This window comes from Drosophila navojoa, chromosome X (genome assembly GCF_054131105.1).
Source record: "Drosophila navojoa isolate 15081-1374.11 chromosome X, UAZ_NAV_1.0, whole genome shotgun sequence".
Classification (NCBI taxonomy): Eukaryota; Metazoa; Arthropoda; class Insecta; order Diptera; family Drosophilidae; genus Drosophila; species Drosophila navojoa.
Genome location: NC_142895.1, coordinates 18170001 through 18278650, shown reverse-complemented (window position 1 = coordinate 18278650; position 108650 = coordinate 18170001). Strand labels below are relative to the sequence as shown.

The 108650-nt window shown below is 43.3% G+C and overlaps 20 protein-coding genes across 29 annotated transcripts; 11 read left to right on the top strand and 9 right to left on the bottom strand.

Annotated features, from left to right (window-relative positions):
- The first annotated feature begins 3057 nt into the window (after positions 1-3057).
- LOC108656120 (uncharacterized) lies at positions 3058-10235 on the top strand. The gene is made up of 3 exons (XM_018108063.3): positions 3058-3478; positions 7269-7702; positions 8333-10235. Exons 1-3 carry the CDS (start codon positions 3458-3460, stop codon positions 9723-9725), a joined length of 1848 nt encoding a protein of 615 aa, XP_017963552.1. The 5' UTR covers positions 3058-3457; the 3' UTR covers positions 9726-10235.
- Positions 10236-17341: 7106 nt separating this feature from the next.
- On the top strand, positions 17342-22676 carry LOC108655851 (uncharacterized). The gene is made up of 3 exons (XM_089264465.1): positions 17342-17484; positions 19812-20010; positions 20205-22676. The coding sequence occupies exons 1-3, from the start codon at positions 17380-17382 to the stop codon at positions 22424-22426; spliced, it is 2526 nt and encodes an 841-aa protein (XP_089120591.1). The 5' UTR covers positions 17342-17379; the 3' UTR covers positions 22427-22676.
- Positions 22677-23344: 668 nt separating this feature from the next.
- Positions 23345-24293, bottom strand: LOC108656152 (uncharacterized). The gene is made up of 2 exons (XM_018108109.3): positions 24097-24293; positions 23345-23928 (listed from the first exon to the last, which is right to left on the bottom strand). Exons 1-2 carry the CDS (start codon positions 24109-24111, stop codon positions 23533-23535), a joined length of 411 nt encoding a protein of 136 aa, XP_017963598.1. The 5' UTR covers positions 24112-24293; the 3' UTR covers positions 23345-23532.
- Positions 24294-26482: 2189 nt separating this feature from the next.
- Positions 26483-27658, top strand: png (pan gu). 2 transcript variants are annotated; one of them, XM_089263667.1, is made up of 2 exons: positions 26483-26732; positions 26821-27658. In XM_089263667.1, the coding sequence occupies exons 1-2, from the start codon at positions 26565-26567 to the stop codon at positions 27502-27504; spliced, it is 852 nt and encodes a 283-aa protein (XP_089119793.1). In that variant the 5' UTR covers positions 26483-26564; the 3' UTR covers positions 27505-27658. The 2 variants fall into 2 exon arrangements, with proteins under 2 accessions (XP_089119793.1, XP_017963584.1); XM_018108095.3 differs by having other exon boundaries at positions 26489-26732; positions 26803-27658.
- LOC108656118 (ESF1 homolog) lies at positions 27564-30072 on the bottom strand. Its single transcript, XM_018108061.2, has one exon. The coding sequence runs from the start codon at positions 29986-29988 to the stop codon at positions 27661-27663; it is 2328 nt and encodes a 775-aa protein (XP_017963550.1). The 5' UTR covers positions 29989-30072; the 3' UTR covers positions 27564-27660.
- A 283-nt stretch (positions 30073-30355) lies between these two features.
- LOC108656119 (solute carrier family 12 member 8) lies at positions 30356-33760 on the top strand. Its single transcript, XM_018108062.3, has 7 exons — positions 30356-31022; positions 31084-31631; positions 31696-31897; positions 31960-32194; positions 32293-32883; positions 32948-33126; positions 33186-33760. The coding sequence occupies exons 1-7, from the start codon at positions 30793-30795 to the stop codon at positions 33343-33345; spliced, it is 2145 nt and encodes a 714-aa protein (XP_017963551.1). The 5' UTR covers positions 30356-30792; the 3' UTR covers positions 33346-33760.
- An 873-nt stretch (positions 33761-34633) lies between these two features.
- On the top strand, positions 34634-39439 carry MTPAP (mitochondrial poly(A) polymerase). Its single transcript, XM_018108066.3, has 3 exons — positions 34634-34892; positions 34958-35831; positions 38251-39439. The coding sequence occupies exons 1-3, from the start codon at positions 34796-34798 to the stop codon at positions 39107-39109; spliced, it is 1830 nt and encodes a 609-aa protein (XP_017963555.1). The 5' UTR covers positions 34634-34795; the 3' UTR covers positions 39110-39439.
- Tsp2A (tetraspanin 2A) lies at positions 35918-37536 on the bottom strand. 2 transcript variants are annotated; one of them, XM_018108100.3, is made up of 2 exons: positions 37373-37536; positions 35918-36846 (listed from the first exon to the last, which is right to left on the bottom strand). In XM_018108100.3, exon 2 carries the CDS (start codon positions 36835-36837, stop codon positions 36103-36105), a length of 735 nt encoding a protein of 244 aa, XP_017963589.1. In that variant the 5' UTR covers positions 36838-36846; positions 37373-37536; the 3' UTR covers positions 35918-36102. The 2 variants fall into 2 exon arrangements, with proteins under 2 accessions (XP_017963589.1, XP_089119794.1); XM_089263668.1 differs by lacking the exon at positions 37373-37536 and adding an exon at positions 36919-37073.
- Positions 39440-39904: 465 nt separating the features above from the next.
- Positions 39905-43279, bottom strand: Naa30A (N(alpha)-acetyltransferase 30 A). Its single transcript, XM_018108086.3, has 5 exons — positions 43152-43279; positions 42545-42783; positions 41686-42455; positions 41375-41620; positions 39905-41312 (listed from the first exon to the last, which is right to left on the bottom strand). Exons 3-5 carry the CDS (start codon positions 42433-42435, stop codon positions 41148-41150), a joined length of 1161 nt encoding a protein of 386 aa, XP_017963575.1. The 5' UTR covers positions 42436-42455; positions 42545-42783; positions 43152-43279; the 3' UTR covers positions 39905-41147.
- Positions 43280-48899: 5620 nt separating this feature from the next.
- On the top strand, positions 48900-63240 carry LOC108656109 (uncharacterized). Of its 4 annotated transcripts, XM_089263750.1 has the most exons (4): positions 48909-49001; positions 49147-49283; positions 58634-58863; positions 59190-63240. In XM_089263750.1, the coding sequence occupies exons 3-4, from the start codon at positions 58643-58645 to the stop codon at positions 63148-63150; spliced, it is 4182 nt and encodes a 1393-aa protein (XP_089119876.1). In that variant the 5' UTR covers positions 48909-49001; positions 49147-49283; positions 58634-58642; the 3' UTR covers positions 63151-63240. The 4 variants fall into 4 exon arrangements, with proteins under 4 accessions (XP_089119875.1, XP_089119876.1, XP_089119878.1 ...); XM_089263749.1 differs by having other exon boundaries at positions 48900-49283; XM_089263752.1 differs by lacking the exons at positions 48909-49001; positions 49147-49283 and adding an exon at positions 51455-51604.
- A 3043-nt stretch (positions 63241-66283) lies between these two features.
- Positions 66284-73524, bottom strand: fs(1)N (female sterile (1) Nasrat). Its single transcript, XM_018108018.3, has 7 exons — positions 73224-73524; positions 71059-73167; positions 70871-71000; positions 70673-70803; positions 68855-70604; positions 68573-68790; positions 66284-68515 (listed from the first exon to the last, which is right to left on the bottom strand). Exons 1-7 carry the CDS (start codon positions 73383-73385, stop codon positions 66485-66487), a joined length of 6531 nt encoding a protein of 2176 aa, XP_017963507.1. The 5' UTR covers positions 73386-73524; the 3' UTR covers positions 66284-66484.
- A 1330-nt stretch (positions 73525-74854) lies between these two features.
- On the top strand, positions 74855-84001 carry Chsy (Chondroitin sulfate synthase). 5 transcript variants are annotated; one of them, XM_089263664.1, is made up of 6 exons: positions 74855-74993; positions 75654-76027; positions 78572-79397; positions 79466-79784; positions 81825-82238; positions 82317-84001. In XM_089263664.1, the coding sequence occupies exons 3-6, from the start codon at positions 78633-78635 to the stop codon at positions 83309-83311; spliced, it is 2493 nt and encodes an 830-aa protein (XP_089119790.1). In that variant the 5' UTR covers positions 74855-74993; positions 75654-76027; positions 78572-78632; the 3' UTR covers positions 83312-84001. The 5 variants fall into 5 exon arrangements, with proteins under 5 accessions (XP_089119790.1, XP_089119788.1, XP_017963548.1 ...); XM_089263662.1 differs by having other exon boundaries at positions 78569-79397; XM_018108059.3 differs by lacking the exon at positions 75654-76027.
- On the bottom strand, positions 79947-81609 carry Alp11 (Alkaline phosphatase 11). The gene is made up of 2 exons (XM_018108082.3): positions 80299-81609; positions 79947-80221 (listed from the first exon to the last, which is right to left on the bottom strand). The coding sequence occupies exons 1-2, from the start codon at positions 81530-81532 to the stop codon at positions 80037-80039; spliced, it is 1419 nt and encodes a 472-aa protein (XP_017963571.1). The 5' UTR covers positions 81533-81609; the 3' UTR covers positions 79947-80036.
- Positions 83923-85623, bottom strand: LOC108656132 (DALR anticodon-binding domain-containing protein 3). The gene is made up of 3 exons (XM_018108083.3): positions 84793-85623; positions 84400-84718; positions 83923-84324 (listed from the first exon to the last, which is right to left on the bottom strand). The coding sequence occupies exons 1-3, from the start codon at positions 85539-85541 to the stop codon at positions 84037-84039; spliced, it is 1356 nt and encodes a 451-aa protein (XP_017963572.2). The 5' UTR covers positions 85542-85623; the 3' UTR covers positions 83923-84036.
- Positions 85624-85936: 313 nt separating this feature from the next.
- LOC108656122 (uncharacterized) lies at positions 85937-88746 on the top strand. The gene has a single exon (XM_018108065.3). The coding sequence runs from the start codon at positions 86109-86111 to the stop codon at positions 87939-87941; it is 1833 nt and encodes a 610-aa protein (XP_017963554.1). The 5' UTR covers positions 85937-86108; the 3' UTR covers positions 87942-88746.
- Positions 88373-90300, bottom strand: LOC108656136 (dnaJ homolog subfamily C member 25 homolog). Its single transcript, XM_089263666.1, has one exon. It carries the CDS (start codon positions 89914-89916, stop codon positions 88891-88893), a length of 1026 nt encoding a protein of 341 aa, XP_089119792.1. The 5' UTR covers positions 89917-90300; the 3' UTR covers positions 88373-88890.
- Positions 90301-90555: 255 nt separating this feature from the next.
- Positions 90556-91743, top strand: cerv (cervantes). The gene is made up of 2 exons (XM_089263669.1): positions 90556-90737; positions 90802-91743. The coding sequence occupies exons 1-2, from the start codon at positions 90659-90661 to the stop codon at positions 91395-91397; spliced, it is 675 nt and encodes a 224-aa protein (XP_089119795.1). The 5' UTR covers positions 90556-90658; the 3' UTR covers positions 91398-91743.
- Positions 91744-92027: 284 nt separating this feature from the next.
- LOC108656149 (SREBP regulating gene protein) lies at positions 92028-93468 on the top strand. Its single transcript, XM_018108105.3, has 2 exons — positions 92028-92368; positions 92431-93468. Exons 1-2 carry the CDS (start codon positions 92267-92269, stop codon positions 92977-92979), a joined length of 651 nt encoding a protein of 216 aa, XP_017963594.1. The 5' UTR covers positions 92028-92266; the 3' UTR covers positions 92980-93468.
- A 634-nt stretch (positions 93469-94102) lies between these two features.
- On the bottom strand, positions 94103-95276 carry LOC108656137 (putative isoaspartyl peptidase/L-asparaginase CG7860). Its single transcript, XM_018108090.3, has one exon. It carries the CDS (start codon positions 95155-95157, stop codon positions 94168-94170), a length of 990 nt encoding a protein of 329 aa, XP_017963579.1. The 5' UTR covers positions 95158-95276; the 3' UTR covers positions 94103-94167.
- Positions 95277-97523: 2247 nt separating this feature from the next.
- Positions 97524-99081, top strand: LOC149090681 (uncharacterized). Its single transcript, XM_089264086.1, has one exon. The coding sequence runs from the start codon at positions 97626-97628 to the stop codon at positions 99009-99011; it is 1386 nt and encodes a 461-aa protein (XP_089120212.1). The 5' UTR covers positions 97524-97625; the 3' UTR covers positions 99012-99081.
- Positions 99082-108650: the final 9569 nt, after the last annotated feature.

Genomic DNA, 108650 nt, shown 5'->3' with positions numbered 1-108650 from the left:
TGTTGTCGCTCTACAATAAAAACTTATTTTTCTTTCCTCTTATTTATTATGTTATTTATATTATTTATTTGTATACCCCACTCCGGTGGGGTATATGCGCTGTGACATTGCAAGGGCGTGGTTGGTGCCAGAAAATATATACATATATATGAGCTGACTCAATCTAACCCGGTTCGACTGTGCCGTCGTCCATTGGACTATATAAGTCTGATACAAATAGAGATTAGGCTTACTATGATTTGAAGGTAGAAAACTCTTATCTATAGCTATTACAGTGAGTAAACATTAAAAGTATATAAACTGGCAAAAAAAAGTTGAAAGAAACGAATATTTATGTTACTCACTGTATGTGCCCTTAAGGATAGGGTAACTACTAGTCGCCATTGGCGATCGTCGAGTTCCCTTTGGCTGCTGACTAGCGTTTTAAGCTGCATGGACAAAGCCCACGTTAACCTTCTGCAAATGGGCGAGTAAGCTGCATTATCATTGCCGATTATTATGACATTTCGTATTATTACAAGGGAGCGACGACGACGACGACGACGACGAGCGCATCTCCGGCCAAGTGGTAAAAGCACAATAAATAATCGTGGTAATCATAATAATGATAAAAGTGACGCCTCGCTTCATCTGACCGACTGACTGATATCGCTGTGGGCCATGTGGGGTTTACTCGATGGCTATGTGGCAACAGGGTAGCCCACTTGCTAGCTGGCCAACATCTCAATTGCTGTTTATTTGCCTATCGGGGCGATCAGGGCAAACGCAAACTGAAACTAAAAAGCTCGAAAATAGTGAACAAATATATATATGTATATATAAGTGAAATAAAAATAAGCAGATACAACACCAAAATTCGGACAATGCAACCGATTGGCGATTGTTGATTGCGACGGGGCGCGTGATATTCGTATCTCTTTTTTTTTTAATTTTTTTGAGTTTTTCTCTTTCGTTTTACTCTTTTAAAATATTTTATTGCTATTATCGTTATCGCGTCGAGCTCTGTTGTTGCTCCTCTTTTGCCCCTTTGTTGTTTTTGTTGTTGTTTATGCTGCTGCTGATGTTGTTTTGGTCAAATTGGATTACAAAACTGACAAAAACAGTTGAATGTTTGCATTTAGCCGCCTTTGTTATGCCATTTCTTTTTTCACACACAAACCCGAGCCACCGGACCCAAATCCAAATGCAAATCTCGAATATCCCAAGCCCCAGCCACAGTCCAGCTCCAGATATCTTAATGCGCCAATTAAATTGCCACTTACTTGTGGAGCAGCCGAGCGAAGATCGCGGCTCGGATGTGCACGGCGCTGCCGCCGCAATTGTCTTTATGCAAATGACATTTCGATCGGCGCTTTTTTTTTTCATTTTATTTTATTTGTGGGGGGCTTTGTGACGAATTCCATCGCGCTGGGCTGCCTTTGTGCCAGGCATAGAGATCGTAATGGCCAAAAATAATAAGCGTCAAATGTATTCATATAAAATGAAAGGTATCCCAGATCGAGCATCGAGCATCGAGCATCGGGCATCAAGCGTTGCGCCACGTTTGTTTTTTATGACTTTGAACTTGAACTGGGCGAACAAATGTTTATCTTTCTAAAAAAGAAATTTCGTAAAATGAAAGGCAGGGAAATAATGGACAAGGTCACTCGGGCAATTCTAGTTATGGTTATTCGAATGATAGGAGATGTTTAGCAATGGCTCTTACAATGGACGCCCGAATGCATAATTACATTTTATTATATTCAAATTCTATGTTATCTGTGGAGTGAATTGGGAAATTATTTCAGTTAATAAATGGGGCAATTACTTAGTCTTATTTATGCCAATATTTAATTTGTTAAAAATAATAGCAGTCAATATTTTTTACGTGGCTTTAGCTGCGAATTCCAAAGTGTAATAATCTTTGCTGAGCTGATCTCTGTGGAGCGAAGCACTTTATCTATAACTTATATCTAATTGGTACATTTTTCTGGCAAATTCTTTCTACATTCCTTAACTCATTGCTCTTGCCATAGTCTAATATAGAGTGTTGGATCTCCTATAAAGCTTTGATGCTTGCTTCTGCATGGCGTATACGTAACTCTTTGTGATATTATTTTTAGTTATTTCTAATTATTTATTATTATTAGTAATTTTTTTATTTATTTGTTTTTTTTATGTATTTCATTTTTATTTTATTTATTTTAATTTTTTGCCAATTAAAATATATAAGGAAAAATAATATATATATATAGAGAGAAAAAATATATATATAAAATATATAATACAAAATATTATTTTTAAAATAAGTATCTACTTTTATATAGTTACATCTATCATATTTTATGAAAGTTAATTTAATTTAAATTAATATATAGTTTAAACTTTTACGCTAGTAAATTTAGATTATTATCAAGAAAAGCTTTAACTGTCTATTGCTATACATATATATAGGATATATAAAATCTGAAAAACAATTTATAGACCAAATTGAACACACAATAATCTAGAAAATATTCACTCCATTTCATATTTCTCGTCTCATCGATCAAAGACTATGTGTTCGTTCATTAACTTTACGCTGGTTGCATTGGCCGCCTTTGCTGCCATTAAGTTGAAGAAGTGGTATTTATATATGGCAGTATATATATCTTTGCAAATCATAGATATCAGTTGGCCGTTTTGTGGCTAAAAGAACTTGGCAAAAAACGAAAAAGAGAAAAAAACAGTGTAACGTAAAGCAAATATGTTAACATTGAAACGAATCTGAAAATTTGTGTATTATTGCATTTGCTTATTGTTGCAGCAGCAACCTACACCTTCATACACACACACATACACATACACACACACACACACACACATACACGTGCGGTGTCATTGCTAGTGAACTCGTAAGCTGCTCGTTCCGCACGTTCCCGCTGGCTGACTGACTGGCCAAGTGACTTGGACTTGCTGCAACGAAGACGCTGCTACTGCTGCTGCGACTGCTGCTGCTGCTGCTGCGGCGGCTGCTGCCGCTGCTGTGGCTGGGCATAAAAACCAAGCGCTTCGCCAGCGCCAGCCACAGTTAGTCGCGCGAGTTTTGAACGCCGCAACCAAAGTCGAGCGCTGGCACCCAACGATCAAGTTTCCCACAATTTTCCAGCACCTGGTTGCCTTTATATTTTTTTTCAGTTTTCTTGAAGAGTGTGATCTCGGTTTTTCTTCTTTTTTTTCTGTTTTGCTCGCACTTAGCCAGTGTAACTGTGCGCAAAAAGTAATTAAAACGAGAAACTAGTGAAGCAAATACCATCCATAAGAAACGAACTGATACACAGATACAGATAGAGATACAGATACAGATACACCTATACATCGGCAGCCACATCAACATTGGCATCAGCATCTGCTCGTGCCTAAAGTGTTTTGTGTGAAAAATTAATATTTAAATGTGCATTGTCTGAAGTCGAATACGAGCAAAACATCTTTGGAAACAATGAGATTAGCATTGATATTGGTACGTATTATACGAACAGGAAACACCAGCCCATCCACACTTACATAATGCGGAAGCATCAGAGCCCAGCCTAGGCCGGGCCACACCAGACCTGCCCATTGGCAAACCCTTACTAATTGGCGAGCAACCAAACTCAATATTTGGCTATGAAGCGTCAACAATTGTTGTTTGTTATTTGTTCAGTTTTCCTTAGAAGCGTGTGTGTGTGTGTGTGTGTGCGAAATTGCCGTTGTAGGCGTGTCTGACGCCCACCCGCAACACTTCCTGCCATTCCGGTGCTGTCATCCCGTTGGCTGCTCAATTCATTTGCATGCCAGCCACTGAGCCACTGAGCCGGCTTGGCCAGCTGCAAGATATATTTCACCGTTGTCTAACGAGGGGCGCTGCACATGCGGGGCAATGCCACGTAATGACTGCCATAGAAAGTGCTCACAGTGGGAGTTTACAGCTGAGTGTGTGTGTGTGTGGCCAGTTCATGGCACTCACATAGCTTAGCCGGTCTGTGGTGCCAGTTCACTGATCCTGGCACAGTCGCTACCCCACCCCAACAACAATTTGGCTGCTCAGGTTGTTTATGTTGCAAAAATACATGATTTGGCTCTTTCAGATAATCAAAGAGATTAGCAAAAGTTATAGCTAGTCGAACATACATATATATATATGTATCTATATTCAAATTACAATCAAGCAATATCGTATATGTGTGTCACTTATTTGCATTTTGTAATATAAAAATTAAAAATAATTAATTAAAATCAATTAAATTTTTTGTAACGCCGAAAACTCGGACAGCAAACATTTGCCACCATATTACATCATTTTCAAATTATTTTTCTATGACAGCTAGTCAGTTGATAAACAAAATAAATAATAATAATATATCATAGAGCTGCCAAAAAAGAAATATAAATATAAATTAATCTGCTGCATAGCTATATATGTCGACTTAGCTCTATTAATTTGATATGCCTCTACGCCTTAAGATGTCTCCACGCAGCATCATTTCCGCTGCAATAATACAACAACAGTAGATGATACAACAACAACAATTTACATTTACAACTCGTCAAATCAGCCAAATACAATCTCAATGCTTGGCTGACCTTTTAACCTCTTGAGCTGTGCACGCTGTCCGCCCTTGCCCTTGTCTTTAAAGCGTCAATATTTTGTTTCTCGAGTTCGGCTAAAACGCCTGCGGTTCTGGCCTCGCCAACAGCAACAACAACAGCAACAGCTTAGCCACATCTGCCACACGCCGTCACGCTCGAGCCATCAGCTAGTTCCAGCTGCAGTGCTCATATCTATGCGCTAATTGGCCCAAGTCGTTGGCTATCAACGTTTATTAGGCAGATCTGCCAACTGGACTGGATTGGATTGCCAAACTAACTTGGCCGCAAACTGTATTTACGCAAATGCGACAGCATTTTTTAAGTTTATCAGTATGTATGTGTGTCTGTGTGTGTGTGTGTGTGTGTGTGTGTGGCAGACAGAACTCGTTTTGTTGTTGCGATTACATAAAGTACTCTCATAGCTGGGGAAGAGGCTCGAGCTCAGGCTCAGGACTTGGCGTTGATGTTTGCTCTGGCAGCTGCCTGGCAATTTGCTTTATTGTTGTTTAATTTACATTTTATAGTTATGCTTTTGCTCATTTTCCTCTTTTTTTGTGTGTGTGTTTTATGCCTTTTGTTGCATCACTGAGCAGCAGCGGCTAACGGTTGAGGCAGCAACAAAACTGAGCTCAGCTAAAGCTAATTTGCACGCGTTGCGTAGCGCCAGCAGCAATAATTTCTTTTCGCTAGAGATGGACGTGTAACACTCACGACTCACGCCCGTTGCATGCCAAGAGGCATTTGAGTATGTGTGGCATTCCACACATACATATGTAGCCTGATGGAATTTCCCGTGCTACACAATGTTCTGCCTGAGCTGTTTGACACAAGCTCGTTGTCACATTCTGCAAAGTGAAAGGCAGCAACAACAACAACAACAACGGCAATAGCCGCATTAATTTAATTAAATTATTGCACAAACATTTGTGTTTTATTTATTTATTTTTTTTGTTGTAATTTTCTTGCCACCAAAAATAAATCAATGCTGGCCAGGCTGACTTGTGGCAAAGGGGGTAGGTGGAGCGGGCCAGCTGCGAGGGGTGTGGGGGGCAGTGTGTGGCTGCTGCTGGACGCATTATATAAAAGCGGGTAACAAACATAACAACAAAGATCACATAAATTCGCATGTTAGCGAAACTCGTCGACTTCCTCACCAGCGACCGCCCGCCTCCTCTAGCCATAAACGTGCCCCAGCCACAATGCCTAGCATTTGACAGAAATTATTTCTGCTATTTTTTTTTGTCTTCTTTTATTTTTTGTTGTTTTTCTTTTTTTTCGAGTATTTTTGTTGTGTAGCTGTTGTTGTTGTTGAGTCGCAGGTGCGCCCGTGCAGCAGGTGAACGAAAGTCAGCTAAACAGTCTTCCTGCTTAAATGCTTAAAGCAGCACCAACAACAACAACAACAACACTTGCACACACACACACACACACACGCAAACAATTACAAAATGAGCTAGAGTAAAATGTCGGCAAGGCACTGAGCGCTATTAAATTGTATATCTTGAGTCCGGGCGGCTTTCCGTTGGCACACTGTCCCAGTTTCGAATTTATCGTTGCTGTAATTGAGTGACAAAATGCAATTAAAAACTGTGAGTATTATGGCGCACGGCCAGTCAGGGGCCTAAGCACATGCAAAGTGTTGAAATGCTGCAACGAAATAGTTATTAAAGTTGCCGAGAATAAACAAAGCAGAGTTAAAGAGTCACGACACAGCCATGAAAACCGCTGGAAAAAGTTTGGCCAATAAACGAGTCAAGTCTGATGAATGTAAAGGTTAAGTTAAAGAAACGCATAGATAAATGCATATACATATGTATGTAGCGCACAAGCTTCTAGAAATTATCTATTACAAATTTCAATTTACATATAATACATAAATCTTATGATAAGAAGATATATATATATATATAGTTAATTCCCTTTCAATACATGTCAACTCACAAAAAGTTATTTATGATGTAAGCCAAAGAGCTTATATAATGCTGCATAACAAAAGACTAAGGACACGAACTTGACAAAAAAAAAATGCAGCAAGGCCTGAGGCAAAGCTTTTACAGCTGCCAATCGTTGAGCTCAACAACATTATATATTGCATACATATGCACACATACATACACAAACACACACACACATATACATATACAGCCAATGCTTGCAGCTTGTTTGCACATTCAAAACAAAAGACTTAGGACACGAACTTGGCAAAATGTTTTTCCTGCTGGCACTCTGGTTGCAGCCGGACTTCTTCATCGGGCACATTCACTTTATTGAATCGACAGCGACGAAATGTCAAATGTGAAATACGTGCGTCTGTGTATGTGTGTGTGTGAGCTGTAAAAGTGTTTTGTTGATTTTTATTACTGGTGCTCAAAGAGTCGCTTTGATTTTTTAATGATTTTAGCTGGTTGGGTTTTTGTATCGAGACCATTCGATAGCCGAGAGCACAAAAACAAAAGAGCTTTTGGCGCAATCGCAGCCACAACATTCGATTGTCTAGCTGGCGCCTCACCTTGAGCCCAAAGCGGAGACAAAGGTGGCGGCAAACAAAGGCAACAGCATCGCCGAGTCTCGGCACACTCTCCGGTTGTGGGGCTCACACAGCTCTTACAGCTCACACACTAGCCCCGAGGAAATGCATTGAATCTTTTAACAGTTTCGCATCCTTCCATGTGCCATTGCAGTGTACGCTATGCGCTGGCCTGTGCTTGGCCAGCGCCCTGGGCCAGCCAGAGACGCCGACGAAATCTTCAGCCAGCGGCTATCCGAAGAAGGTGACGACCCTGAAGAAGCGACCAACCAAGACGCCCGCCACCACCACGCTGACCTCCTCAGCCGCCCAGACGGGCAGCAGCGCAGCCACAACGAAGCCGAGCAAGCCACGCGTCAAGATCGCCAGCAAGACGACGGCCGCGACGAAGCCACCTTCGCTGACAGCCCGCTTTGGCAATTTGCCCGCTGACGATCTGGAGTTCATCAAGGAGCTGGACAAACAGTTCAAGCTGCACGGCAACAAGATCAAGATCAAAGTGGAGCGTGAGAATACGACCCGCAGCAGCAGCAGCAGCAGCAGCGGCGGCGGCAAGAACAGCAAGCGCACCATCGACGGCGAACTGGGGTCAGTGACTGCTCGAATCTAGCCACAGTTTTAGCTGGGGCTGTATGGAACCAGTTTGCCAGACTCTTATGTGCCACTGCTCCTTAAGTGCTGCATAGATGTAGTAAGACTAGGAAGAAATGTAGAGGCAGTTGAGCTAGGCTTGTAGAGCGAGGACTGAGTCTGAAACTCGACGGAAGACTTCATATTACAATCTCTCTTCAAGGTTTTCTTATATACTAAAATCATTTTGCACTCAGAGAGTGCGAGATATAAGGCAGAAAGTTATTAACTGGACTTTTGATATATTTTCATTGAAATTGAATTCATTGCAAAGTATTTAACTACATACATCATATTTTATAATCCAAAATGCATTCCAATTCCAACAATAACTCAATCATAGTCTAGGCTATTAATGATGGCCTTGTGGCGCTCATAACAATCTTCTATAAATAGCAAAGAATGGAATGCAAGTTGCAATTATTTGCAATTAAAGCCGCATTCCCACTTCCGCAATTGGCGCTTGCAGGTTCAGTGGCTAAAAGAGAACGTAAACGGGTATTCAAATCAGCTGCCAAGAACTTAAGTGGAACAGATCTGAATTGTTGTCTGATATACTAAAACTCTGTCAACTCTGTCTCTCCACAGCTATGGCTATGCGCATCAGGGATACGACTATACGCCGCCCAAGTTCATGTTTTATCCGTACTCGCAGCATGATATACCCGCAACGGAGTCGCCGGATATATACACGGGCTACTCGTCCGCGGAATACGAGCAGCCGGGCACGATTAAGGCCCAGCAGCAGCCCATCCAGCATCAGCAGGTGACCAGCGTGACCATTGAGCCCTCCTATTCCTACGAGCTGAAGCCGCAGACCAGCTACGAAACACGCCAGCCGAGCGCTGAGCAGCACGCGCATGCGGAGCAGCCGCAGATCGACTTGCCACAGCCGCACCAGGAGACCAGTGGGGCGGCCGGAGACTACCAGGAGCCCGTAATTGTGCTGCGCATACCCGGCCCGGCCAAATACGCGGCACATCTGCAGGCACTGCTGCAGCAATACCTGGAGATACGCGCTGCCCAGTATCTGCAGCTGCTGCAGGAGGCGGAGCAGCGCAAGCAGCATCAGGCCGAGGAGTTGGCGCCGCAGGCCTACGCCACGCCCGAGCAGCACGACCCGGCCCACTATCATCCGGACGTCAGCTACGCGCATCAGGTAGCCGCCACGCCCCCGCCCATACAGTACGCGCCCATTGACGATGTCTACCAGAGCTACAAGGGCCGCCACCAGCAGATGGCCCAGGCACCGCAGTACGAGCCGCCCGCCCCTGAGAGCTACTATGCGCCCAGCGCCTACCAGCAGCAGCAGCCGCAGTACTACTACGCCCAGCCGCAGCAGCAGACGCAGTACGAGAGCAGCTATCAGCCACAGCTCTATCTGATTGCCATGGCACCGCAGACGCAATACGCTGAGCCCTCGGAGCCAGCGCATCATCAGCAGCAGCAGCAGCAGCAACAACACCAGCAGCAGCAGCAGCAGCAGCAGCCCATATATGTGCCCGAGCAGGATCCACCAACGGCACCCGAAGCAGAGCCGACTGGCCACGATCACGAGCTGCCCATCACCGAGAACAACCCGCGCCCCACACACACCAAGGTCATCTTCAACTCGCAGGGCAGCGGAGCCGACTACTCCTCGAGCATGTATGCGCTGCCCTCCATTCGGCCATACCCAAAGGAGCAGCAGCAGCCGCAGCAGCAGGCGGAGAGTGGCCACACAGATGGGGCCACCACGGTCGCCGACTATCAGCCAGCCCATGAGGCCGGCGAGCCCGTGAGCATCACACAGCCTCCCTACAACTACCACGCTCACGGACTCAAGATGGCGCTCCAGCAGCGCCAGGGCAAGCGGGCAACCAAGCCGGAACACGCCCCCGACCGCCAGCTGCAGCAGATACGCGAGTATGTGCGCGAGAAGCTGGGCGCCGAGATGGGCTCAGCCGTGGAGTACAAGACGACGCAGCTGCTGGAGGGTTAACTCAGCTCAACTCGACTCGAGTCGACTCGGCTGCCGCTATTTGTTAATATTATTGTATAAAGAATTCATCGCTCTCGTATGTTTGTTGTTGTCGAAAGGAAACTATCATTAGTATTTATTTTACGTGCGTGGCCCCGGGCTGCCCAGCCAGCAAGCCCGCCGGGCAATCGGCTCAGCTCCAAAGGAGACGGCGAGTGGCAGCTCCTTGTCTGACCTTCATCGAATTCGAGTTCATCTTCTCTAACTGCACCTTCATGCTCATGCCACTTGTTTTATTATAGTAAACCCATTTCATTAATTGTTTTATTAGTATTGTTTTTTTTTTATTAAACTTTTTATTTAGTTTTCCCTTTGTGTATTGCTAACAACAACAAATCGTGTTAAATATGTGCAATAATTAGCTTGTAAAGATGAAATGTGCTTTTGAATTTATATATGTATATGTATTTGCACGAATAAAAATAATGTGAAACTAAGGAATGCGGATTTATTTTACTCTTTTTATTGTGAGTTGTAGAATACGCATAAGTGTTTATATTATATGTATATATGTGTGTGTATGGGTATATATGTATATGAATCACATATCCTGCTATCTTGCTATTTAATGCAATTTCATGCGTATACTTCTTCATATACCTTTATTAAGAGAGTAACAAAGATGCTTCCTATTAAATAAAATTTATAAAAAAAGGTATACCTTGAAGAAAGTTAAATTTAGATATACATATATGTATATAATTATATAAAAAATTTTAAATAAAAAATAAATAAAGAGTTTGGATCACGTCTCAAATTTACATAGATCAGTATAAGAGTAAAAAATGATCTAGTTTCGAAGATGAAAATTCAGGTTTTGTCTTCGGTTGGGCAAACAGAACCTTCAAGCATGGCTAAGGCAAGACTAACCCAATCTTCATCTCTTGCATAGGATTTATCGTATGAAATATGTTATAGACTGTGTCTATATGTATTGCATAGTTATTCTGATTCCAGGACCCAGGCAGGGCATTCGTCTCAGTGCAATATACCTCCGCATCTCAATACCAATGTAAGTGTCCAACTTGATGCATTGCATCTTGGTATACTACCATACATATATGAAGATCTCATAAATTTAATAGAGGATTCAACAGCGTAATCCCTAGTTCAGCGATTTCTACCTATATATTATAACAGGGGCGTGGCTAATGAAAACAAGATCTTCCTTAGTTCCGCACTCGCCTACCTTGCTCCACATCTACTTGCTCAACTAGATACTCATTCATACAGGGTATTCCGCAGTCTAGCTACACGCATGTTTTGCTTTGGCTTTTCGATATTACAGTGCCGCCTAAAAGCATGCCACACGATTGTCGATTGTCGCTCTGCATGTGGCAAGCTCGTGTGGCAAGTGCAACGCTGGCGCGTTTAGCACACATATTTAATGCGGAATATTCAGCGTTAAATTCAAGCGGATTATGCAATTTGCAACGAGCACCCGGAAGGCACGCATGAAACCAATAAAACTCAACACACAATAATATCAATTGAAAATTAATTCGGCATTCATTTTTTTTTTATCTGCATTTTACATAAATACAAATACGAAATACAAATTTCAGCAGCTTGCGGCCAGACACGCAAATCAGCTGCCGAAACCAACAGGAAATACAAAATACCAAAAAAAAAAAAACAAAAACAAAACCAAAAAAATGCAACGAAATTCAATTAGGCAAACGAATCAAAGTTTCGCATGCACTGCAAAAGGAGTTTTTTGAGTTTGCGCTTCGTTTCAAGTGTGACCGTTTGCTGAACTAAATTTTTAAGGTATGGAATGCTAGAAAAGCATTGATTGAATTCCTTTTGGCTTGATTGATATTGATGATGGTGATGATTATAATTGAATAATCATGACTGAGACTAAGTGAAGTGGGAGAGAATGAAAAATACTTGGTCCTCTTTCTATAGTATTCTACAGATATTGAGGATATAGACAATCCCTTCAGCCCTCTTCTTCTCTTATTGGTGGCAGCTATAGATGCAAGTTGTGTCGTCCATTGATGCCCACTCTCGTCATAGATGCCTACTCTCGATAGATGCCTACTCTTCAGAGTAAGATTGGCAAAATTATAGCCTAAAGATATTTTTTAATAAATTTCTATCATCCAGTACAGCCTTGTGCAACTTGGCTTTAGTCACTTGTCATCTAAGTCTACTTTCTTTCTTCTAATACTAATTTAGTTTAGCATTCGCTTGTTTTAAGTTTGATGACTATTATCATGTCTGTCTGTGCCAGTGTCGAAGTTTCTGCTACATAAGCGAAGTTTCTTTGCATTTGTTTCACTTTTTTCTGATTCTTTTGCACTATGATAGTTATATTATAGCTTTATTTTGTGAAGTTGGCACGAATTTGAGCATGTGTAAGTACATTTACAGCTTTGATTTGCTAAAAGTCTGCGCTAAAAGCAACAAAATTCGTCGGTGTTTTTTTTTCTATTTTTTGTATTTATTTTTTAATAAAAATACTTTATTAATGTTTCTACATTTTATATAAATATTTTCAAAGCTGACATAATTTTTTAAAAATATTTTTCTATACTTTTTAAAATATGCATTTTTAGTTTATTTAATTTTGTCTACATTACTCTAAACATATTTTCACAAATTTCTTAAATTTTTCAATATATTGTCAACATTTTTCCATGTTTTTAAAAATTAAGTTTATTTTTATATATCTGTGTAATTTTTGTTTAATGCTTTCTCATATATAAAATAAGCCAAACTAAAGTTGGTTTAAAAAAAAAACATGCTTCAGTCACACGAATATATATATAATATTCAAATATGTAGTATATATCAAAATGTACATATGTATATACAAAGCATATATCGACTTGTACCAATTTTTTGTTGTTTAAGCTGCCAAAATAGCATTTTAATCCGAAATGAATAATAATACAAATTCCACAACTAATCACAAATCTAAACTGAGACTTATTTTTCTTCACACATAATCCCTATCCATATTCCATGTAATTTTCAGCTTACTCCAAATATAGCCAAGTCTTGCTCTCATCTGGGTCCATTTTATAGAGCAATGGTATAACTATATTTAGTCTTCTTATAATTAGCTGAGCTCTGGTCAACTTTCACCCACTTCGATGGGTGGTTTCTGTGCATTGTTCAGCCTGTTGCCACATGGCTTAAATGAGTTTACGTAAAAGCCAAGTATGTAAGCAAACAATTAGCATAATCAGCTGCCGTAATGGACGGCAAATTGTACCAATTTTTTATAATTTTTGCTATGCAAATGCGGCAACGTCTGCGGCTGTAGCTGCGGCTGTGGCTGTGGCTGCATCCCGACTTTCCAGTCGACGAAACATTATTGAAGCAAAGCTACACACACTCGAAATGTGCAACATTTGCGGCAGGAGGCGACAGCAACTTCCGCGCACGCGAATTTCGTTGCACTTCCAGATGTCTATCGGGCAGATGCAACTGCAATTCCAATAGCCGTTCAATGCGTTGCAATGCAATGCAGACCAGCTGGCTGGCTGGCTGACTAGTCTCTTCGCATGCCAAGCACACGGTGCGACGGTGCGCCGGTGCGCCGGCTCGCTCATGAATGCAGTCGAAATTGAAAGTTTTGCTCCCCAAGTGGATCGATTGGTCATTGCCGTCACGTTGGCCTCGGGCAGATGGCCAAGATATTGCCCTGCCCAGCCCTGCCCAGCACTCTGGCAGACTGGCAGACTGGCAGACCAGCCAGGTGGGCGGGCGGTCAGGGCCTTGAAGTGAAATGCTGTCAATGCATCTCCCTTGACTTTGTATCATCATCATTAGCCTGAGCGATGAGCACTTCCTTCAGCTTGACGGCAGCACTACAGACCCCAAAAGAAATGTCGAATGCTGGAGACAATGATAGGCCTGCTAAAGCCCATAAACGGTATAATGATCTAAATGCTGCCATAACAATGGACCCATAAAACACTGCAACAACAACAACAAGAGCAGCAACAAGAGCAGCAGCAGCAGCAGCAACAATTCACTCACTCGCTCGTCAGCAGCAGCAGCAAATTAATAACCTAAGCGTCAGCCCGAAACACGTAACATTTTCCAACATTGTCCAAGCGTTGCAAGCGCCGCAGCTGCACAGTGGCACCAAAATGTGTAGCTGCTTGTCGAAATCTTGTTTGTATGGGCGGAAATTTAAAATAAATTTAAGTTCTCTTACCAACATTGAAAACTTGTTTGGATAGAAGAAATAATGCAAGTAAATTGATGTATTTGAATCAAAATATTAATTAACTGACTTAGAGTATTCGATATTAATCTTAATCTTACTCGTGTGTAAGACATATACAGTGCCTCACATTAATATTCGTTTTTTGTTTATAATAATTGTAGGCATAGATTCAAGGCATATATCAAAGTAATTCTACATAACTAACAAAAATTATATATACATATATCATTTGACTACCATTGAATAGATTAATGGCTATAACAATGGCCTTTCATTAAATATTTAACTTGGTATGATAATAAAAAATTTTATATATATTTATTAACATAGAAAAGCTTAAGCCAGCATGAACGCAAATTAGAAAGGCATTAAATTATAAATAAAATTAAGCAATGCGCTATCCTTAACTGTTTTACTTATAAGAGAATTTCTAAAAATTATAGTTAACGCTCCTCAATGTCTGTAAGTAAATGTCATACACTGAGAGCACTCAGAGAGCAATCAATTGTGTCCAATTGTCGAGTTTGATCGTGATTGCAGAAAACACTTCCATACTTTTTCGCTCTAAGGTTTCCCCGAAAAAGGCTTTACAAGTCTTTTGTGTGTACTGATACGATATGATATGAGAGGATTATGTTGCTCTTGTTATTTGAGTGAATCGATTGTGTGCAGGCATATGTTTGCATTGAGTTCATGGGCTACACATTTGCTTACCTTCTGTATGGGGACGACAATCGTGTCTCTCCGAACCGAGGCATCCAGCTCAGAGCGAAAACTGAACGAGAGCGAGAGCGAGTAAGAGTGAGAGCGAGTGGGTTTGATGCCTTGATCACCTAACGGTCAGCTACTACTGCATGCCAGCTATGCTAAAAACATAGCTAAGACCACTGTGCGCCGTCGCCATCAACATAGCTGCGCTGTCCGTTGCCTCTGTTGCTGCCACTGCTGCTGCTGCTGCTGCAGTTGTTGGCGCTGTGTAGCGGCTGCATCGCATTCACGTCTACTCGCATTGGCAAGGTTGTTGATCTTCACATGTGGCATGCCCAGTTGCCGTCCCGTTTTTAGTTTGCCGACATGCGAATATTGTTATTGTTTATTTTTATTTTCTTTCTTTTTTTCATTTTACTTTTTACTCAGCTGCATTGCCAGATTGCCGAGGCTGTTAAGTGTGGCAAACGCTTTTTGCCAGAATATCAAATATAAATCAAAGCCACAACTGTCGACTGGGCGACGGGCCACAATGAACAATGAACCCATTTCAGTCAAAAGCGAAATTAATTAGCCAGCATATTTATATTGAGCACTATCGAAATTGAAATCTAAAGCTCGAGTTTATATATAGAAATATATATATATATATACAAATATATACAGTTACTCCAGCGGCTGCTGTCCAAACAGTCTGATAAATATCCTCATAAATTTTGTGCAACTCTTTTCTCTCTGTTAATTACAATGCACTTAATCAGTGGCCATGAAGCAAATGAAACTGAAACCTTAAAGCGCACAGACCCAACAATACAATGAAAAGCCATGTTTTTCTTGCATTTTCATTTTCTTTTTCTATTGCCTCGTTGTGCTTGAGATGTGCCACGGCCAGCTGCTCCGAGCTGATTGCGCTTTTATCTGAGCAGTGCAATGCGGCTGAAAAGTGTTTAATGGCTAATAGCCTGGGCTCGTTACAAGATCTCTAGACAACATACATTTTTCGCATAGCTGTAGTAGCTGTGTAATGCACAAAAACAATAAACAGATCCTTAACTTATTACCAAAGACTTGAAGAGACGTACATACATACATATATGTATGTAAATAAGTGAGGGAATGTGTACAAAACATGACAATCATTTATTTATTTGAGATAAATCTGAAATCTTTGCAGAAGCATATAGTTTTGTACAAGAGTATAGTTCAATGTATACAAAATCTAGTAAAGATTACAATATTAACTATTTGCTTTATAGCTAAGACTTAGTGAAGGTGAACTCTAAGCGGTGACATTTCCAGAGACAACTATAAACTTATTTATTTAAATATATTAGCAAAGCAATTGAAACATAAATATTATTGAATTGTAATAATAAAGTTATATGATATTATTAAGACACCTTTTTCTCTGCATTGACCTTATACGTATTTAATTTGTACCAAAATCAAAGCCAAATATTAAAATGACATGGTAGATATTTAAAATATTATATCGTGTAATTTTTGAAAATAATTTTAAAGCAGCTCAATATAGGTAAATAGTAAAAAAAATAAATAAATGAAATAATAGGAAAATAAATGGTACATCATTAAAATATTATATTTAGTAACATTCTAAAAAAATAATGAAATAATAGGAAAATAAATGGTACATCATTAAAATATTATATTTAGTAACATTCTAAAATAATTTTTAATGCGATTATAGGTAAATAATAAAAAAATTAATAGGAAAATATAAAAAATAAATTGTAAAAAAATAAAATTAAATATTCATAATATTAAATATTAAAAAAAACTACAGCCCATAAATAGAAAAAAAATTAAATCTTGAGCACCTTGCCTTTTCAAGATTGAACAACATAAACACATATTATAAATATACAAAAAAAAAGCAGAGAAATAATAAATTGAAAAATATATTAAAAGACAGCCCATTTTAGATAAATGAGAAGTACCTGGCTATAATTTTAATATTTTGCTTTAAGTCGCCTGCCTTCTAAGCATATCAAGTACATGTAAGAGAGCACTTCCCATTGCCTATAATCAGACAGCAGCAATTCAAATCCGCGCTATGTAAAGTGCTTATCAGCTAACAAGTTAATAATAATTGACAGCTGAGTGTGTCAGTCAGCAGCTGCTGCAGCTCCTGGCTCCAGCTGACTTTCCTAACGGGCGTCACAACAATGACAGGCGCAATATATTTCATTGAACTGCATTTTCACTGTCGTTGCTCGTTATGTATGTGTGTGTGTGTGTTGTGTGTGTATATTTGTACAGCTTATGGCTTAATTGGCCAAAACGAAATCGAAACTGTTTGGCTGGAACCAGTTTGGCTTTTGACATTTGATTTGTGTGCGGCAGCTGCGCACGCGTCCCACTCGGCGTATGCGTTATGGTTAATTGTGATTGGCGCACATATCACGCATACGCAGTGCGTTAAGTAGCCGTTATAATTTGAATGTTGGAATCTGCCGATGGCGAAGCGAAGCCTTCGAAGCGAATGTCTCCAGCACCAGCACAACTGCCTCTCCCTCACACACACAGAGACACACACGCTCTCTCTCTCTCTCTCTCTCTTCACATAGTATATCTTTCTCTGTGCTTTCATTGGCGCACACATTCGCATAAATTTTCCGCTGTGCCGGTAAACGTCATTATAAAAGCCTCGGCACGCCAGTGCGGCGCAAACAATTCAAATCCAGTAACTGACGCGCAATGATGTTCGCTTTGGCAACGCGTTGTCGGTCCAGCAGGAGCCAGAGCCAGCGCCTGCACCTGCTCCAGCACCTAAGCCTCTGCCTGGCCGCGTTCATGCTGATTGTAAGTAGTGCGACAGCCAAGGATCTCCACACAGTTGTTGTTTTTTTTGAATGTGTTTTTGTGCCACAAGTTTCAAGTGATTTTTTGTTTTTGTTGATGAACAAGAGAATATGTGAAAATTATGATAACAAAAGGCAAACAGACAACAAGAAGCCTATGGAACTATGCATGCAAAGTTATAAAATCAAATTAATGTAAAATTCATGAAAACATGAAATAAATAATCAAACAAATTGCGGAAACTCTGGTAACTCGGACGACAAATCGAAGACTTAAATTAAACTGATGAAGTTAATCAAATAAACATTTACAGTTCGATATATGTTTATTTTTTTAATATAAAGCATGTATGGAAACAACCTAAAGGAGCATTTTCCCATAGATAAATATATTAAAAGCTAAAAAATATTAAAAATATTTGTATATCTATACCCTTAACCCACTGAAACTAGAAAATGTTGGGTCAATACCCAACCAATGTTTTGTTTATATACGAGCTCCATGTAGCATAAACTTTAGTTTAGCTAGAAAAACATTCGATTCAAATCAAAAAATTCTAGGTAGAAGCACTAAAACCAGAAAAAAACTCAAACTGTTTTTAGTCTACTCATTTTCATTTAAGTTAATACTTAATACCCAGTTGATGCAAAGAGTAGTAACAAGGACTCTGTATAAAATCAAAACAGAGATTAAATATGTTTAGCATTGAACAAGCCTAAGTTTCCTGTCTCTAACGCAATATTTGGTCAAAAAGATATAGTTGTATTCTTATATATATATATATATCTGTAAAATTTATATTATATTTATATATGTTAATGCCCTGAAGTCATATAAAAAAATGTATAAAGTCTGTTTTTAATATCATGCAGTATATAAAACTCATCATATTAATAATTAATTAACTATATTTCCTAAAAAAAACTATATTTCCAAAAAAAAAAAAGGATAATAATATATAAAAATTGTGAAATATTTTTCAGAGTGATTCGCAATGAAATCAAGAATCAAGAATTTTCGCTCCATCAAAACACAATCAATGAACAATTTGTATATTTTGTATCCTTATATTTTATATTATATTTATATTTTATATTTTATATTTTGTATTTTATATTTTATATTTTATATTTTATATTTTATATTTTATATTTTATATTTTATATTTTATATTTTATATTTTATATTTATATTTTATTTTATATTTTATATTTTATATTTTATATTTTATTTTATATTTTACTCTTTTATATTTTATATTTTATATTTTTATCTTTTATATTTTATATTTTATATTTTATATTTTATATTTTATATTTGATATTTGATATTTGATATTTGATATTTGATATTTGATATTTGATATTTTATATTTTATATTTTATATTTTATATTTTATGTTTTATATTTTTTACATCTATATAATCTCGATTTTAAAAATCAGGCACAATTCGTATTTAATTTGTATATGCTCGATGCTCGATATTTACTTATATACTTAATGAAAACTTAGGCTATTCTTCATCAAAAATATTTCATAATAAAAGTCAATATACAATGTACATTTTAAATATATAGTTTGCATCTAATCGCTAAACTTACAAAAAACCTTTCCCCAGTTCGAAATATGAATGCCTAATTTAATTAATCTTATATTGTATTTTACTGCCCCCCGTTTGGCACTGCGAACAACTAGTTTAATTATGAGTTAGACTGAGCTCACTAAATCGGGATTTAGCATTAAATACCCATGGGGAGACGACGGTAATAGCCGCCAGGCACTAAGCAGTCAGCAATTTGGAAAACAACCTCAATCACAACAAAATTGCGTGCCGAAAACATTTCATGTTGGGGCGTAGAAGAGCGCGAGCGCCAAACTGGCTGCTTGGGCCAATGAACTTGCAGCGGACACAGCTGAAGAGCGAGCGGAGGCGGTGAACAGCGGGCAGCGGCAGAGGCGCGGCAGCGTCATGATCCATTCCCAATGTGAAAAACGGCGAAAGCGAATTGGTTAACTTTAATTAGTTTAATTACAAATAATACATATACATCAAAATGAATATATGTACATGTATGTATGTTTATGTATTAGTGTGTGCGTCCAACTATCCATTAGCCAAAGCGAATAGCCAGCTGAATGTGCACTTTGCATTCATATGCCCGCCAATTGACGCTGAACGACATCAAACACCGAAACAATTACCATTTAATTGCGGCCGGACTCTTCCCCTCTCTCTCTCTCCCACTCTCTCCCTTTCTTTATCTTTGCTCTGCTCTGCTAACTGTCTCTCTCTCTCTCTCTCTCTCTCTCTCTCTCCCACTTGCAGTTGAGCGCATGTGAAGCGCAGTCGCAGCCTCGCATAAGCCGTCGACCCATAGCAAAGACAAATGTGGAGGAGTCCAGTGAGCGCAGCAGCGCCGTGCCCGATCAGCTGGCTCAGGCCGCAGCTCGTAACGATGGGCATGGACGCAACTACCCAAGGCGAGGAGCAGCAATGCACAGCAGGACCAAGGAATCAAACACAGGTGAATAAGCCTTCACAATCTAGTCTTAGCTATGGAACATCCACTTCTAGGATTTCCTATTCCTGCTACATGGGAAATCAATAAAACTTCGTCCATCATTGCGAATGCTCACTGTATCTTCAAAAAAAACTATACTGCTCCAATTGCTCATCTCTAATGCCTAACCTCTCCCTCTCTCTCTCTCTCTCTCTCAGACTACACCTATGGCCAACTCGAGCTGAATCTGATACGACCCGAGCATGAGACGTCGTCATTGGCGCCGCAGAGCAAGCTCAATGCTTACTACTCCAGCAGCGAGTCCGCCGTAGCTGCCGCTGCTGATGCGAGGCACGAGAAGACGGCCACGCTGGAGGACTCGGAGACGGCAGCCGAGTACGTGGCCAATGCCATGAAGAGGGCCTATGGCTCAAGGCTCAAGGAGCAGCAGACGCCCCAGCGCACTGCGGCCAATACACCACGTCCCTATATTCCCAGCTCCAGTTCAAGTTTCAGCTCTAGCTCCGACCAGCAGCAGCAACAGCAGCAGCAGCAGCAGCAACAGCAGCAACAGTTGCTACAGCAACAACATCAGCAGAATCAGGCCAAGGCTCAGGCACAAGCTCAAGCGCAGGCGGCGCTGCTGGAGGCACAAATGCAGGCAGAGCTGCAGGCGCAGCTTGTGCAGCAGCAGGCGCTGCTTCTAGCCGAACAGCAGCAACAACAGCAACAGCAACAACAACCGCAACAGCAGCAGCAGCAACAACAGCAGCTGCAGTCGCATCCACACTCTGTAGAGTCCACATCCAGTGAATCCTCTCCGGCCGCTCCAGCGCCCGTCTATGAGAAGGAGTCGGCGCCACGCAACTATGAGCTGTACGAGACAGGCAGCCAGGCCGCGCCCTCTGGCGGCGACATCGAGCGACTCTATCGCACAAAGTACTACAGCTATCCAGCACCGCAGCCGCAGCAGCCACAGCAGGTGTATCGCACGCTGGAGGACGAGGCGGAGGAGAAGGTGCGACTCTCGGCGTCCACTGAAATTCCCAAGGCTGAGATCATGAAGCAAATTGAAAAGTCTGTCATCAAGTACATGAAGGAGCTGGAGGCTGAGGGCAAGATCATAACCACACCACAGGAGCTGGCACCACCAGCCACAAAGACCTACTACAAGCTGCTGTCGCTGCCCAGCTTCAGTGGCTCCAGCGGCTCGGGCAGCTCAATTGCCAACGAGGAGAAGCGTTACAGCAGCAGCACCGTCCGTCCCAAGTACAGCAGCCCGCCCTCGACGAGCCAGGGTCGTCAGCCATCGCAGTCCATACAGCAGCAGCAGCAGCATGGTCAGTACCATGGCCAGCACCATCAGCTGGTCAAGCAAGGCTCACACGGACTGACCAAGGCGCAGCGCTACCAGTCCGAGACGGAGACGGCCTACCAGGCGCCAGAGATAGCCGCCGACTCGCTGGCTCCGAACGTGGAGTTTATCTACAAGATCAAGACGCGGGCGCCACTGCAGACGGCCACCGTGAAGACCGTATCGAAGCCCTATACCCTGCCGCTGAAGAGCAGCGCGGAGCACTTTGATCATGGTGCTGCGCTCAAGAACATCGAGGAGTTCGATCTGTCGCATGTGGTCACAACGCCAGAGCGTGAGCAGGAGGAGCAGCGGGTCACGAGCAAACCACAAAAGCTGTACTTCAACTCGGAGATCTATCACGACATCAACTCGCTGTCCTACAAGGGAGAGAAGCTGCGCGGCAGCAGCAGCAGCAGCGGCAGCGGCAACAGCGCCAGCAGCCTCCACTCCATGCAGGCCCAAGAGTATCGGCACAAGCTGAAGGCAGCGGCCGATCTGCATGCGGACTACAAGGGCTACTCGGGCTACTTTGCGGAGCCGGGCGCCAGCAGTCTGGAGCTGGGCGAGAAGAGCCGAGAGCCGCCCAGCGGCATGGGCAGTGATGGCAGCGAGGAAGGCTATCCGCTGCCCTACCAGTACGTGCTGAAGAAGGAGCCGCTCTCCTCCAAGTACGAGGAGGAGCGCGAGAGCTGGGAGCAGTCGATGCGCCTGGCCCATGGCAAGCCCGCCGGCAGCGGCGGCTACAAGGCCAGCGGCAGCAGCAGCAGCAGTTCCAGCAGCCTGGAGTACGACAGCTACAGTCCCAGGTTCAACAACAATCCCGAGGGCTATGGCTATCAGCACACATACAAGACGCAGCTGGTGCGCGGCGCCGGCTCAGCCAGCTCGGGCAGCAGCTCGGCTGGCAAGCGCGGCAAGCGAGGCGGTGCTCCACATCCTGGAGGCGCCGGCGGTGTGCCGGGCAAGAAACTGCTGCGCAGCAATGCCGGCTCCTCTGGCCTCGGCGGCACAATTGGCGTGAACGGCAAGCTGGTCAAGGATCTGGAGGCCAGTCTGGCGCTGCGACCGCCCCCCAAGAAATAGTCTGTTATTTAGTATATTATATGAACAATTGTTTTTAATACCGCAAAGATATGCCGTTGTTGTTTTTTTTTTAATTTTAATTTTAATTTTAATTTACGTTTTTTTTTTGCTTAGTTATTTATAGTTTGCTATTACAAATTATTTATTTAATAGCCAGTTGCTGATCGTGCGGGGGGCGGGTAAGCAGGCAGGGGTTGCAGGTGCAGCTCAACAGTTGCACTGAGGTAGAACAAAGAGAATTGAATAAACAAAATATATATATACTATATAAAAGCTCTGACTAACTGATTAAAGCTCAACTAGCACAAAAGCTAACCATGTTATGGATGCTGCACGAAAAGCTCCACACAAAAATCTTTGGGAGACATCAAATCAGCAAAAGCTTTGAAAGCTAAACTACAGTGTAAAGTTATACCATGTTTAAGCTAAACTGAAAAGCCACCTAAGCACATAGACTACACAAGTTTTCTAGAAGTGGACAAAAGCCAAGTTGAGTTTTAGCTCCAGTTGTGCTTTCAGGGAAAGCTGTTGAGTGTGAAAGCTGCTGATCTGCGAAAGCTGCTTAAAAGCTCCTTAAGCAAATATACAATAGAAGTAAAACCACTTTCACAGTGAGCTTAGAGTTAGCTAAAACTCCACTTAGCTTAAATTCTTTAAAAATAACTGACTCATACGTAGGGCAGACTGAAAATTTATGATATATGATGACTTCTGGTATTACTAATGAAATGGAAATGTTGCCTAATTTCATTCTTTGTATATTATATTATTAAATATTAAATTCATTTATTTTCTTTAATATTTATTCAACAAATCTGAGTCTGTTTTCTGAAATTCTGAAATAATTCTAACTGAAATCAAAGTTTGCGCTTTGTAAACCAATTCAGAGCCATGGCGCATCAAATAAGTAAAACTCTCTTGTATTTAATAATACTCTGGGCAAAATTTTATTTCACAAATAGTAGAATTATGTATAAAAAACAAAGCCTTAAAATTAAGTATATAATCAAGTATCCGATTGGCTCTCATCTGATAAGAGAAAACATTTAAAATTATTTGGCAAAAAAAAAAAATGAATTTATGAAGAGAGTTTAGTGAGGCTGCGCCTACTCATGGTGCGAGTAGTGCTCGTAGTGCTCGGAATGATGCACTGGCTCCTCGTAGTGGCCATGCTCGTGCACATGCGATTCGCTGTGGCTCTCCAGCACCAGGCCGTGGTTGTGATTGTGCTCGGTCTTGGGGTGGAGGATCTTCAACTTCTGCTTGGTGCCGCCGATCTCGATGGGCTTCTTGATCAGGTGCTGATCCTCGTGCTTGATGTAGACGGGCACCGCATGGTAATGATGGAACTTGACGCTCTGATGCGATGTGGCGTGCTTATGATCCACCTCATGGTGCACCTCGGTCTCCTCGTGCTGCGGCTCGTATTTGGCGTGCTCCTCATGCTCGTAATCGTGAATTTTCAGCGCGCTGCCAAGAGCCAACAGAGCCAGGCACGGAAGCTAGGGCAAAGACACACGATATTAATAACGGCATTAATTTGTTAGCAATTCGGGTATAACACAAGGATGAAAAATTTCATAAATTTTGTATTTTCATTTTATAATCCTTTTTCATGCGATCCTTGAATTATTTTTTTAATATTTAATATAAAAACTTTTTCAGCTTACAACGAATTTCAGCATTTTTTTTGTTATTTTCGGCTTTACACAAACACGCACAAAACAAAAATGCAAACACAAATTTTCCAAAATTAAATACACGAAAAAAAAAATAGAGTTTCAAAGCTTTTTTGGGTGGTGCTGGCTGGAGTTGTGGACTCCTTGACGCTGCTGAGCTGAATGTGGCTTGGCCGTTGAGACCAGATTCGATTTATACCCGAAAAAATGATGTGTGCACACCGATACGAACTGGCTGCGCGCTAGTGAAATGTGCAACACAAGCAACAAGCAACAAGCAGCAAGCAACAACCAACAGGCAACAGGCAACAGGCAACAAGCAACAACCATGACAACAATTGAGTAGCTGCGGCAACGAACTTCAAAACAACAACGAATGAAATCGAAGTCAGAGTCGATGTCGTTAATGGCATATAAGATAAGTTGTCTTTGGCTGTTTTCATTGTTGTTGTACACACTCACACTAACATACACACATGCGTGCGAAAGTCATACAATTAAAAATTATTACGTATACGCCGCTTAGACGTCACGTGAAGCAGGCGATTTTCCATCAAAAGCCTGTTGTCATTTGTGTGCGTGTGTTTGTGTGTGTGTGTGTGTGTGGCAGGTTAACCACCGCCGCCAACACTAACCGGTCGAGCGGTGCACAAATATGTAATGCAAGTGCAAGGTAATTGAACAAAATATACAACAACAACAACAAATAATAATAATAACGGTTAGCAAAAGAAAGAAAATCAACATAGGCATAAATATCAAATAACATTAATAAATTCAATCGAAAATAGTAGAAATTGAGCCAATTAGTAATATTGATTGACATCGATACAGTCACAAAATTTAAATCCCGTCTGGGACTTTCCGCACGCTGGGAAACGAGTCCGTTCGGCATTTTGCTTTGCTGACCGATAATCTTCCTGCTCACATTAGCCAGTCAAAGATATATATGTGCATAGATATGTATATAGATGTATGTATATTGATCGATTGTTGCACATCAGCTCATTCTGCTAGCAACAGCAACGATAACAATTGTTGCACATCTCGTCGTTTTGCTTCCTCATTCGTGCATCTAGCCACACCCAAAGCAGCTCAAATGTAAATGTGAAATTGTCGAATGCTTAAGAAATTGGTGTATGATCGACAGACGCTAATTATGGCGAGGGCTTTGATGTTTGAATACGTTAAACAGCAGGCACTGCAATACGCTGCAGCTTAATGTGAATCTGTGGAAGGGCTTGGTAGTGAAAGGTTCAAAATGCCTAATGACTCCACATTTACTTGCTCATAAATGATTCGATGTTTATGTAAATGCTTGCCCAATCGGTTTGCTGTGTTCCAATTATCGTTTAAATGCACATTAAATACAAGTTATAGCAATTAAAATGCACTTCGATTAGATAATCAAGCAGTGAATGGCCGTATTTGGCGCAGGAAGCTTTACATTGCGAAAAATTTCCCCAAATAACAAATGCAAAATTTACAACAAATAAAGTGTACATATATATGTATAGAAAAAAATAACCACGTATAAAAATGTAGATTCGAGCCGAAGCTTAAGCCCGCTACAATGCTGTAAACTGTTTGCCAAATGGCGCTGCTATCGCTTTATACTCTTACAATGCCGTATGTGCGCAGTAGTTTAAATTTCTTTGGGTTAGTATGCTTCCATCAGCCAAATCAGCAATGCCGTGTGCAGAGCAAAAGTAAAAGTAAACTACATATCTGGACGGTGAGGCCAACAAATTTGCATAACAAGCTGTGGCCACTATGGCAAAACTCGCTTGATGCAAACACCATTTTAATTAATAATTTAATAAGCGCTAAAACGTTTATATAACTTCAATCCTCTTCCCATATCGCAGGAAGTCGGTAAATTTAAATTTAAAAGCCGTTATCATGAGCTGCCACCTGTTTGTAAGCGTTATCGATTATCCGATTAAATTGATCAGCTGTGAAAAACGAAGAAGTACATTAGTGATGAGCAGTATAAAGCGATAATGTTCAGTTCCTGGTTTGACTGGTTCTTTGCTCCCAAAGGAGTGCAGTGACAGCTAATATAAATGAAATTATTGCCACTGTTGAGCGTCTTTAATTATTTATAAAAGAGGAGCAGAATGGCATCGAAGACACATAAAATAAATTAGGATGTAAATGTAAAGACCAATGCTGCCTAAATTATTTGTATATGTTGAATCAATATTTCAAAAAAGTTAAGTACCATACGCAAAAAAAATATATATATATTCCAATTTAGTTAAATATAGCAAGCATATTAATAGCTATTAAATTAAAAATCATTGACTTTCAACTGTAAGACATATAATTTTATAATACTTGATAAGCCAGCTATAGCAAAAATGAGCTAATCGGTTTAGTGACAACTGCCCAAGTTCTATCGATATAGCGCGCAACATCTGAAATGTAACTGTAAATTGTTTTGCATAAGTTTCGTAATGGATTTAGGCGACGCTAATCTTCGGGCTTTGCGCGTACTGGGTGAAGGATCGTTTGGGCGCGTCTTCTTATGCATGGAACGCAATGGCCCCAAAGAACGTAAAGTGTGCGTAAAACGCATTATTATGCGAAATCCCAAAAATGAGCTACGTCTCATCAAAGAGGAGGTAATGCACAAACATACATACATATGTATACATATACATGTTGAATAAAATGACAAACTGTGCTCTTTAGATTTACATCATCTCGCAGCTGCGGCATCCGCATATAGTACAGTTCATACGCTCCTTCATGCACTCCGGCACAGTTAACATCGTAATGGAATACGCACCAAATGGCACCATTCGCGATGTCATCCAGACGGTTAATCAGTCAAATGGACGGCTGGGCGAACGGCGACTGTTGCATTACTTGTCCGACATGATCTTGGGCTTGGAGTATCTGCATATACGACACGTCATTCATCGGGACATCAAGCCGGAGAATATGCTGCTGGATGCCAACGATCGCGTCAAATATGCCGACTTTGGCATTTCCAATGTGCATGTGCCCGCTAGCCAACAGCCCTGGCAGGTGATCGGCACACCGCTCTACATGGCGCCCGAGATCATGTGTGGCGCTAAATGTGACTTCAAGTCGGATATCTGGTCGCTGGGCCTGGTACTGTACGAGCTGTGCCTTGGCCGCAATCCCTTCCAGTCCCTGCTCCGGCCAACGGATCCCTTTGAGCAAGTGCGCTGTGTCGTCAAGGTCATGGCACAGCCCAGACTGGACTGTCAAGTGATCCGGAGACGCTACAAACCCATTTGGGCACGCCTCTGCGAACTAATGGTTGTCTACAAGCAAGAGCAAAGAATTTGCCTGCCCGATTTGATCTGCATTGATCCTTGCATTACGCAGATGATTTATTCTCGTTACTTCAATTATGACTATTAGGAATAATACTTTAATGTCAATAGTGTAACTGTAACCAATTCCTGTCCGAGTTTGTACGCTGTGATTGCAATTTGTGTTCAAAGACATTTTATTATTAAGTCTTAAATCGTAATATTTTACATGCTATAAGCAATATATTTTTACCGTAGTCTAACTCTACGCCTTCTTTTTCTGTTGCCCCATCTTCATTTTGAGACTCTTCACCAGGGCGCGCCGCTCCAGCTCTTGCTTGGAACGCTTCTTGTCTGGCTCCGGCTCGGGCTCTTGCTCTTTCTGCTCGGTCTGGGCGTGGCGCCGTTTCAGCTTTTCGCCAATCAACTGCTGCATGCCTTTGGTGGGCTTGTAGTTGGAGTGCGTGGGATCAATGTTGAACTCGTGCGACTTGTAGATGGCACTGAAGCGCTCATCATTCAGATTGACTTGGAAGTTATCCTCCTCCTGCTGCTTACCCTCGCCGGACTTTGATTTCTTCAGTTGCTTGCGACGCTTCCGCTTGCTGCTGCTGTTGGTTGCCTGCTCCTCCTTTAAGATTTTTGCCAGGCTGAAGTGCTGCTTTGGCTGCTGGTCTCCTTCCTCGTCATCGTCCAGCAACAGCGCCAGTTGCGTCTCTGACTCCGCTTCCTCATCGTTCGGTGTTTGCTTCTTATTCTTTTGCTTCTTCGATTTGGCGTTTTTACTCTGCTTGGGCTTCTCGTACTCACCGCTGGCAAACTCCTCCGCAAAATATGAATCGTTCATATCAATACCATCGGGTATGGAGTCGTCGCTACTCTCTGCCGCATCGGGATCAATGCCCTTAAGTTCCAGTTGCTTACGACGGCGCAGCTCCTTACGACGCTTGTTCTTCTCGCTACGCTTCTGCAGTACCTTTTCGATGGGTGTCAGTGGAACTATTTTGTTGCTATTTGCTGGTTCTTTGGTTTTGTTATCCTCGGGCACATCGATATTCCAGGACATTTCCATTTCATAGTCTTTTTCCTTCGACTTCTGCTCCTGAGCGTTGATTTCAGCCAGCAGACTTTTATACTTTTCTATGCGCTCCTTTTGCTTGAGACCCTTTGCTGGCTTCTTGGAAGCAGTTTCCTTTGTGGTTTGTTCGTTATCAATCTCTTTCTGCTTCGAATCCACATCATTTTCCCCTTCTTCTTCCTCTTCCTCTTCTTCTTCATCCTCTTCACTGCTGTAAGCGACAATCTTGCGCAGCTCCTTGTCGTTCAACTGATCCACCTTGCCGCTGGACAGCTTGTCGCCCAACTCACGTCTGTCCAGTGCCGTCTCATCCCAAGTAAGATCCACTTTCGCCTGCTGCAGTGCCGTTGTGGTAAACTGTCTGGGCTTATAAGTGTTCGCATCCGGCAGCTCGTAGCACTCGTCCGTAGGCATGTCCTCAGAGAAGTCTGTGTCATCTGGTATAAAACGCAGATCCACACGTGTCGCTGAGCTCTCATACTCAATTCCATCGCACTCCTGGTACACCTTATCAGCAGTGGCGGCACTGTCACACTCAACGACGGCATAGTAATAGCGCAAGCGATTCAGCTGATATTGACGCAGCTTCTCCATGTGATAGTCATCGCCTTCTTCGGCATCGCTGTCCTGCTCGCGCACCAGTTCCTCGTCGGAGTCTAGGTCTATTTCGGGCGGGGCTTTGATCAACTCAGTGGGTCCGTGAACATCCTCCTCGGCCATACGGGCCTTACCATATTCGGACGGATATATCTTAACGCTAAGAACGCTGCCTCCGGGAGGCAGAAAAGAACTCAACAAGACCATTAAATCCTGCGCTCGTATGCGATCCCAATCCATGTTACACACAGCCAGACGTCGTGTCGACTCTTCCGTGCACTCCGCATCTATATCCAATTCGCCCCAGACGTGATCAATCTGTAGTTCTGGACCATCTTCATCGTCCGTGCTATCCTCGCCCGACGAAGAGTCAGTCAGCAGGCGGCCCTCTCCACGGGCATAGTCGATATTTACATCTGTTAGGCGCTCGCGTAGGCTCTCAGGTACGTCGGAAACATCATCATCGCTGTTGAGCTGCAGAGCATCGTTGCCGTCATCATCGTGTATGATGGCCAGCTCTTCAGCTCGGCGTTCCTCGTCCTCTTCGGCATCTTCTGCCTTTTTCTTTTCTGCGTCTTCCTCTTCATCTGAACTTTCGTTCTCATCGAGCTCGTAGAACTTGCGCAAATCTTCGGCATTTGTTTTATTTACAGGCCTACCATACTTGTCTACAGTATACTTTACTTTGAACTTCTCGTCGTCGAACATACCCTGGAAGCGCTTGTCGATCTTCACTTTACGTTGCACCTTGGGCACACCGCGAAAACGCGGGTCAGCCAGCAAATGCTGAAAGCGCTCATCCTTCCAAATTCCGGTTGCTCCAGATTCACCGTTCTCAGCCTGTGCAGAAGTCTTAGCATTCTCCTGCTTCGCAAGCTTCGTTTTAGGCTTAACAGATTTATCCGGCTTTTTTGCCATGTTTGATTATTTTTAAAAACCTAGCAACACATCAACACGTGCGTAGAGATGTTCACTACATATCGATACTTATATATACTAAAGTAAGGTTGCGATATCGTACGATTTTTTTAGGCTATCGATATATTAATAAGAATTTCAACAGTAGCAACACTGATAAATGTACCGCTGATATTTCAAAATATTTTTTCTAAGGACTATCGAATATAATAAATTTTAAAGCAATTTAAAATAGTTTTTCAACATATATTTTAAAATTTGTTTTAATATTGCCGCTCAACATTCATGTACAATTTAAATTTACGCGCCAATAGAAAGGCTGATTGTTATCGTACGTCTCAGCAGTAGCAACAATAAGTTATCGATGACGAGCTGCCGAGCTATATGTATATGCATGTATATGTATGAGAAGTGTTTTTATTTAACTTTTTTACGCATTTAAAAACTACGGCAGACATGTTTAACGGCGTCGCTAAACAACAATGATATACGCTGTAGCACACACTAGCAGTAAGTAAGCCATATAGGCGCTACACATTGAATTCAGTACAATCTGCTTGCGTGGATGCGTTTTTGGATACCATAAACAGAAATAGCAACAGCAACAAATACTCCGGCATTGGATAACAATCAGTTTGTAACTACGGTTGGCTTAGAACAGTTTGCAAATCAGTGCGTCTCGTGCAAAGGAATCCAACCTAATCGTTTGAGGTACCATAAATAAAATAATAACAACAACAATAGCAGACTGTCAAAGCTGTTGGCGCGGGGGTGGCGGACGGCGGGTCGACAACCATCATAAGTATGAGTAATAACGTAGAAAGTAACGGCAATAGACGCACCGTTGATTGGCAACGCTTCGGTCTTGGCGGTGATGATGAAGGCGAGATAACGGTCGCAAGCTTTCGTCAACGCAGCAACAACAACACCGGAGGCTTTGTCGATTTGGGCAATGAGTATACGTATGCAGCTGGCGGTCATCATGCGTCCGGCGCTAACGAAATCTTTGCCGGAGAGCAAGGTGACAAGCCATGGTAAGTTCAAGTTCAGTATTTTCCCAAATTATATCTGATTGATGTCATCGTCACTCAACAGGTGGCGCTCGAACTTCTTGATCTCACAGCCGGTGCTCTTTGGTACATGGGATGGCGTCTTCACCTCCTGTCTGATCAACGTGTTTGGCGTTATCGTCTTCCTGCGCTCCGGCTGGATTGTCGCCCAGGCTGGCATCATTAATGCCGTACTCATTATTTTCTGCACTGTGGTTATTGCCTTGATTAGTGTGCTGTCGGCCATTGGTATCTGTGAGAGATGTCGCGTTGAAAGTGGCGGTGTTTATTTTCTCATTGCACACACACTCGGCTCCCGTTTCGGTGGGGCACTCGGCTTGCTGTACTGCTTTGGACAAGCTGTGGGCTGTGCCCTCAACGTGATGGGATTCGGCGAATCGATGGCTGGCCTAGTGGGTCTCGAGGATAACAAATGGGCCATCCGTGGGTTTGCAACAGCTGCCGTCCTGCTGCTCGGCTGCATCAATGTGGCTGGCGTCAAGTGGGTGATCAAACTGCAGTTTATTCTGCTGATGATATTGCTCATATCTGCGCTGGATTTCATGGTAGGCAGCTTTGTGGGCGAGGACACGGGTAAGTGTTAAAACACTCCTTCGTTTCTTCCATAATAAATCTAACAATATTCCAATATTGTCAGAAAACGACTTTGATGGGTGGATGAGCGGAAATTTTATGGAAAATCTTTGGCCAAAGTATGAACACGGTTACTCGTGGTTTCAAGTCTTTGGAGTATTCTTTCCCACCGTCACTGGCGTCTTATCCGGCATCAATATGAGTGGCGACCTCCGCGCACCATCCACAGACATTCCCAACGGCACGCTGGCCGCATTTGGCACTTCGTAAGATATTCATTATGATAGATTCCTCAATCGATTGACTTATTCGTTTTTGTTATGTGCAGCACTTTCCTGTACTTAGTTTTTGTGCTTTTTTTGGGTGCAACATGCAAACGAAGAGTATTATACACAGACTACATGATCTCTGTGAAGGTTTCGGCCGTTCACTTTCTGCTGCTGGCAGGCATCTATGTGTCCAGCATGTCCTCCTGTCTGGGTGCGATGTACGGCACGCCGCGCGTTCTGCAGAGTATTGCTAAGGAAAGCGTCATACCTGGTATTGATGTGCTGGGCAAAGGTGTACGTAAATAGCTCTGTCTTTCTCTCTCTCTCTCTCTCACACACTTTACAAGAAGTTGCTTATATTGCGTTGTTCTCTTCTATTTGATTTAATGTAGCGTGGACCTAATAAAGTGCCCCTGTACGCAATGGCCGTTGTGGCTCTGGTTACCGTAACCTTTATTATCGTAGGCGACATTAACTTTTTGGCGCCCATTGTAACGATGCCATTCCTGATGACATATGCCTGCATAGACTACGCCTATTTCGCACTGGCGCAAACCTTTGATATTCAGGAGCAGCGCGAGGAACGCTTTCGTATACAGGCATCGAGTCCAAGCTACGAGACGCGTCGCTATGGCAGCGTATCGGATGGTGGCAATGATCTGGATATGCTATTTCCGGATCGCGTGCGGCACAAGAACCTGCAGAGTCCACAGAACTCACCGATGCATCAAGCGCAAACATTGCCAGCAGTGCCTTTAGAGAATATTGTAGACATCAATGACACAGCACCAAGTACTTCATCGGGGCAGGAACCAGCGGCAATGGCGGACGGCACTGGCGTGACCGTCGACCCGTCAACAGCACAGGCTGGCAGCGAAGCAGATGATGAGAACGAGCCCATTGCCCCGATTCGTCCGCCTATACATTCCAAGACGAAAAACTGGTATTCCGGCTTCTGCAATCGCTGGGCCTCGCTACTGGGGGTAAGTTAATAGTTTCCGACCGCTTAGAGAGCTTCACTGTAATCATATGTTTCATCGGTTACAGGCACTCACCAAGCTGTTGGTTATGCTGTTGGTGAACTGGTATTATGCCTTAACCTGTTTTTTGGTCGTATTCGTTGTTTGGTTCTATGTGGGCACAGCTAATCCCGCCGTCAAGCCTGGCTTGACTGCAGAGTTCAACTTTTTTGGCTGGCTCAAGAGCGTGATTTTCCGTTGCTTTGGGTATGTAATATCTATAGCATATATTTAAAATTTTGTTAATATCAAATATTCGATTATAGAAAACGCATGCACGAGTATGAGCAAATTGTTGTGACACCATCTTGCCCAGGCGTGGATCTCTCGCCCACACAATTGAATGAGCAAAACGAGGACTTCAGGCCGCGTCCAAACTATCATCATTCATCGGTAATAGAGGGACGGCTGATAGACGACATCTAGACTTTTGGCCATGGGCCGTAAACAGTGGGATCATGGGTTATTGGGAAACGCGGCAAGCAATATTTTGAGTGCATTTTGCTAATACTAAACTAATTCAATGATAACATACAAATGTAAAGTGCAACACTAAAGATAGTTATGTTAAATCCAGCACATGCATTTAGAAGCGATCTTCCCACACACACACACACACTCAAAGACCGAACCCAGCGCACATTGCAGCTTTAGCTAAATTAAAAATACTTGTGTACTAATTATTTATTAATTGTAAGTTCAAGAATTTAATCTGCTTTTAATATGTTCCTTTCTTGTGTAAAGTCATTTTGCTGATTTCCTATTGTTTAATTCTATAGAAAGCCTGTAAAATTGTTGCTTAATAGATATGTTTCCATACGTTTTGTATTGTCTCAAAGCACATACATACATGCATAATTTATTTGAGGAAACATATGTGATAATGAGATAATAAGTAAAAACAATCAAAAACAAAGAAGAAATCCAACAGCCCAAAACAAAGCAGAAGCAAATTGTTTTGCAAATTTGACGTGTTCGCTTTCTCTGATACCACAAAGGCGAAAATTATCAATGAAACTGATTTGATTGAAATACCTTATGTTCTAAATATATGTATCTTAACTCACACACACAACACAAGCACTCACACACACAAAATTGATTAGCCATCGTCCGCAAGAGTCACGAAAACAACCAATTCAAGCCCAATTCTTTAAATGCAAAACAAAAATAAGTAAGCAATAACAATATAAAATTTATAACATTCACAATGTATTACCACAAATATCTGCAATAACTTCATCATATATACCATATTACATATGTATGTATATATAATTATAAATATATATTGCTAGGTATATAATCAAATATTTAAGAAAATTATAACGGAACCCACATAAAACATTGCGCGTTATATTTCAAAAATATACAAAGCGTTTTACTTTTGGACGTACATACTTATATAGCATAAATTGAACCTAGTTATACAAAGAGCAAATAACGCATCCATGAACAAACCGAAAACAAAATCAATTTATATGTAATATCAATACTAACTGAAATGTGTATTAAAACAATTTAATAAACCAATATATTGTTTATAGTACAGTCTGTGTAAGCCAATGAGTTCGATTGCAAATGCAGAAGAGCATAAGAGATTGCGTAAACATGTTTTTGTTATTCCGCTTTAAATTATAAATATATATATGTGAGGCGCCGAAATTCGAATTCAATATATATCGATTATTCTGAATAAGCAGGTGTGAAATCGAATCGATATATGCAGACGGCAGCCCTGGTTTACAATAGCTGCATCCCTATAACCTCAAATCTAAGCCAATAGAACTAATATACAGTGGAGTTCTGTCATACTCCCAGCAAAACCAAATACAGCAGTTATATGAGGTTGTCCCGATAGCTCCAGCCAAACACCATGAACACCCTAATGCGCCTATCACCCCAGCTCCACCATTGGCGCACATATTGCATAAAACAATGCGCCGCCGCCGGTACAGAAGCGGCTGCTCGAGGTTGGTAAACAATAATAGTTATTTTGACGTTACTCATCTGAAATAAGCGTCACGTCGACCCACAGGTAAACCCAGCTATGAGGAGTTCATTGGCAGCCGTCACCAGCAGGCGCAGCGCAGCATCGTGGTTCAGGTCAGCTCTGAGAAGTCGTACAACGAATTGTATAACTACTGCAGCCGATTCGGACGTATTGTCACTGTCCAACACTACTCTGTGCAGCATGAGGAAGAGCTGCACTATATGCTGCTGGAGTATGCCAGCGCCAGCGAAGCATCCGCCGCGATCAGTTCAAGTGCTTACAATGCAGAACTTAGCGGAAGTGGCGTGCCGGTACGTTCGCCGTTTCTTTGGTTTAGAGCACCAACTGGAGGCGCTGGCAGACGGGGACAAGCCAAATTGGCGGCTAATCAGAAAACGCTGGCGCTGCATACAGTCAATGGCACACGGTCATTGAGCCACGAAGCCTTGAAGGAGCTATTGCGTGGTGCCGCTGGCATTGATCAACAACTGAATCTGCTGTACGAACAGACACGTTTGAATGAGCTGGGTGTGCGCATGCGCTTTCTCGCTGCGCTCCAGGTGGAGCAGGCCATTTCGGGCATGTTTCCGGATGCATTGGCACAGCCATTTGGATCCTCGGTGAATGGCTTTGGAAAAATGGGCTGTGATTTGGATTTGATATTACGCTTCGATGGTAAAATCCCAAGCACGGATCAAGATAGTCAACGCGAAGCATCGCGTCTCATATACCATACTAAGGAGAATCTAAGCAATGGACGTTCGCAGACGCAACGACAAATGGAATGCATTGGGGATATGCTGCATCTCTTTCTGCCCGGAGTCTGTCATGTGCGGCGTATTCTGCAGGCGCGTGTGCCCATCATCAAATACCATCACGAACACCTAGACCTGGAAATTGATCTATCCATGAGCAACCTGTGAGTAGTCGATAAACAATTATATTTATTTATTAACTTGATATAAGTTTCTCACAAAATGGGCGACATATTGAATAGATTCGATATAGTGTTGGAGCTTTAGTGGCTTTATTCTCTTGGTTTATTAACGTACTTATTGTTCGAAATGAAAACTTAACTCTATCAACGATGGGTATAACTCTTTGCACTGTGCGCTCGGTGCGCCCAGGTACTGTTAGGCTGTTTAGACTTAGATATCTAAATGGTTATTATGTTGGCTCTATGTTAGCTCTTAGCGTCTGTAGTTGCTGGCCTGTTCCTCCTCCTTCTTGACGGCCTGGACCAGAACAAAGCTCATTACGCCACAGATCACCGATAGCATTGCCATGACCATGGCTAGTCCCACAATCCAGGAAGTTTTGCCCTCAAAGAACCAGGTCAACTCGTCCACGCAGCCACTGAAGAAGGCATTGCCGCTAACGGTGTCGCGGCACGAGCTGGGCAATGGTTGGCGCAAGTCCAAATAGTCCCACGGTCCGCTGGCACCGCAGCAGCCAATATTCTCCTGGATCATGGTCAGCACATAGTTGGAGTAGGTGTACTCTGAAGTGGACACAAATCGCCGCAGCGACACATTCAGCAGCGGCTGCAGACTCGAATTAATTGTGCTGTACTGCAGCAATATGGCCGCGCCGGCCACGGTGGCAATAAAGCCGAATATCTGTGTGCCAATGAATACGAAGAGAGCCAGCGTGTTCTCCATGAGCGCACTGAGGCAGCCCAGAAAGCTGATGGCCATCATGATGATGCTGATGGCGATCAGCACATAGACGCCAATGTAAAATGACTGCGCCTCCAGGATGCGCAGCCAGTCATTGAAGCCCGGCTCGGCACGCAGCCAAACGGTCAAGGCGAACAGCGCCGTTGATATCATCCAGGCGATAATGTTGAAGCAGAACAGCGTATACTTCACGCAGCCGATCTGTTTTTCCAGCTGCTCGTCGGCAGGTCCATAGCCAATGCCCATTGTGGAAGGCTGCAAGAGAGTAGAAGATCAAATTATTGGTCTTAGATTGAGCATACCAAAGAAATTTATGCCATTTTCCACCTGTCCTGCTATAATAAACGTAGCTGAGTCAGCGCTAGTATAAAATTCTACCCATATCACGCCCAACTGTTAATCACACGAGCTTCCGATGTCTCCTTCTCTGTGCCCAGACCCAGACCCACGCTAAAGGCGGCCAAGTCACTTGGCCTTATCAGCGTTGTGTTTAGCAAATAACGTTATCTAGCTTTCGTTGGGTGTATGGTTTCGTTTCACAGCGAACAATACGATTAATTCAGGTCAAAAACATTACCAAACTCTATATGAAACACAAGTTTTGTGATGTATTGTTGATCACATTCTTAACCAAGAAAAAAAAAAAAACAATTAGGCCTTTTCTATTGAAGGTCAATTCATTTGCACAGTTAAAAAAAAAAATGTTTTTTTCTTTTTTTAAAATATATATAGAACTTTTGTTTTTTGGTTCTTCACTGAATAAGAGAAATTAGTTGTTCACCTTTTTGATTGTTTATAGTTCGAAAAAAGAGTGTATAGATATATAATATATTTTATACGCTGTTAGCGTACCTCCGTCAGGTTCGTTCGTTACGTTTTGTCTGAAAACTCCCGCATTGCCAGCAACCTGACCATGTTGATAAAAAAGAGTTTCAACGTGATGACAACATCCACAGTACATACTTGTCGGCGGAGGAGGCCCTAAGTTAAGATAAGATAAGCGTACGCTGAAGCATGCCAAAGCTTTTGCTGATAAGATTAGATAGCAACAGGTGCCTATTGCCAAATGGCATATAATGCACACTTAATACAATAGGGTATAGTATTGTCATCCCTTTTGCCCATGGTGCAGGTGAATCAGTTACACACTATATGCCTCCCACCACATTGGCATTCCGTTTATGATACGATTATGATTCACAATGTCGGTGACGCTGGTTTTTAATCACGGACAGAATTGCTGATAAAACTAAGCTCCCAATGCATTCACAACCGTATCCGGTCGGTGGAGATGGTCAGTTCCCCCTATGAATGAGATGGCCTGCCACGCCCTGGCGCTACTATGGCAGGTGAATCACGAAGCACGAAAGCTTTTGTAACTTTTGGTAACTAATGGAATATCTTTATTATTTTGTAATCTTTGGAAATGGAAAATGGTTTCTTCGAACAGCTCTGTTGCTATGACTAATATTATTATTTATTTATAATTATCGGGTATGAAAAATCATGGCCTAGAACAGCTCTGTAGCTGTGAGTATGTACGGTTTTATACGGTTAAGACTCCTACAAACGATCAGCATCCGCTCCTTTTAGCTTTGCCTTATGAAAAGAAAGAGTATTTAAATCTTGACTCACTGGATATGCTATATTCCCTTGCAGCACTGGCTTCTTCATGTCCGAGCTGCTGTACATGTTTGGGGAGATGGATCCGCGCGTGCGGCCTTTGACCTTTTGCGTGCGGCGCTGGGCGCAGTCGTGTGGCCTAACAAATCCGTCGCCAGGACGCTGGATTACCAACTTCTCGCTGACCTGCCTGGTCATGTTCTTCCTGCAGCAGATGCGGCAGCCCATTCTGCCGTCGATTGGAGCCATGGTGAAGGCCGCGAACACAGCGGACATTCGCGTCACTGAGGATGGCATCAATTGTACGTTTGCGCGGGACATGGACCGAGTGGGCTTCCAAAGTCGGAATTCGAGCAGCCTGAGCGAACTGCTCCTACAGTTCTTTGAGTTCTACTCCCAATTTGACTTTCACAATCGTGCCATATCGCTGAACGAGGGCCGCGCCCTGGCGAAGCCAGATCACTCGGCAATGTACATTGTGAATCCGTTGGAGCAGCTGCTGAATGTGAGCAAAAACGTCAGCCTCGAGGAGTGCGAGAGACTGCGCATCGAGGTGCGCAATGCTGCCTGGATGCTCGAGTCGGAAGTGGAGAACGCGACACTCTCAGAGAGCGAGCGACGAGAGCAGTCCTGGGGCCTGCTCAACCTGTTCAAACACCCCGAGAAGTCTGTCATACGCCCGAACATGTTCTTCAAGCCGCGCATGGTCGAGGTCAGCGATCTGTTTGATAAATCCCAGACGTCGCCGCCCACACCGCCGCCCATCAACTACAAGAGCCCCACCGTGCGCCAGCAGGTGCAGAGCATTAAGGCAGCTGCACGCAGCGAACTCAAGCAACTGCGCGAGTCCAGCACAACGACGACGTCCGCAGCTAAAACCAAACGCAGCAGGTGATAACCGGCAGCATTTCTATAGGCAGAACCCGGCTTAGTGTATATATATTTTTATATATAAATAGAAAGTAATTCAACTCTGACTACATATTTTTAGCTAACTAAATGTTGTTCATATTGTTAAGCGTTACGCCCCAAAACGCAGCCATGTGGGCGTACAGTGTACGAGCATGCTGCACAGCCTTGTATATGCAACTCGTATGTGGCGGGGCCAAGGGGACAGCTGCCAAGCTATTCCGGTCTGCACCACCTACGTTAAGCGTTAAGTATTGTAGTTGTTTTTTTTTTTGTATAATAATTTAATAAAATTAAAAAGAAAGTGTTAAAGTTAGTCAATGTTTTGTAATGAGTCAGCTGGGTGGACTGTGTAAAATTAGAACTGAATATTTGATATGTAGTCCTTAAATATAACATCTGATATACATATGTACCAAAGATCCCATTCCAAATACTATGTGAGTCTGAGAGGGGCCACGAATGGAATACGAGACAACTGAGTTATCTTATAAATAGATCTGAATAAATGAATTATGCATTGAATACAATCCAGAAGCATTCGCTTAGGGATCCATTGACTGACATAGGCTACGATCTATCTATAAAAAGAGGCTGATATTAATGATAAACGTAAGTCAGACGGCTATTAGTTTCCACAATATTTGAATCTAGAACCACTTATCCATAACATCTGTTGGCTGAATATTGTTGCACAGCAATACACTGTAAATATACATATATATAATATAGATAAATATATTTACATCTACATATAGTCAATTAGTTAGTCAAATTGTGATTAGATTTTCATAATTGCTCAATTTATTCAGTTTTGTTTTCTATAGTTTTTGTTCTTTTTCTTTTGTTTTGTAATTATCTATAATTAGGGCAAAGTCTTGATCGTTAACAACACGCCTCATACTATATATATTCATGTAATGTTTCCCGTTCAAGTTGATGTCCTCACATTTCTCTTGTTGTTCAACTATGTTTTGTAAATGTTTAAAATGCCACAAGTTAGCACGCGCAATTTGATTTAACATATATTTGTATATACATATGCATATACATGTACATATATATATATGCTTGTTTGTTTCTTTGTATTAATACAAGTACGAGTGAAAGTATGTATTTATGTATGCATGTATGTGTGTGTGTGCATAACAAGACACAACATATATAAATATTTATATCTGGATGTCAATGTGTACTTATGTAAATGTTTACGATATTTTGCGTGTCTGTGTGTGATTTCAGTTTCAATGTTTATTTGATATACATTTGTTGTTTTTTCTTTTTTTCCCCCTTTTTTTGTTTGCTGTGTGTTTCTGGTTCTCTTTTTTATAACATGTACATATATCTAAATAAATATGAATATTTTGGTTATTAGTTGATGTGTCTTATGTTCTTTTCTTCTTCTTTCACTTCGTTTTTTTGTGTTTAGTTTATGCGCTTTTAGTTGTAATATCGTTTGTCTAATTTACAAATATAATGCAACCGGTTATTGCTTCTGATTCTGCTTTTTAACTGTACTCGTAATTAGGTAATTATGTAAGTATGTAAAGCACATATCGCATGTGTATGTAACGTTTTTATTTCCATGTATTTATTTTTTACTGTTGTTGCTGTTGTTGTTACGGCTGTTCTGTATTAGTTAATGTTGTTGGTTGTTTGCCATACGCTAAAGTTATATAAAATAATTTACATACATTAAAGAAAATTAAAATTGTAATTCCTAGTTAATAGGTACAAAATATTGTTTGTCATGCGCCACGGTGAGAGAAAATTAAACGACAAACAAACGCCTAATCATCTTCATATACACATACATATATATATTTTGGTACATATATATATATCTGTTAAAAAAAAAAAAAAAAAAAAAAAACAAGAGTCCTGTTCGTGTGGACAGTATGGAAGCCAGCCCAAGGAAACATTGGGTGTTAACTATATAGTCGAAACAAGGCAACCTAATTAGAGCTCTCGCTTGGCGGCCACTAGACAATAATTTCAACGGCATCATTCAACGACGCGTCGGCTCATCTAAACCAGAGCTTCAGGCGCAGCGCATCGACGCCGTTTAAATAGTAACGAAAAAGTCGTTTATCACGCACAAAGCCCAAGTTCTCATACAGACGCAGCGCTGGCTCGTTACGCATCTCCGTTTCTAGCACCACTTCATCAGCATTGTCCGCTAGCATAGCCTGAAAGGGTAATGACTCGAATACAGTCAATTATCCACTAATCCGGACACACAGACACTTACCTCAATGGCTTTGGTCACGAGCGTGGTGCCAATTTTTAGCTTGCGATACTCCTTGCGCACCGCCAGCATCGCAATGTAGCCGCGTCTCACATTCATATGCATGTCCAGCTTGCATACGATGGCGCCCACATATTGATTATCGTGCGCGGCGAGGAAGCATAGTTTTGGCCAATTGTAGATGAAATAGCGGTACGTGTATATCGAATATGGCTCGGACAGCTCTGCTTGTATCAGACGCATTATTTCCTGCAATTGATAGAACGCGTGTCAAATGACGCACAATATGGGGTGCATGGAATGGCATCACTTACATGCATTTGATGCTCGGCTTCGTATTCCTTATAAACTATCTCATCGGCTGTAATGGCAGGTTTAAGCTGGAGCTGTGTTTGTTGTTGTTCTTCTTCTTGTTCTTGGGGCTGTGCCGCAGTTGCGCCTGCTCCGGCAGCTGCCGATGTCGAGGGCGCCTCATCTTGGGTGCTGTCCGCAGCGGCGATCTTGGCTATAGTTTCTGTTGTTGTATGTGTGTTGGCAGTGCTTGTGTCGCTTGTGTTGCTTGTGGCTACCGCGGCTGTTAATGATGTGTCGTTCTCTCCACTTTCCGAATCCTCTATTGATGCCTGGGACTTGTTGTTGTTTTTCGCTTTACTACTGCTGCCATGGTTTTTTCTGTTGCGGCTGCTAGAGTTGATGTTGTTCACATCGTTGTTATTGTTGCTGCTGTTGTTGTTATTGTTTATGTGATTGTTGTTGTTGATGGCAGCACTCTTATTGACATGCCCATTGACCGTGGCTGCCACAGCGGACGGTTCATCTGTCACCTTAGGCCCGTCTACAGCATGGCCATTAAAAAGGTTCACCTGCTCCATAAGGCCACTGATAGCGGATTCATCATTCGCAGAGTCGGCATGCCCATTGGACTGGTGTACAACAGCCTTGACTCTTGCTGGTCCTTGTGCTGGCTTTGCCTCCGGCTTCTGTGGCTGTTGCGTCTTCTTCTTATTGCGATACTTTTTCTTGGAGGCCGTCGCAGTTGTAGCTGCTGTCGCCGTATCCGCCATGGCCACCCGAGTCGTCGCTGCTAAACGAAAGTAATATTTTAGTGCTAAGCAGAAGGACACAGCTGAGTGCACAGGTTGGCAAGGAATATGCGGAGGTTTGCATGCTTACCTGCTCCTAGTGCTGGTGCTGCAACTTTCCAGCTGTTGATGGGCTATATCACTGTCGCTGGCGGGGAGTCAACGCACTCTAGACAGATTTGCCTTTATTTTTGGTTATATTTTCACAGTTGCAAGTTTTTCATTCACACACCCGCACACACACACACTCGTGCAGATTCAAGAGCGATGAGCGTTGTTATCGCGACTTTGGCCAATCGCAGGTATTTGATCTGGTCGCAGTTCCTGAAACTCAAGATAGCATACACGGGACGAAATCAATAGAATTATTGCACAGCCATTAAAATTTATTAGTTAAGACCACATTAGTATGTATTTTTAGTAATATAAATTGCATATATATTTTTTAGTCATTACTAGTCACTTTTCGTAATATATCTAATAGGTACTTTGGCATTTCTGGTTGTCACTATAAGTGCAATATCGCAATATTTACCATCTCTAACACACATACACTCAGTACTGCTTGTGACACTTTGTTCCTATTCCGCTTATGGTGCTTAGTTTTGTTTGTTTTATTTTATGCCTTATATGCACTTAAGAAACATATGCGAGTTGTACCTTAACGGCGCTTAATACATATATTTTATATTGCTCACCCCTACTGCATTAATTGTTATTTTTACTCTCTCTGGTTATGAATAAATACGCTCACATGCACACGACCACATGTAACACAGCGAACAGCTGAGCACACACATAAGGCTGGACAAGTCATCGATTGCTGCCGATAGACATTCGTTTCGATTACATTTTTGTTAGCAACTTGTATCGAGAGTCCTAGTTTGAAATTTGGCGCGTTGGTATTTCTTTTTTATATGTACATATTTATAAATATATTTTAAAAGAAGCATTTTAAATAATTGTTGATTGAAAAACTTATTGATGCAAATGACAAAGATATTCTGCATATTTTAGTTTGACGCAAAAGAAATTTGATTTTTTATCTAATGTAAATAAAATTCTCATATAAACTTGTATTGTTTTGCCAGTGTATTTCGTTAAATTTGTTACTTTTACTTAGTGTGCTAAGCTATAATATATTTTAATTCTCTCATATATAAAACCAAATTCGAATCAATTAAAAAGCAACAGATATAACCTTCGCCTACATTTTAGTCAACAGTCAGATCAAGCGAATCGTAAATAAAATAAAACCGATCGAAATATTCGAAGATTAATGTCCACATATAAGACTGTGACAAAATCTCAAATTGATTTCTGTCGCTGCGGCTCTGCGACTCTGCGAAGCCGTTCATGCAAAGTGAATGCATCGCCCTGGCTTCTTCCTGTTCGATTAGTGGGTGCTGGACAGCCGGCCAACTGCATGAGCCGAGCGCTGCTTGCAGCCAGTGTTTCCAAGTGTTTTCAAGTATGTCGGATCCGGAGCGGTCTTACCTTATGTAAGCAACGCATGGGCTGCTGCGTCTTGAGAGATTTTAATTTCAATTCGATTTTTAGCTGAGCTGTGCTTAGCCAAAGCTGTGCAAAACAACAAATAGGAAAACAAAGAAAAGCAGAAATAATACGCACTGAAGATTGAATACACTGCCGAAATATACAAAGTATATAGATATGTATTTAGCTAACGAAATTGAATAAAATTAATTTAAAAGTCACATAAAAGGATTTATGGCAAGTTACGGCAGTTAAGGCAACTTTTTGAAATCTGTTGATGGCTATAAAAAAATGAAATTTTCTCTACAAATGGCTCAATATATTCATAATACCCATTTGACTAAATGCTCACAAAAATACTCGACACTCACCGCAGGCCTTTCACTTGGGCAACTCGAAAGCTAGACAAACCCAGGCAAACCAAACCAAACCAAGCCAAATTCAACAAGCAAATAGACTGGACAAGTAGATGAAGATGACACAAACAAGTCGGGCAGGCAGACAGACAGACAGACAGACAGATAGAGAGACAGACAGAGATGCTGAGCGATGCGTCGCGACGTCTTTTTAGCTGCACTCATCTGCACACACATAAAATTAAGCATACAATTTTTTAGACGACCTGTGTTAATTGGCAACGTTTGTGACTTTGTCATTTGAGGCGTGAGTTGTGCACCTGTCGGTCCGCTGATTGATTGGGTGCTGTTTATGTGGCCCTGTGAATGGGCTAAAAAGATCGCGTCGTAAAGTGCGCGACATCAATTCGACGCCCGCCAACAAAAGACTTAGGCAACGAACTTGGCATTGCTCCGCCGCCTGTCGCTCTGCGCTTCTCGCTCGTGCTTGGTTTTATTATGAATAATACTTATCGCAGGAATTGGAGCACAATGCACGCAATGCGTCAACATTAAACCGACTGATGCAATGCCTCACCAAATTATGCCAAACTGTGTCATCATAAAGCACCAGAGCGCCCTCCGATGGCATTCGAAACAAGCGATTAGAAGCGTTGCGTGCCGCTACAAATACTACCTACCATCAGATGATTGAATAATATCGATGGGCAATTTGCATACGCCAATACATAATCGTAGCAGCGTCTCTCTGGTTTTGCTGTTTCACTTTTGAAAGAGCCAAAAAATTAGCAAAGTAAACAGCAAAGTCAAATAAAAGGCATGCGGAGAAAGTGAATGGCCGAGCAAAGTAAAAGCAAGAAAACAAAAACAAACACAACGACAACAACGACAACAACAACAACAAAGAGAGGCAAACAGCCATTGAGCATGAGTGACAAGCCAACACCCGTCTCTTATCAAAGATGCAAATCTCCGTGCAGCGATTACGCAGACTCCGCCGCACTCCAACTAGACCTGGGCCGGGTTTTTGTTTCATTTTTCGCACACATGCAGCTAGCCAGATCTTAAAGCAATTGTAGTTTTTTTGTTGTAGCAGCTACAACAACAACAACAACTGCAACAGCAACATTGGGTCTGTCATGTCTGTCGCCGTTTTGTGTGGTGTCATTTTGCCGGCCCCTGTTGCAATTCATGCGCATGGGGCAGAGTCAACTCAAAAAGTCTCGGAAAATCCAAGCCACAGTCGGAGCATAGCACACACGCATGCCGTATAAAACACCATTTAACTTGGGCATCACTCAAGCGATTTGTTTATATACCCTGTAACTGTTTAATGTGCATAATGAAGTTTGGAATTTTACAAGCAATTGGCCGGCGATGAGTCTTCTCTGACTATAAGTATATGCAACTAGTTTGCATATCGTTGATCAGACCCAAAGCAGTTGTGGTTGATAGGCTTCATGCGAATGAGTCTGAATCTCTCTATATTATTGATGGCTGGAGAGGTGAGCAAATAGAAAAGTCAGAGAGAAACTTCCAAACAGTCGGAATGTGTAATGTATTCATCATATCATCTTTTTCGACTCACTCGCTGACTCGGTCACCCAGTCTCTTTACCTCCCTCTTTCTCTCCATCTATCTGATTCTTTCTCTCTATATGTGCATGTGTAGCACTCTATATGTATATTTATGTATGTATGTATGTATAACCTAATCTCTTTTAAACTCTCTCTTCCTCTTTCTCTCTCACAGATTCCTTCCCTCGCTAAATCTCTCTCTCTCCCTTTCTCTCTGTCTCTCGCTCTCTCTCTCTCTCCTTTGTTCTGTCTCTCTCTGTCCCTCTCTGTCCCTCTCTGTCCCTCTCTGTCTCTCTCTCTCTCTCTCTCTCTCTCTCTCTCTCTCTTACTCTGTCTCCGTCACTCTCACGATATCTCTCCCTCGTTCGTTTATCGCTCTCGCATTCTCTTTCTTAAGCGCTCTCTAATTTCACCGCCTTTCTCTGTGATTTTCATCCTAGAAGTACAGCTATGACTGAAACACTTTCCACTCGGACTGAAACAATTTGTATAATTTATGTTTCCTAAAACAAAATACTTTGCACATCGAAACTATGCTGAAAGAAGTCTATGGTATCTCCCAGTTGAATAATGCTCGCTCGCGCATTACGTCTTCTTCTTCTGCTAGAGTAAATTGCCGCGTCAGCGACAAATTGTGTCAAATGTTGTCACCAAGAGGCAACAAAGGGCAGACACGGTTCGGGCTTAAACGAACCGACTGGTAAACATCTTTAAATGTTTTATAATTTTATTGTGCGACACAAGTAAATGTCAGGCGAAAATGGTAATGTTACAAATGTCTGTTTGTTGGTTTGCTTGTTGCCAAAATCGTTTTTAATTATTTCGAGCAAAAACGTGCCAGGCCGAGGAGCGAGCCGAGGAGCGAGTCGCGTCGCCGACGGTTGGGCAAGGGCAGGGAGCGTGGCATTATGCAAAACTAGAAGAGCGCCAAAGTGGAGCAGAAAGCAAAAACAAAAATAAATAAATAAAAACGAAAAAAAAAAAAATGCTAACACAAAACATAAAATGCTATTAGACAAGCGTTTAGACATGTTTTAAGCAAATATTGGCACAAAATAAACAAATTACAGCGCTTTTTCGTTTTAATGTGTTCCTATGAGTGTTAAATCATAATTTGAACCTGGGCCAACTCGCACTAAGCAAGCCTGGGAACACTTTTATGACGACTGAGCAACGTCTATTAGTTTTGGAAATAACTAACAGTTTTCATATGCACTTTATGAAATTTGTATATGCATACATATATGACATATAAAGCCTGAAGACGACGAAAAATATTTATACATGTATTTAACATAAACTAACATAAAAAGCTATAAATATTAATAAGCAATATAATCATTATTATTTCCAGTTAAGCTGAGGCCTTAACTACTTGGAGCTTATATTTTTAAATGCATGATTAAATAATGTATATTTTTGTAACTTTAAATAACATAAATAGTTGAACAGCTTAAAGATAATGTTAAAGAAATATTTTTAGCGATAGAAATATATATAAATATTAGAAAAAATAATATGATATGTAATATATTAAATGTGTAATATATTAAATGAATTGGTGTAAATTATAAAATATAATATATATATTTATAATAATTTATAATTTATTATATATATTTACAATAAATTATAAAATATATAAATAATAAATAAATCAATTATATTAACAACTCATGTGAACAATAATAAACCAATTTATAAAAATATTTAAAAATAAGTTTAAAATATTAGGATATATATTTATTAAAATTGCAACTATTTATTAAAGTTTCTTAAAACATATAATAGAAAAGTTATTTATAATTGAAAATGACGTAGAAAGTGGAACCTTTGTTCTGTTTAAAGTATATATAACTGATATAAATAATATATATTTATATATATACGTATATGTATGTTATATTTTATTATTTAGTTTCTAAACATTTTTTTTTTAATATTTTTTAAAATTATTTATTTTAGATTATAATTAATATAAAATTCCGGCTCGGCATGAATTTCACTATATTCGTATTACATATAATATATGTACTTATTTTAAAATTTTATACTTGAAGTTAATTAGTTGAACTCGTTAAATAAAGGTTCATATATCAATTAAATCAATATACTTTAAACAAAGAAAATAAATCAATTTTTTCCCAGCCTGTTCAGCCCCAACTACCAAATCGAAACACAATGCACGAATTGATCCAGTTTCGGTAATAAGCAACGGTAGGCGGAGTGCATCGTAAACCTACGCAGTGCAATGCGATCGGCATATATATATAATAAATAAATAAATAATATGTACATACGTATGTATGTATATATGTATATATCTACTCAATATGCATATATATTCATTATGCAATAAAAGCACTGCCAAAGACAAATCTGAGACTGAAGCAAAGCAGAGCGGAGTAAAGCCGAGCAAGGCAATGCAGAGCGAAGCAAAGCGTAAGACAATATACATAAACGTAATCAACATCCAAATCAATTTCAACCAGCAACTGGCCTCAAGTGGAGCTCCGTAGGCCCGAAATGGGGCAGAAAGAGCGGGCAGTGCGTGGCTGTATGCAGAGATGCGTTTGGCCAAAGTGAAATGGCAAGAGAGATGCCGATGATGATGATGATGATGATGATGATGCCAATGCTAATGCTGATGCAGCTTAAACCTGTATGCTAGAATGTCTAACATTGCTCTCTGACTCCTAGATCGAAGGTATGCACAGGTGTATTTGGTCAAGGTGAGCGAGCTGGGCAAAATATCAAACAGCAATCATCGCGAACAGCAGCAGCCGTAGCTGAAGCCGTGGCCGCGGCTACAATGAAATTCAAAATCCAAGATTCCGTGCCCAGCATCAGTTGCAGCTTCTAGAGCAGCCCATTTAACCGCTCTCTTTTGGGCACGCAATTCACCTGAGGCCCAGACACTGAGACAGTTAAATGACGTCGCTGTCGGCAGCGGCAGCGGCAGTGGCAGCGGCAGAGGCAGCGACATAAACAGCGACGGCAGCGTTGTCAGCGCCAGTCCAACCCGTTCAGTATAATTCGAACGCTCATTGAAAATGGTCTGCAGGCCGCGCATGCGCCAAGCTAATAGCTCCACGTTCACCTCCAAGTCGTAGTCGAAGTCGGTTTCGGAGTTGAAGTCGCGTGCTCGACATACACTATATACATATACATGTATACATATATACTCTAAATATATATATATGTACATATATATCTACAACATTTCATAGTCGAATTTGTATTTTTGTTGTTGTTATTTTTAGTTTTCTTGTGCTTGTGCAACGAAAGTTTAACGCCTGAAAAAAAAAAAAAAGTAAATCCCAATACGAATCAACAAAGTTGTGAAAAAATACAAAATTTGAAGACGTGCCAAAGGCGAGGCGCCAAACGTTTTGAAAATGTAATTGAAAAATTCACGTTGTGCTGGAAAGAAATGAAGCTTTGATAAGGCAAAGGCATGCGACTATGCAAAGTGCCAGCCAAACGACCTTGACACGAGGGCTGTGTGTGAGGGTCGCCAGTTGGGGGGACGCGGGGCGGTTTACAGCATGCAAATTGGCCAAGCGATTGGTGTGTGTTAACAATAAGGAGGGGGGGCGTAACTGGGCGTGGCAGTTAACAAATGTTCGATTTGTTTCTGTTGGCTATCCAACAATCGCCATCAGTGACGTTTGACCATGATTTAAGAGTTCACATAGACATACATACATATGTACATACGTATGTATTAGTCGCAGCCAGATCAAAGCTGTGCTAAAAAAAAACCCTTGACGACTATTAGCTATTAGTATGTCATAAATGTAATATATATGTATATATATATATATATATATATATATATATATATATAGATATATAGATATATATATATATAGATATAGATATATATATATATATATATATATATATATCTATATATATATATATATATATCTATATATATATATATATATATATATCTATATATATATATATATATATATATATATAATATTTATATGTAGATAAGAAATGAGTTTGGAATAAATACCTATATTGATCATACATATATGCAGATAATATAATATACATGCATGTATATATGCATGTGGGTAATATAAGGTAATGCTTGCACCGATAGGAATGTGAGTCCAGAGAAATATCTTATTCTGAGTTGCGATAACGTTTGTATCTTATATGATTAAACTGGGATTGATTGACGGGACTCGTTTATAAGTAGGTCTATGATAAGCTATTACCTTCAGCTGAATAATGCTAGAGATATTACCTATTTAAACGTAAGACAATCTCTTTTACTATTTTTTGACTTAACTGTAACCAAATTCACGCTATAAAACTAAAAATTTACCAAAAGAAAAACAAAAATCAGCTTTTTTTAATCAAGTTTAATTTAAACTGAATTAATTACTTTATACTAACAGCTTCGTTAGTAAAAATGATTTATCTCGGGCCGCGATGCATAGGCAAAGCGTAATTTTGTATTTCAAGTTCAATGCGACCTTAGGCTTCAGAGATCATCAGAGCTAGAGCCGGCTCTAATCTATGCACAGTCCAAGTTCAATGCGACCTTAGCTCGAGATCTCATTTGAGCCGGGCCTCACCTACTTAGCATATGCAACTCTTCTCGAGCAATAACCATTCTCATAGTAATACTGAAATGAATACATGGAAAGCACACAGAATTCATTACCGAGTCAACAAACAATTATTTCTAGAGTCTCATTTTGCCTAATGAATGACAACAACAACAACAGCAACAGCAACAACAGTAGCAACAAAAGACAACAAACAATTAGCAATGCTGACGGTGTAATAATTTTGTTACAAGCCAACGAAATGTCAACGCAACATTCGAAAAGAGCTTTTGTCATAACTTTTGACAGCATAATTAAAGTTAAAAAAGTAAAAAAAAATACATATACATATACATATATACATTAAGAAAAATAAACGACATTAACAACAATTTTAATAAGCAAAAGAAAGCATTAAAAGCTAAGAGTGTTTCATATTTGTTTCTGTTGCTGTTGTTTTTGTTTTTGTTTTGTTTTTGTCGCTTTTTCGTTTTGGTGGCACAGGTGAAAGTGTTAAACGAAGGGAAACAGCAATAAACTGGCAAATCAATAATAATAAAAAATAAAATAAATAAATAAAATAAGGTACCAAAAACCCAATTGACTGGGTAAAAGTTTGGCCAAAGCGCGGCAGAAAAGTGCAGAAGCTGAAAGCGTTAATGAAACTGGGCAAATATATGTATATATATGTATGTATATGTAGCTAGAGCTGATTATGTGGAATACTCGGACACATTTAGGCAGTGGCTGTGGCCAAAGCCGGCTCGCTTTTCTTTCGGTACTCGGTTTTGGCTGCGGCTCGGCGCAAAGTAGGCGTCTCCTTTTCCTGGCCACCCAAAACAACATTCACTCGTCATATGTAGGCAACGCTGGCCACTTGGCGCTTAACTAGAATTTAGCAGCAGCAACTGCGGCGGCAGCAACAAATGCGGCGGCAGCAACAAATGCAGCAGCAGCAGCAACTGCAGCGGCAGCAGCAACTGCAGCGGCAGCAGCAACTGCGACAGCTTTAACTAATACTTGCAAATTTGCCATAAACCGAAAGCCAGTCCGGCTGCAAACCGTGCAAAAACCGCTACTGCGGCAAAAATTCAAGCCAAAAAGCTGAAAGCAACAAAAGCATTTGTAACAAGTTGCAGTAAAAGTGGTGCGTATATGTTGTTGCGTCTCTCTTCAACTGCCAGCCAGCCTCTCTGCCACTCACTGTCTTCCCCACTTCCATCCCGCTCACTCTCCAGCTCACACCATCTCTCTTGGCTGACTAATGAAGCACATCGGCCTGAAGTTGATGATGAATTTTACGCGCCTTGTCGCCACTGACTAATTGACTAAAGTGAGAGCAGCCCGCAGTTAGCAGTTAGCAGTTAGCAGTTAGCAGCCCAGCGGCGCTTTCTCAACGGCTTGTACCGGAAATGGTGGCAGATGACCTTACTAGTCGGTTACAAGAAAAAAAAATTAAATTAAATTAAAATAAAAACAAAATACAAATAGTGTTAGTGCGTTTGTGTCTTAAGTCTTTTGATTTTATAGATTAACTATGATATTTTACAAGAAGCTAAAAAATAAAAACAAACTGAAATAACTATAAAATCATTGCATGAGAGTAGCAGCGCGTTTGTGTCTTAAGTCTTTTGATTTTATAGGTTAATTTTACTCTTTTAAAAGCAGCTAAAAAATAAAAACAAATTTAAAAACAAAATAAACTGATAGTAGCAGCGCGTTTGTGTCTTAAGTCTTTTGATTTTATGGATTTATTTTACTTAAAAAAATAAAAATAAAATCAACTGATAGTAGCAGCGCGTTTGTGTCTTAAGTCTTTTGATTTTATAGATTTATTTTACTTTTTTTAAAGCAGCTAAAACATAAAAACAAATTTAAAAGCATAAAATCAAGTGATAGTAGCAGCGCGTTTGTGTCTTAAGTCTTTTGATTTTATAGATTCATTTTACTTAAAAAAAAATTAAATAAACTGATAGTAGCAGCGCGTTTGTGTCTTAAGTCTTTTGATTTTATAGATTTATTTTACTTAAAAAAATAAAAATAAAATCAACTGATAGTAGCAGCGCGTTTGTGTCTTAAGTCTTTTGATTTTATAGATTTATTTTACTTTTTTAAAGCAGCTAAAACATAAAAACAAATTTAAAAGCATAAAATCAAGTGATAGTAGCAGCGCGTTTGTGTCTTAAGTCTTTTGATTTTATAGATTCATTTTACTTAAAAAAAAATTAAATAAACTGATAGTAGCAGCGCGTTTGTGTCTTAAGTCTTTTGATTTTATAGATTAATTTTACTTTTTTAAAAGCAGCTAAAAAATAAAAACAAATTTAAAAGCAAAAAATCAAGTGATAGTAGCAGCGCGTTTGTGTCTTAAGTCTTTTGATTTTATAGATTAGTTATACTTCTGTTTTATATACATACACAGCAATCGCCTTTTACAGCCGCTTATGTTGATTGTTTCTGTGGCTTAACAGCCCCAGCCAGCAATTCGTGTCTTAATTCTTTTGTTTCAATTGGCTTTTGCGCGTGACTTAAGGCCTAATCTGAGCTTACAAGCCAGATTATTCACAGCTTAAAGCCATTGCAGTAGTATTAGTAAATATTGTATATTACATGATTTACCCAACTTCGGCAGCAACAAGTTTGTGTCTTAAGTCTTTTGATTTTTTATTATATTTTGAGTATTGTTGGCTGCACTTAAGCATTGTATTATGAATCGATTAGGCGTTTTCTCTATCTTTTGATCTGAATGCAAATTTAGTTATTAGGCATACAATGGAACTTTCTACAGCTGGACTGTTTGAATAGATCAGATTTTAATTTAGTGAAAATAGAAAAAAGCTTGTAATATTCACAAATCAATCTGAAGCCAAGCTGGATGAAAAATCAAAATCAAGCGAAAATCCCAAAGGCATCAAAAATATATATCTATGTATAAATATTTATATAAGTGCTGTGCCATAAATTATGCGGACTTAACGATTCTTTGGACGAAAAACAAAAATTAAAAAAACAAACTTTCTTTAAGCCATGAAGGTGCTGATGAAGGGGTGCGGCGCATGCATTTGATGTTTTATGTTTAACCCAGTTAGGTTTCACATGAGCCGCCCAGTCGATTGTCATGCAGAGGCTGGAGCCGACTCTAGAAATAGTTAAATCGCTCTTCTGAAGGTCACTTTAATTACCAGTCAAATTACCAGAGTACTCTTATGCTCTTGATTAACTAAGCTAATGAAGTGCTATATCCATCTCTCTCTCTCTCGCTCTTCCTCTCTTAACTGGTAACAATGAACAATGGGAAAAATTCATAGCTGCAAGTCAATTGGTGCTCGAGTTGGCGATTATTTTAAACTACATTGTTGCGGCTTTGTTGCCTTTGTTGCTGTTGTTGTTGTTGTTGCTGTTGTTGTTGGTAATGAGAGAGGTCAAGTGAGCTTTTGTCGTCCAGAAAGTTTGCATGCAAAAGTTCAGGGCCAAAGCAATCGCAGTCCTACGGCTAGCCGCGTGAGAGCAATGCCAACTCTAATTGATCCATTATGTATTATGGTATAGCGAATCATTATCTTATTAGCGAGTTGGCTGGGATGCAGAGAAATGGGTTTATAATGGGCATCTAATGTGCTTACGTTGTGATTAGAATATGAGGTCATATTATAAGGTTACACGTATTAGATGTCAGGGCATAGAAAAAGAAGCTTATTGAACTGAAATTCAATTTCTTTGAGTTTTATTATAGATAAAATAAATTGATACCAATTTGTACTAAGCATATGAGAGATTACTGAATTAAGGTACGTTTTTTTAAGTTTGATATAATTTATGAGTTCTATTCTAAGTAAAAACTTTGATGCACTAAAAGTCTAGTTTAAGCTACAGATCTTTTGACTATTTAAGCAATTATAGAGCTCTAAGTTCCATAAACAAAAAACTCCCATTTAAACTTTTGGATTAAAGCATTCACCAACTGAATTCCCATTCTCAATTGTTCTGGAACTTTGCTGCCAATAAAATTTCACTTTTCAAGCAAGTCAGAATTCTAAAAAGCTCCAAGTTCCATTAAGAAACTTCCATTTAGGCTTTTGGATTAATTTAAAGCTCTAACAGGAGCTCTATTAATTCACCTTAATTTCCATTCGCGAATTTCGGGAATTTTTCGTTAATAAAACTTCACTTATAACATGATATAATTCTTAGGTTTGATCACGCCATTAGCCAAAAGTATATGGAATGAGCAGAGCATTAGCCAAGTCAACAGAGTCAAGTAGTGCTAATAGAGTCGAAAACGTTTGCTGCTTGGCTAATTATTGTTCATTTGTGTCAAAGTTGCTGGACCCTGGCAGCGCGACAATTTCACTTCCGTCAAATGTAATGTGTCTAGTTGAATAATAACAAAACGGAGTGTTAAAGAAAGAGACTGAAATGAAGAAATGAAAAGTAAAATGAAATTAATATGTCAAACAATCATAACACGAAACGCATCAATTTGCTGCGAGTCGAGTGGCAGGCCTAGGACTAGGCCATTGTGATGGCGAGCAGAGAGAGTGAGAGAGACAGACAGAGTGAGACAGACAGGGGGAATGTGGGATAATAATAATATAATCCGTATAGCTTATAAACTTAATAACAATAACAAACAGCAAAAAAAATTACTTAACAGCAACTTAATTGTTACCACACACATAGACACACACACACACACACACATGCGCGCGCAGTCGACGTTGACGTCTAATGCGCTTCAGTGAAGTCGACGTCAACGCTGACGTCTGCGTCGCCGGCGGATTGGAAATGCACTCACCAAAGATTGGCTCACTTTTTATACGGTTGCTGTTTGCTGCCGTTTGTTGTTGTTGTTGTTGTTGTTATTATGTCTGTTGCCGCAATTGTAACAAATTATTTGCGTTTTGATTGTGGCCAATGTAATAAACAAACAAACTCGCACACACACACACATGAATACAGCTAGACACGCACAGCGACAGCGATTATAAAATTAAAATACATTTTGTTTTTCTTGTTCCTTCACAATTGAAGTTTAATCGAATTTTTGCAAAAATATATATGCAAAGAGCATAAATTACGTATGCGACGCGTTGTACATGGCAGCAGTTAATTGTTATAGGAAATTGCCGAGACCATGCACGAAAAAAAAGCAGCACAGTAAAATAAAAATAGATAAAAAAAATCAGGCTAAAGCTATGCAAAAATAATTGCAATTAACTTGAGGTAAATTTATATATATATATAAACAGTCAGACTTCAGGGGAAAATTCGAGTTGATTTGATTTACGGCTTGCTGGCGGGAGTTAGGGTTCGTCTGAGCTCTGCATATTTATATCAATTGAGCAGAGTTTATTCACACACTGTGTGAAATATGTATAACAGTTTAGTTTAGCTTAGTCTGCCCGACTAGTAGATACCCTGAACTCTGCACAGAGCTAACATTGCAATATTTATATATTATTGATTTGTGCATGAATAAAAGGGCGCACAGACACTTCTTTTTGGCCTATTAACACGATCAGAGTTACCTAAAATTCAAAACACATAGCTCTGTATTCCTTACAGAAAACTGCACAGAAAATCTGAAAGCTCTATCTAAGACGATTTTAGGGAGAACGCTTACAAAATGATGTCATTTATCGATTTTTATCGATAATATGGAAAGTGTTAAAATCCTATTATATAGGTGACTATGCATTGAAAGTTAAAAGTTTCTAGTTCTTGGGGCTTACAGCATCCAGCCGGATAAACGGAAGGACAGATGGATGGGCAGAAGGACAGGCTGACATATGGGCAGAAGGGTAGAGAGGTAGACGGACAGCGGGGTAGACAAACAGAGGCGGGTAGAGGGGCAGACGGACAGAAGCAAAATAGACTCACGTACAAAAGAATGGATTGACAGAAGAGCAAACGGACATACATACATGATATGGCAACAGATACGCATGATTAGATCGAATGAAAGCCTATTCTGATCTGGAGTATATAAAGATGACGCCTCCTTCTGACTGTTACACAAGTTTCCCGCAGTACACCCTGAAATTCAATTTTTCTCTGCGTTCAGGGAAAACCTTTTCAATCGACGACCCCCACAATTGGCAGCTAATGTCTGTTGGTTTTGAAGATTAGGCACAAATGAGGTTTGCTCTGCGGTTTCCCACAGACCGAACGGCAGGCTCTCATTACATCATTATCGCAGGCATTCACACCTATCATCATTGAGCGGTGGCTGGCTTTGATCCGCATGCAGATTAATTATTATTGTGTGGCTCGATCGGCCAAGCGATCATATAGTACCGTATTATCATCCGATGCTCAAAAGCCCCTGTAGATCAGAAATGCCCATACAATTTGCCCCAACTGTCAAGTGGATTTCCGCGCAGAGCATGGAAAATTTTGTTGACAAAAGTGACAGAAAGCGAGAAAGACTGACAGAGCGCCGGCGAGACGACAAGTGCACAGATATCTATAGCCATGAAATGATATTACAAAATCGAAAATGAAATGGACAAAAATGAACAACAAAAAAAAAAAAAAAAAACAAGTAATTGCAAGGAAAATGTTTTCAATTATGAATAATGGATTGATGGAGGCGTTGCCATAGCAATTGATATACGAGTTTCTATGATTTATTATGCAAACTATGATTGAGTAGTTGACAGTTAGGATACGAGAGAGAGAAAGAGAGAGACAGGGAGAGAGAGAGAGATCCCATCATCCTCGTGGCAAAATGTGACGCAAGATGTTGGACCCCGGCCAATATAGATGACGATCTTGGTCAGCTCTTTTCGTCTTTTGTTTTTTTTTTGAGTTGTCTGTGCGGAACTGCTTTTACGGTCCATTGCCATCTCGCTGGGCCGAGCAAGTGCTTCGCGTACGCCGGCTTGTGGCCTATCGGAGCGTTTAATTTTCACTTAATTACCGTAGTTAAATCATAAATTAAATGACTGCCGTAGAAAGCGACGTCGAAAGAAATATTGTCGATCGTCTGTCTACGTGAACAGCTGGCGTTGACATGGTTAGTGTCCAGCGGCGAGGCCGTTAGCTAAATGAACTGTTAGATAATCTTGTCAAAATGAATGCAAAGACAACAACAACAACAACAACAGCAGCAGCAGCAACAACAACAACAACAACAGAAATAGCCTCATAAAATAATAAAAATTCACTCAGCAAGCAGCAACAGCAACGATTATGGCCCAAGCATTTCAGCTCTTTCAGCTAACTGACTAACCCGTCTACGTGCCGCGCATTCTAAATGGACTTTCTGCAACTGCAGCGCATAATACAGCTCGACCGACGACTCTGCAGCTGGAATGCGTAGTTGCGGCCCCCCCGGGCAATAACTGCAAATGGAACTGCGACGGCAACTGCGACTGCGGCAGCGGAGTCTGTGTGCCATTGCGACACGCTCTGGAATGATATCAACCAGCTCGCCAGCTAGTCAGTCAGCCAGTCAGCCAGTTAGCCAGTTGGCCAGTTAGCCAGTTGGCTAGTTAGTCACCTAGCCAGTTGGCCAGTTTTTGTTTCCTTTCAATCAGGCAGCGTGTCTTCCTGCAAATCTAACAGCTTTTCACATTCCTCGCGTTAAATCATGCAGTTGCCAAGATGTTTCTAGAAGTTAATCCAATTGGACTGCGACCTGGACTAGATATGTCCATAAGTCAAACAAGTTTTCGCTCAACGGTTCTCGAGATTGTTTCGCTTATTATACACATTCGCGAAAGTGAAATGAGTATATTGGTTTTGTGCCCATTTCCGTCTTGCTGTCTGTCCTGCAGTCCATCTTTTCATACCCCGAACCCATTGATTTTTTCATTTAACGTTTCTTCTATCTGGAAGTTCTGGTATTACAGCTAGAGATATTCTATTCCACTTAGAAATTGTCTAGAGCTATAAGCATAAATACTCAAATACTCATTTCCATGTGACCTCCTCCCAAAAAAAATTTCTCGCGCTCTACGAGGGCCAAGGCAGTAGTACCCTGTGTTTTTCATAGTCTTGAATCATTAGCTTTGAAATATACGTTATGCCAAGCTTATTCCCAGACTGGTGACCCGAAGTTCAAATTTCAAATAATTCCGAAACGAACAATTTATATATTTTATATATTTCTATATGTATGTATATACGCATGTGTTAATCTCTTTGATCTCACCGTCTCGTTCATTCACAGCCCAGCAGAATGGGTAGCTCAAGCCGATTGAGAATTCAGCTGTTGTTGCTGCTGATGGGCGCAATTGCCGTTAGCGCATTGCCGACTATAAAGCAGCAGGGACAGCAGGGCGGGGCCAATTATGTGCAGCAGCTGGACAAGAGTTTCTTTCAGCCACGTGAGGTGGAGCAAACCATAGACGAGGTGCAGAAAATATTGGCCAATGATCCGGCGTTGCCTAGGCTAACACGGTAAGAGATGATGATGATGATATTGATGATGGCAAGAATGATGATGATCATAATGATGATGATATTGATGATGGCAGTAAGGATGATGATGATAATGATCAGTCTCATGATTTTGATTATGATAAGTTTGATGATGATCATAACCATGATGATAATGATGATGATCACAATGATAAGATGATGTGCTGATTATGATCCTACTCATGATTATGATAAAAATGATGAAGTTGGTGATGATCATATCCCTGATTATGATGATGATAATGACGATGATGATGTTTCGCTTGATTACCACTAAGAAATTCCCTTTCCCCCCCTCCCCACAGCGGTGAAATCGAGGAACTGTACGAGAAGGTCACTCGCGAGGAGTACGAGAAGAGCATCGAGGCGGGCGACATGAGCCGCGCGGACAGCATGCGCGCCCTGATGCTGGTACTGCCCTACAACACGGACAACAACACCGAGGAGAATCTGCAGGAGCTGTACACACGGCCGCCGGTGACGCGCGTCATCGACGCCTACACGCCGCCGAATCCGATAAAGTTCATCACGCCCGACCCGAACGCAATGCCGCGCAGCACGGTGCCCGGCGGCAATCCGGCTGTGGCGGCCACCACCTACAAGCCCCTCTACAGCAGCCTGCAGAAGCAGCTGGTGCCGGCGCCCACGGCGACCACCTATCATCCGCCGGCGCCGGCGCCGGTCATGTACCAGCTGGCGCCGTCACTGGGCAAGCCCGGCATGGACTTTCAGCCGGTGACGCATGGGGCCCAGGCCTACGACTATGCCCGGGCGCAGGCCACGGCGGCGCCGCCTCGTGCTGCCGCCCAAACGGGTCAGCGCTTCAGCTCGCACTACAGCGCCAAGAATGCGCAGTTCCTACGCAAGCCAGCGAGGCCGCAGACTCAGAGGCCGGGTCAGGGTCAGGGTCAGGGTCAGTCCATCAGTCACAGCAGCGCCGTGAAGCCCGTGGCGGACATACTCGAAAGTCTGGGCATTGTGGGCGGCGCCGGCGCTGGCGCTGGTGCCCAGGGCTCTCACAAGCGTTTCGCCATCGACGACTACTACCCGGCGGAGAGTGCACCGCAGCCCGTCGTGGCCGTGGCCGACTTGCGTGGGCTGCAGGGCGCCCGCATACGGCCCGACGCCTACTCCAACTTCAAGCCGCTCAACATTGGCGAGGAGCTGCGCGTCAAGCCCGAGGTGGAGGGCTATCTGACACGGTTTGGCATTGTGAAGAAGTCGCCCAAGGCGCTGAAGAAATCTCAGGCAGGTGCCACCGCCACCGCGACTGCCACGGAGGAACCAGCGGGCGCCCACACCGAGCTCTCGACGGCAACGGCCAAGGTTCCGCCGCAGACCAATGCAGAGCTGGCCAAGCTGCTGGAAAATCTGCAGGAGCTGGAGCGCTTGCAGACAAAGAGTGCCCGGAAAACAATCAGCAGCACCACAGCGGCGACAACGACAACGACCAGCACCAGCACCACAACAACCACAACCGCCGCGCCGCCCACATCGATGCCGACGGCACAGCTAATCACCCACGGCGCACCGCTGCTCATCGAGCCGAAGAAGCCGCGTCGCCGCATCGATCCCAACATTGACATCAACTTTGCGAACGCGGGCAACCAGCAGAAGACGGCCAGCGCCACGGATGAGCTGTCCAAGCTGCTCCAGAATCTGCAGGAATTGGAGAAGCTGAAGATTAATCCAGAGAATGTGCTGAAGGCGGCGAGTCCTGGCACGCAGGCGCTCAGCAATCGCTTCAGCGTCAGCAGCAGCAGCACCACCACCACCACCACCGCCAAGCCAACCACCAGCAGCCCAGCGGCCAGCAACGATGCACGCGAGCTGCAGTTGATTCTGCGCCAGCTCCAGCAGCTGGAACAGTCGAATGCCGTGCGCAAAGCCACAACCACAACCACAACCACAACCACCAGCACCACAGTGCGTCCGAGGTCGTCGCTGGGCCTCGGCTTGAACTTCGATCCGGCTCAGGCGAATGCGCTCGGCGCGGCAGATCTGCTCCAGCTGCAGCGCTTGCTCAGCGACGACCGAGAGCTGGAGCGACTCTATGAGCAGGCGCGCAACAACAAGAAGGCGGCCAAGATTGGCACCACAAAGGCCACCACGACGCCCACAACCACAACCACGACCACGACGACGACGACGACGACTACGCCGCGTCCCACCAAGGCGGCCGCTGCTGTGGACCACGCCCAGTTCGAGGCGTTGATAACGCGCGTGCAGCAGCTGGAGCAACTGCAGCAGCCGCAGCCAACCACGCCGGGCTTCAGCACACGCAACGTGGCTGGCCACGGCTTGGCTGGAAGCCTGAGCCTGCCCAGCAACGACTACGCGCAGCTGCAGCAGCTGGCGGGCGCCGCACCGCTGGCCTACGACCGGGATCTGGGCCAGGTGGAGATCTCGACGGCGGCCTCGACGGGCAAGCAGCGACAGCGGCCGTTGAACAGCTTCGAGCGCAGCAACGGGCTGCTGCAGGATGTGCAGCCGCAGGACTACGTGCAGCTGCAGAAGCTGCTCAGCAAGGTGCAGGAGCTGGAGCGCGTGCAGCTGCAGGAGGCGCGCCCAACCACCGGCCATCAGCTGGTCACAGCCGCCTCCGTGCGTACCCAGAACGTGAAGAGCCTGCACGGCGCACAGATTGTCTACGCGCAGCCGGCGGCGATGCCCGATCCCAATCCCGAGCTGAATCTCAAGCTGGAGCTGCCGGTGTACAAGCAGCCGGGCACAACTCCAATGCCAAATGCTGCACAGGCGGAGCTCAGCTCCAGTGAGGAGCTGCGTGAGTTCGCCATGTCCCAGCCGGCCCATCCGCAAATGAGCCAGAACCTGAACCAGAACCGGAACAAGAATCTGAATCGGGATCAGAGCCAGGATCAGGACTTCAGGCAGTTCCAGCAGTTCTTTAGCAGCCTGGAGGACAATGGCGAGCGTCAGAGCTATCAGAATATGCAGCCCATCTACAAGACGGTGACACCGGCTCCGGTGACCCAAGCCGCAGCACCACCCGCACCAGCCGCACCACCCGCAGCACCGCCAACGACCAAGCCGACGCCAAAGCAAGCCGACTTGGCAGAGCTACAGAAGTTGCTCTACAATACGCAGCAGCTGCAGAAACTGGGCGTGGCACTGCCCAACGAGCTGTCCCAGCAGCTGGAGAGTCAGTTCCAGCCCAGCACCACCTCTGGCAGCACAACCACCAGCACCAGCACCAGCACTAGCACCACAACGTCAACATCAACCACAACCACGCCCTCGCCGCCCGCATCGCCAACACCCACGCACGACTCCTCCTCGCCGGCGGTGTTCTCGCTGACCACCAGCAAGCCGGCCTCGCCACGCCCACCACGGCCCCATCCCACCACCGAGAGCAGCGTGGAGCTGCCCGTGTTCAGCGCGACGAAGATTATCGAGGCGGCCATCAAGCGGGCGGCCAATCGCATTGGCGTCTCCACGGAGCTGCCAATGGGCCTGGCTGCGGGCGCTTCCGGCTTCCGGCGACGCAGCGACGATGACATGGACGTGGCCGCCGAGGATGACCAGGCTGGCGTGCTCGATGGCGATCTGATGGCCGAGTTCAGTGAGCTCAACTATCAGCTGGCCAAGCCAGAAGAGTCGCAGCCGGAGGCCCGTGAGCAAGTGGCGCTGGGCGACAATCTGGGCGAGCTGCAGCGGCTCATCAGCAACCTGCAGCAGCTGCAGCAGCTCAACGTGAGCCTGGGCCAGACGAAGCTAGCTGCGTCGCTGGCCAGTCAGGCGCAGTCGCAGGCCGACGCCAACTATCTGCAGTCGTTGCCACCGGGCATCGATACCTTCAAGCCGCGCAGACAGAGCGAGGACAACAGCACCACCACCACCACTACCACAGCGAGCACCACCAGCTCAACTCTGGCTGATTCGGATGATTCGGTGACAACACAATCGCCCACTCGCATTAGCCTGGATCTGGGCCTGGGCCTGGGTCTGGGTGATGAGGACACCGCCTCGCAGTCGAGCAGCGATGGAGACATTAGCACAAGCAGCACCACCGAGTCGAGCAGCTCCTCGACCACGGAGGAGTCACGCAACGGCTCGCTGGACGATCTGGCCAATTCGTTTGGGCCCGATCCTGTCGCCGAGGAGCCGCCACCGCCCAAAAAGAAGAATGGCTTCTATTTCCTAGCCGATTGGAATTCGTTCCTTGAGGTCGGCGACGGCGATGATCAGGTGGTGGTGCGTCTCAGTCCCAAAATTGGCGATCCCCGTGACTTCCTGGCGGTCTAGGAAACTCTGGGGCGGTGCCAATCAGCTGGCAGTGTATATAGCTCTTAACTGTACCGTTAACCATTAACATAAACCCTATCTCTATCGTAATTATGTGTGTGCGCGTTGTATTTATTTTAGTCACTGGATTTTTCTTTATTATTATTATTTTTTTTTTATCCTCCGCCGCCTAAAGACCTCGCTGCGGGTCGTAGTCATAAGTTGGGGCCTAAGCCTAAGTTCTAAGAGTCAATAACAAATGGAAAAGAAGAAGAGAAACCGAGCAGGAGAGTTGGAATCGAAAGCTAATAAATAAGCTCAATTACTGTACTAAATATTCTAGTTTAATAATGATGTGTAATAAATAAAGCCCAATGAAATTCGATTATGAGCTGTCTAAGCAATATCCTTGTCTGAACCGAAAAGTGCGCGAGGATTTTTTCCTACACTCTCTGCCCATTCGAGCTCGAAATCTATAAGATTTGAATTTTTTGCTGTAAATCCCTTTGTAGCATCCGTGGATTGAGTTTATTTCAAATAAGTGATATATTTTACTCTTTTAATGATATCGATTAACAGAGGTCTCCAGCTTTAGTTTCTCAATCATATCTTGTCCATTTTTTTTTAGCTGGGTTCTATAAATCTAGTGTGTCAAGTATGGAGTATATGTAAAAACGCAGATCAGACGGTCCTCTGGGTCAGATAACCCCGACAAGAGCTTACTTATCCCTAAACTACTCAATGCTGAAAAAAGGAGTTGAATGAAATTGTAAAGTTGTGAATATTTTTTACAAAATTCACAGATTCAAATATAAATATACAATATTTTATTGGAAAATGGCGTATGAGTAAAAGCCCAAAAGTTCCTTGGATTGTAATTTTATGCGAAGATAAACTATATTTCGATATCCAAGTTGGCACCGAACCAACTGTCACTGAAACTTAACATCTGGCAGGCACTAACGACATTTCACTCATTCAGTCGTAAAACTCATACAGTTCAAAACAAACTAAAGCCTCGTATCGAAAATACAGTTTTTCTTTGTATTAGTATTATTTTTTTTTTTTTGTTATCCATTTCTACGCGAGTATATTTTGCTTTTTGATATTTTTTGTTTAGTTTTTTTATATCTCAAAATGAGCTCCAAGCCGCAGAAGAATGTCCCCATCGAAATCACCGATGAGGATGTCATGACGTTCATGCGGAAGCAGGTGGAGCCCGTGTCGTACAAGGGCGTCATCGAGCACTTTTGTAAGTCGGACTCGGAATTGGAGTCGGTGAAGTCGCAGGTCAATAAGATTTTGGTCACGTCCATCAACGCTGGGCTGTTAGTACACTGCAACAGTTTCTTCTTCCATCGCACTCATGGGGAATATATGCAGGAGGTCATCGATCTAACTCGGGTATCATCAAGTGTTAGCATCATTTCGTTTTCCAGCTGCGAGAGTGTGACCAAACCAGCATCTATAATATTCCCGGATGAGGACCTTGCAAAACGAAGGAAAATTGATCAACAAAATCAGAAATTTGACTTCTTGCTAGAGCCAGCTCCAGCGCCAGCTCCAGCTCCAGCTCCAGCGCCAGCTCCAGCGCCCAAACGTCGCCCAAAGAAGAAGTCTGCTGCCAAGCGATAGCCCAACATCAACAATATAGACATATTGCCCAACTAGCTACAGTGGTACATGAGTCACCTGTAACTGATCCTAATACTGGGCATATGATAAGCCAAATTTATACGTTTATACCAAATTTTTACGTTTATACCAAATTCTTACGTTTATACCAAATTCATATTGTGCTGCACTAATAAATTGTCTATTCGGAAAATAAGACTTATCTGTTCTCTATACCATGTAAAGACGATTCGACAGCACTAATGAAATGACAATAGCTAATTCAGTCCGGGAAGCGGGGGACATTTAAAACCCTCTTTCAATGGAGACAATATATATCCGCCCATATGAGCGCATATGGTATACAATATGTGGTATCCATACGTAGTGCGAGACATTCGATTTCTTCAAAAAATCGATTAGCCATGGTATATCTTAGTCAAGTAGTCTCGACTAGAGCTGCCCCCGTTGCACAAGGCTACTACGACAAAGGCTACTACGTCCAAGCAACTGCCTCAAATCGACAAAAATGAAATCCAACGCAAAAACTATATATCAAAGTATGCCATGCCGTAATAGTCGAGCTCCGGGCTATGTACCTGGGGAGCTAGCTCAGAACATTCATTACATTTCTTTAGGTCCGAGAGTAAAGGTTTCGGAAAAAAATTACAGCTTTTTGAATTTTTTGTTTTTCATTGAAATATATATATATATATATATACAGAAAACAAAAATTTATATATATATACAGAAAAACGAATATTCTTTTCAAAATGGGCTCCATACGTTCGAAGTTTAGAGCTGTAAAGAAGCCCGATCGTGGATATCAATTATTCTTGGAGAAATTCAAGAACGTCCATTCCTATATAGACGAACGTGATGTTGGGCAATATGCTACTATGACTTGGGAAGCTATGTCTCCTTGGCAGAAGACCCAATTCCTGGTGAGTATTGAGTGAACAAAATGGGTGACCAAATGTTTCCTAATCCTGATGATGGCAACGACGACCGTTTGCCAGAATTTTCAGAACCCGGCTCTTACACCCAAAAAGAGAGTAAAGCGCCGCAAGTCAGTTGGTAAGAAAACGATTAGGACAAAGCCGAAGCCAAAACCAAAGCCGACTAAAACTAGCACCAAGTCGTTGAAGCCCACCAACAAACCGCGCAAGGCAATCAATTCCAAACCAAGGGGAAGAAGGGTACCTATTCATATACTAGGCAATAGTTTGCGAATCCCAAGGTTGAAGGCACGCAGCACCCGAAAGACCAACCGCAGGGCAGCCCGGCCTACTACAGCAAGAAAATAATCTGGCTAACGATCTCGTATGTCAACATTTGTCGCTTGGTTTGCCACTAACTAATCCCGTTCCCTATGCGCAGGTTTCCAGGAGACAACAAAAACCTACAAAATAAAAAAAAAAAATGTTTAGACAGTTAGTTTAGTTTAGTTAGTTTGATAGAGTAGTTTGGATAGTTTAGTAGCTAGTCAGGGTCTATAGTCATCTGTCTTCCTGTAAATCGGAAATCTAAATTCTGGTACTTTACTTTTTTTTTCGTATTGTGTATGGGACTCAATCATAGATATATATTTCTTCTTCGTAAATGCAACATAATGTGACGTACACTGACTTAACCTGAACTAACCGGGCATGACTATTACATATGTAGTACATACAAATATATCTTATATAATAAAAATAACAATAACAATAAAAATGACGTATCCAAAACAAGAAGTGTTTTAATTGCAATGCAGCCACGGCTCGAAGAATCCGGGCATGACCAGCTCATAGAAGGTAACCCGCCGTGCCTGAGCCACGGCCAGCAAATAGAGCGCGCCCGGTGAACGGCTTAGAGGCAGACGCAGCGCCAGCAGCTGCTGAATGCCCGGCTGCTCCGTCTGCTCATCCGCTTCGGCGTGGAACTGCGTGAAGGGCACGAAGCCTTGAATGCCGCGATAAATGAAGACTCGGACGAGGCAACAGCCCTCGACAAAGGCCAGCAGCGTCTCGTCGCGCACCCGCAGAGCTGTTAGCTGCCGCGCCATCAAATCGGCCGCCAATGACTGGAATATGGTGCCATTGGCGAAGTGCAGCTGGACGTGGGCGCCCGGCGCTGTGGATGGGGCTATAGGTGGCGCATCTGCGGCGGCTGTGGTGAGCCGGGCATACAGCAGCCGGGCGTGCTGCGCCGGACCCACGTGCAAGCGTATCGTTTCCACTGGTCGCCACTGCTGATGCGGATGTGGCTGCATAGCCATCATGTTGCTCGTCTCAGCTGTGTCCAGGTCCAACTGCTGGGCTTCCTGTATCTGGTGTTGCAGCTCACGCAGGCGTCCAATCACCGCATGCAGTCGCCTCGTATCCTCGTCTCCGTCGTCCGTCTGCTCATGGCTGCCAACGTTGGCCAGCAGCAGCACATCTCGTATAGCGCTCGACAGGTGGAGGCCCAGCGAATGCTGCTCCTGAACCAGCTGGCTATCGTTGCTGGCCAGTCGAGAACGTAGCGCATTCAGCTCCTCCACCGCGGACCAAATCAGTTGCGCAGTGCGAGCGGCTAAGACGCGACCCGGAGTATTTGGCAACGGCAGCGAGTCGGTGGGCAGGGCAGCAAATGCTTCGCTGCCAGACCTGGAAGCGAGCCGCAGTTGTCGCATCAAGCCTAAGAAGTCCTCCACGAGATGCTCGTCGTCGTAGAGATCGCTCTCGGGTATGCTCAGCTGTGTGATATTCACCTCGGTTTGCAGGCGAAAGCTAAGATGCTGCAGCAGGCGCTGTCGCAGCGTCTCGTACTGCTCCTGGCTGAGCGCATGAATCGCGTCCAGATGTGGCCGCAAATGTGACTCAGTTGTGGGCCGGTTCAGATATTTAATGGCGTCCTGATAGCTGGGTCCACGCCGTCGCTGCTGTGCCTCATGCTTCTGCAGCAGTTGCTGCAGCTTGCTAGCTGGCACACCCATCGGCTCGATCTCGATCTCGGCGCTGGTGCGCCAGCTTTGCAGGTTTGCCAGGCTGCTGCAGTTCCAGCTGCGCTCCAGCTGCTCCTCGCTCGTCTCGTAGCTGGTCATGAAACTGAACTGGTCATTGCCATTGGCACTGCTGGCGTTGCGCAGCTGCAGCACCGTCACATCATCGATGGGTCCACTCTCGAAGTTGCCAGACTTTATATACTGCTTGCCGTTCCAGCGATAGATGCGCGTCCAGCAGCCGACCTCGTTGAGCAGCAGATAGCTGGCACCCTGTGGCGCCGACTGCAGCGCAAAGACACGTCGTATATCCGCTTCACCTGCGGCCTGCTGCAGCGCAAAGCTGCGACGCAGCTGCGTCACGTGATAGGGCAACCGGAGCAGACCGAGCAGCCTAGACAGACGCCTGCACAGCTGCTGATAGCGCTCCGCCCACTCGCTCTGGCGCCGATAAATTTCATGGGCTGTCTGCTCAGCGACCTGGGGCTGCTTGACGCGCAGCCAACGTACGCTCCAGTTGCCGCTAATGACCTGAGTGGCTCGACCCTGCGCCCACAGGCTCCTCTCGTGCCAGGCGCTGAAGTTGAAGCCATTGATCTGCAAGTCCGTGCGCAGCTCCGGCGCATGGAGCTGGGCAAAGTTGAGCGGCGTTTGAAGGCACAGCTGCTCCTCGTGCAGCGTGGCCACGTTACTCAAATTGAAATTGGGATCTCCGTTGATGGGCGCGCTGGCTAACAATGAACCGGTCACATCTATGGACGCTATGACCAACGGTGTGGTCACGCGCTGTGGCTGCGGTGCGCTGATCTGAAACAGAAGGCAAAGAGCTACAGCTAAATGTCCAAAATCTGTCAACTAGCTTACCAGCAGAGTATTGGCGTATTCCATGGACAAATTGCGCCCATTCACACGCCCCTCGAGCTTCACGTGTCCGTCAGCCAGATGCAGCTCCTTGGCGACCAATGGCAAGCTGAGATTTTGCTGCGTATGCAGCGTAACTATCCTGTCCAGCTTGATTTCATTTAGTTGGGCAACCTGCAGCGCATTGTTGTCCAATGCGCCCGGAGCAAATTTGACAGGAGCTGCAAATTAAGTAAAATTCAATAAATTCGACATTTTTATCATTTTTGGAAATATGTAATTTACTGTCCGGTTGCCAGTTGCGATCCACGCGCAGCGTATCATGAATCCACTCGGTGATATTGCAGCCATTGAGGAGTTCACCCTGCAGCACCAATTGGCCCAGCTGCAGCTCGTTCATCTCTACGGGAGCTTCGAAGTGCACCGGCGACTGCAGCGTGACCTCCTTGCCATCAATGAACACAATCTGCTGCAGTAGCTGCTCCAGCTTTAGGCCATTCAGCTCAACAATGTGAGCGCCGCCTTGGATATGTACGCGACCCGTGAATACTTTGTGGCCCTCGATCGACAATTGCGGCTGTCGCTTATATACTAAATCAGCAAAGAATTCCTGCAACGGCTCTAAGCTCCGATTGCCGAAACGACCCAGAACCGTAAGCTCCTGTAGCTGTCCTTGCGCAGGTAAGCGAATGAGTCCGCGATGTACAAAGGCGCCCAGCTGTGTATCCCAGTGCAACAGCTTTTCCAGCTTGTCAACGGGCTGCCCGTTCAGATCTCCCTGGAGCTGTAGGTGCTCGGCATAAAGGTTACCGTCCAGGTGCAGCTGGCCATCAAACTCTAATGGCAGCAGCTTATTGGCCAGCCGGTCGAAGGGCACGCCATTGAGTGCCTGCAGCTGGAGCGTGTCCTGAATAATCACCGGACCCGCAAAGCTCTTGGTGCCCACAATGAGCAGCTCCTGCTCCGGATCGGAGCGAAAGACTATATCGTTGAGCAGCTCGGGCAGCAGGCGTTCGTTGTAGCTACCCTGGAGGAAGACATCGCTGTCAAATATTGGTGCCTGCTGGAAGCGCCAGCGTGTGCCCAGCTTATTGGGTCGATCCAGCCAGACAACGTCGCGCTGCAGCTGCGCCATGTTCCGGCCGTTCAGTGCGTCATCGACGAGCACAGCTCCACTAACCGCAATGTGCTCAACCTGCAGCTGGCCATGAAGAATGAGCAGCGGCAGCTCATCCAGCTGACGCAGGAAGCCCAACAGTAGCTCAGCATTGATTCCCTGCAGCTGCGTTGCCTGCACGCCCATGGGCAGAATCAGCTCCTGCACCTGGACAATGTCCACGCGCGGCTCCTTGGACAGCAGCTCGCTCAGATTGTGTCCGTTTAGGCGACCAGCACCCACTACGCTGTCCGCCACATCCAGCTGCTCTGCCTGGAGGCGCTCGAAGCGCGCCTGGCTGAGGTACAGTGGCTCGTGTAATCTTTGATAGCCGCTGGAGAGCGGCACATGGTTCAATGCGTGGGTCACGTGCAGCTCTGTCAATTGTGGCGGCTCGCTGGTGAACTGAAGTCGTGTTGTTGGCGCCACAAGTGGCGCATCCACTCGCAACGCCTGCGCCATCAGCTGCTCCAGGTGAACGCCATCGTAGCTGCCACTGAGCTGTAGCTGATGGAAGTACACATAGCCGTCCAGAGTGCTCAGATTATGCAGCGTTTGTTCCGTGTGCTTGGTCACAAACTGCTCAATGGGTATGCCGTTCAGTGTGCCGTCCAAGACATGCGCATCTACTGGCAGCGCCAGTTGCTGTACGTGCTTAGATCCTGTTATAAGCAGCTCATCATTGGGATCAGCAGGACGCTGCACCAGGTCACCCAGCAGCGCATCAAAGCTGCTGTTGTCCAGCAAGCCGCGTAGATGCACGGGTCCATTGACAATCAGTTCCACAAAGTGACAGGCGGCGGAAATGCGATGCGAATCGGTCAACATGGAGTTCAAAGGGGCCTCCTCAAACTGGCGTCCCTGGGCGCTGCCATTGAGCTGCCAAATGGAAAAGAAATTATATATAATCGATTGTACAGTTACATAGTGCGTTAGCTTGTAAACACCTCAAGCTGCTCCGAGACTTCCAGCTGTGTGAAGGTAACCAAACCTGGCCAATCCTGTGCATCGCTTAGAGTAATTGCATCGGCGGGATCGCGGCCATTGATAGAGCCATCAGTGTCCACCATATTCGCAGCTAAAATAAGGCAAGACAAACATAAATCAGCAAAGGATGTCCGCTGATGGCTAGTTGCATAACCCACACAAAGTTTGAGTAAACTGCTTCGGCGAGTGGACGATTGTAGTGGTGCTGCCCTGCGACCAGAGATAGTCGTCCGGAAAGCTCAGGCCATTGAGTGCGCTCAAATGCAGCGAATCCTCAAAGACAACAGCCTGAAACGTAAGGATGATGGATAATGATCATGGCATGTCCAAGCTGAGATCCACTTACGCCTGCCACCCGCAGCTGCGAGAGCCGCAGCGGTTCGTGACGCCAGACCAACTGCTGAATAAATTCTGCCCACTCCAGGCCATTGATGAATTGGAAACTTAGATCGGCGTCCAGTTGCAGGCGCTGTTGAGTGCTTGAGGGTAAGGATTCGGCTTGCTCAATGGCCTGTGGGCGCATCAGATCCAGGAGCTGCGTATTGATCGAACCGTTGAACTCGAGTGTGGCATTCTGTACGTAGAATGGCACATGGTTCAGCCTATCGATATACAGCTCCTGAGCTTCAACAATGTCGAATTCCAGTTTCTCATAGTCGTAGCGAAAGAGTTGTGGCTGACGCTTCATGCGTCCGCCATTTGTGCCCATGATTTGGTGGTGCAACAAGCGCATCTCTTGCAGCAACTCATACAGGTCTACGGCAGAGTCTTGCACTGTCCACGGTATTCCATTCACGTGCAGCGCATCCAACGTGGCGCCCTCATTGATAAGCAGCGGCGTGTTTATCTCCTCGTAGTGGATTAGCTCTGGCTCTGCATGATGCTCCATTTGCAGCAGTTGCTCGGCCAGCTGGATTAGCTTGTCCTGCTCATCCACCCACTGCTTCATGAAATTGTGAATCTCCTGCAGGTCGTGCAGCTCCGAATTACGCGGCAGCAGCTCCGTGTGCAGTCGGAACAGACCCGAAGGCGCCGCCTGTCGTGGCACCAGTAACAACGGCGGCTGTATGTGACGCAACAGCACCGAACCCGTCAGGCCCGCATCCCGCATCTCGTCCAGCATGCAGCCGGCGCCATAGCGCGTATGCGTGCCCAATTGGCAGGGCGCCGGCAGGCTGGCCTCAAAGGCCTCGCCGTTCCAGACGAGCACCTCCAGCTGGATCAGCGTGTGCGTGTCGAAGAACACACGATGCTGCACGAGCAGCAACAGATCATCCCGATAGGTGCGCACGGGCACTGGCAGAAATAGCTCGACCAGGCCAAAGTTCTGGCCAAGCAATGTCCGCGGCACCAGCTGGCCCTGCACATATGCCAGTATCTGTGGTCGTAGGCCGCCCAAGGCCACGTAGCTGTGTCCGCCCATTTGGAAGGCGGCGATGTCCGCGATCTTCGGTGCATCCACACGTTGTCGCAGCTGCAGCTGTAAGCCCGCATCTGGAGATAGCTCGCGCATATTGTGGGCATAGATGAGAGCCTCATTGGCCTGCCCCACAGCGAGCAGCAAGTCCCGGCCTGTATCCTGTACGGCAAGTGCACTTATCGTTTGTTCCAGCTGCATTCGCTGCACAATCCAGAACTCCATGCCATCCACATCGTAGGCATAAATGCTGAGTGTGCGATTTTGTATCAGGGCCAAGTACTCACGGTTCTCCACAACGAAGGGCAGCAGCTTGTCAATGCTACTGCCGAGTGGCCAGTGCCAAAATTGGGCGAGACCCATTCCCGCCTCCAGACGATACCAGAGCAATTGTTGCTGGGTGGCCAGCAGCACCAAGGTCTCCTGCAACTGTGCCTGCAAATTCCAACGCTCATAGCTGAGCATCGCATCAATGCCCGCCGGCACCGACAATGGCTGCAGTGCCTCATAGCCGCGGAACTGCGAGCCCTCGGAGAGAGCTAGCTGCTGGAATAGTAACACATCTTGGCTGCGTCGACCCAGGAGAAAGAGGCTGCCATTTTGCTGCAGCTGCAGCCAATGCGACACGTCTGATCCGAGCGTAAACTGTAGATCCTCCTCAATGCGGCTGAGCACTAGCATTTCGCGCGTACGGCGTTTGGACAGTTCCAGTTGGTGTAGCTTTGCCAAATCAATGTCCAACGGTGTGGCATCCACCACATTGGCCACATTGGCAGCCGACTCCTGACTGCTGCCCAGCATCTCATTGCGGGCGCTGGTCACAATCGGCTCGCTCCCTGGGGCAGTTGATTTGGCTTTGATCGCTGCCTCCAGCTGGAGTACGTCCTCTGTGTGCCCTTGCTTGACGACCGCTTCAGTGATCTCTGTCCGCAGCGCCTTCGTTTCCTTCAATGTGGATTCGTTCACTATAACCTTGCTGATCGGCTTGTCATTAGTGCTCCCTTGCTTTGTCCACTCTGGCTGCACAATGACGCCGGCCTATACGTAATACACAAATGTCTAAACGAAGCCTAAGTACTGGATTTTCTACATACCGGTACCCCTTCGCCCGCTTCGAAGGCGGCATTCAATTCACTGCGTAGTTTATCCACCTGCTCACGCTGCCCGGGTGTGAGCACGGATTTTGAGGTATCCTTGGATTTTTGGCCGTTGCTGTTGCATACTGCACACAGCACCAGACATATCATCCACTTCATCTTGTTTGCTTTTATGACGTTTTTACAATTTACACCATTCACTAAATTAACATTTAACACGTGAGCCGCACACTTCAACCATATTTACAAAATTAACCGTTGCTTTCCTAAGCTGCCACTCAACGCACTTCGCAATACTCTGGCAGCGCCAAAACTAAGCTGTAAATTGGCAATTAAGCGTTCAATAGCTTCATATTTTAATATTAATAGAGTTAAGTTATTTTATTGTTTTATTGGCAATCTATCTTAGCCTAAACAATGAGCAAATTGACTTAGAGTAGCTATAATTATCCGAATGATTTGAGCTCCAACGAACTCTAACAGACCAAAATGATCGTATATGCTCAGCACAAAAGGCTGCTTCTATTTTTCGCACTTAGCGAAGATGCAAACCGTCTTTGGCAGCACGTTTAAACCCAGTGTAATCTCACATTTTTGCAAACGGATTCATTTTGTGTTATGATCATTTTATGTATGATATTATATCATTGATATACATATTGCAGCATTATAAATCAGTTAACTTCAAACAGTATTCGATATTTAATTATGTATCTTCGAAATCGTGTTATTATCGATCAAAACTATCGATTTACATCAGAAACTACAATTAGACTAATTTAAAAAATATTAATTATATTTATCTAAATTTGTGTACTGCATATGTATTATGTATATACATACATATGTATGTAAATATAAATTAACAGTAATATTTTTAAACTCTTATACATATACATATATGTATGTATGTATATGTATATCTTACTAGCTAGCTGATCTGCATATATGTATGTACACATACATTCATATGTACATATATGTACATATATATACATGCATGCATGTTAATAAGCAAATTAACTTATTGGCGAATTTTATGCATACTCGTATCTTATCAGGCTATACATACATATACATATGTATATGTACATATGCATGTAGCTATGAACAGACAAAGATTTGTATACACACATACATATGTATGTATTTTTTTAATTTTTGGAATCGACTTAATGCCAAATTTAATGAGTTATGTCTGATTCTGTGAACTATAAACAGCGACAAACGAATGACTCGGACCTGCTTCAGATTCAGATTGAGCCACATGTTGCCTATGACCGTTTGGCATCGACGTAAGCACCACATGACACTTGGCAGGCAGACGGGAACGATGGGAATGAGTGAAGTGGTGCGCTCGCCTGTTGCTGCTCTGTCGACCGGCTGTTGCTATCAGCTACGCAGATCGCTCACAGATACACGCACATTAGCACTCACACATACAGCAATAGCTGACAGAGAGCGATTATTTACAGCAAAGGTAGCGCCCGGTCGAGCGCGCTCTCTCTCTCTCTTTCTCGCACTAAACTGTCTCACCCTCGGGCGAGTGCTCTCTGTGCCTCTCACAGTATTCAAGTTGGGCCATTGGAACACCGGGCGCCGACTCAGCCCGCTCATTCGGTTAGTTCTTCAACAGAATTCAACGTTTTTCGACGTTTGTTCTTGTTGCACACACGCACACGCACGCAAACATAGCCTGACATAGAGCGTGTCGGTTGAAGCACCAACGACGAGCCACAGAAAAAGAAAATACATTTTCTTTTCATGGTAATTGTTAAATAAAAATATAATAAAAAACAAAAAACAGCAGAAGAAAGTGAAATTTGTATAGTATTTGTATTTTGTGCGCTTATAATAAATAAAGTATGATGAAAATGTAAATGAAAATATTTAATTGTGCTCACAACAATTCTTTGCTTAATATTTCCAAGTTTTGTGGCTCGCGACCTTTGCGAACTTAACGTCGTAACAGCGACAACAACAGCTAAAAATAATTAAACAGCGCATGTTTCACTAACTACGCGAATGTGTGTGTGTGTGCAAGTGTGTATGAGCGTATCTGTGTGTGTGTGTTGTCTTTGCTGCGGTTCAAGTTGAAAGCCCAACACATTAATTGCCCCAACGCCGTCTAATTGTCAACAGTTAAACAAGTTGCTCTTGCTGTTATTATACATACATATGTACATATTTTGCTGTTGTTATGGTTGTTGTTAAATGTTTGTTGTTGTGTTTGTCAATTGTATATTATTCATATCAAACTGTTTGGCCTGCAAAAGCATTTTCGAATTCGCATTTTTGCTCGTGTTTCGCGCGCTCTCAATTTTTTTATGTGGCTCAGTGTATCAGTGTGTGTGTGTGTGTGTGTGCCTGTCTGTCTGATTTTGTATGTGTGCACTCGTGTCTCAAAGTCTCGCATTTCCTGCACAGCGCCGGTAACGTCTCTGCCTTCGTCTCCGTCTCCGTCTCCGTCAACATCTTCGCCAGCGCCAGACAGACCGCCAAACTGAGACAAAAACAGTTGAGCTTGAGAAGCGTCGCGACGCACCACACCGCAGCGCAGCGCAACGCAACCAACGCGACACTGACACTGCCCCAGACTTAGAGTCAGCGTCAGCGTCAGAGAGTCGAAGACGCTGACAGTGTCAATTGTTTGTCCGCCCGGTCGTCGCTCCTTAACTGCCTCAGTCCGTCCCTGTCTCGCACCTTCGCGTGTGCAAAATAATCATCGCAATAATCATCGATCGCTGTATTTGCTGGCACTGCAAAGTCCGTTCCATTTGCCCCGTTTACCGGAGCAACAGGTGAGTGCTGCGAATGCTGCTGTGTTTACACTGAGCTTAAGAGGAACCAAAGTATAGTATAGTTTATACGACGGGTGTGCAGGCAAGATAAGATACAACGAGGTCTTTTATTAATTGCATTTGTATTCCATAGTCAAGCTCAATTCATTTAGATATTTTGCTTCGACTTTGTATTAAGTATGCAAATCTATCTGATCTTAATATCTACTCTACTAGCAAATCGATTCCTGATCTCAATTATACTCAGGGTATTTCATTAACTCTTATTCCATAGTTAGACTAGGTACACTTCTACAAATTCTTACAATTTGGCAATGAAGAAAATGAAGTTTCAAGTATTAAAAGCGAAATTATCGAACAGATAAAAGCTAAACGAATCCGAAATGTAAACAATATACAAGAAAAATTTTTAAATGACCTAATATGAAATACCCTTTACTGACATTTTATAAATATACATATAGCAAAAATATGTACTATATTCGTTATATATTCTGCTCAATAATAATGGATGATTAGAAATAAGTAAACCTTCTCATTTTCACATAGAAATATTGATAAGTATAGCAAACATATTATAACATATATTTGTTCATGATTAATATACCCGCATTATACATTAGCAATGGGTATAATAATTAAATTAAACTTTTATCGGCCATAAATACAATGTCCGAGTTATCCAGCGATTGCCGGTTGCATAATTCCCGTACGTTGGTTAAGAGTTAAGAGCATTTAAACAGAAATTGACCGCTTCACTGTAAACACCTGCAAAGGTGAGTCAGTAAAAGACGGTGTGTGCTCGAGAGAGAGAGAGTGGATGAGTGAGAGAGAGAGAGAGCCAGGGTAGGGGGGCAGCAAAGGCGAGTGCTCAGGTGAGTGAAGGCCATTAGGCCGTAAGTTGTGCCAAATTCATGTGCGTATATCAATTCTTTCTTCTTCTCTTCTATTTTTTTTTTTTTTTTTTTTTTTGTTTTTTTGTGAACATTTCAAATTGCTAACTAAACAAACTCGAGTCCCAACACAAGCAAAAAGGCAACAGAACCCAACTCGAAGCATATGGATCGCAGTGCTCGTTCGTTCGTCAGCTTTTCTCTTTTTTCTTTTTTGTAGACCAAATAGTTTTCTGAGCTGTTTGTTTATTTAATTAACATTTATGTGCGGCTAAGGAGGTATGTGTATGTGTGTGCTCGCCTCATACATATATTGCGGACGAGCGGCCAAACATGAAAGCTAACAAAAACACATCAACTAAGTAAGAAAAACTAAAAAAAAAAAAACTAAAAAAAATCAGAGATGCTTTTAGTTACCACCCTGCACCACCTTGCCCCATTCGGCTCCACCAGCATCTTGTGGGTCCATCTTGATGGGCGACAAAACCAATTGATGTTCGTACAATGTCCAATTTATAAGCTGCACCGAGAGCTGAGCTAAAATTAGATGCCAGCCAGCCAGCTGGGTCTCGCTTATTTTCAATCTGAGCTCAAGTAACGGCGTATCTCTGTCGAGTCTATGAATATCTGAGTATTTGTAGTGCCTGAGTATCTGTTGCTCTCTGCTGGCTGCTGGCTGAATGCGTGTGTTCGGAAACGTTAAACGATTCGAAGTGCACTAAAAATCTTAAAACTAATCCAAATAGACATTTGCATGTGTGTGAGAGAGAGAGAGAGAGCATGGCGAACAATTCGAAGAAAATCTTTCATCGCTACAATAAACTATAAAAAAAGTGAATTACACAAACAAACATTGTAAACTATTAAGTGCCTCTTACTCAGGGGCTATTCTAGAGATATTACTCTATAAAAATCAAGGTGCTATCTTAGGAATAGAAAATAGAAGGGGAAAATTAAAAGCAAGGGAAAGAAAAAGAAACATAGAACGAGGAAGACGAAGAGGAAGGGTAAGAGAAAGAAAAATAGAATAAAGAAGACGAAGAAGAAGGGTAAGAGTATGATTTTAAGAAAATGGACAAGAGAAACGAAAAGGATGAGGATGAGCTCGAGAGCTAGGCTGAAAACGGGCAACAAAAAATGAAAGTGGAAAATGGAAATAGATGTAAACATTTGAAAAATTAAGAAATATAAATGAAGACAAATAAGAAAGGGAAATAATTTGAAAGAAACAGAAGAACAAAACAAGAACATAATTTAAAGAAGAAGTAAAGATGAGGACGGACGGGAAAAGTATGAGTAAAAGCTTTTACTGAGAAAGCCGAAGAAGATAATACAAGCGTAATAGGGAAAGGAAATAAAAAAATGATGAAGAGAAAAAAGAATGCGAAAAAAGAGCAAGAAAAAGTATCTGCTATAATCGAATAGCAGATACAATATGAACACATAAATATGTATGTATATAGAACTAAATATGATATACCCTCGATCACCTAATTTATATTCGCACACATTTGCTTAGGGTATTCGATATGCAATATACATAGGTCCACATCGGTCTAATTAACAATTTGCCAGGGCCACGCGTCTGTGAAAGCGAGATTCAATTGAACTATATTTAAATTACGATCTCTGCACGTTTCTTTCGCAGCAGCGCTCCCCTATGCCCATTAGCCTGAGCCCTGGACTCCCCCGCAACACAAGCGTCCAACACAATGCTGCAGCACACGATGACGAAGCGTAAAACGCTAATCATTGCCTGCTTTGGCATTGCACTGGGCCTCTGCATTGGCACCGTATTGAAAAACTATCGCGCCCTGGAGATCGTCAAGCGCTGCAGCATGCGGCCAACGAATCTCAAATCGCCCAACGAAATCATTGGCCTGAACGATGAGGACACCATACAAAACTCTCAGCGCAATTTGGTTTTCGTGGGCGTGATGACGGCCAAGAACTTCATCGAGGGTCGTGCGCGTGCCGTGTACGATACGTGGGGCAAGGAGGTGCCCGGGCGCATTGCGTTCTTCAGCTCAGAGGGCAGCTACTCGGATGAGTTGCCGGTGGTTGGGCTAAAGAATGTAGACGATCGTTATCCGCCGCAGAAGAAGTCGTTCATGATGCTGTATTACATGTTCGAGCACTATATTGATCGATTCGAGTGGTTCATCCGTGCGGACGATGATGTCTACATGGAGCCGGACAAGCTGGAACGATTTCTGCGCTCCATCGACAGCTCGAAGCCGCAGTTCATTGGACAGGCGGGCAAGGGCAATAGCGAGGAGTTCGGTCTGTTGTCCCTCGAATTCGATGAGAACTTTTGCATGGGCGGTCCCGGCGTAATACTCAGCAGCGAGACGCTGCGCCGCGTAGCACCACACATACCCACCTGCCTGAAAAATCTGTACAGCACTCACGAGGATGTGGAAGTGGGCCGATGTGTGCAGAAATTTGCTGGTATTCCCTGCACCTGGAACTACGAGGTAAGCTGAATTGAGCAACGTTCGGGCTACGTATCTCCTGCTGACGCTATCGCTAATCACTTTTGCAGATGCAGTACATTTTGCGTCACAATTCAAGTGGCCGTAATGCGTATACGGGCAAGCTGAAACGCAAAGAAATACATAATGCCATCACGCTGCATCCTATCAAACAGGCGCCGCTTATGTATCGCCTGCACTCCTACATACAGGGCCTCAAGGCCGAGGAGCTGCGCCAGGAGTCGCTGCTGCTGCATCGCGACATCAAGCGGATGGCCAAGTATTTGGATGTGCCCGATGACAGCACCTACATGCTGCCAAGCGTCTCTCCCGGCGCCATTCCGGAGAAGGACACTGGCAAACGGCACTTTGAAGATCACAATATTCTAGGTAAGTTGAGTTCAAATTGTACCTTCAATACCGTGTAAAATACGTTAAATTACATTTGCCTGACTTGCCACGGTTCGCATCTGAGTCCAGTTGCTTATGTGACGCAAATGAACCAAACCGAATTCACATATCGATATCATTGATAGTAGTAAAGGCGTTCGATAGTTTTCAAAACGTTGTTTTTGAATGCACAAAAGACAACACAGAAATTTACATTACAAAAAGATGAACTGAACGTGCATGTGGATATTTCTAAGGGGATGGCTCGCAGATGGTGGCGCCATGGCCCACGCAGGCTGCATATGCCATCAGGTGTGGCAACAGATTTTGCTCCATGACGCCACTAAAGAGATGGGACTGGGGGCCCAACGCAAACACAGCCACATCTTCGCCAGAATGTACGCCCCTCGCATGTATATAGCTAGGCGTAAAGGATGCTAAACGAAACATACATACATATATAAATATATACCCTGAAATATCGCGCAATTCGAAAATAAATAAGATTCTTTACTTTTGCTCAGATGCGGTGCAGGATTCTCCCGTTTGCCGGCCTTGTTGAGGCTCTGCCACTTGCCAATGGCATAGTTGAGCGTGCTGTAGGGTATACCGTCCAAGTCACGTTGGCTGGGATCCAGACCCAATATGGCTGTCCCTCGATTGGCATAGCCCGCCATGCTGAGTGTATGCGAATGATCCGCCGTAACAATGATCAGCGTTTCGTTGGGATTTGTCAGATGCACTGCCACCTCGATGGCCGCATCAAGTTCGAGCATCTCGTCCAGCGCATAGCCGGCCCGTGTCTCGTGGTGTCCATGATCGATGCGACCGCCTTCAATGAACACAAAATAGCCTTGCGGCTGCTGTTCCAGCCGCTGAATGGCAGCTTCTGTCATGTCGCGGAGCCGCGGCTGATCTTTGGATGCAGCCAAATGGTAGGCCATATGGTTATCACTGAAAACGCCAAACAGGCTGCCATTGGTGGCACCGCAGTTGCGCAGCTCGCTCAATGTGCTGGCAAAACATCCGTCCGGATTCGATGCCCGCCACTGTTTAAGCAAATCCCGTCCATCGCTACGCTCGCTGGCAAACTTACCCAGGCCGCCGCCAAGTATTACATCCAGATGCCGTCCAGGCGCATCCTCGATCAGTTGCCGTGCGATGTCCAACTCCTGGGAACGCCTCTGCACGTGCGCATAGCCGGACGCCGGACTGGCGTCAGTTAGTCGCGTGGTGGTCACAATGCCAGTTGCCTTGTCGGCGTGTTGAGCCCAATCCAGAATTGACTCCACCTTGACACCTTGAGCACTCTGTCCAATGCTGCCGTAGTTGGTTTTTATGCCGGTGAGACATGCTGTTGCCGCGCATGCCGAATCCGCCGTTTGGCTGTCCGTGCAGTAGGTCTTACATAGACCCGAATACGGGAACTGCTCCACGGCCAGCTGCGCCTCCTCGCCGCTGCAGCCGGCATGCTGACCCTTTAGTATTCGAGCCGCGGTTAGCGTGGTAATGGATAAGCCATCGCCCATTAGCATTATAACGTTCCTGGCCACTCGATTGTCGCCCCCACCCGCCTCTCGACTACGCATCAGACGCACAGCCAGTTGCTGCTGCGCCTGGTCCATCCAATAGCTGGCGTTACGCTCATCGTCCTTGGGTTTAGTCACCCTTTCGCTGCCACAACCTAATGCATCACAGCAGACTAATGCCGTGAGCAATGCCAGGCGGGGCAAGTTTGTTAGCCACATGCCTTACATAAAAATCGTGTCGAGTTAGTTGATTGTATAGAAATCTTAATGTGAATGTCAAATGCCTGCTGGGACATCTTCCATTCCAGCCATGCCTACCTTAATGGGGCATTTGAATACATCATCTTTACCCATGCAAACCATTTGAATTGCAACGCCCAGTTTTTGCAAGCTATCGATTGAGTTATCGAAATTATTGCGATTTACATACGCACAAGCTATCGAACTGGAATATAAATATCTTATATAAATAAATATATCGAATTTAATTTTATGTTATCGACTGTTGCAGGCATTAGTCCCGAGCTGAATAAATTTGTGCCCGCGAGCACAGCGGATCTGCTGGACTGGTCCTTTATAGCACGCAGCCTGTACTCGGCGGGCTCGGCAAATCCCAAGCAGAAAATTGACTCGGCTATGCGCGAAGGTCTCGAGGATGTCATCACGGAGGTCATGGAGAACATCAACTATTATTCACGTCAACGTGGACGTGTGATTGAGTTTCGTGAATTGCTGTATGGCTACCACCGTTTGGATGCACTGCATGGCCAGGATCTCATATTGGACCTCCTGTTGATCTACAAGAAGTATCGCGGCAAAAAGATGACAGTGCCCGTGCGGCGCCACCTCTATGTGCAGCGCGCCTTCACAGGCATCTTTGTCAAGGAGCTGGACGAGGATTTCTACAATGTGACGCTGCAGCAGAGTGAGTTTGATTATGCTAAATGCATACATATATATTCATGCATATATTTCCTATATTGTCTTGCTTACCGCTCGTAAGGCTTGTCCTCTGTAGGTCTGTTCGGCAGCCTGCTGCACAACAGCATGGCACGGCTCAGCAGCCACTTTACCATGGCCAGCAACCTGTTGGCGCCTCCGCCGGACACCATTGTCTTCGTGCTGCCTATTGCCGGTCGGCTGGCCACCTTCCAGCGCTTTCTGTCCATCTATGAGCGCGTTTGCATTGTGGCTGCACAGCACTGCGATCTGCTGGTTGTCATCTTTGGGCAGCCAGATGAGCTGATCGATCATCTGCAGCAGCTGAACGAGTTGCGCAGTCGCCACATATACCAGCAGATCAATTATATTCAGCGCAGTGGCCCATTCTCTCGTGGCGTCGCTCTGGACATTGCCGCTCGCTCCTCGTACATACGACAGCAGGACATTATCCTATTCATCGATGTCGATATGGTCTTTAATGTGGAGACACTGCAGCGGGTGCGTATGCATACGCAGCGTGGTCGACAGGTGTACCTGCCCATTGTGTTCAGCCAGTACGATCCGAAGCGACGGAATGGAGCCAGTGCCTCCGAGCAGGTGCCTATTGACGATGAGAATGGGTACTTCAGGCAGTTTGGCTTTGGCATTTGTGCCATATACAAGTCGGACATACTGGACGATGACATCAATGGCTTCGACAAGGACATAACGGGTTGGGGCCTGGAGGATGTCAAGTTTCTGGAGAAGATTGTGCGCGTTGGAACGCGCCAACATGGCTTTCTGTCCAATACGGCTGAAGTGCCGCTCGACTATAACGAGGCAGCCGAGCAATGGCGACGCCTTAGCGTATTCCGTGCTCCAGATCCGACGCTGGTGCACATCTACCATGACATTAGCTGCGACGTGCAGTTGGATCCGCCGCAGTACAACATGTGCCTGGGCACCAAGGCCAACTCGCTGGGCAGCACCCGGCTCATGGAGGAGCTGTTCTTCAACAATCGACAGAACATCGACTTTATTACCGAATTTAATCGACAGAAGCATCAGAGTAGATGATGCGTGGGCGCCATCCAAATCCTGGCATGTTCCACTATAGTATTATGCTTCCAGCTTCCTATCAGTGTGCGTGTGCGTGTGTGTGGGTGTGAGTGTGACGTGCTGCTAGCCAAAATGCCAAATGAATACCTTACAATATGCTGCAGCGGAATGGATGAGAGCGAGTAAGAGACAAGTATGGAAGTCAAGAAAGATAGAGAGAGAGAGAGAGAGAGAGGAATAGATTTGTACATGAAAGCCTTGCGCAATTATCGTTTTAGTTTCCCTGTCTCCATCTTGGCATCTATTGAAACAACTTGTTCCTTGACATAAAGTCTTTTTATTTTATTTTTTTAAGTTCTGTTCTTTTTATCATTTGTTTGTAAATAAGTTTTTAACGCATTTTTGTCCATCTGTTCCTACATTAAAGTAAGCGTAAGTTATCTAAATTTAAAATTAAGTTCGTGTCAGTTCATTTGCTGACATTTTCTGTTAAAAATATAGCATATAAAGCTCTTGTTCCATTTTGAACTAAATATGATGCATATACATGTATATTATATGTTCTAGGCCTATGACAACTAAATAAATCCTTTAATTGTAAAGAACATCTGTTTTAGTCGTAAGCCCTCTTGTGTATAGTTAATATAAAAATATAGATTGTTGTTAAATTTACCATACCGTTTGTACATTAAATATACAAAACGAAAATGCTGCCTTCACTTAACAATCCTCGTTTGCCATCCTCACATGTAATCCACGGGCTCAATTCCCAGTAGCGCCAGCGCGGAATTGAGCACCTGTCGCACAGCCTTGACTAAATATATCCGAGCGTAGAGCACGGGCATCAGATTGGTGCGCTGCTGCACGAGTATTCGTTTGTGGCGATAGTACCGGCTGAACAGGCTAGCCAAGTCTACGATGTAGCGGACGAGCAAATGGACACCGCACAGGCCCTGCTCCACTTGGGCTAGAGTTGTTTCTACCAGCTTTGGAAAGGTAAGCAAATAGCCGTAGATCAACTGCCAGTCGAGCTGCGTGCAGAAAGAGATGAATATTAATCAAAATATACAGTCGTGATGTACAAATATATATAAACTCATTCAGACCTCATCCTCAAGCACGCTCAGATCGATTTCATCTAGGGGCGGCAGACATTCGTAGACACCTAGATCCACCTGGGCTTGAAAGGTACGCAGCAATGTCTCGAGGCGTGCGGAATTGTAGAGAATGTAGTTGGCACCTTTGGAGCTGCCTAGGCCACTGCGCACCACGGTGGCGCCCGTGCTATGTCGCACCTCGAACAGATCCACTATGACAGCCGCATGGCCAAGCCGATGCATCAGGCTCTCAAAGTTTTTTCCCTTGACACAGTCGCGTACGCCATGGCGATGCATAGCTATTAGGAGCATATCATTGGAGCGCAGTCTGCCGCCGGCAATGCACAAGAGAGGAAAAAGGTGAAATGTAGCTGGATATTGGACGTTGCGGCAACTACTTACGCCATGTAGTCTCCACTGGTCATACTTGTGGCCGTCTTCGTAGTCGGCTCCAGCACCGGGCCGCACACAAGGCGCACCATCTTCTTATCCTCCTGGCTGTCTGAGGGTCGACGCGGCACATTATTGCAATCAACGCTAACTCTCAAAGTGTCGTCGGTCACATCGTCCTCTTGAACCACGCGCCACTTGGAATATTCCAAGAGACGGCCTAAAATGAGGTACAGCTGCTTGGCACGGAACTTGTGCAGTTCCTTTGAATTGTGCTTGTCCTCGTTGAGAAATCGGTTGTTCAGCGATAGGTGAATTGAGCGCGGCAAGACAGCCCCATCGCCTGCTGGCCCTTTATGCTTGCCATAGTTTTCGCCATTTGTGATTATGGAATTGAGAACATTGGCAATGATGGGAGCACGATGGAAGTGCAAGCCGTAGCGTTCCTTCCGCAACTTTGTGATGCTCTGTAACGGGAATATCCATTGCTTGCTTTGTTCTAACATATCCTCCTTTGCTTTCTCGTCAGTCAGCAACTGCTCGATGTCCATGCGCATCTTCAGACCGTGTCTCTGACAAAAACATTCCCAGTTTATATTGCTTGCCGCAATGCTCACATCTCCGCCTTCTAAGAGGTTCTCGTTATGGAAGCGGATCAGCTCGCCGTACCGCATGACACACGAAGCATTTGTAGCCACCGGATAGATTGCGAAATGCTTGACCAATTGGTGGGTCACCTCGGTTAATGGATCTTGAGACATGTCCGCATTTAAGGAATTGAGAAACAACAGTAAATGGTGAACACTTTGAAAGAGTTTAGATTTTATTGTGGCTTTTTTAATAATTAACAATAAGCGGTATTTCTGACAGAAATTTCGCCGCCAGCTGTTTTCAAAATATATTTATCGATAGCAATTCACAATAGCTGCAAGTGCGCAAACACATCGCTAGGTAGCTTAAAATCACATAGTATTTTAGCACTGGTCAGTGATTTTAGCTATTAAAATGGGACGTTTACACAAGTAAGTCTCTTTAAGAATTTGTGCCACTTTAGAGATGTGTATATTAAAAATAATATAATTATCAAATTGTGACGTCACTGGCAAAGGCTGCTGGGTAATGTATATCGATAGCATAGACTATCATCAACACGAATGAACTAACAAACTATCGATAGTGTTTGTCAAGAACTAACAACAAAAAGAGCAACACTCGGAAAATAGACACACAAAATATAGTATCTATATTTGTATGTTTCAATGTGTGCAATTGTGTTTGTGTGCGAGTAAAGACGTTATGTTTTTAGCACTCATAACAAATTTTAAGCAATGCCGCGTAATTTAGGTCCTGATTCGGGCCTTGTGGATCTAGGCGTTGTGTGCCTGATATGTTTGCGCGCGGAGCCTGGATATTGTTCAATTTATGGTCAAGATCTGGAGACACCTCATATGCAAATTGTGGATAAAATCCGTAGTTGCAGTGCATTGCAGTTGGAGAGGCCGCTCCTCGCACAGCTGCCCGACAAGATCTGCCATGGATGCCGCAACGAGCTAAGTATCACCTATCGCTTCCAACAGAAATGCCGAGAAGCACAAAAGATATTCCAATCGGCAGCTTCGGCCACACAGCTTGTGGACGTGGATAAATTGTTGTTGGAGCAAACACAACATCTCAAGTTGCCATCCGGTCTCCGAGTGAAGCGTCTGCCAGCTGAGCCTACAGCCAAGAAAGAAAAGTATTATTGTGACGATGAAGATGTTGCCGTAGTAAATGATGTGGATGTTGAGGTGCATGCACTCATGATTCCGCCAGACGATAGCGCAGCAGCACTGATGCTGCAAGATGTAGCCAGTATCCCATCAGATTCTGAGGAAGACAAGGTCATTGCACTGGATATGGATTGGGCTGCCGAGCAAACGGTGCAGCAGCAGGAGCAACAGCAACAGCATCAGCAGCAGCAACAGCAGCAGCTCCATTGTGAATCGGAGCAGGACAACGATCTGGAGGTGGATCAGGAGTTCGTGCATGAACAAGAATTGGAACAAGACCAGGAGCAAGACCAGCAGCAGGACGACGATGATCAGGACTACAAGCTGACGGAGGAGGAGTACTTGCCGACACAGACCACTCAGTGTGCTCCAGTCAACAACAACAGCGATAGTAGTAACAACAACAATATCAATGGAAATGGAGGCAGTGCAGCAGTCAATGTCAGCGGAGTGCGACCACGTCGCCCTACAGAGCCAAAGATCTGTGACATCTGCGGCAACACATACAAGTATCAGCATGCGCTCAATGCGCATATGCGCCGGCATAACAACGATCGGCCATATCCGTGCGAAGTGTGCCAGAAGGCGTTCATTTCGAACGTGGAGCTGCGTCGTCACATGCGTGTCCACACCGGACAGAAGCCGTATGGCTGTCTCTACTGCGAACGTCGCTTCTCCGACTTTGGCAGCAGCAAGAAGCACGAACGGATTCATACCGGGGAGCGTCCATATATCTGTGAGGTGTGCAATAAGGGATTCGCCTATGCTCATGTGCTGTCCGTGCATCGGCGCGTGCACACGGGCAAAAAGCAATTTCAGTGCACGCAGTGCGACAAGGGATTCACCAAGAAATCCTATCTGGCCGCGCATGTAGCCCAGCATGTGAAGCAACAGCCGGTGGTGAGTCCAGGCTCGGCAATATCACTGCGACTGCCCACGCGCAAGCGACAGAAGCAAAGGGGGCAGCACCAGAAGCTACAGCATCAACAGGAACCGCAGCTGCGAAAACAACAACAACAACAACAGCAGCAGCAGCAGCAGCAACAGCCCCAGCAACAATCACAATTGCATTACAATGACCGCGATTTGGCCGTTGGAGACGATGATTCCTATGATGATGATAATGTCAGCGTTGGCATCGGAATGACCAATCTCAACCAGGCGGGCGGCGAACAGGCCAAAGTGCTGGAGGAGTGCATTGTCACAAATGATTTCATGTTCAACGACGATGATGCGGACGATGCTGAGCAGAATCTGGACGATTATCATGATACACAGCTGGACGATAGCGAATTCCAGAACGTACAGGATGTTAAGGTGCCGTTCGGGCTTGTTAGCGGTCTACTCGATGCCGATGAACTTGTCAGCGATACCAAATACTTGATGGAATAGTTTTATTGCCTCTGCCCATGCCCCTGCCCCTGCCCCTGCCCTTGCACTCGCAACACCAATTACCCAATCCAATTGACCCACCTTTAGGTCTTAAGAACGCGTGCAAAACAAATTAGTCTAGAGCTCATCAGCTGTGTAAATAAAGTCGAGTTGGCAACGGTTTCCAACATATAGTCAAAAACAGAAACAGAAGCAGCAACAAAAACCATCAACAACAATAATATGCGGATTCAGTTATGTGGATTGAAGCACAACTGTATAAACGAATTAGGCGCTCCACATGCAAGAATTTATCAGAAGACGCCCGAGTGCTCCATATTCATAAAGTTCCACATGCTCTAAATGCCATTCGAAATAATTCTGAAATTTTACGACTCTAACGGACCTTTAACATATTTGTACATTACTATAGAATACAATTTTCAATAGCATTTACTTGTAACTCTCATTTAAATATTTAGTTTTTATTTAATATTTAGTGTTTTGTATATTTGCTATATAAAAATTTGGACAATTGAGCTAACAACTTTAAAAAAGAGAAGAGAAAAAAAAAAACAAAGAGAGGTTCTCGGTTTTCGGTTTCGCGTTTATCGCACGTTTCTGCTGGCAGATGTGGAAGATGAAAGATGAGAGGCGAAATGCGAGTAAGCACGTTTTTGGAACCGGTTTTGGTGGCGAGGTCAACGTTTTGGCCATCGCTGCCCCGCGGGCAGTATCCGATTGGCCACCAGAATTATTAACATAATTGTTTTTTAAGCTATTGCAAAACTTCGCCCTAGACCCGAAAATATTGTTAAAAGAAAAACTAAAAAAATAAAAAAAAAGAATACATTGATGTCTGCTAGATGAAAGAAAGTTGAAATCAATAAATTACAGTTGGCAGGCCCATGGCGACACGTTGGAACAATAAAACTTGAACATCAACAGATGCCGTACTCGTCCTCGTCCTCTAGTCCTCGAAGGTGATGCGACCGGGCCCATGGTTCTTCATGTAGCGCCTGTAGGCCTTGTAGCGCGGATTCTCGGCCAATTTCTTCTTCATGTCCTCGTCCTGATCGGCCTTCCACGCGACAAAATTGTCGCGCTGCCACAGTTCAAGCTTCAGATATTCCTCGATCTGTTTCTCATCCAGTGAATTGAACTGATGCTGGCCCATGCCCATGTGGCGTCGTATCAAATAGAGCTGCTGCTCCCGGCCGTACGGCTGCTTCAGCACCGTGTAGCGCCAGAACCACAGCGCGTGCCACGCAATGAAGTTGAACAGCGTGTACGGGCAGATGAGCAACTGCACCCACAGCACATCCCATAGCGTTGGCTTCGCATAGCCGCCCTGCACGTCCATTTTCTCCTCGATAACCTTGCGTATGATCCGCTCGATTTCCTCTTTTTGTTCCGTTTTCGATAGGCTCTTGCGATTCTTGCCCTTGCGATTGTGCACTCGCTCCTGGATCTCATCGCGCGCTATGTCCAGCGCCTTGTTGCGATACTTGGGCACCGTTGAGAAGTATTTGATGGCAGCATCGTAGCGCTGCCAGCCAGAGTAGTACTGGATTATAGAAATCACGGTCAACGACACCACGATCACCACGCGCACATCGACCTTGGGTGCCACACGTCGTCGGTAGTAGCGATAGTAATGCGCATAGTAGGCGTCCGGGTTATCCAGCATGTAGTCGTAGTCTGTGCGGGATTCCTCATCGCGCAGTATCTCGTAGGCTGTGGCCACGAGCTTAAATTGCTGTTCGGCCAGCGCCTTGGCCTCCTCGCCACGATGCAGATCGGGATGATATTTGCGTGCCAGCTGCCGATAGGCTTTGCCGATCTCCGACTTTGAGGATTCACGTGTGACGCCCAGCACATCGTAACAGTTCTCTTTGCCACAGTAGAGACCGTCGAGTAAGCCCACGCACAACGTTGGCAAGATACTGACCAAAAGGCAGGTGTAAATCCAGCTTTGAGACTGTTTGTGTGGCATTTTGTACGTATGTATGTGCTTGTGTGTGAGTGTATGAGTATGAGTGTATGGCCAGCAACAGCTGTTGCTCCTTGCTCCGGGTTAGACTTTTTGACAGTTCTGTTGAGCTGTCTCCTTATGTTCGTATTTTGGCTGCCTTGCAACTGTAAAGCCCCGTTCTCCGCTACGTTGCTTCCACGCTAGCGCTTGGAGGCTTTTGCCACTTTCACCTCAACTTCTTAACGTTCTGAGCAGTTAATGCTGTTATTGCCATATAGAGTTGTATTGGTGTACGTACCAGTGGAATCTAATTGATTCCGCGCCGCTTCAAAATGAACTAGTTCTTCGTTTGCACCGGCTAGCAAGAGATTGTGGTTACCTTTACCTCTAAATAATTATTGGGAGCGAGAATGTTTTGTAAAAATACTAATGCAAAGAATACTTTAAAAAAAAAATGTGTTGGATTTATACTATTGGAAACACGTACTAATTTTATGTTCAAATAAATTCGAATAGCAAAGCCTACTAGTTCTTTAAGATAATAACAATACGACACAATTGTTCGTTTAGAAATTTCAATTAATTTTGCTACGCCGTGTATTGATTGTGTTGCAGATGATTGTTTCAAAGAAAAGCGCGCTTGTATTAGCTACTGGTTCATCTCACAATCCGGTGGGTAAGTTCCGATAACTAAATCTTAAGCTGAACAATTGGTTCCCCGAAGTTAGATATTTAGGTTGAAAGTAAAAATATAAACAAGTTAATGGAGTTTTTAAGTAGCCTCGAAGATGCCAAACAAACCATTATTGAAAACACCGAGTTTATAAGATCATTGGAAAGCTGTAATATATATCGTATTTTATTTGAAGAGGTAAATCTAAAGATCCACCATTTATTTGTTTTAAGGTTGTGATGACGATTTCCGGGAAAGAATACAAAAATTACTTGATGAGAGAATGAAAGATCGATTGAGGATCGGCGAACAAATAATTGCTTTGAAGGCCAAGCACAAACGCATAGATGCTGCTTTGCAGAACGTATTAAATGAAGCTGATACAGTCGAAGAGGTAAATGCCAAATGTGCAGAAATTTTGGAAAGTGAAGAAAGGAAACGCACCAACATTAAACAATCAGCTGAGTATAAAGAGTTTAAACAACGATTGACTGCCGTAGGTGGGGACTCGAATGGAACGAACGTAAGTGATGAGGAAGTGGCCGAGGTTGTTGAGCCAGGTGGCAAGGTTGTCTCAATGTATGATCCCTGGTCCAAGAAATTAATGTTAAATCCAGTGCGAAACACTAAGTGCGGGCATCACTACGAAAAAGATACTGTGGATGCTATGTTAAAGGACAATTCCGGTGTACGTTGTCCAATAGTGGGATGCCCGATCAAAAGTAATATAAGCATTAAGTATCTGGAGCCAGACATGGCTTTGCGTGAGAAAATAATAGAGTACAAAGCCCAGCTGGAAGAAGCTGACGCATTAGAAGAAGAAAATTGAAAGGATAGTCTTACTTTGTTAGGCTGTTTAAAAAAGTACGAAATAGAATTAGTTTGAGTTAGCATTAAGCATCTGGAGCCAGACATGGCATTGCGTGAGAAAATAAGAGCGTACAAAGCCCAACTGGATGTAGCTGACGCATTAGAAGAAGAAGAAAATTGAAAGGATAGTCTAATCAAATACTTTGTTAGGCTGTTTCATAAAGTACGAAATAAAATTAGTTCAATGTTAGTATTGCCTATTTACAATCCCAAATGCTCAACTTATAATCTTAAATGTTTGTATTTTTTACACATCGCGATGTTAGCAATTGTTAAATTATTTAATTTATGTGTATTATTTGAAGACGATCGATAATTCGAGTTATTTAATTAATTGTTACAAAAAAATTTATTTAAATGACAAGTTTAGGCAGAATGTTAATTATGTTAATTTCTAAAAAATCAATTTTCAATGTTATAGATGATTAAGTTTAAAAAGTATAGATAATGTATCATGCACTCTTAAAACAAAAAATGTTAAACACAATAATTTTGTATACCACAAATTGATAAATAAATAATAAATAAGTAATTGATTTAAATTACTTGAAAACAATCGATAACTCCTATGAGGTGTAATCGTTCATGCCATTCACTTTGCAATATGTGGCAACGCTGCGCACAGCTGTTCGGCCCAAAACAAATGCAAATAAATATTTCGCCAACTATATTGTTAGAAGTTCGAAAATCAAATGCATACACAGCGTTCAAGCAATTGGCACGCTGAGTTACAGCAGCAGCAGAAACAGCATCGCTTCCAGCTTTGACGAAACTAACTGAGAGCACCGCTGGCAATGATGCCGATGCCCATGTCCGCATACGCATACGATGTGGCCAGCCGCACTCACACGATTGTTACGACGGCGCATTATTTATATAATTCTAGTACTGCTGGCCATTCTTTACATATTCGGCAACCTCTTTGATCAGGTGAGTCGCACGTAACGAATAAGTATCAATAGATTCATAACAATCTATTGCATACCCAATAGGAGGGAGCCTTCAGTGCGCTTCATTACGATGAATATAAGCCACAACGGACACGCCCGCTATTATGGAAGCAGCAATTGTTGCCGCCCGAAGAACATCTCAATCGCACCAAGGATCCCGACTTACGTTGCCGCAATTCGGTGCAAGGACGGCAGCTGCTGGCCGATGAACGAGGATTCGTATGCCTACGGGAACAGATGCTGGTCAATGGCTGCTGCAATGTTGAGTTGGCCGGGATTAGCTACTATAGCTGCTACAGTTGCAATACCACATCACACTGTTGCGGCATCTATGAATACTGTGTCTCCTGTTGCCTCCATCCGAACAAGCGATCTCTGCTGGAGCAAGTGCTCCAGGCGCACGACACACAGAAATATATCTACGCCAGTGTTGTGGACCACTTTGAGCTGTGCCTGGTCAAGTGTCGCACCAACTCACATTCTGTCGAGCACGAGAACAAGTACCGCAATGAGGCGGCCAAATACTGCTATGGCACCACTGAAGCGCACGAGTCGCAGCGCGAGGTTGCTCCCCGGGGTGGCCAGGGTTAGCCACTGCCTGGCTCTCAAAGATCGTGCGAAATCTTTGCGTAATGTCTGAGTGTTGTTCAGCAGAGTAATCTTGCATTCATTTGTAAATTGCATGGACAGTCTCTCCTTGATTGTCCAAATTAAATGTATATAGGTCACATTGATTACACTGATTAAGTGGCACTGCGACAAATAGTTTTTAGTTGAACTCGCCATGATAGGAGCAATGCCCAGGAATGTTGAGGCATTTGCACATCTTTTGCGATAAATGCTCGATTTTTCGTTCTGTCTCAGGTCAATGACATATTTGTTTATAACTTTAGTTAATTGCCAAGTAAATGGAGTCCCTTCATTCTGGGAATATTGAACAAATCTCTAGAATTTATATAGCATATAGTTACCATAGCAAGGTGTTAAGATAGTTTAAGCCTTTTAATACGGTACACATATTAGACATTTATCATTCAGATATAGTTGATTTTGTGCTTTACTAAACGTAATTTATTCAAATTATTTATGTTTTACTGAAGATACTCTTGACGGTTACATAACTAATCCGCTTCAATCACCACCGGCTCCTGAACTACCTCGCTGTGATGGATCCCATAATGAATGATGCCGTGCTCTGAATATCTCGCCATTGTGATCAATGATAATGGCATTCCTGCAGTCGCCTGAGCATTGATTCCCTGAGCCTTTAGCTCCTTATATAGAGAAATACTCTCCAGCAGCATCTGTGGCAGTTTTTCCAGCATCTGCGACAGTTTTTCCATGCTGCCTCTCACCGCAAAGTCCTGGGCCGCCTGCAGATTCCTTATACATATATCAAGATTATTCATATTAACAGGACTGACTGATGTTAAGCTATGCAACGGCTCTGTTAAGTTAACAGTGTGACGTTGCTCTGATTCGTGGCTCCTCTAGCCTTGTATGGAAATTTAGCACCTTTGATGCTGCTGTTAACTAATGCTAATTATCAGCTACGTACAAACATACATACATACATATATGTATATAGACTCTTAAAGAATAAAGCCTTTAATCGCAAATCATTTAGTTTTGTTCAAATTCGTTTTCCATGCAGTTATTGCTGGACTGTTTTTCCTTTTGTATAGCCTAGCTTTCATAGAAAGATGTCTCAATCTGGGATTCATATATGGTTTATTGATATATATAGGACATATTCTCATACTCCTGAGAGCTGCACAATTACTCAGCCTTGGCTATCAGCGGCTCCTGGAACACCTCGTTCTGATTGATCCCATAATGAATGATGCCGTCGCGCACATAGCCCCAGGCCATGCGCCGTGACGTCCAGCTGATGCCCACCTCGCCCTTGTGATCGATGACAATGGCGCCGCCAGTGCCACCGATGCGCTCAGTCATCTTCTGGCACTCCCTCTCGGCGGCTGCCTGAGCACTGAGTCCCTGGTGCTGTATGGCGCCCAAAATGCGCTGTGCGAGATTGTAGCGCATTATGGTCTCGCCGTGTCCTGTGGTGGAGACGCCGCCAACAGCATTGTCGGCATAGGTGCCGCATCCGAGCAGCGGGGTATCGCCAATGCGGCCCGGCCACTTGCCAGTGATGCCGCCGGTGGAGGTGCCCGCTACGATGAGTCCGCTCGCATCCATGGCCACGGCGCCCACCGTATCGCCCTTCGGATCGGTGCGTGCATCATCCAGTTCGGTGCGGGCAAAGGTGGTGTCCAGACCCTTAGCTTCTTGCTCCATGAACTCACGCAATGCCTGCCGAGCACTGTCCGTGACAAGGGCGCCCGCTGGCAGCTTTTCGCTGCCGGTGCTCAGCGCCAGCTCCTGGGCTGCCTGGCCGCCAAGGAACACATGCCGGCGCTTCTCCATCAGTCGGCGGGCCACCGTAATCGGATGCATGACGTCTGTCAGCAGCGTCACACAGCCCGCACGCATTTCCCGGCCCTCCATAAGGCTGGCCTCCATCTCCACAGCGCCGGCGGTGTTCAGGCACGAGCCGTAGCCCGCGTTGAAGGACTCATTCAGCTCCATGGAGCGCACGGCTGCCTCCACGGCATCCAGTGCGCTGCTCGACGACTCTGCTCCAGTCGGCTCAAGATGCTTCCAAGCTGCTCGAAGCGCGTCTCTGATGCCCTTGAACTTGCCTTCCACGCGCGCATCGGTAATGTCTCCCGCTCCGCCATGTATCAAGAGTATTGGGCGTGGCATTCTGCTGCCTCGACTTCCACTCGATGCGTGTTAACGAACCCGAACTAAGTCCGATACTGACTGCCGCAGCGGGCAGCGATCGGATTCTCTTTATGCCGCTCCATGCATTCGCTTGTTTATATTTGTTCGCTTTGCCTTTGTCTTTGTCTTTGTGTTTGTGTTTGTTCCACTTATCTTTATTGCATTGCTTTCGTCTCTTGTCGCATTTTAGGGTGGACCTGCCTGCATAGAGTTGTCGGCTAGAGTTGCTCTGAAATTAACAAAAAAAAAAAAAATTTTTAAATAAAAAAAAAATAATAATAATAATAAAATACAATTATCTTATAATGTATAATTATTTGAAGCAAAATTTAAAATTGTACAGAAATTTAATATACAATTTGCAAAATTCATAAAGAACTTATTTATTATTTACTCTTTTTTTTTTATATATTTATTGTAACATTTTTAAAAAGAAAATAAAACTAATTTTAAGACTAGCTTATTCTTTAATTAACCAACACATTAATACAAATGTATTATATAATATTTTTATAAATACATTTAATTTATTTAATACTGTTTACATTTTTTTTATTTAGTTGGGGTTTTTAGTCGCTTTTCTATTGGGTATGATATAATATTATATTTATGCGTACATATATGTCTCCTTGTCTCCAACGGCGTATCATCATATGGTCATTCCTATTATGCACTCGTATTAAAAAGTTCAAGGTTTATTTTTTTATTTTTTTTTATTCTTGTTTTTGCATGCGACCGTAGTTTGCGGCTTTTCCCCTCTGATAAAGGTATCACAGCATATCCGTTCGCCTTGAGCTTGAATTTGCCAATGCCTTTATTCAGAAGCAGCGGGCAGGTACATATACAGGCAACAAGGGGAGATCAAGCACTGAGAGAGTGAGCACAGAGAGAGAGCGAGCATATATGTATATAGAGCCCGCATTGGTAGAGCGAGTACAGGGAGACTGCGCATTGGTGGAGTCAGTATAGGGAGATCAAGCATTGGAAGAGCGACCCCAAAGAGCTGGAGAGAGAGAGAGAGAAAGAGAGAGAGAGAGAGAGAGAGAGAGAGAGAGAGAGAGAGAGAGAGAGAGAGAGAGAGAGAGAGAGCTTATGTGAGCCCGCATTATGAGATCAACAATTGGGAGAGCGAAGAGAGGGAGAGCACGCATAGGTAGAGCCAGCATTGGAAGAGCTAAGAAGAACGCGCATATATAGAGCTTGCATTGGGAGATCAAGCATGATGAAGCACAGAGAGAGTTTCAACATCAAACATTGCTTGTACAAAAAAAAAAAAAAAATAGTAATAATAAATAAAATAATAATAATAATAATATTCGCGCTATGGTATCTGCCTTATAGAACCTTTGCCATGTGAAATAAGCCACCTGCTGGGCAGAAAGGTGCTGCATGGAAGTCTGTGGCGTGGACGTTCATCAACGAAATTCAAATTTGGCAAGACGTTACGAAGATGCGCAGGAGCTAATTGGCATTTCGGGATAAAATGGCATTTGGCGATTCCTCGTCGAGCTTCAGACAAGCGACTAGACTGAAAGCGCATCCAGGGCAGCTCTTGAAGCAGACGAAGACTGGAAAATGGTGCGCTCTGCACTGCCAGGGAATCCAATAAACCTGAAATACTGTAAAATTAAGTTAGCATTTTATTGTAGATTTAAGATTTATATACTGGTTAGAGTCTAACAGAATATATGTATATGCAGCAGTTAACTAAATAAATCCAAAAATCTACGCAATTGTAATTGCAGCTATCAAAGGGCTCGATGGAAGTATGGAATGATAAACTAGAAAAAGAAAGCAGGATGTGTTTAGCTAATTGAGGAAGCGCCGCGGTTCCATTATCTTTGCTGAAAGAAACTTTTGGCTTTATTTCTCTATAAATTACGTGTCATACATATATGTATATAAATAATCAGCCGTCATGTAAGGGATTAACAGAAATGCTAAAGCAGAGATGTTAAGGAAATGACAATGTTAAGCATGAAAGATGAGTCAGCATGATTGGTGTGGATTTTCATATGATCTAAAAAACGAACTTAATTAGAAATATAATGGAGTTTCTAATCAAACGGACACCATTGTAGATCTATATAAAATGTTCAAATTGGCTTGGAATTCCGTTAGATTTTTAAGTTGCTCTTAAAAGTATGCAGTAGAAATGATTTCAAAATGCTCTCCTGTTAAAATAAACATGCGAATCTATCAAGTTTTGGATGCAATGTTAAATTTGGAGCTCAACAAGGATAGCCATGGATTTACTGTCATCAATTCGATGTTATGTCAATCAATCAAGTTTAATTTGTTCTTTCTGTTTTTTGCTGAGCTAGCGTAAACATCTCTTAGTCTCTAAAAATTAAATTTGGAGAAAAAAATTATTTTTCTGCTTTTTTTTTGGTTTATTGTGAAGTGTGATTTAATTTAAAGACTTTCTTCGAGTTAAATAGATTACAATGCAGAACTCAGAGTCAGCAAATCCAAATCCTAATCAGGCTGGAAATCTGGCTCGTGCTGGAAATGTGGCTCATGGTGGAATCCCTAACCAGGCTCATGCTAGAATTCCGAATCAAGTTGGAAATCTGAATCAGGCTGGAATTCCGAATCAGGCTTTAAATCTTTCTCATGCTGGAAGTTCGACTCGTGCTGGAAATCTGAATCAAGCTGGAAATCGGGGTCATGTGGGAAGTCTGGCTCGTGCTGGAAACTTGGCTCATTCTGGAATCTCGAGCCGGGTTCATGCTAGAAAACCGTATGAGGCTGGAAATCTGGCTCATGCTGGAAATCTGGCTTATGCTAGAATCCCGGCTCATGGTGGAGTCCCGAACCAGGCTCATGCTAGAATTCCGAATCAAGCTGGAAATCTGGCTCATGCTGGAGCTCCGAATCAGGCTTTAAATCTGTCTCGTGCTGGAAATCTGGCTTATGCTGGAAATCTGAATCAAGCTGGAAATCGAGGTCATGTGGGAAATCTGACTCGTGCTGGAAACTTGGCTCATGCTGGAATTTCGAACCGGGCTCATGCTAGAAAACCGTATGAGGCTGGAATTCCGAATCAGGCTTTAAATCTGTCTCGTGCTGGAAATCTGGCTCGTGCTGGAAATCTGGCTCGTGCTGGAAATCTGGCTCATGCTGGGAATCTGGCTCATGCTGGAATTCCGAATCAGGCTGGAAATCTGGCTCATGCTGGAAATGTGGCTCATGGTGGAATCCCGAACCAAACTCATGCTGGAAATCTGAATCAGACTGGAATTACGAATCAGGCCTTAAATCTGGCTCATGGTGGAAAGCTGGCTTATGCTGGAGTTCCGAATCAGTCTAAAAATCTGAGCCAAGCTCCAAACCCAAAGCCGGTGCCAACTGTACTCCCGACACCAGATTCGGTCCCAAAGTCTTCTGAGCTGCAGGAGTCAACTGTGGCCACCGCCTCGGTGGGCACACAGACTGAAGAAGTGAAGCTCAGCTCGCTGGAAACTGTGCCGGTGCCACGCAAAATCGCTCGCCCCAGGACCGGTTTTCAGAGGCCAGCGATCAACCTAGATATTGCTTCCGAGGCGTGCGCCGAGTCGGATAGATGCAGCAAAAGGAACAAGGCCTGCCAGACCATCAAGACTGGGGTCAAGCGCTCGGCCGCCGATAGCCAAATGGATAATCTGCGTGCCGTTATGCAGCAGCGCCGCAAGCTGGCCATCGACCATGATCGCCAGAAGCTCGCTGACCTGCTGGCGGTCATCAATGCCGATCCGCCACCGCCGTGGCACGAGGCCTCGCTAATGTGGCTCGACGTGGACAAGCTGGAGAATCGCATCGAGGAGTACGAGAAGTCACAGAAGTCTGGCTAGCTGAGGCTAGCTGAATGCAGTTCCCATCCGAAGTGCCCTTATAACTAATCAATGTATTCATGCTAGCTCCCCAAAGACAATTAAATAAACATATGTATTTACATGCATATATATATATTATCGTATTTAATGTCAAATGAATTTTCGATTGAAACTGCGATTGCTGCTCGCTTTTAATTGCCTTTCAAGTGATGCGGTCATTTTTCCATGTGGCTGAGCTTTGTCCTGCTCCACGATGCTGCTTAACACTGTTGACATGGTAAATGCAGCGAGGCGTGCATGCACATACATGCACACTGTATATGCCTATATATATATGTATATGGAGAGAGAGGGCGGTAGGGGCGGCAGGGGCTCACTTGATTGCGCTTGACGAATTGTCCCGCTGCGTCGCATTTGAAATAACCTCAAGGCTCAAAGCTAGCTAGCTAGCTAGCTAGCTAGCTGCTGCTGCTGCTGATGATGATGTTGCTGACATGATGGTGTCGTGTTTAGTTGACGGCCTCCATTAGTGGGCGTGGCATATGATGTTTGTGCAGCAACTAGAGTTTGGTCATTTGGCAAAGCGTGCGGGGTGTTCTTTGATGCAGCCAGGCTAGCTGTTTATACAGAGCGCCAAACAGACTCGGGCCAATTGCATTTGCAACGCCCAACAACAATAACAACAACAACGACAGCAACAAGCTGGAGCCACTACAGCTGCATGCTGCATCTCTCGTCCCTCGTCAATGGCAGCTGATGCTAGCTTGAATGTACTTATATCCACTTGTGCATATATTTGCATTGCTCGGGGTGTTGGCACGGACTGCGCTTTTCAACAACAACAACAACAACAACAACTACTACTACTACAACAGCCACAATGAGCCGCATAAACACAGCCCACAAACACACACACACACACACACACACACATGCGCATGTCTATGTATATGTACATGCATGCATGCATGCGGCTCATTCATGAAGCGATGCCTCATTTGCAATGCGCTAAACTTTCGTTGCCGTGGCCAAAGTCGAAGCCAATCCGACGGCAAGCTGAGAATCCTGCACGTCCATGAACGGACATGCAGCGACGGTGCATGGTACATGATACATGATGCCTACTCATAAGCCGCGCCATCGTGTGCAACAATTCGTACAATGCACTCACAGCATGCTTAAGGTATGCTCAGCTACATATTTTGGGTAACTAGGCCAAGGGGAACTTGGGCCGATTTCCATTGATTCAAATAGCAAGGGCCTGAAACTGCAACTGGGCAGGGTATTAGCCGGTTGAGCTGCATAAATTACATAGAGTCAGGCGTTTAGCTAAATGCGATTGTATTGCATATTTAGTATATTTGTCAGAATAGAAAAATAAAATCTTTGACATATAGAGAAGGTACTTTTTTTTTTTGACATACTAATTGGAATAAATGTCTTCCAATTGGCAGTTAAAAAAAAAAATGTATATAATAATAATAAAAAAATATTGTGAAAAATATATATATAATAAAAAAATAATTTCTAATAAAAATTAGTTCATAGTTTATGTAAAGAAAGTGTGAATAAATTATTTCTATTTTATTATTGCAGACAGATTGATTATTTCTATGTATGTATATATTTTTATTCATGTACATACATAGTGTATATTATTTTTATTTATTTTACTGTTTCATAAACAACGCTTAAAAGTCTACAAGTCAAGTGCATAAATATTATTATTTTTGTTCTGCAATTTTTTGCTTGATAATTTCTAATAGTGATGTGAGTATCGATAGTCAGCAATATCCGTTTGAGATATCGATTGTCAACACCAGGAAATGATGAGAAAATGGCACGACTCTTAAGTGTCTTTAATGTAATCTCTTATCATAGTTTGCAAATAACAGTTAGTCGCTTGGTTCTTAATATTATTTCCCATTTACTCGCGTTCGCTCAGGGCAAGGCACTTGATTCCTTTCCATTTCGTCTTCAGCTGGGAGCCTGGGAGTGAAACAGTTCCTGTGTACGTATTTACTATATTTCCTTTAAGTATTTCCTCCAAGTATTACCTCTAAATATCCCTTCTAGGTATTTTCTCCAGTCTCTAATGCTTGGCTGCACGATTGCGAGCTTCACTGCACTGCACGACTGACCCCCACCGGGCCTGGGCGACTGAAGAAATGCTGCAGCTGCTGCCTCTTATATAGGCTGCCAGTCAAATGCGCTCAAATGCTGGGAGCGGTGCCAGGTAGAGATCGTTGCAGTTGAGCATTAGCTGACCAATGGGAGCAATGGCAGCTCTCTGCTGCTTCAAGTACTCTAGCTTCGTTTTACTGGCATATAAATGCCGAATTAGTGCTGCTGCACACACATAGACAACTTAAGCGATCTTCTGTAGCTCTTCTTCGTCCCTTGATTTGGTTGGGCAGAGAGACAGAGAGAGAGAGAGAGAGAGAGAGAGAGAGAGAGAGAGAGAGAGAGAGAGAGAGAGAGAGAGAGAGAGAGAGAGAGAGAGAGAGAGAGAGAGATAGATAGAGAGACATACAAAGAGAGGGACAGACAGAGAGACAGACAGAGAGATAGACAGAGAGACAGATAGAGAGAGAGAGAGAGAGACAGATAGAGAAATAGATAGAGAGACAGAGAGAGAGACAGAGAGAGAGAGAGAGATAGACAGAGAGGCAGACAGATAGAGAGACAAATAGAGGGACAGACAGAGAGATAGACAGAGAGACAGACAGAGAGACAGACAGAGAGATAAATAGAGAGACAGATAGAGAGACAGATAGAGAGACAGATAGAGAGACAAACAGAGAGACAGATAGAGCGACAGATATATGTATGTACATACGAATGGATATATAGGCAAACAATATATAAACATATGTATGTATATGTATTATAAGGCTAGTTTTTGATATGCATTGGATTCTACATTAATATTTACATATAATTACTAGAAGCCATTAGACAGCAGTTTCTTCTGCTACCATACATAGTTCTCTTGAGGCCTGGGACTTCTGCGTAGTCCGCCTTCATTTCTGGCTCTTTCAGCCCACAGGCTAGATCATTTCAGATTGGCTAAATCTAGCCTAAAATAGGCCAAACTGGCAGCACTGATGCAGACACATGAATACTCGTAGCAGATCGCGAACGAAATGGTGAGAGAATTGCTCTCCAAGTTTTTTTCTCAGAGTGTGACCGAAGGATACTTATACATATACATGCACATGCACATGTATATATGCATGTATGTACATGTGTATGTATATGTGTATCAGCAGCTATTTAAGAGCTATGAATTAAATAAACAATTTCTTCTATGACTTTGGGCAGCAGCGAGCGCTCATTCAAAGCTAGCCACGAGCTCACATTTGCAAGCAAAGCTTTGGATTGTAATTTAATTTATTTAATTTCGAATTGCACAAATAACAAAAACAAAGCCTAATTGAGAAGCCTGGCCGCATGCTCCTCGAGGCAGCCAAAGGTAAGTGCCCACTCAATGCACTCTGGCACGCATTGCCATGGAGCTCATTACCGAAATTCTCGCGCGTGTGTGTGTGTTTGTAAATCATATTTGCATTTGCATTTTGGTATGAGCACATAATTTCGCAATTTATTGTTTATAACAAATTTATCTGCGGTTTCTCGCTCGTTCGCTCAATTGAAATTCAACTAAATGATGCGCTCTGACAGCTAAATTGTGGCCACACTGCGTATACGTAATGCACTGAATACTCATTTAATTGGCGCGTGGGCAGTTGTTTAAGCTAATAGGTATGTAATTAGGCTGCCATCGGGCAAGACTGATCCAATAATATGGCTAAAGTCAATTGTATATACATACATATATCCGATTTACATAATACGTATGTAGTAGATAGTCTATATAATAAATGGAAAAGTAAGGATTGATCATTATGTCTATAAAAGACGCGAGTGAAATTTATATAGTATTATAAGTGAAATCAGATTTGATGTCTATATATGTATGTATACTGGGCTGTTCATATTCGACCGACCCAAGTAGCAGCTTTATACCTTTTGACAGAGATGCCAGATCGCTTGTTAACATATCGCGTTGGCAGCTTGTATGACATGGGAAAGTAAGTACACTCATTGAACGAATACACTTGACTACGATGGTGTTTAGTTTTGTATTGATCCCTATTCTTCTGAGCCCGGGTTTATATACCCAGACTCATGCATGATTTCAACCCTGAAATCTAATGTATCTATTGTTGAGTGCGTAAGGCTCAGCATTGGGCTATTACATATTCTTATCCTATCGCTGAGTTTGTAAATCCTCTATATAAAATATATTGAATTAAAGATTGGTATTCTTATCATAATAGACATCATACTCATGAGAGAATTGTATATAATACTATAAATAGTATTTCAAATAAAATCCAATTTCACTTCATAATCCAATTTTCGTGGTGGTTAGAGTCTAGTCGCTCTATATATTAAAGTAAAGATTGGTATTCTCTATTAAAATCTATAGAAGTCGCAGGAGACTTGCATTCAAATAGTATTTAAAATAAAATCGATTTCAGTTAAGCAACTTTAAGCTGCTCAGGTTGCGGCAGCCTCTCGGCTCATCATTAACAGCATCGAAATTTGAATTTTTGCCCTTGCGCCCTGTTTGGGGCGGGCCAGTGGGGGCCACGCCCAAGACAATGAATGCGTAAATCTGTCACAATTAATACCTTTAATCGGGCTCACGCGGCACGCGCCAAGTCAAAAGCAACTTCCTGGACGGTGGAGCAGGGCCAACGGAGGCGGAGCAGGAGGCGTGCGGCACTTCCGGAACCCCTGCTGCTCCTGTGGCACATACACCGCTGGCAGCTGGCAGATATAGTAGGTGGCTGCCTGGCACGAAGTTTTTCGCGCTCTTGTCAACATGCTGTTGCAATTGGCAAGCGAGTGGGGCGACCATTAAAGCCCTGTTAATCGATTTTCTGCTGCTTTACATGGCATCATGGCAATCCAAATCAAGCCAGGCCACGCCCACACGCCCACACGACCACACCCATCGAGCTGCTGCTGTCAGTCACAAAGTAGAAAATAATCAGCATGGCCCAAAGAGTTTTCTTCAATTGAAGCGCTTTGGCATTGAGCGCCAGGTAATAACTTCTATGGGGTCGATGGCGAGTCCCGTGGCCAGCCATTCAAATGGCCATAATAGAGCAGCTAGCCCTCAAGAAATTAATCATTCGATTAAAGCCCATTAATGAGTGCTGGCAGCCATTCGGATGTATCGATGCGGAATCCGCTCGATGCTCGGGCGTACAGCTTGAGCGCGTCTAACTTACCAGCTCATATATGTATGTATGTATGTGTGGGGTTATGCTGGGGGAACGCCGTCGGGGCGAGTATAATATGAGCATTAAAAGAGTGCCTCACTTCGCGAATTAGTTGCTTGTTAACATGGCGGGAGAGGAGACAGAAGGGGTGAGGTATGTCTGAATTCGATTACATTTCTAGCACGATTGCATGGGTGTCGTATGGTCTAGCAGAAGTAGCACGAAAGGGGATTTATATTCATTAAATACGTTTCCATGCGATTCTCATGATCTCAAATTTGTTCACTTTCGCACTAGTTTTTTATGGCTGTGCTACATAATATCATTTATTTCTACTCTGCTGTATTATTATAAATCGGGTTTATCTATTAATATATGATTACACTTCTATCCCTCTCTATGTCTGCGTCTCCTACTCATTCACTTTCTATCTTTGTGTTGCTCTCGATCTCTAAGTTTCACTCTTGCATTAACTCTCTCTCTTTCACACTCTCGCTTTCCATCACTCTTTTTCTCACTCTTATTCTATTTCTTTATTTGTCTGTATTATTCTATCCCTCTCCCTCTCTCACTCTGTATTTCTCTTTATACTCTGTGTTCTCTGTTCCTCAATACCTCTATCGCTTTCTCTCTCTCTCTATCTCTTTCTCTCTCTCTCTCTCTATCTCTTTCTCTCTCTCTCTCTCTCTTACATTTTCTCATTCTCAATTTCATTCATAATTTCTCCCTCTTTCACTTTATCCCTCTCCTGTTCCCCTCTCCTGTTTCCCTCTCCTGTCTCCCTCTCCCTCTCTTTCGCAGTCTCCTTCTTTCTGCTTCTCCCTCTCTCTCTCGCTTTCCCTCTCTTCCCACCTCCCCGCCATTCTCAAGCTTTCTTTCTCGCCTTTCCATCTCCCTGCTGCCCTTGCCCCAATCCCCTTGCAAGTCCTTCTCAAATTACAAAACGTCGGCAAAAATAATTGTGCTCATAAATGAGAATTTTTGTTAATTATGTTTACATATCTTACGGTTTTATGTAGCAGCAGTTCTTGTCTCCAAGCACCGCTGCTCTCCGCTCTCGCAGCGCGCACACGAAACACGATTTTTAAATGTTCTCATATTTGAAGTAATTTCTTCAAATGCTTCGTCAAGCTGTTTATTTGATTTAACGGAAAGTCAAGTCTAACCCACAGAGTCTCGCCTTCTCCCTCTCTCTCTCTCTCTCTCCCTCTCTCTCTCACTCTTTCTCGCTCACTTTCTGTCTCTGTCTCTGTACGTCTTATGCTACACGTACGCACATTCTGCAACTGCACTAAATTACGCAAACTCTCTCCGTAGAACTCCTTTAGCCGGAATCCGGCGACCCCATGGCAACTGTTTAAAGTGTTTTAGTATTACTGTTGGCGTTGCTAAGCCAAAAACTAACTTACACCTAACTAAATGACAAAGTTTTGCGACTCACGGCTGCACACACACACACACACACACACACACACACACACACGCCAGCACACATACACGCACAGGCACACAAACAAACAAAAAAGTTGGTGAGCGGAGAGGCAAGTGTGCCTGGCGGTAATTTAAGGCAAACATTTCTTTCTATGCATAGGTGAGCGAGTTCTCTCTGTGTGTGTGTGTGTGTGTGAGTGCCTGTGGGTGTGTGTGTGTGTGTGTGCATGTCTGTTGGCTGGCTGGTGGTATAACTGTGTGTTACCACATGGACGCCAAAAGGCACGCGCTGCAAACACACATGCTTACTGCCACACACACACACACACACATGAACTTGGTTAAAGATGAAAAAATTCCCGCAAACACACACACACCTATGCTGGGATGTGGCCTTCCCTGTTTTTTTTTTTTTTTTTTTGTACTCTATGTGGAGCAGCGCGTGTGGGGCATATTTAGATTTGGCATACATGATCCGTTTGAAACAATAAATAATAGATTAATGTAATTATGTCTGCTCCATAGACAGCGAAACGAATGCATTTTTAATTCAGTTCATGTTCTATATATTTCAATGGAGCAACAATTGTGCATACTTCGGACATGTTTAATTACATTGTAAATTATTTAATTATTTTAAACTTGTTTTGTCTGATTTCGGCTTTGTTAACGCTTTGTATCTGTGTGAGTTTTACTAATTGACAAAGATATTCCATCGAATGTGTTCGATTCGACTCATTGCCTAGAGGGTGCTGGAAAAGGAGTCTATTCGGTGTGGCGAGCAAGTGGAGTTGGCTAGCATATAAACATGGACTTTAAATGAATATATTTTTAAATAAAAAATAAAAATAAATTTATTAAATTTTATTTATTTAATTATTTTTTTTTAATAATTTTGTATTTATTTACGTTAAATTTGTCATTTTCCAACAATTGGAATTTAGGTTTTATTGTATTATATACATATTTGTATGATATTAAAAGCGTGTATTAAAATGGAGGAAAATTTAGTTAAAGTGTACTATAATATAATATAAATATAATGCAAAAGAAAAAAAATATAATAAAAGTACTATAACATAATATATATATATAATGGTAAAGAAAAAAAAAATATATAATTAAAGTACTATAATATAAAAATATATAATAAACATAATAAAAAAAATATAATTAAAGTACTTTAATATAATATAAATATAATGCAATAGAAAAAAAATCCTTTGAATCAAAAAAAAAAAAAAGAAAAAAGTCTCTAACCTTTATATATGTATGTACATATGTATATATATATATATTTAAGTCAATCATCTTAAGTTTTTTTTTTTTTTTCATTAAAATTTTTATCTATTTCATACGTATACATACATACAAGTCGACACTACCTGAAGAAGCGGAATTCTTCACTAAGATATTCCCGGAGAAACACAGCCAGCCTAGCTAGCTTTACTTCTTTTTTGGGTGAGACAGATCTTAGACTTTAAAGTTACAATATTATATAAATAGATATATTTCATTGAAGTCTATTTGTTCTCGAGTGTAAAGAGGGAGCGCCTTAACTGGTGCTCGAGCAGGGAAACAACATACTAGATTATAATCGAATTGAAAGATAAACAGGATATCTACGTATACCCTGTATATAGTATATATATATGATACCATATATTCCCACACCATAAAACTCACTTGACCGTTGTACAGGGTACTTAAAGTCGTGGCGCACATTCCTAACGGTTTGTTTTTATATATTTTGCGTGTTGGCTACTTCTTTTGCCACTACTTTAACCACATAAGCGAATGCGAATGCGAATGCGAATGCGACTGTGAATGCGAGCTAAGGTGTGAGTGAGTCAGTGTGAGTGTGTGGGTGTGTGTGTCTGTGTGTGTGTGTGAATGGGTGAGTGTGCGAGATTCTGCTGGCCGTGAACGTGTCGTGCGTTTGCCAGTTACCGTTACAGTTAGCGCTGCTGCTGCCCCCAGTTGGTGGCAGCATGTTGGACATGGCCCCCTTTCCTTTTCTTTCTTTATTTTTTTTTCCTTTTTCCTCTTCTTGTTGTATCTTGTTATTGCAATTGTTGTTGTTGCTGTTGCTGTTGTTGTCGTAGTTTTGTTTTGGTTTTTGTTGCCAACTGAGGCAGACCGCCCCGCTGCGGCCCGCCCACATTCAGTTGTAACTGGCATTTTACACATTTACAAGTTGGCACTTTATATTGCATAATATTACCACGTACAAGCGCCACCTTTACTTTTTTACGAGTCACACCTGAGTGGATGTGTGCGTGTGTGTGTGCGTGTGCGTGTGTGCGTGTGCGTGTGCAAAGTAATTCAATAATTACGCTCTTGACATCATATTCGTATTACCTTTTTTGTCACATGTGCAGAATATGGTTGTGTGTGTGGGTGTGTGTGTGTGTGTGTGTGTGGGTGCGTGATGCTGTGTGTGTGGGTGGGTGGGGAGCAGGTGCACGCGTTAGTGTGCCTTGACGAGTGGCTGGAGAGTTGTGGCTTAAAAAGTCACACGCCGCTTAACAATTAACCCACTTTGCCACGCCCACTCGCACGTGACATTACGGAAGTTGATGGGAGAAGGAGAGCAAGAAGAAGATGCTGCCGCTGACATTCACGTTCATAAGGAACTTTATACACAAGTATATTTATCTATATCTACATATATCTATATCTATATCTATATCTATATCTATATCTATATCTATATCTATATCTATATCTATATCTATATCTATATCTATATCTATATCTATATCTATATCTATATCTATATCTATATCTATATCTATATCTATATCTTATCTATATCTATATCTATATCTATATCTATATCTATATCTATATCTACTATCTATATCTATATCTATATCTATATCTATATCTATATCTATATCTATATCTATATCTATATCTATATCTA

Excerpts from the sequence above, each read along its gene's own strand:
- LOC108656122 (XM_018108065.3), top strand. The coding sequence starts at position 86,109 with ATGCCGCGTAATTTAGGTCCTGATTCGGGCCTTGTGGATCTAGGCGTT.
- LOC108656120 (XM_018108063.3), top strand. The coding sequence starts at position 3,458 with ATGAGATTAGCATTGATATTG. Across the intron at positions 3,479-7,268 it reads TGAGATTAGCATTGATATTG|TGTACGCTATGCGCTGGCCT; the intron begins GTACGTATTATA and ends GTGCCATTGCAG. Across the intron at positions 7,703-8,332 it reads ACCATCGACGGCGAACTGGG|CTATGGCTATGCGCATCAGG; the intron begins GTCAGTGACTGC and ends GTCTCTCCACAG.
- LOC108655851 (XM_089264465.1), top strand. The coding sequence starts at position 17,380 with ATGATGTTCGCTTTGGCAACGCGTTGTCGGTCCAGCAGGAGCCAGAGC. Across the intron at positions 17,485-19,811 it reads TGGCCGCGTTCATGCTGATT|TTGAGCGCATGTGAAGCGCA; the intron begins GTAAGTAGTGCG and ends TCCCACTTGCAG. Across the intron at positions 20,011-20,204 it reads GACCAAGGAATCAAACACAG|ACTACACCTATGGCCAACTC; the intron begins GTGAATAAGCCT and ends TCTCTCTCTCAG.
- LOC108656109 (XM_089263749.1), top strand. The coding sequence starts at position 58,643 with ATGGGTAGCTCAAGCCGATTGAGAATTCAGCTGTTGTTGCTGCTGATG. Across the intron at positions 58,864-59,189 it reads GCGTTGCCTAGGCTAACACG|CGGTGAAATCGAGGAACTGT; the intron begins GTAAGAGATGAT and ends CCCTCCCCACAG.
- png (XM_018108095.3), top strand. The coding sequence starts at position 26,565 with ATGGATTTAGGCGACGCTAATCTTCGGGCTTTGCGCGTACTGGGTGAA. Across the intron at positions 26,733-26,802 it reads TACGTCTCATCAAAGAGGAG|ATTTACATCATCTCGCAGCT; the intron begins GTAATGCACAAA and ends TGTGCTCTTTAG.
- Naa30A (XM_018108086.3), bottom strand. The coding sequence starts at position 42,435 with ATGGCGGATACGGCGACAGCAGCTACAACTGCGACGGCCTCCAAGAAA. Across the intron at positions 41,621-41,685 it reads AAGCCGAGCATCAAATGCAT|GAAATAATGCGTCTGATACA; the intron begins GTAAGTGATGCC and ends TATCAATTGCAG. Across the intron at positions 41,313-41,374 it reads TCGTGACCAAAGCCATTGAG|GCTATGCTAGCGGACAATGC; the intron begins GTAAGTGTCTGT and ends TTACCCTTTCAG.
- Chsy (XM_018108059.3), top strand. The coding sequence starts at position 78,633 with ATGCTGCAGCACACGATGACGAAGCGTAAAACGCTAATCATTGCCTGC. Across the intron at positions 79,785-81,824 it reads TGAAGATCACAATATTCTAG|GCATTAGTCCCGAGCTGAAT; the intron begins GTAAGTTGAGTT and ends CGACTGTTGCAG. Across the intron at positions 82,239-82,316 it reads CAATGTGACGCTGCAGCAGA|GCTTGTCCTCTGTAGGTCTG; the intron begins GTGAGTTTGATT and ends ACCGCTCGTAAG.
- LOC108656119 (XM_018108062.3), top strand. The coding sequence starts at position 30,793 with ATGAGTAATAACGTAGAAAGTAACGGCAATAGACGCACCGTTGATTGG. Across the intron at positions 31,632-31,695 it reads CTTTGTGGGCGAGGACACGG|AAAACGACTTTGATGGGTGG; the intron begins GTAAGTGTTAAA and ends CAATATTGTCAG. Across the intron at positions 32,195-32,292 it reads TTGATGTGCTGGGCAAAGGT|CGTGGACCTAATAAAGTGCC; the intron begins GTACGTAAATAG and ends GATTTAATGTAG.
- cerv (XM_089263669.1), top strand. The coding sequence starts at position 90,659 with ATGGAGTTTTTAAGTAGCCTCGAAGATGCCAAACAAACCATTATTGAA. Across the intron at positions 90,738-90,801 it reads TATAAGATCATTGGAAAGCT|GTTGTGATGACGATTTCCGG; the intron begins GTAATATATATC and ends ATTTGTTTTAAG.
- LOC108656136 (XM_089263666.1), bottom strand. The coding sequence starts at position 89,916 with ATGCCACACAAACAGTCTCAAAGCTGGATTTACACCTGCCTTTTGGTC.
- MTPAP (XM_018108066.3), top strand. The coding sequence starts at position 34,796 with ATGAACACCCTAATGCGCCTATCACCCCAGCTCCACCATTGGCGCACA. Across the intron at positions 34,893-34,957 it reads TACAGAAGCGGCTGCTCGAG|GTAAACCCAGCTATGAGGAG; the intron begins GTTGGTAAACAA and ends GTCGACCCACAG. Across the intron at positions 35,832-38,250 it reads GATCTATCCATGAGCAACCT|CACTGGCTTCTTCATGTCCG; the intron begins GTGAGTAGTCGA and ends ATTCCCTTGCAG.
- LOC108656149 (XM_018108105.3), top strand. The coding sequence starts at position 92,267 with ATGTGGCCAGCCGCACTCACACGATTGTTACGACGGCGCATTATTTAT. Across the intron at positions 92,369-92,430 it reads TCGGCAACCTCTTTGATCAG|GAGGGAGCCTTCAGTGCGCT; the intron begins GTGAGTCGCACG and ends CATACCCAATAG.
- Tsp2A (XM_018108100.3), bottom strand. The coding sequence starts at position 36,837 with ATGGGCATTGGCTATGGACCTGCCGACGAGCAGCTGGAAAAACAGATC.
- LOC149090681 (XM_089264086.1), top strand. The coding sequence starts at position 97,626 with ATGCAGAACTCAGAGTCAGCAAATCCAAATCCTAATCAGGCTGGAAAT.
- LOC108656118 (XM_018108061.2), bottom strand. The coding sequence starts at position 29,988 with ATGGCAAAAAAGCCGGATAAATCTGTTAAGCCTAAAACGAAGCTTGCG.
- LOC108656137 (XM_018108090.3), bottom strand. The coding sequence starts at position 95,157 with ATGCCACGCCCAATACTCTTGATACATGGCGGAGCGGGAGACATTACC.
- Alp11 (XM_018108082.3), bottom strand. The coding sequence starts at position 81,532 with ATGTGGCTAACAAACTTGCCCCGCCTGGCATTGCTCACGGCATTAGTC. Across the intron at positions 80,222-80,298 it reads TGCACCGCATCTGAGCAAAA|CATCCTTTACGCCTAGCTAT; the intron begins GTAAAGAATCTT and ends TGTTTCGTTTAG.
- LOC108656132 (XM_018108083.3), bottom strand. The coding sequence starts at position 85,541 with ATGTCTCAAGATCCATTAACCGAGGTGACCCACCAATTGGTCAAGCAT. Across the intron at positions 84,719-84,792 it reads ACCAGTGGAGACTACATGGC|ACTGCGCTCCAATGATATGC; the intron begins GTAAGTAGTTGC and ends TGCCGGCGGCAG. Across the intron at positions 84,325-84,399 it reads TGAGCGTGCTTGAGGATGAG|CTCGACTGGCAGTTGATCTA; the intron begins GTCTGAATGAGT and ends TTCTGCACGCAG.